This window comes from Centropristis striata, chromosome 5 (genome assembly GCF_030273125.1).
Source record: "Centropristis striata isolate RG_2023a ecotype Rhode Island chromosome 5, C.striata_1.0, whole genome shotgun sequence".
NCBI lineage: Eukaryota > Metazoa > Chordata > Actinopteri > Perciformes > Serranidae > Centropristis > Centropristis striata.
Window position 1 is genome coordinate 5,280,192 of NC_081521.1, and position 121,416 is coordinate 5,401,607.

At 37.2% G+C, this 121,416-nt stretch overlaps 8 protein-coding genes across 12 annotated transcripts; 3 read left to right on the forward strand and 5 right to left on the reverse strand.

Annotated features, from left to right (window-relative positions):
* The first annotated feature begins 21,372 nt into the window (after window positions 1–21,372).
* On the forward strand, window positions 21,373–55,772 carry LOC131971810 (solute carrier family 12 member 5-like). The gene is made up of 24 exons (XM_059333429.1): window positions 21,373–21,436; window positions 21,532–21,672; window positions 24,981–25,127; window positions 29,551–29,605; window positions 29,690–29,820; window positions 31,479–31,726; window positions 32,588–32,799; window positions 34,302–34,469; window positions 35,227–35,325; window positions 35,423–35,480; window positions 35,603–35,777; window positions 36,930–37,048; window positions 37,191–37,289; window positions 38,323–38,442; window positions 38,632–38,736; window positions 39,952–40,120; window positions 40,853–41,048; window positions 41,685–41,854; window positions 41,959–42,090; window positions 43,501–43,608; window positions 43,871–43,987; window positions 46,285–46,487; window positions 46,852–46,969; window positions 54,160–55,772. Exons 1-24 carry the CDS (start codon window positions 21,422–21,424, stop codon window positions 55,462–55,464), a joined length of 4,410 nt encoding a protein of 1,469 aa, XP_059189412.1. The 5' UTR covers window positions 21,373–21,421; the 3' UTR covers window positions 55,465–55,772.
* A 4,528-nt stretch (window positions 55,773–60,300) lies between these two features.
* Window positions 60,301–68,695, forward strand: rbm39b (RNA binding motif protein 39b). The gene is made up of 15 exons (XM_059334175.1): window positions 60,301–60,501; window positions 61,620–61,677; window positions 63,225–63,274; window positions 63,396–63,587; window positions 64,019–64,075; window positions 64,275–64,392; window positions 64,480–64,632; window positions 65,029–65,166; window positions 65,247–65,312; window positions 65,393–65,597; window positions 66,204–66,290; window positions 66,380–66,476; window positions 66,903–67,008; window positions 67,983–68,061; window positions 68,146–68,695. The coding sequence occupies exons 2-15, from the start codon at window positions 61,627–61,629 to the stop codon at window positions 68,244–68,246; spliced, it is 1,500 nt and encodes a 499-aa protein (XP_059190158.1). The 5' UTR covers window positions 60,301–60,501; window positions 61,620–61,626; the 3' UTR covers window positions 68,247–68,695.
* LOC131972349 (embryonic polyadenylate-binding protein-like) lies at window positions 66,052–87,430 on the reverse strand. 4 transcript variants are annotated; one of them, XM_059334169.1, is made up of 17 exons: window positions 87,272–87,430; window positions 84,961–85,165; window positions 83,851–84,044; window positions 83,164–83,279; window positions 82,938–83,009; window positions 81,803–81,942; window positions 81,587–81,681; window positions 80,706–80,843; window positions 80,223–80,318; window positions 79,360–79,620; window positions 77,683–77,770; window positions 76,453–76,572; window positions 75,311–75,447; window positions 73,682–73,790; window positions 72,430–72,560; window positions 70,211–70,286; window positions 66,052–66,298 (listed from the first exon to the last, which is right to left on the reverse strand). In XM_059334169.1, exons 2-16 carry the CDS (start codon window positions 85,151–85,153, stop codon window positions 70,224–70,226), a joined length of 1,953 nt encoding a protein of 650 aa, XP_059190152.1. In that variant the 5' UTR covers window positions 85,154–85,165; window positions 87,272–87,430; the 3' UTR covers window positions 66,052–66,298; window positions 70,211–70,223. The 4 variants fall into 4 exon arrangements, with proteins under 4 accessions (XP_059190152.1, XP_059190157.1, XP_059190156.1 ...); XM_059334173.1 differs by lacking the exon at window positions 66,052–66,298 and adding an exon at window positions 69,404–69,919; XM_059334170.1 differs by lacking the exon at window positions 66,052–66,298 and adding an exon at window positions 69,409–69,792.
* Window positions 87,431–88,188: 758 nt separating this feature from the next.
* On the reverse strand, window positions 88,189–95,000 carry LOC131972351 (14-3-3 protein beta/alpha-1-like). The gene is made up of 6 exons (XM_059334176.1): window positions 94,878–95,000; window positions 92,094–92,395; window positions 91,866–91,989; window positions 90,660–90,823; window positions 90,115–90,210; window positions 88,189–90,001 (listed from the first exon to the last, which is right to left on the reverse strand). The coding sequence occupies exons 2-6, from the start codon at window positions 92,385–92,387 to the stop codon at window positions 89,945–89,947; spliced, it is 735 nt and encodes a 244-aa protein (XP_059190159.1). The 5' UTR covers window positions 92,388–92,395; window positions 94,878–95,000; the 3' UTR covers window positions 88,189–89,944.
* A 2,155-nt stretch (window positions 95,001–97,155) lies between these two features.
* ognb (osteoglycin, paralog b) lies at window positions 97,156–100,292 on the forward strand. Its single transcript, XM_059334211.1, has 6 exons — window positions 97,156–98,745; window positions 98,863–98,932; window positions 99,196–99,360; window positions 99,441–99,643; window positions 99,765–99,857; window positions 99,978–100,292. Exons 1-6 carry the CDS (start codon window positions 98,647–98,649, stop codon window positions 100,146–100,148), a joined length of 801 nt encoding a protein of 266 aa, XP_059190194.1. The 5' UTR covers window positions 97,156–98,646; the 3' UTR covers window positions 100,149–100,292.
* LOC131972378 (ubiquinol-cytochrome-c reductase complex assembly factor 5) lies at window positions 99,408–104,453 on the reverse strand. Its single transcript, XM_059334212.1, has 2 exons — window positions 104,167–104,453; window positions 99,408–100,843 (listed from the first exon to the last, which is right to left on the reverse strand). The coding sequence occupies exons 1-2, from the start codon at window positions 104,318–104,320 to the stop codon at window positions 100,752–100,754; spliced, it is 246 nt and encodes an 81-aa protein (XP_059190195.1). The 5' UTR covers window positions 104,321–104,453; the 3' UTR covers window positions 99,408–100,751.
* Window positions 104,454–105,914: 1,461 nt separating this feature from the next.
* kctd6b (potassium channel tetramerization domain containing 6b) lies at window positions 105,915–109,871 on the reverse strand. Of its 2 annotated transcripts, XM_059334038.1 has the most exons (3): window positions 109,720–109,871; window positions 107,971–108,072; window positions 105,915–107,441 (listed from the first exon to the last, which is right to left on the reverse strand). In XM_059334038.1, the coding sequence occupies exons 2-3, from the start codon at window positions 107,995–107,997 to the stop codon at window positions 106,755–106,757; spliced, it is 714 nt and encodes a 237-aa protein (XP_059190021.1). In that variant the 5' UTR covers window positions 107,998–108,072; window positions 109,720–109,871; the 3' UTR covers window positions 105,915–106,754. The 2 variants fall into 2 exon arrangements, with proteins under 2 accessions (XP_059190021.1, XP_059190022.1); XM_059334039.1 differs by lacking the exon at window positions 109,720–109,871 and having other exon boundaries at window positions 107,971–108,254.
* A 741-nt stretch (window positions 109,872–110,612) lies between these two features.
* Window positions 110,613–115,947, reverse strand: abhd6b (abhydrolase domain containing 6, acylglycerol lipase b). The gene is made up of 9 exons (XM_059333773.1): window positions 115,861–115,947; window positions 115,429–115,560; window positions 113,860–114,016; window positions 112,902–113,015; window positions 112,683–112,815; window positions 111,479–111,636; window positions 111,317–111,371; window positions 111,125–111,225; window positions 110,613–110,934 (listed from the first exon to the last, which is right to left on the reverse strand). The coding sequence occupies exons 2-9, from the start codon at window positions 115,551–115,553 to the stop codon at window positions 110,755–110,757; spliced, it is 1,023 nt and encodes a 340-aa protein (XP_059189756.1). The 5' UTR covers window positions 115,554–115,560; window positions 115,861–115,947; the 3' UTR covers window positions 110,613–110,754.
* Window positions 115,948–121,416: the final 5,469 nt, after the last annotated feature.

Below are 121,416 nucleotides of genomic sequence, written 5' to 3' on the forward strand. Positions count from 1 at the left end.
CTCTTTTATCAGTCAGTGCATGTTATTAAAATAAATCTCCTCACACAGAATCGTTTTAACATAACAGAGTGGCTCCTGCTCTCCCTTTCTCAGGTGAATGATTAATAGCTGTTAGGGAATAAATCAATAAATTCTACTCAAAGGAATTTGGGGGACTACTTTGATTCACTGTGTGTCACAGACAACCTGGTCTCACAGAAATCTGTGGAAATTTGAGCGATTCCGTGGCTATTCCACAGATTTTGAGTTAAGCGAAATCAGTGGCTATTTCACGGATTTCTGTGAGACCAGGTTCATAAAATCAGATGTGGCCCCAGCCTGCCAAACCCCATCGAAGAAATAAATTGTGCTTTGAAAGTAGGCAGATTTAGTTTCTTTTGGACAGAGCCAGGCCTGTAGTTTTCCCTTGTTTTGGTCCTTGTCCTAAGATAACTCTCCTGGTTGTTGCTTCCTATTTATCATAAAAGTGGCATCAATCTTTTAATCAACGCTCGCATATTTCCCAAGAGTATTCCTCTGTTGCTCTCATATGTGCACCTCCTGCCCTCCACAACACAACCACAGCCCGCTGAGACTGATTTAATCTGCTTGCCAGATGTTGTTATCTCATCCACTGGTGTTTGAATCTGAATCAATTTGTCTGATTGCACATACGTTAATGCAGAATGTGCACCGTTGTAATTTCACTGAGAGAGAAGGGTCACCTGACACATTTAGCATAGGTGGGCAAGTAATGCACGCACAGATAATGATTCATTGTTATTGCCAAGGGTCATAGCTGAGGGTTAAAGAAGGACAAAAAGTTTATTATGTCATTATTAGTATTGTACCATTTTATAACTGTGCTGTTAATGAAAGGACTTTTATCAGGTAAACAACAGCAGTTATTAAACAGTTCCATACTTTAACATTATACATTTTGTTTGTGTTGCTTTGTGTCCATGTGGACACCAGCAGTCATGTAACTGTTATCTCACTGCAGAGGAGCGCTGCATTATTTAAAGCTGCTCTCTTAATGCCACATAAAGGATTTTAATATTGCTGCTTCTCGGTAATTTCACTGATGTGTCCTCAGCTGATTTACAGCTTTAATGAACTGGTTCAGGACAGAAAACAACAGCCTTTCCCAAGCTCAACATATCAAACACACTTAATACCCGACATGACTTCACTTGGACGACATGCAACATAACAACATAAGCTGCAAGCATCCTCAGAAAACAGTTGTTTGCATTCATTAATGCTGCTTTTATTTACATTTTTACATTTACTTATATATTATTGCAGTGCATGCTTGCTATTGCTCTATATATTTGTTTTGTATATTGTTGTGTGCACCTTATGTATATTCTTTTGCATTGCACCAGGACCAGCTAAACCAACATGGTCTCACAGGAATCCGTGAAATAGCCACGGATTTGCTTAACTCAAAATCCGTGGAATAGCCACGGAATCACTCAAATTTCCGTGAAACTGACACGGATTTCGCTACAATGCAAGTTAATGACAGTCATATCCCGTGGCTATTCCAACATACAAAGTGATTATGCACATTCACTGAGTGAATATTTAGAAAATAAAACATATATTTCTCGCTAGAAATGTGATCAAAATCCATTTTATGCAGAAACTAAGTCAAAATATTGATTTTTTCAACAAAAAATGAGAGAACTGTCCGCCATATTTTTTGTTCTGGGACCTTGAAAGTCACGTGACTTGGAACAAACCAATAGGAACAAATATCCATGGAATAGCCACAGGATATGACTGTCATTAACTTGCATTGTAGCGAAATCCGTGTCAGTTTCACGGAAATTTGAGTGATTCCGTGGCTATTCCACAGATTTTGAGTTAAGCACATCCGTGGCTATTTCACGGATTCCTGTGAGACCAGGTTCAGCTAAACACCATATCATGCCTCTATGCACTGCACTCTCTTTCTCTGAACATGAGACATTTTGTTTTGAGTCTATGTGGACCTGAGCAATCGTAGCTTTGTGCATGGGGAATTATGTCATCACAGAGGAGAGCTGCATTATTTTCAGCTGCTCTCTTAATGCCATATAAAGGATTTTAATATTGATGCTTCTCTGTAATTTCACTGATGTGCCCTCAGCTGATTTATATCTTTTCTAAACTGGCTCAGGACAGAAAACACAGTGGACATTTGTCAGCAGTTTCCAATGAATTACAGGTCTGTCAGATCTGCCCTTTACCTCCACGATGTGACGGATGTGTGTTATTGAGACGGGGGTTTAAAGTCATGTCAGTGATTGACAGTAATCCTCTGACGAGTTGTTCCGGCTCTTCAGTGACTAAACACTGAATGAAGAATGTGTCACACACTGACTTTAATCCACACAGAGTGAGAAGGTCAGGATGTCAAAGTGGATTTAGAATCTTGTGCACATTTATATAGATTAATCCAATTCAATGTGCTTAATGTATGTGCACGGTCCATTTTGTTTCAAAATAAAGCCACCACATGTCTTCCTATTGGACGAGCTTTGGTACGTCAGATAAACACTTTCATTAACTTACCGCCTGTGATGTAACATCACTGCACATGCTGTAACGTTAATATGTGTCCCCGTACAGAGGGGCCTTTGTTTACCTTTATTTTGGCATTTTTTTGTGATTTTTGTTGCCACTTTTACAAATTCAGTCCATCACTTAAATGTTTAGGAACATTTTCTGCAAAAACGACGCCATGAGAGTGGTGTGACTGAACCAAAGCAGTAAAACCTAAACAGTGAGTTAAAAGAAGAAAGAAAGCCCCGTAGAGCAGAGGAGAGCTGCAGTGTAGGGGGATGATTATTTGTGTTTGTCTACACCATGGCTCTCAAACTCGCGGCCCGCGGGCCAATTGGGGCCCCCGTGACGATATTTTGTGGCCCCCACCTTGATATAAAAGTTTAATGAGAGTTTTATATGAATGGCACTTTACCGTGTTGTGTGTGGAAGGTCCCTTTAATTACTTTTTTTGGTAATTTTGTGTCTTTTTTTGGTAATTCTGTGTCCTTTTTGGGGGTAATTTAGTGTCTTTTTAAAATTATTTTGTGTCTTTTGTAATAATTTTGTGTCTTTTTGGTAATTTTGTGTCTTTTTAAAATAATTTTGTGTCTTTTTTTTAATTATTTTGTCTTTTTTTGGTAATTCTGTGTCTTTTTTTGGTCATTTTGTTTCTTCTCTAAGTAATTTAGTTCTTTTTTGTCATTTTGTGTCTTTTTTGGTCATTTTGTGTCTTTTTTGGTTCATTTTGTGTCTTTTTTAAAATAATTTTGTGTCTTTTTTGGTAATTCTGTGTATTTTTTGGTCATTTTTTGTCTTTTTTTGGTCATTTTGATACTGCCTCCAGCGGCCCCCAGATAATTTGAGTTTGAGACCCCTGGTCTACTCCTTTAACATTACACATAATCATTAGATCTAACAGTATAAAGTTCCATATTAAGATCTGGAACTAGCATCTTTCTTCTGCTCTGGGACATCTTCTAAGGCAGTAATGTGTCTCACTGAGGCTTTGATGGCTTCACTAAGACCCTGATCACATCACAGAGGCCGCCACTTGAACTGGAACAAGTGAACTGGAGAAAAGGAATTGGGGAAAAGTGATAGAGCTCTCCTCTAATCCTCCCACTGAGCCACAACATCTCTTCCACCCAGTCGTCTTAGATTGGAGATTATTATAAACAGTGTGGTTTAATCCTTTCTTCTTTCAGTCACTTATTCCTCTGTGTCATAAAGCTCCATTGTTGTTTAAAAACAGAGAGCCACACTGACCAACATGTTCCTTCATTACAATAAACAGTAGTTTCTACAGTCAAACCAGCAGCTGGAAACACTTTACTTACTACTAGAACACCAAATATGTGGATAAATATAGTCCCAGAAATACACACATAACTTCAGTAACATTACGTAACATTTGCTGGAAAATATAGCACACACTGTTTTAGGAAATTATGGAGCCTTTTTCTAAAAAATGAAATTTTGTGACCACTTTTCAGTGGTTGAGTTTGAGTCACCTACTTCCTTCCACCCTTAATCTGGTGCCCTTGCTCAGACCACATTCATTTTTTAACTCTGCCTTCAGTTAGCCTGGCTAACACCAGACCAAATCTTATTGGAGATTAGGTCTGGACACCTTCAATGCTTTTCCCCGTAGAGGAGGTGTGGTTTACGATCCTCCGGAGCCGTTTATTGGGCGCTAAGAATGTTTATCAAAGCGTCTGTAGGTAGCTCTTAGCCAGTCAGATCAGTTATACCAGATGACGTAGAGCAACACAAATGGATGTTTGTTGTGTGTGTGTCTGTGAGAGAGTGTTGTTTGCTGCTTTGCTTCTCCAGTTCTCGCTTTCTGCAAGATTATTTATTTTCACGCTTTATTCCCCCTCATGTCATTCTGCCACACACATCCACTGATTTTATGGGCAACAAACAAGCTGCTGCGGGTCTCTCGGCGGCTCCGCTGTCCCCCGATTCGGAGCGAGATCACCGGCGGTGACCGACGGCCCGCCGGCTCGGCGCAACGAGCCGCCGAGACCGCCCGTGCGGCGCTAATAGCCCCGCTACCGGTGATCTCGCTACCAGCCGGGGGACAGCGGAGCCGCCGAGAGACCTTTCGCCTTTCAACTTTCGCTCTAAACTATTTAAAAACACCATCTACAGCTAAAGAGAGTTTCGCGTCTGCAGCAGCCATGTTGGATCCGGAAAACTACAAGCTTCCAAGTGCCAAGTAGTACGCCTCATCGTCTTGCCGTCCCTCCCCGCTCTGTGATTGGATCCCTAAAACAGGGCTAAGATCTCCCTCTAGTTTCCAGACCGTCTGGAGGTTCGAAATTAAATTCGAGGCAGTCTGGGTATACCCAGGCTAGTCTTCAGTTTGATCTCCATTACAATTTCATGACTGTTTCGTGACTGTATCTTGACTCTATCACATTGACGGAAATCTTCCCACAGTCAGAGAGACAAACATAAAAACATCTGTTGTCAAAGCCACATGTGTGGTAGTTCCTGCTACAATTTCAGGTCAAGAATTTGCCAAGACGTGACACACACACACACAGACTCACAACTCAAAAACAATACCAGCAACCACAGGCTGCCACAGCTGGTAAATATTGCCAGCCTTGTCCTCTACTTGCCTCAAATATGGTTTGGGAATAATGGATAATCCTTTGAGAAATGTGTCATTAGTACTACAGGAATATAATTTATGTTAGCTAAATCATTCTTAACAAATGAATGAACAAAAAGTATTGTTTTTGTCAACAAAGTCTGGTGGTGTTGATGTAAACACAGATGACAGCTTGACTTCCCACAGCATTCATTTTAACAGGCCGTTAAAATATTCTAAATGCAGCGTACACCAAGGTTATTATAATTAACGAGAACTAGCAAAACAACGAAAACTAGATTTGAAAAAACATTATTGTTAACTGAAATAAAACGATAACTGAAACTGTATTTTGTGGTTACAAAACTAACTAAAATGAAGTAGAGTTATAATGAAAATGTTCTTCGTTTTCGTCTTTGTCACCTTTTTTCATACGTAAACCTTTTTGGTTGATATGAAACCTATTTCATCTATCTGGTTTTATGACTTAAACTTATTGGGGCTGAGATGGATCAGACAAAGGAAATAAAGGCAACATTTATTGTGACTTTTTTTTAATCTGGCATCCAACAAATACCCCATTACAAAAAAACTAAAACTAACACCAAAACTAATAAAAAACTAAACTAAAACCAAACATTTTCCAAAAAAATAAAAACTAATTAAAACTAGCAAACACATTCAATTCACAATGGAATTAAAACTAAAACTAATGAAAAATCCAAAACTATTATAACATCAAATGCACATCGTTTCATTCATTTAGTCAACTGATGTGGCTTCATTAACTTAAAACTTTCTTAACAATTCAGTTGTTATCCCGCAATGCTAAAGCACAATTGCCAAACTTAGACCCCCCTATTTTATCAAAACAGAATCACCCCATATCATCTATCATGAATGTTTACTGACATCTACTGGTCTCTTGGCTAAATAAGCCTAACAGCAGCAATTAATTAACATTGTATTAAGTTCGGATAAGCTGTGTTTTATATGACTTTCATCCCCTGGAAAGACAATAAAAGAGATTGTTGTTCCTAATCGCTTAAGTGCTGTTCTGCAGCTACAGCTCCTGGCTCATGTATCATTAAAGACTGTTGAAATAGAAATGTGCAGGAAATTAATGGGGACATTTGTAGAGCATGTGCCTGCCTACATAAAAATTGCAACCTTTTCTCTGCTGGGTCTGCGGTGAAATTGAAATTGCAATGAAATTAAGTGAATGTTGGTATCTGTAATTTCCAAAATTTTGCCTTTAATTAAAATACTGCTGGTTATGTGATGTTGTAATGAATACATTTCTGCAGCACGCCATAGATGCCACAGAGCATCAATCTTGCTTTTTACCTTTACCTGCTCCTTTATTGTATCCCTGCACCCCCAAGCCACGTGAGAGAAAGTGATCAAGTAAACAGAGGATCCCTTTACTTAAGGTAAAATCACCCTCATTAACCTTTATACACCCTTGAGTGCAGCTGTGGAAGAATCATGGGATGCTTTCTTGCTTTGGGAACATTTGGAGAGTACTCATTAGATTTCTATCCAACAGTCTGGAACTTGTTTTTTCCAAAAGGCACAAATGAGTCACAAGACTTGTTTGCTTTTTTTCTCTTTTTTCCCCATGAAAAAAAGCAACTTTTGTCATGGGAAAATTGCTTGAGAGAACTTGCTGGCATTCAACTATAGTATCCTTTGATCACCTTGATTGTACACTCTTGTATCCTTTAATAGGAATCAACAACAACAACAAAAAACAGTATAGGATTACATCTGTGTGGTCAATCATGTGATCCCATGGTGCCCAAACATATTTTTTCCCATAGACATTGAGAAAGACACATCTGTAAATCAGCAGATAGATTTTTTTTTTAATGTCACAGTTTGATTCACTCAGCCAGACAACAATCAAGTCAAGTAAAGCAGCACAATTAAACCATTGTATTAGAATTGCTACAATTGTATAATTTTATTATCATTGAACTAAACTGGAAGCAGTCAGCTCAGCAGTTGGAAGTCTTTAGTGTGTTTGTTCTTGTTCAGCATAGTTGTTTTCATGACGAGGTCGCTTTAGTCATTTATGAAGCATCACATGGAGGTTTTACTCAGTACAATAGTGTTCAGCTCTCATGTGACCATAACCCTTTATCAGGCGAAGAACTATATTTGGTAACTTCAATGGATATCAAAATAGGTTCCCCGTGTCTCTCTGTGAGGTCGTAGAACCACATGGATTTCTTCCAGCTAATCAGCAAAGATCAGGCTAATATTTCGAGAAAAAAGTTGCAAATTTACTAGATTAACCCATAAGAACCCAGATCCAGTAATCCTTAAATTAAATTTATGGGGGATATACAACAGACCAAGTGGACCACATAGAACACATTTATGATGTTTTTAAAAAAAAATACTACCCCTAAATGTCAAAGATCTGTGATGTGACATAAATGTTACATTGGGCGTTTATGGAATCTATGTTTACGACATTTCTTATTTTTGAATGAAAAAACGAGACACCTTTTCTGCTTACAAAAACACAAATTTGCCTTTTTCTTTGCATCTCCACAACAAATATGAAACTTGTGACATTAATAGTGATTAGATTTGTTTTAAGTAACAAAATATATATAATACTGCCTCATTTGATGGCTTCTCAACAGGCTCTGTAGCTGTAGAACACTTAAAGACACACTTATGTACTTGAGAAAACATACTTGAACATTACTAGAACTAGAACATTTAAAATGTTTGTGACACCCGTGTCACCGTGGGTTCTTATGGGTTAAAGTGGCAAATCTACAAGAAAAAAAGTTGCAGATTTAAGAGATTTAAAGTGGCAAATCTGTTCGAAAAAAGTCGCAGATTCACGAGAAAAAAGTGTGTGTGGGGGGGGGGGGGGGGGAGCAACTTTTTTCCCCACTTTAAATCTCATAAATCTGCGCATTTTTTTCTTGTAGATTTGTCACTTTAATCTTGTAAACTTTTTTCTCAAAATATGACCCCCCTCCCCGGGTCCATATGTTTTTTTACACATTCTGGCTGTATGTAATATCCTCCAATATTCCAATACTCCAATATATAGGGTTGAAATTTGGACTTTGCAAGTATTTCTATGAGTGCCCTATTAAGGGTTAAGCCGACTCTTCTCTGACAGCTTGAAAACTGAAAACACAGACTGATTATTAAATCTTTTTCCACACTCTGTGAGCAGTATAAATGCAGAGGAGCAACACTGAGCAATTTCCATAGGTATAAACGTTGTTTCCGTTTCTCTTTATACATCCATGATCTCTGTACCATCTGTCATAGCAGCCAGGTGATGACTGTAACAGAGAAGAGCAAACACTTTCTGCCATGAAAAATAACCCCATAAAAGCTTCCAACCAACCTAACATGTTCCAGCAGGAATCTGATGCAAAGCTGGGTAGACATTTATACACTGAGACTCAACCAATAAACATTCCAGCACATAACGCCATGGTATCTTCTCCAAATCTCTCTTTTCCTCTAACTCTATGGAGTCTGGGGCTATTTTGTCCATTTTTGAATTACTTTCATCATGCCTGTATTCACCACTTAAAAGATGTTTAAATGCCATGTTAGTATATTCTTTTTCAGCACAACCTCACCTATATCAACATTTTAAACCAAAAAGAAACAAAAAAACAAAAATCAACAACATAAATGTCATCTTGTGATTGTGTGTGACCCTGTCAACCAACTCCAACTGTTTTTTCTTGTAGTGTGAATGTATTTTATTTGTGTCTTGTGTGTTAAGCGTAACAATTTTGGTCATTTTGTGTATATTTTATTAATTTTGTATCTCTGTAAGTCATTTAGTGTCTTTTTTGGTCATTTTGTGCATTTTTTGAGTCATTTTGTGTCTTTTTTTAGTCATTTGTGTATCTTTGTGTCTTGTTTTGGTCATTTTGTGTCTGTTTTAGTCATTTTGTGTCTTTTTTTTAGTCCTTTAGTCCAACATAGAATGTGATTATGAATCTTTTTTTTACTTTTAAAACACTATCATGCTCAATAAAAAAAAAGAAATGTTTCAAATGTGAACAAAGGTTGCAAATATAACATATAAGAGGGTTCCATCTAGTTCTATCATTTTATACTAAATATATTTGAGCTTGTCTCCAGTTTTACTTGGTATATCATCATCAAACTGAAACTGGCCTCATGGAGTTTACAGCCAGAACTTTAGAGGTAAATTTACAGTAGGGCTCCACGCTGCTTTGTTTTCTAGTCTGGATGTGATGAAGAAGTCTGGATTTGGCGCTTTTGGAGACTCCAGAGGGTTAAGAGGTGCGAAGGTGCACTGGGAAGCACAGGACACACACTGAACTGTCTCCTCATTCATTTAGGAAACTGATTTCCAATAAAGATTTCTTTCTCCACTCCTCACATGGGTGAGGCAGCAGTGGATTGAGCAGATGAAATAGTGGGATTATACTTTGTAAAATGTGTTATATTAAGGGTTTTCTTGGTGGATTTATACACCACCTGTTGGTGTTGTGTTGCACTGCATCATCTCACCACATACAAGTCTATGCTGACTCACAAAAAGTGTGAAGAAACACAGGAACTGGGTGGTCTCATTAGCAGCCGGGTTATAGGCGAGGGAATGCCAATTCTCACCAGTAACTGGCAAATATGCTCATAAGTGTTGGAGAAGTGTAAACTAATTTCAGAGGCATCAACTTTGTTTTGCTTCACATCTGGGAATGTGGAGGCTGGTTTGAATTGTGGGTGTTTTTTTGTTTTGCTTTGCTTTGAAGCACAATGATTAGTTCTTTTGACGAGTTGATGATGGATGTGCTAAAGTTTACATTCCTATGTTCTAAATCTGCGAGACTGTTGAAGTGTTGCTGGTGGCAAAATCATATACAGATAAACCATTACACAAACATCAGGATTTAATGTAAATGTGACATTTGAGGCAGCTGACGTGAAAGTTTTCTTTGTCCCTAATCAAAATCAAATCAAGACTTAGGGAAATATGTTCTAAACCCTTCACAATTACTCTTAGGTGTGCTTGATGTTTTGTCAGCTAATTTACATGAAGGGCAGCTGAATAAGATTTGATGCTGGTCTGTTTTAACTTGTGTTGCATGTCTGGAAAACAATGGAGCACAAAAGAAGACACTTTAGGAATTGCAAGCGATTAAACATCAGCAGAAGGCTGAATGTGAGGAAATGTTTCTTAGAGAGTTGTCTGCATGACAACAACTCAGTGATAATCAGAAATAATCTGTTTACGCTAAAGCAAGATGTACGTTACTAACCTCAACTCAAATCATTCATAATGCATTTCCTCAATGCCTATTTTTACCTGTCTGACTGCCATTCGCACTTGTGATGCACATATAATTTGTACCTAAGTAAGTAAGTAAACTTTATTTATATAGCACCTTTCACAGACAGAAGTCACAAAGTGCTTCACATAGAAATCATACACATAACATAAAAATGTACATACAAGTTTTAAAAGACCAAAACAACAGCAATTTAAACAACCATAACAGTCCCAAAACAATTAGTCAAAAGCCTTAACAAATAGAAATGTCTTCAGTTGGCTTCAAAAAGTGACAACAGAACCTATCATGCAGGTTACAATTTTTAGTATTTCAGAAGTGAGTATTTCATAATTTTTTTGTAGTAGTAGTATTGTTTAATTTTCCTCAATTTAGTATTTTAGTATATAAAACATTAGCCTATTATCATGTGTAATTACTTTACTTAAATTCTGTGTTTACTGTGTTTTCTTGTCCTTGTTTACAGTTGTTTTCATCATCTACTTTTCAGCTCTTTGTGCCTTTATTTGAATTTGAATAACCAGAAAAATTCAACAGCGGATGTCTTTTAATACAAGCGAATGCCAACAAGACATATTTTAAAGGAACAAAATGTTCAAATAAACTTTCTTGAACTGAAAACACACTCTCATAGAGTCAATGGTCTGAGACGAAAACATGCTTCACAGCTGTTTCAATGGACACAGTGTTGTGGATTCACATTGTTTTGATTTGATCTTGACAGCTCGCCATGTAAGTGTTGGGGTTAGGCATTGTTGGTGACCTATACCTGCTTTGTCATCTAGTTTCTTCTAAATGGGAACATTATTTACACAATTAGGATCATATTGTCTTGAAGAAGACTTGAACTAGTGACTAGTAGGCACCATAATGTTGCCACGAGAAATTTTTCTGAGGTAATAAATCAAGAAGTCGTCTCATTTTGTATTGAGATAGGACATGATTTCTTTTGCAACTGCTGTTGGCGACCCCTGCTGGACTTTTGAAAGATTGCAGGTTTACCCTGTCTTTAAAAAATGTCATGCCTATACAAATAAACTGAACACATGGTTAACTTTGTGAGATGGTAGTAGTTTGGTTAGGTTTAGGCACAGAAACTACTTGATTACCTTTAGTAAAATATTACAGTTTGGGTTAAAAAATAAATATGTGTGTGTAGAACTTTCCAGCAGGTGTCTCACTTTTTGGTTTTGTTTTCATTTACTTGCTAGTCAGGACTGGTACGCCTTGCCGGTGAGTAGCTGCAGACTAGCATGGTTGGCGTTTAAATATCATATGAATGAGTGTATAATTTCATTCATTAATTCTGTTTTTTTTTTTGTGTTTATGTTTTCATTACAGGTTTACAACCTAATCAGCGTCACTGTATAATTTTCTAATTAATGCCGCTAATAAGCTAACTAGCGGTAGGCTATCTTAGTGTAGCAGCTACCCAGTTAGTGGATGCTTGTTATGTGTGTGGACTTATTAAAAATCAAAAAAGTGACTGGAGTTGTACAAGCCATACCTGTCCCAATAACCCTTCCAGAGGGGAGTTTATTAAACTATAGGAGGTAGATTAGTAAAAGTCTGGACAGTGTGTGACATAATTTGGTGCATTTTCGGGAACAAACCCACATGGTTAGGTTGAGTAAAAGATCACATGGATTAATTGTGTGTTTGTTTTTTAAATAAGAAACATTGACGTTTGGTGTTATAGTATCAGACTCGTGAAGATCTGTGTTTGTTTGATCTGTCAACCCCAACCTCCAGATGTGGATGTAATAGGAAGTGTTTGTTTTTTTGTGGTACATCAAGATCATTTCTAATCAGAAAGAAAATATTTTCCCTGGAAATGTTCTTCAGGCTTTAATAAATGTCTTTGGCTTCTTCCTTCACATCCCACCACATGGAACTGAAAGTTTAAAAAGTACTGGCCGTACTTGCTGTAATTGTTTGGAGCTAAATTCTAAAATCAGCATGCTAAAATATTCAAGATTCAAATGTATTTGGTTATAAACCGAAATATTTAAGTCATTGAATAAAGTTCAGGGTATCAACAAAGTTTCTATAATTAATATAATAAAGAGAGAAACGTGAACGTGCAGACTAAATTTCTGTGTCTAAAAATGAATTTATGAGGTTATGAAAATGTGCGAGCTACTTTAAAGTCTGGCTGCTTTCAAGTAGGCAAATTCACATGTCTTCATGCTTAAATCAAAAACCGTTTAATATGGTCATGCTTGTGAGGGAGAAAGTACATAGTACATCTGTTTGCCAGATAGAACAATACTCCAAATGAAAAGCAGTGAATCAGGAATATTAATGATCCCGCATATCTTAGCTGAGTCAGCTGGCAAATTAGAAGTAATTCATGCAAGTCAAAGCTGTAATCAATCTCTCAATTATGTCTTATGTGAAAGCAACAGTAAATTCATTTAAATGGGAATGACATTTATTACTACAAATATTGGACTAATTAAAACTCTGACCTGATGATGGCGCTAGAAGAGAAGTCAGGGAGTCGCCAAAGTCAGTTGGATTTATCTTTTGGGGAGCATGAATGTCTGCACAAAGATTCATGGAAATCCATCTAAAAGGTTTTGAGATATTTCAGGCTGGACCAAAAAATGGCCAAAAACACTTTTGAAACTATCAGGTGGGAGGGCTGTGTCATGTCGAAGTATCCTTGGGTAACACTTTACAATAATCGATTGTGAGTGATCTTTATAGAAGGTTTATAGACCAATTATTAACCATTTACAAAGTGCTATATATATTTAATCTTTAAGTATTGGTTTAAAACATTTAAAGGAATAAATATAAATCATTTCAAAATCATTAACATACTTAATATGGTGTTAAAAATGTTAAAATGAGTGCAACTAAAACTATTAATAAACTATTAATTATAATTGAATTGTTTATTAATGGTAAAGTAACTATAAACTTGCATTAATATACCATCTATTTATCATTTATAAATGATGTAGTTAGTTAAACATTAATAAATTATGTATTTACCATTCTTAATGGCCTATATACAGTTTATAAATGATGATTAAACATTAATAATCTGTTTACCATTTATAAATTAGGGTTATTTTTTTACTCCTAATGCTGCGTTCATTGGTGTGTGAATGAATTCCCAATGGTGGCAGGTGGCACCGTTTAGGGTAGCCTCTGCCACCAGTATGAATGTGTGTGTGAATGGGTGAATGACCGTAGTGTGTAGTGTAAAGCGCTTTGGATAAAAGTGCCATATAAGTGCAATTTACCATTTACCAGGTTCAACTGTTTTGTATTAAATCATTACATGTAATTCAGGGTTTGTCATAATGGAAACTAGAACGGAAATAAAAATAAGCCAAAAAAATAAGTAAATTGAAATTAAATTGAAACAATGTTGTCTTGAAAAAAACAACAATAAAATAATGGTAAATGGACCTGCACTTATATAGCGCTTTTCTAGTTGCTTTGCGACAACTCAAAGCACTTTACACTACAGACTGCGCTCATTCACACACACATTCATACTGGTGGCAGAGGCTATCATAAACGGTGCCACCTGCCACCATTGGGAATTCACTCTCACACTGATGAATGCAGCATCGTGAGCAATTTAGGGTTCAGTATCTTGCTCAAGGGTACTTCGACATGTAGGCTACCATGGTCAGGGATCGAACCACCAACCCTCCGATCGGTGGGTAACCCGCTCTACCAACTGAGCCACAGCTGCCCGTAAAGTAAAATACATTTTATTAAAATTGAAACTACAGCTTAACTAGCACACCCAAAAAGTACAAACTAAAGTAAAAATAAAAGCTAGATTGAAAACGTAAAACTATTATTAGTCTTTATGGCTTTATGGCTTTATGTATTTTGGCTATACAGAGTGACAACATTCATCATATAATAGCCCACTGACTTTACTTGATATGCTCTACTCTTCCCTGATTTAAAGTGGAATTTACATTTATTAGATCCATTTCTGTCAGAAAGCATCACATTTCACCATCACCCTTGCTGACTACGATGCCTGAGGGACAGAAATGCACGCATTAAATTAAACAAATGACTTTAGGAATTAGCTTTAATTCCTCAGTTACAGCAGGCGAGGTGAAAATGAATGAGGTATGTGTGTGGTTGGTGTATTTGTGACGTTTGAGCTGCAGCTGATTGGTGCAGTTCTCTCACATGCAGAAGTTAATTTCTGCCTCCCTCTGTGGCCTCCAGCAGCTGCTGGATAATCCCCTTGAGCCTGTGTCCTATTAAGCTTTTAAAAGCCGGTGTAAACTGTCCATTTTGTAATAGCCATGTCACATCAAGGGTACAAATCTACGCCGCCCACTGCCTTTCATCTGCATGCTGCTGTCAAGTCTCTGTGAATCAGCATCAACATTATAAATAGCATCTTGTAATTCGGCACTGATGTCATCTCACTGAGCCGATCACTTCTTATCAATAAGTCACAGCTGTCTGTCCCGAGGATAAAACAGGGATGCAGACAGAACAGATCGAAAACAAATCAATTAAATCTACTAAGCCTTTGAATTACAAACCGCAAATACATTTATTTTTACGATACGTTTAGGACACATTATTTAGTTTTTTGGGTTTTTATTTTTCATATTTTTGCTTTTGTAATGTGTTCTGGACAGATTACTTAATTGATACAAACATCTCCCTCATGCATTTGCGGACTCAGGGCCAGGGGCAAAAATAATTCAAAGGGCACCATTTCCATAGGGTGGGGCACCAACATGCAAAATGTTTTCTAGCATGTATGGCAGCCTATATGGTGCTGCACCAGGTTATCTTCATTTTAAAGTGTGGTCGGTGTGTGAGGGCCCCTTTGTGTGCAGTTCTTCCGCCATCATTGTTATGAATGTATTTGCCGATGCTGCAAATTGTACACATGCTGCTGGAGCACATACATATAGACTGAAAAGTCCCGTTATTCTTAGGGTATTTGTGTCATTTTGACATCATGGTATTTCTCCATTAATTTTACATGAGAATGTTATATTTTTACAGCAAAACTGCGTGTTTCCTACAGTTTATGACAGTAAAAGTTAAAGTTTTGTGCTATTCTTTGATTTACGTTAATTGAAAATGTCTGCTACAGTGATATACAATTTTAAATTTTACGCCCTACTTCTGATGGAATTTGACAGTGTTTTACTGAAATTTCTACAAACACTTTTTACAGTGTGGTGCCATAACGACTTCTGGCAGCATTTCGCCATGATTCTGGTTCTGATTCTGATATTGTACTGTGCTTCTGTCTTCCATGGGGCTCTCATCTCCTTCCATTGCAATGTGAATAGATGCCAATATTACACCTTTGCTGAGTCAGTATGAATGTCCTATGGCGAACTGGTTACTGGTATTCAATGCACAATAGGCAAAATCTGCTTGTAAATTTTGCATTAATAATTAGTATAAAAGCAGCATCATCCTCTTAAATTAGCAGAAAAGGACAGTATAATCAACTTTAAAATTATTATTATTATTTTTTTATTACTACAGTTTTAGGATGTAAAATGTACAAGTTGTTCTGTAAAGCTGTTGACATGGGCAGCTGTGGCTCAGTTGGTAGAGCGGGTTGCCCCCCGACCAAAGGGTTGGTGGTTCGATCCCTGACTGTCGCAGCCTACATGTTGAAGTATCCTTGAGCAAGATACTGAACCCCAAATTGCTCCCCATGCTGTGATACTCATCGGTGTGAGCCACCTGCCACCCAATGGTGGGTAGCCTCTGCCACCAGTATGAATGTGTGTGTGAACGGGTGAATGAGCGCAGTCTGTAGTGTAAAGTGCTTTGAGTGGTCGCAAAAGCGACTAGAAAAGCGCTATATACACTACTGGTCAAAAATTTTAGAACACACCAACTTTTCCAGAATTTAATTGAAAATTATGCTGTTTAATGTCTCAGTCTACTCTGAAATTAATGCACATTTGCAACATTTAAAATTCTTTATTGAGCATGATAGTGTTTTGAAAGTAAAAAAAAGATTCAAAATCACATTTTATGTTGGACTAAAGGACTAAAAAAAGACACCAAAAGACACAAAATGACTAAAAAAAGACACAAAATGACCAAAAAAAGACACAAAATGACTTACAAAGACATGAAAATAATAAAAAAAACGGACAAAATAGCCCAAGACTCCGTAGAGTTAAGTTGTTAACCCATTTCTTGTTCCCTGAAAAAGGCCTACTTGTATAATTCTGAAATGTACATTATCTTTCAGTTTTGGTTAACCTTACCTTTTTTTATTTACCTCTGGCAGTTCACCACTTACCTTTGAACCCTTTCTAGCTGTTCATTTGACTTGAACTGCTTGAATTTCAATAAAAAAATGGAAAATTTGGGGTGTTCTAAAACTTTTGACCGGTAGTGTAAGTGCAGGTCCATTTACCATTACTTTATTGTTGATTTTTTTCAAGGCAACAATGTTTCAATTTAATTTCAATTTACTTACTTTTTTTTGGCTTATTTTTTATTTCCATTCTTGTTTCCAATATGATATTACCAATATTCTGGTATCACAGCTGCCAGTTTTTTTCTGTAAAAACAACGGGACATTTTTTACAGTGTACAAATAGTGAATAAGCACAGCCTGACTTTAAGTATGAATATTTACCTGCAGAGTTAGACTGTAAATTCACTTATTTACTCACAATCTAAACTGCATTGTTCATTAAGACTTCATAAGCCAATAAACCCATCTATCCCTGCATACACTAAGATGTGGGTTGAAAATGAATGCAATCTGGTGTCTAAGAGGAGCTTCAGCATCTAGAGTTAGTGAAAGCATTCAGACAAAGGCAAAGAAAAGAGTTCATCCTGGGGCAGTAATTTGCAGTGGACACAATATATGTGGGTCAGGGGGGACAGTTCGTCCTGATTTGACCTGCACATTAAAACCAAAGTCCTCTTAGTACTTTTGTGTTGTTGCTTCACGTGTTGTGACCAACAGTAACTCGTCACCTCAAATACACTCGCTGCATCTGTGGGTTTCAGCACGTGCTCTGCTTCCTCATTATATATGTGAGTTTTGAAGCAATGCTTTGGAGTTGAAGCTTTGCATTGCCACTTTTCATGTTTTCTGGATATTCTCAGGTATCGGAAGCTTTTACTACCAAAAACAGATAAGTCTTCAGTGATGTTCTCACCCATATAAACCTCTTAGTTCTCTTCAGTTGCAGGAATTTATCTATGTAGGTCACTTTCGACACTCTTTAATCTTCTGGCCAATGATTCGTCTGTGTTGCATAATTCAAGGGAAACTGTTGTCAGTGCTTTGATTTCATCAGATGTGCATTGCATTTCATCACCTAGACTACAGGTTATTCAAAGTTATCTTTTAGCCACTCATCAGGTCAAACACAGACAGAAAACAGACCTTGGGCAGAGCACTTCTGGTTGCATCACAGTGAATGATGAAGACTAAAAGTGTCTACTTCTATGTGCATTACAGCCTGCAGGTCGCTCTACCAGACTAACTGACTCACTTCTGTCTATTAAAACATTTTAAAAACATTGTTTTTTCCAGATGACCTCGACACTGTCTGAAATTTCATTTTGTGCAGTGTTTGTTTTCATGTTGCATCAAAGTGCTACAAAGAATAGGAGTGGAATAAAATAAAAATCTAAGAGCAACTTTTTAATGCTGTAAGCGTAAGCATGTCTATACCACAGTGCCATTAAGAGCTTTGTGGGGAAAAACAGGAATATTGATGCTAAAAGTCCCAGGATATTGAGAGGTGAAGCACTGTGGTCAGTTTTTTAGTCCTGGTTAAAACTCAAGAACATGATCTTCTTTCAAAAGGCAGAAAACTATTCAGGTCAGAGGAAGTTATTCAGAATGACAAAATATTTTTAAAACTATAACTCAAATGATAGAATGACTCAGTGCTTGTAATAAGGCCAGTTGTGCCTGTTGTTTGTTTTTATTTGTATACATGCATATTTTATTTTGTGCGGGCAGTACATTTTACATTTTATTTTATTTTTTTATCCTATTTTTAATTTATTTTATCTTATTGCATTTTATTGTTCTACTGTTTTCTACATCTCTTTGTGTTGCTTTATCTATTTATTGTTTGTGCAGCACTTTGGAAACCTTGTGTTTGCTAAAATTGTGCTATATAAATAAAGTGGATCGGATTGGATTGGATTGGATTGACTGAATATTAATCAATGATAATTTAAAGTTGTGTGTCATCCGTAATGCTGTTATATCATTATTTATAGTTGCTTTAAAACTGGTGACTCTAGAAAGAAATTCAGACAATTATCATGATTTGAAATGCTTCAGAAAGATGTTTGTAGTGCAGTTTAGTTATCCAATTAATGCTGCAATTAATCCATGTGTTTGTGCTTTGATTAACATAAAGTAGATCCGCAAGAGAAACTAAAAACCAAAAGCATTTGTGAACAGAGAGCTAGAGAGCAGGTTTGATTGGATGAAGTGTCTCACCTGTGCAGGATTACCACTGTGCAGACAGACAGCGAAAACAAAGATTTCCTTAATCTTATTTTTATTGTCTGGGCATCTGGTTCTTTGTGTACTGTATGTAAATCAAAAGGCTTAAGAGGTATTATACTTTGACGTTTTAAGCAGCTTTTTGTTGTTCCTTTTTACAGACAAACTCGTCTGATTTGCAGGATGCAGACTGTTGGGATAAACTTTCCTATGACACAAATCACACATGTTTCTGCTCTGTTATTATAAACTGATACATTTCTCAGTGCAGCACACATTAAATGAAACGTGCAGGAATGGCGGAAACTACTATGGCAGGCGAAGATAAGACAGATGTAACCTCGTCTGTCACAGTAATGGATCAGGAGATAAATTCCTGTGAGACCTCTGGTTGGCTGGTTGCGATCCAAGGTCACTGACTGACTGCAGTGATGGATGAGGAGGGGACGTGGTTTCCCTTCTGAGAACAGAAACACACAGCTGAGGTGTGTTTCCGTAGAGCTTGTAAATGAATGATTGATGTTGATTTTTGTGGGGTATGAAATGCACAGATTTATTAGCTCAGTACAGCTTTTACTAGTGTACGAATGTGCAGCAGTGTAATGAAGGATGTTTATTACACAACGCTCCGATCCCATGGGTAACATCTCAGGGCCGCCAGCAAGAATCCATCACTGCTTGTTCGCTGACTTTGACACGCAGCTTCATTGCGTGAGAGACATGAAATGTTTTCCGCGGCTCATTGAGGGTCCGGAGACAGAAAACAGAGGTTAGATCCAAACTGTGAAATGTTTTGTTCAACAAATCTGCCTCTCCCCTGTTGAAGTCCAAAAGTGTTTCATATTAAAAAACGAACCAAATGTGTGAAATATATATATATGTGTATATATACATATATATATATATATATATATATATATATATATATATATATAGGAACAACACATTTTAGAAATGATTAAAACTCCACCACACTATTTTTAAGAGGTAACGCCATTTTTCATAGTGACACTTGTGTAAAATTACCTTTTTTTTATGACAGCTGTCAACAGTTATCACTCTCTCACCTTTCAGCCAATCACATTATTTGATTATTTTTAATTTACATGCAAATAGACTGTTTTGTAGTTTTATTATTTATTTATTTTTTCCGCTGGTTTTGTGTGTATAAATGGTAAGAACATTTTTTTTAAAAGGTACATTTCCATAGACACCTGTGTCTTTTGTTTGTATTTTCGGTTCCTGGCAGCTTTATACTTTGTTAATTAAAATAAAATGAAAAATCTGACTGATAGCCAAGTTTCTGTGGAGAAAAAGGAGCCATGCATGTGATGTAAGGACAGACTGAAAGATGCTAAACAGAGACAGAAATGAATGCATAAGAAGTTGACAAATTTGAACCAAAATCTCCTGGACTTCAGAGGTTTAACAATAATATATATATAAGCAATTTATTCAAAATCTCTCTCTCTCTCTCTCTCTCTCTCTCTCTCTCTCACACACACACACACACACACACACACACACACACACACACAAAAGCATTTAGTAAAACATGGTTTTAAAAGCTGATTTCACTGTAAGCCAAGAGCTGAAATGAGCTTTAAATGCAGATTTAAAATCATGGCGGATTACAGAATACTCAGGTGGCTGGCTTCAACATAATATAAACTGCAACTAAGAGTAGAAACAGAAGATCTGCTGAGTCTAAATGTCCCAAAATGCAGTTTGACTGGTCAGGTCATTGGTACTGTCTGCTGCAAAGGCTGACATGATTTCCTCCTTGGCCTACAACTTTTTTTTAAATGAAGAACACACAATGATCTTGAAATACTTTTTGAAATTGCAGGTGAATAAGTTTGGTGGAAAGTGGGGTATAGTGTTCAGATGTTTTGGAATGTGTTGTGTTCAGGTATTGATAGAAAGCTATTAAAAGCTCTAATCCTTCCTGCGAGCTCAGAAAACAGCAAAAATGGAAATGCTGTCTAGTCCAATTTGACAGGCAGCGCATCTTTAGGAGAGCAGACCGTCGTTCAAAGGATTATGTGCTGCGTGAGAGCAGTTTGGCTGGCATGTGACTCTCCTCTTTGCTTTAAAGATTAGTGTATAATACTGCTGCAGCTTGGGGAATTGAAAGAGACGACTTGATGCGTCGCTGTCACCAACCAGGAGGAGCTGCAGGCCTATGAATGAGAAAAACATATTGTATTTCAAGATACCAAACTGTTTTACAGGAGTTATAGGTTCTGTGTCCCAGTGGTCAACGATTTCAGAGCAATTTTCAGCATGAAATCCCACATAATTGATATTTTCATTACATTTATTTATGAACGATCAACAATTTTGTGGTCAATGTAACTACATGATGTCTGTGTGCAGCTGTGAGGAAAGAGGACTCTGCTCTAAGTCAGCTGGTTCTGTGTTTCAGGGGATGGGATCCCCAGAGAGAGCAGTCCTTTCATCAACAGCAGTGCAGCCAGCGATGCAGATAAGAGCCAGCAGTATGACGGCAAGAATATGGCTCTGTTTGAGGTGAGGATAGTTTTCACAAGCCAGCATGAAACATGGAGTGTCATATCAGCCGTGGATCACAAGGTCTGTTATGATTGTGTGTTTCTGTGTTGCAGGAAGAGATGGATACCAGTCCAATGGTCTCCTCTCTGCTCAGCAGTCTGGCCAACTACTCCAACCTGCCGACAGGCAGCAAAGAGCACGAAGAGGCCGAGAATAATGAGGAGGGGGCGCGTCCGTCTAAAAAGCCTGTCAAGGTAAAGTGTGATGTGTTCATCCAAACCCTGCAGCAATCTCAACCACAACAGCAGATTTATCTAAATAAATATATACATTTTACACCGGTATGTTTACTTTTGAATCCTCGGTCTGGTTTGTTATGTATTGGCCCTGCATTGCATTGCATGCATTTGTTCACTGCGGTGTGAAACAAAAACCTGAATCCTCCTGAAAGTTTTACTCCAGTTTCACAACTATTGCTAACTTAAGTTCTGGATATACTGATAGAGGATTTAAAATAGACCAACTCAAGCCAAAATACATTCTGCTTCTTATCATTTTTTTTACACAGTTTCTATAAAATTGAATTTTCCAAGGTATATACAAAAAAGTGTCTTACCATACATCTCTTTGTGTTTAGAAAGAATAAAACCCTTTCTTTCTAATGAAAGTTGGACCTAATTCCAGGAATTTTAAAGGCGGAATAGATTTAAGGAGACAGAGTGTGATGTGTTCATCCAAACCCTGCAGCAATCTCAACAGCAGATTTATCTAAATAAATATATATATTTTACACCGGTATGTTTACTTTTGAATCCTCAGTCTGGTTTGTTATGTATTGGCCCTCATCCTGGTTTTTGTCCGGACACCTACCCTGCATTTGTTCACTGCGGTGTAAAACAAAAACCTGAATCCTCCTGAAAGTTTTACTCCAGTTTCACAACTATTGCTAACTTAAGTTGTCCTGTTCTGCTTGGCTCTTTTAAGCTAAAATTAAACCAATAGAGGATTTAAAATAGACCAACTCAAGCCAAAATACATTCTGCTTCTTATCATTTTTTTACACAGTTTCTATCAAATTGAATTTTCCGAGGTATATACAAAAAAGTGTCTTAGCATGCAGGAAAAAGGAACTTATAGTATGCAGGTTTTCTCCCTCTGAAATCCATCTCCTTATCCTAACCCATTTCTCTCTCAATTTATTCCTTACAAACAATACTTTTACAATGTAAAACAGGCAAATAATTAGACAACCATTTAAGTTTTCAGTAGTAAATATAGTGAGGAATGAATGCATAGTAAAGCAGTACGTCGTAAAGTACAGCACAAAAGGCCACACGTATCAGCAGAAGGACAGTCTGTAGAGGTTTATTTAGCCATAGAATACCAAAGAAAGAGTGGAATTGTGTTCCTTTAACTCATTGATGCACAACATGGGTCTAAAGTGACCCGACTGAGTTTTTAATTTTCTATATCTTTGCAATAATTTAATTTCATCATTCAATATTCCAGGTTTTCCTCAATCAATTTGTTTTTCATCATCATACATCCTAATTTTTTGTTTTTCATTTCTTACTTTTTGGATAAAAACCCTTTTTGTATCACTACGCTTCTAATGCACAACATGGGTCAAAAATTTCATTATGGGGGTATTGTGTGTATAATTTTAAGGAAAAATGAATTTAATCAATTTTGGAATCAGGCTGAAACAAAAAAAATGTGGAAAAAGTGAAGCTCTGTTAATACCTTCAAGATACACTGTATGTGTGACAAAATGATACATACACATGTTAAATATATTGAATATATGAATGTGGAAAGTAACTATTTGAAACAAATTACTATTATCATAGTATTAAGTAATTTAATTTTCATACAAATTTGGATAAATGAGTCATTTTTGACCCATGTTATACTTTAGAAGTGTTGTCCATATGTTGTGCATCAAAGGGTTAAGGACATTTTAAGTTGTGTTGCATTTAGTTCTCCTTTAATTTCATAAAGTGTAAATGCATACGGGAACTGTTGTTTTCCCACATGCAGAGCGCTGGAGGCAGCAACCGCAACCTGAGGTCAGACTCCTGCAGGCAGTGAGCTCATTAGCTGAAACTCAGTTGACACTGATGCCCTCAATGTAACTGCTCCATCATAACTTATACCTTGTAGCTTTAAATGTATTATATACCTCATTAGATAAATGAGACAGAGGAGGAGCTAAGGGTCAGTGCAAAATGAAAAGACGTCACTCAGACTGAGTCACCCAAAGGATCCTGCAGCGTGGGTAGTCATGAGCATCACCCACTTCTCCCCGTGGACAAAACACAAGCAGTGACTTTGATCTGTCCGTTCATCTCTCAGCTCCTTCTCATCACACTGAACTCTGCACAGTGTAATACTTCAGACTTAAGAAGGACACGCAAAGACTTAATCTGATTAATTATTTTGTTTTCTGGTGTTTTTTTGTCACTTTTTTGATAGTGGTAAAGTGTTAAACATTCTGCCCTCTGCCTCATAGTGGGAACTTTAATGGATGTTAATGCTAGTAAAACAATTTCAACCACTTTTATTATAACATGCAGCCCTAATGAATCAATTTATATTTTCTCTTGCAGATTTGCAGATATTTTTGCAGAATTTGAGAGCTGCAACCAGGGTGCAGATTTCATTTTGACAATGAGGAGGTTTTAGCATCAACATTTAATTTCCTGCTTTCTGCTCAATTTTTTATACGCACCTTGATGGTGGAAATTGCTTTGTTTATGCAAAGGAAAATGCAAAATTCAGGTAGCAGATGACATTTGAAATTATAAAAATATTTCATGCATTCTGTATTGCTTTAAAACATATGTAGTCTCCCATAGATCATCTGGTCTCATTCAATTCATACAGTTACCAACAGTTTGAAAATGCATCATTAACCAATGTTAAAGATCAAATTTAATTTAAATATGAATTTCACACCTACATAGATATTCTTTCCCTGAGCCTCTCTGAAAAGAGGAACTTCAGCATCACTTCTTCATCTTTTCATTTTATGGCAGATTCCAACCTTTGTTTTTGAGGTTGCATACTGCCCCCTACACTACCAGACTCATTGATGCATCTGACTCATATTCTAGTAGTTCTTCAAAGCCATAGTCCTCTGTTACTTTCATGTTTTTACTTAGGGTGGACACATGCATGTGTTCTGGATATGTCTGTCCGGCTGCAGGGACACAGTGATCTATTGATGGATGTGTGTAGATATTTATTGTGTCTGCTCAATGTTTGAAACAACAGAGAAAAGAGGAGAATAAACATTAATCTTCCCACTTCTTTGTGGAGAGGGCACCAGATTGCCATCTCTTTGTGTTTGAAAAGAATAAAACCCTTTCTTTCTAATGAAAGTTGGACCTAATTCCGGGAAGTTTAAAGGCGGAATAGATTAAAGGAGACAGAGACTGAACAACAAAGTGCACTTCTGACAGATTATAGCCATCATTCTTCATCATCAACCTCATTTTATGTAAGATGAGACTGAAAACTCAAAATCTTTGACTAATTGCTTCCCCTGTTTGTTTCTCAGGCTCCACAGTTGGGCACTCTGATGGGAGTGTACTTGCCGTGCATCCAGAACATTTTTGGGGTTATCCTCTTCCTGCGGATGACCTGGATGGTTGGGATTGGAGGCGTCTTTGGCTCTTTCATAATTGTCTTCATGTGTTGCTCCACAGTGAGTAAAACTTTGGTTGTTTTTATTTGTTGTGGGAACATGCCTGCTTTCTGTAACTGTGACCAATCAGAAAACAGATGTCAGATTAAAAAAATACCCGTTAAATCTAATGCAGGACAATAGAATTGCAAACATCCTCCTGCAAGATTAGATTTATATAAAGTGGTTCCACTGCACACAAATATCCACATTGGGTAGTATATGATTAAACTAACAAGCTGTTGTAATATATTACAGCTTGTATAATTGTAATTTGCGTTGCACAGATGCTGAAGGTGACATTGTAAATCCTGGCGTGAGGCAATCTGCCAATAAACCCACAAACAGCCCTCCACCATCCCCTGTTGGAATCTGTCATTTTCCTCTTTGTCAACAACCAATTACTTAATCAGGTGCTGACCCCAAACCCGCCTTTAAGGCAGAATGAGTAGGTTTTTTGTCGGTTCTGGTTTGTCAACGCAACATTCAATGCAGAGCCCCTTCTCTCTGCTTTAATGACACCAGAAGTCCTCGCCAGCAGTTGAAATCCAACCCAAGTTTTACTCTTGTTTTCTCTCTCCGCTTGGCGTTTTCATAGCTTTTTGTTGGATGCATGCTTACGATTTGGCACCTGGTTGCTATGTTTCTATAAAGTCTAGCCGTCATGCCATGCATGCTGTGCCTGAAGGCTACACACCCAGTGGAGACGCTGCCATAGACCACAGTCTCTGTGGCGTCACCCACAGGTTTCAGAAGAGCCAAAATGAAGCTCAGAGTGCTGGCCTCGGCCACTGCCATCTTTGCCTGATTCCACCTAATCTAAAAATTGGCAGAAAGGTGGAGCATGGGTCGAACTGAGGTGGGCCAACTGAAGCCTGGTTGCTGAAATACTTCATTATTATTAGTTAAACAGGTGAGTTATATAAAAAAAAAAACCTACCTCCCATTCAGTTGTCATGAACAGGTCAGTCAGCCATATAGTCTGTAAACGTGTTTATTTCTGATGTAAAGTTGAACATTTTACCATGGGGGTCAAGTGGCCACTTGAGGAACTGAAATTTTTGGCACTTGCATGTTCAATTGTCAGAACCGAGTTTGCTGTTTGGTTTATACGTAGTTTATTTATTTATTATTTATTATATGCAAACCCATCTAAGATTAAATCTCACCCCAAAGTCAAAAATACATATTTTTAGTTCTCATAAAAAAGTGGGGGACTTTCCACAAAGTGAGGTATGTTTGGGGTATGTTTGCCATAGGTCAATTTGACCTATGGCTAAGCCACACCCCCAAACGCGATGAGCCAATCACAGTGCGCATAGCTAACTCAATACACTCGGACGTTCTCTGCTTCCACATCCATTGAAATGCATTGGAGTTAGTCCATTTTCAATCATTTTTATGTGTTTTTTGTTGAGATTTTAAGTTTAAAATGGTCAAACTGTGTGCATGGGGTACATGCAACTCTGACACAAGGTATAGCCCAATAATATGGGAGCAGTAACCCGGTTCCCTATGGCAGTGATTCCCAACCGCTGTTCCGCGGCACACAAGTGTGCCGTAAGAAATCAATATCTATCAATATCAAATCCAGCGACTCCGTCTTAACGAGCGCTAACGAGGTCGGCCGGCTCGTTAACAAGAGCCTCTTGTTAACGAGCCGGCCGACCTCGTTAGCGGCAGTTAGCTACAGTTAGCTCTGTAGCAGTACAGTGTGTATGTGCTGCTGCTGCAGGAGGTGTTCACTTAGCGATCTCTGTTTGTTTACAACAAGCACCGGAATGAGCGGTGTCAGTGGGATGAAAAGACGAATGAAAACCTCTAACCTGTTAATGAAGGCCCTTTTGGTGACTTAGAGATGATATTTAATTTTTCTGTCTCAAAAGTGATTAATTGCCTCCTGTGAAATTTCTCTGACTGTCACAGCTGCCATAGCGCCCGTCACCGAATGTTGAAAGTTTGTCCGAGTGAGTGGAGGGGGCGGGGCTTAGCCATAGGTGAGACAATTGTATGGTGTTGCCATGACCCCGCAAATAAAGACATTTTTAAAAAAAACCCATAATAAACATAAACATTTTTTTTCTCTTACCTGTGGTGCTGTTTATTAGTCTAGATTGTTGTAGCTATAATGTAACTCAATGTAACTTGTGTTGAGAAATGCATTGAGGAAACCTTTAAGATTAAATTATCTGACTCCAACAGTAAATCCTCTCACCAATTTCACTGCGCAGATCGTTTGATGGGGAATGATGAGCAGGAGACGTCTAAGTTCTCAGTTTAACATAATTTTATTACAATACTTAAAGAAATTTGCAGTTACAGAGTCTCTGGGTTCAAACTACACTTCCCTGATTTAGGCAGATAATATAAATGTATCTGGAGTAATCATAGTTTTAAAACAATATTAGTACATGATCATTGTATTAAAAGCATCTTACATGAATAATCTATAAATGCATAGAGAGAGGACACACACACAGCTAGTGAATTACACATGCATAGATAGTGACCTAGTCAATCAGATAGTGATCCCCATGCACAGAGACAGAAAACAGAGACAGAATAACAGATTATTTTGAACACTTGGTTTGTGGTGCACCGAAAAAATACACTTGAAAACCTTGACAGCAATGCCTCTTTCCAGAAATCTTGATACGGTAACTCAAGATAATTCACAGATGCGTGTAGTGAGCAGTTTCATGTAGGAACTGTGCTTGAAAGAAAATTGTTCTGACATAAAAATGCTCACAAATGTACTTTTTTGGCTCTTCAAACCATAGACTGTATATGCTTCAAACACTGCAATCACGGATACATCTGGTCCCATTAGATTTGAGAGAAGGCAGACATGTCTAGGGCTAATATCTCAAACACTTAAATAGATAAATACCAGCACAGGTAAGAGAAAAACATATATTTTGGATTTTGGGGTGAATATCCCTTCAACCCTTTATCGGGTGAAAAAACATATGTGGTAACTTCAGTGGATATCCAAAATGGTAGTATTTCGAGAAAAAAGTAACTAGTCCATTTTTAATTGACAGGCACTTCCTGTTAAGTTGTTATTAACTCAACTTGTAATGTAGTTAGATTTAATTAATAATATTGCGTGCAATCTGTTGCCTCAATTTTATTGAGTAGCTATTGTTGTGTTTTTTTACAGTGTAGGGTTGAAATTTGGAATTTGCAAGTATTTCAATGAGTGCCTTATTAAGGGTTAACTGCAGTATTTTAATCCAGACTTTCTTTATTGTTTTTTTCTTTCTTTACAAACCGTCAGGATCTCAGTTCTTACAAAAGACAATGGTTCCAAAACAAGCTTAAGATCCAGTTATTATGGACATATCAGCCCAGATGTAAACCCTGAACTACACACATTCAATCCATTCATACTCACGACATACATGTGCAAGGTACAGGTTACAAACAAGGGAACAGAAAGTGAAGAGACATATTACTAAGGAAAGATACAGATACATAGCCATTAAAAATAAATAAATAAAAACATACATACACATATGAATATTGAAAATCAAGTAATAAGGAATAAATAAGTAAAATAAATAAATAAGTAAATTAAATTAAAAATAAATTAAATAAATATCAAAAAATAAATAAATAAAGGGGGGGGGGGGGGGGTACTCAGGTTTCTGCTACAATATTTAGAGACATCTTATAGAAACTGCCTGAGGACCCTTTTAAGGAAAGCCTAATTTTCTCTAGTGTAATGCACCGTAGAACGTCCTGAATCCATTTATTATGAGTCGGGGGGGAAGAGTGAGACCATTTTAAAAGAATAAGTCTTCGAGCAAGTAATGTGGTGAATGCGATGATTTTTCGTGTACATTTAGGCACATTGCGTGGAGAGTACAATCCAAAGAGGGCAGTGAGGGGTTCGAACAGTATGAGTTGACCTGTTGTTTTACTAAGTGTTTCAAATATTGCTGCCCAAAACTCAGATAATTTAGGGCAAGACAAAAACATGTGAACAAGATCAGCCGGAGCCTGTCCACATCTGTTGCATGTGTCTGCTCTGTCGGGATAGATTTTGGCTACTTTGGCATTAGTAAGATAGGCTCTATGCAAAATTTTATACTGAAGGAGGCTGTGCCTTGCACAAATGGAGGATGAGTGAACATTATTTAATATCTTCTCCCACTGTTCACTGCAGTATTTTAGATGTAATCAGTTCCTCTCTGCCTCTGGCTGCAGCTGAGAGTATCACTGAAGTGACAGTATGTGCCTAACCAGCCGTGCAGTCATCTGTGCAACAAACAATTCAAAATGAACACATGAGTCAGACTCTTGTGCTGTTGGATGTTTTTCTCTGCTCGCCCCCTCAGTTCATTAGGGCCTGGCTGTCGGCCATATTAAATGTGAGGTGCCCACCTGCTGCCTCTCAGAGTCCACTAACCCGCCTCTGTCATGTGCTGCTATTTTTCAGACGATGCTCACAGCCATCTCCATGAGTGCCATTGCAACGAATGGAGTCGTACCAGGTGAGTGGATCTCTGAGGGGATGTATTAGTACATTAGTGTGACAGAACAGTGCGCTGACTCCTCTGTGTTTTTGTGACTCACAGCTGGAGGTTCATATTACATGATCTCTCGCTCTCTGGGGCCCGAGTTTGGTGGAGCTGTTGGCATTTGCTTCTACTTAGGCACCACTTTTGCAGGTGCCATGTACATTCTGGGCTGTATTGAAATTCTTCTGGTAAGTAGCCCTAATGATCAAATGACTCACATGTTTATTGTTCTGCATATTATCTTTATAGTCTTATATATTGTGTGTCTCCTGGAGGTCTTTTTCACTTCAAACATTCATAGAAAGTCATAAAAGGAAAAGCACACATGTAACTAATCTCTTATAAGTTTATGCTGCTGGCTTACTGGCACAACCACAGGGAAACTTAAATAAAACATATTCAACATTAATTCTATTGTGGTATATAATGTATCACAATTAGTTTTAATAAAAAACAATTGGCACACCAAGCTGCACTGGCCTGGTTTTGTCATATACCAACACTGAATAGTGAATACCATATTAACAGGAAAGCTTCTCATTGTAATAAAAAAATGCCTTGTTAATAAAAACAAAATATTTTAAATGTTGTTTATTTCTGTGTCTTGGCCATCATAAGATACTGTTCCCCTTATAAGTGTCACAATAAAAAAAATATTTCCATCATATAGTAATTTGTTAATTAGTCGATTAATTGTTATCTCTATAGATTTTTATATTTTCTTCCATTATTAAAATATCCATTCTTATTTCCCAAAATAAAATAATTAACCAGCTCAAATGCATCTTTTTATCCATCAAAAGTAACTAAAGTATTTAATTTATTATCATCAATAACAACGGCATAAAACGGGCACATTTAGGAAGTTAGAAGAAAGAAAAAAAATCACATTTTTGCTTTAAAAAATTAGCGAGTTGATTAAGTAATTTCGTAAAAGTCAAAGGTAGTTGCCAGTTCTGTTGGCCAACTAATCGATTAATCAACTATTTCAGCTACAACTTCCATGTTATATTGAGAAAACATTCTCATTTGACAACATAGAGAACAAGCCTTGTGCTGTTAAATTGTTAAATAAAACCTCCTCTGAAATGAAGTACAAAAATGTTCATGATAAAATATGCCTTAAAATTATATATGAAGATTATTTTCCACTTTCAGTTAGCCCTTTGGAGTTTGGTTCTATTTTGTTGGTTTTTGACTCCTTTTCATTCTGCTTGTATATGCAACTTAAATAATGATCACCGTGCCATGCTGGTATCATCTTTTTCAGCTCAACCTCACCTCATTATAGTCATTTTGACTTACTGGATCAACATTTCAAAACACAAAAAAAACCACACACAAAAAAATCTAAAAACACACATAAAAAAACACAAAACACACACAAAAAAATACAAAAAAAAACACATAAAAACACACAGAACAGAAACATAAAAAACACACAAAAAAACAGAAAAAATACAAAAAATCACACAAAATTACAAAAAAACACACAGAAAAACACACAGAACACACACATAAAAAAGATTGCATTAAAAATGTTGAAACAAACACTGCAAAATTAGAAAAAACCTCAGCAAAAAAAAGTAAAATCATGTTACACTTGGTCATGGTGATTTTTACCATTGCTGAAAAAGAGTTGACGCACTAAATTGGACATGGAAACTTCTGGAAAAGCCAAAACTTTAGAGAAAAGCTGACAGCAGGGCTCCTTGCTGCTTCGTTTTTACGTCATGACGTCATGAAGAAATGATGCTCTGGTGCTTTCGTGGACTCCAGAGGGTTAAATATTTTAGCCAACCAAATATTAACTAATTTGCATTTCTCCATCTTTCCATTCTCTCAGATTTACATCGTTCCTCAGATGGCCATCTTTAAGATCGAGGGCCTGGAGGGGGCGGAGGCGGAGGCGGCTCTCCTCAACAACATGCGGGTGTACGGCACCATTGTGCTGAGCTTCATGTCGCTGGTGGTGTTTGTGGGGGTCAAATATGTGAACAAGCTGGCGCTGGTCTTCCTGGCCTGTGTCATCCTCTCTATCCTGGCTGTTTATGCCGGAGTCATCAAGACCGCCATCGACCCTCCTGTCTTCCCGTAAGTTCATGGGTCAGTGACAAATAAGGGTTGGCAAGATGTCAAATGGTGTAACCACAAAAGAATGATAGATATTAAATACTTCATCCACCTACAGTGTATCTAAGTGGACTTGTAAATGTGTTGGGTTTTTTTTAGCATTTCTACATTTACACATTTCATCAATATTGAACAGAACATATTCTAAAACATGGGTCTCAAACTTGCAGCCCGTGGGCCAATTGTGGTCCTCGTGACGATATTTTGTGGCCCCCACCTTGATATGAAAGTTTAATGTGAGTTTTATATGAATGGCACTTTACCGTGTTGTGTGTGGAAGGTCTCTTTAATTACTTTTTTTGGGTAATTTTGTGTCTTTTTTGGTAATTCCGTGTCTTTTTTTGGTATTTTTGTGTCTTATTTTTTTTAGTAATTTTGTGTCTTTTTTGGTAATTTTGTGTCTTTTTAAAATAATTTTGTGTCTTTTTTGGCAATTCTGTGTATTTTTTAAGTAATTTTGTTTTTTTTCAGTCATTTTGTGTCTTTTTTTGTGTCATTTTGATACTGCCTCCAGCGGCCCCCGGGTAATTTGAGTTTGAGACCCCTGTTCTAAAACAAACATTTTTTTTTCAAAAGTTTTGACAAATTATGTAAAATTTGCTATATATCATAATGTTGCAAAGTAAACGTGAATTGTATTTTTTTTTTCTCATTTTAGTTCACATTTATTTTCCTGTATATAATCAGATTATTATGGGGAAAAAAGTACCTGGTTACACCAACTGACACTGGGTTAGATCACGTCATTGACCCTCATTCACTGGTCAAAGTCTCCGGTGATGATCTGAGTAAATGACAATGACGTGATGACTTTCTTCACAGCGTTTGTCTTCTGGGAAACCGAACCCTCATTTCTAAAGGATATGACGTCTGTGCAAAGGTCATCGAAATAGACAACGAAACCGTCACCACCAAACTGTGGATGTCCTTCTGTGATTCTGACAGCCTCAATGCCACTTGTGACGATTATTTCAACAACAACAACGTCACAGAGATTCAGGGCATCCCAGGGGTCACGAGTGGCATCCTGGCAGGTAAGAGATGCCTCACCGATAAAACCCTTTAACCCATAAGAACCCAGTGATCCTTAACCCTTTGATTCACAACATGGGTCAAAAATGACCCGCATTTATTTCCCATGTTATTTATGCTCCCTATTTTATTTATGCTGTGTGTTTCTGTGCTCTATCTTTTGATATCAACTTATTTCATGATTGGATATTCTAAGTATTCTTTAAATATCTTGTTTTTGATAAACACAGATCATTATTTTCATTTTGCTTCACATAATTGATGAAGAAAAAAAGTTTTTGTATTATTACATAGCTAACTACTTGGCGAAGTAGCTTGCTAAGCTAACTACTTAGCCAAGAAGTTAGCTAAGTAGTTAGCTTAGCAAGCTACTTAGCTAACTACTTAGCCAAGAAATTAGCTCAGTAGTTAACTTAGCAAGCTACTTAGCTATATACTCAGCCAAGAAGTTAGCTAAGAAGTTAGCTTAACAAGCTACTTAGCTAAAAAATGGCTATGGCTCATTTTTGACCCATGTTGTGTATTAGAAGAGTAGTGACAGATAAAGGGATTCTATTCAAAATTAATAAAGGAAAACATAAAAATTAGGATGTATGATGATCAAAAACAAACTAATTGAGGAAAACCTGGAATACTGAATGATGAATTATTGCAACGATATCGAACATAAAAACTCTGTCGGGTCACTTTAGACCCATGTTGTGCATCAAAGGGTTAAAGGGAAGTTATGGGGGATATACCACAGACCAAGTGGACCATATAGAACACATTTATCATGTTTTTTTCAAAAACACTATCCCTAAATGTCAAAGATTTGTGATGTGACATTAATGTTACATTGGGCGTTTATGGTATTTATGTTTATAATATTTATGTTTATAATATTTCTTATTTTAAAATTAAAAAAACTAGATACATTTTCTGGTTACAGAGATACAAATTTACTTTTTTCTTTGCATCTCCACAACATTTAACAAAATTCTGACATTAATAGTGCTGTTTAACAACAAATTATTTTTCAGAATTGGTTTTAAGTAACAAAATATCAATAAATCAATAATAAATAAAATAACAATTTGCCTTTCTTTGCATCTCTGTAACATATATCATAATTGTGACTTTAATTTGTTCAATAAATATGGTCAGAACAAGTTAAATGCAATACAGGACACCCTAGTAACGAACTAGAATTGTTAAATGGGTTTAAACTTAGCCTCAGAACAAAAAATAAGCTTTTTGAAATTAGCTACTTTTTCACATTTCTGTTTCCAGTCACACACATATTTTGAAGAAGTCACTTATTGTCGAAGTCACATGACCACCACACCAGGGTGATGAGTATACGTCTCTTAGGGATTCAATAAGTTAATGTGAAGCATAAAGCTGAATAAAGGAGATTCTAGAAGATTTAAAGTGTTTGTTACTCAGGTGTCACCATGGGTTTCTTATGGGTTAATCAGTTTTCCAGCTTTCATGCTCATTTAAATGCTCCTCTGTCTTTTAGAGAACCTGTTTGGTACCTACCTGGAGAAAGGGGTGATCCTGGAGAAGCGTGGTCTTGCATCAGAGGTAGATCCAGACAGTCCCGTGACCAACTCCAACCGCTACGTTCTGGCTGACATCACCAGCTTCTTCACCCTGCTGGTCGGGATTTACTTCCCATCTGTCACAGGTTAGCAGCACACAGGCCCACAGAAGGGAGAAAAGGAGGCTGTCCTTATCAAAACTACCTTTAAAGCTGCTCTAATCTATATCTGTATACTAATATAATGTCACAGAGTCAGTGATAAACCAAAGAATGTATATAAAGATGGACATGCTTTCACTTCCTCTACTTATCAAAAATGAAGCCAAAATCTGGATATTATTGGGAGTCAACCACAGCTGTCAATCATGACATTACACCCCCTTTTTTCTTCTTTTTTTGCATTAAATAACTAATTAAAACCTAAAACCTCAATATGCATTTTCTGCACAGTAGCAAACAGCCAACAGACAAAGATAAAGACTATTTGATGAACACAGTGGAGCATTTAGCAGCTAAAGAAAAATATATTTTTCTCAAAAGATTAAAAGAAGAAGAAGAATGATTGTGCCCAGAACGATGACTTCAAATGAATCAGATCGGACAGATCTTGGAGGCAGCGGAAATCAATCATTGCAAAATGCAAGTCCTGCTGTGCTGAGTTCACTGTCCTTTTGGAGAAGCATCAAACATAATACATCAAAGCAGTATATTTTCTACATATAATTCAAGCCAAAAGTAACTTGGCTGACTGAGAAATAGTTGATTTCGTAACTGCACAATAATCTTTCCAAAAGTCGACATGCCCGCACTGATTATTCTGACACTGGTGATATGAATCAAGCGGACAGAGTAGAGAGAAAGAAAAGAAAAAGCACAAAAGCTAATTTTTCTCCATTCACAGGTATCATGGCGGGCTCCAACCGCTCCGGAGACCTGCGTGATGCTCAGAAGTCGATCCCCATTGGCACCATTGCAGCCATCACCACCACGTCTACTGTGTGTATCCTTCACTGAGGACAGGTTGAATTAAAAAAAGAAAAAAGAATGACTATTTTCAAACATTTCCAATAATACAATTCTTAACAGCTTTCCCCCAGACATGTCCTGTGTGGTGCTGTTTGGTGCCTGTATAGAAGGAGTAGTCCTACGGGACAAGTGAGTCATTTTGTAGATTTGTGTAAATGCAAAAAAAGGTTGTATTATCTGCATGAATCAGTAAACAAGTCAATGTGTGTTGTTAGAGCTTGTGAGTATGTTGTCTTGCCCTCTCTCCACAGGTTCGGTGAAGGGGTTAATGGAAACCTGGTGATTGGGACTCTGGCATGGCCGTCTCCGTGGGTCATTGTGATTGGCTCTTTCTTTTCCACTTGCGGAGCGGGACTCCAGAGTCTGACTGGAGCGCCACGCCTCCTACAGGCCATCTCTCGAGACGGCATCATCCCATTTCTTAGAGTGTGTATACAATTCAAATGCATCTCTACCATAAAAGCAGAAAAAAATACAGTTTCAGACTTTTAAGAGAGCCAAAACCTTTGTATGTGTATTGTCTAGCTTCATTCTGCAGATATAAGCATTATTCTTGCTTTAACCCTCTGGACTCATGAAACCTACACATTACTTCTTCATGACGTGAAGACATAAAAATTAAGCAATGTCGATGTTGTCATCAGCTTCCCTCTAAAGTTCTGGCTTGAAACTCCATACCAGATTTTACTTTTTGATGATATTCGGCCAAGTAAAACCGGAGATAATGTCAAATATATTTAGTATAAAAGTATAGAACTAGATATTATCCTCATTTTACCTGTTATATGTTATATTTGCAACCTGTGCTCATATTTGCAACATGTACATTTTTGTGTGTGAACATAATTTTCAAGATCAGGTTTTTTTTGGGTTCACATTTTTGTCAAAGTTAAAAATTAATTATCAGGACGAACCTGGTCTCACAGAAATCCGTGAAATAGCCACGGATTTCGCTTAACTCAAAATCCGTGGAATAGCCACGGAATCGCTCAAATTTCCGTGAAACTCACACGAATTTCGCTACAATGCAAGTTAATGACAGTCATATCCCGTGGCTATTCCATGGATATTTTTTCCTATTGGTTTGTTCCAAGTCACGTGACTTTCAAGGTCCCGGCGGTCAGAACAAAAAACATGGCGGACAGTTCTCTCATTTTTAGTGAAAAATCAATATTTTGACTTAGTTTCTGCATAAAAATGGATTTTGATCACATTTCTAGCGAAAAATATATGTTTTATTTTCTAAAAATGCACTCAGTAAATCTACATAATCACTTTGTATGTTGGAATAGCCACGGGATATGACTGTCATTAACTTGCATTGTAGCGAAATCCGTGTCAGTTTCACGGAAATTTGAGTGATTCCGTGGCTATTCCACAGATTTTGAGTTAAGCGAAATCCGTGGCTATTTCACAGATTTCTGTGAGACCATGTTGATCAGGACATACTGATAAAAACTGATGCCAACATGGCATGGTGAAGATTTTTTAACAGATTTTTTAACGGACATAATAGCCGAAGATTTCAGAGGGTTAACACATTAATTATATCATAAACTTTATGTTCTATTTATGCAGGTGTTTGGGCATGGTAAGGCCAACGGGGAGCCCACCTGGGCTCTTCTGCTCACAGCCAGCATCTGTGAGATCGGCATCATCATCGCCTCCCTGGATGCAGTTGCACCAATCCTCTCCATGTATGTGCACTGTAAATTCACACACACACTGTGTGTTCATACTGGGCAGAACTACTGGAGTCATTCTTTCTATCTCACTTGTCTATCTTTTTTAATTTGCGTGTATTTGCCCTCTTCGTCTCTTTTGCCCTTCTCGCTTTAGGTTTTTCTTGATGTGCTACATGTTTGTCAATCTGGCCTGTGCCCTGCAGACTTTGCTGCGGACGCCAAACTGGAGACCGCGCTTTAAGTTCTATCACTGGTGAGTTTGTGTGTAACTGTTACCAAAAGCCTTATTAATCCTCTTGGGTCTATGATAACGTTGCTTTTTTTAAAGCGCCGTGACAAAAAAAAACAGGTCACGTGGATCGCTGCTGTCGACCTCAATCCAAGTTACAGACTTGAAACTTTCTCCAGTTTTTTGTTTGACGTTCCGAGGTCATGTCAAACCAAAGATATGATCGTTATAATTTGATAGTGCAAAAATACTTATTCAAGTGTAAAAGTAGGATGGGACGAGGCAGGCGTGGCATTTTGTAAAAATGGAAAAAAGGAGTCTAATCATCTAACACTGTTCCTATAAATAAACATGTTTTTATGGTAATTTTTTGTGTATAGTTTTATTATATTTTAATTTCACCTTTATGTGTTCATATTTGTAACCTATGTTAAATTTTTTCAGCTCTTAGACAGTTCATTGTGTTTTTTATTGTCATAAATAGTACAATTTTATTTAAGATTTCATGATTTTTTGTGTATTTTTGGGCTCAATGTATTGATAAAGTGTGTTAAAGTAAAAAAAATAATTGTCAGATTGTGTTGAAGTTGTGCTGAGAAAGTACCAAATACCAAACATGAGTATAGTAAATATTATGTGGTATATAAAGGGCAAATAGGCTCAGACCCCAGAGGGTTAAAGCAATTTATTGTGTGCAAGCCTTTTCTGATAAAAGGTTACTTTTTTCATGACATCAAACCATGTTCAGAGCAGAGCGCTACAGTGGCATCATTAAGTTTGTCACACCAGCATGTAACACAAATCCTGGAGAGGAGAAAAACATCTCAGTAACAGTACCTACCTGTGATATGATGACATTAACAAGTGCTGTTTGCACCTGAAGCCCCATGGGAAGCTGAAGCCCTTGAATCTGTACTCCAGCATGACTTCAGCAGCAGCAGACTAAATATAAACCTTTTTATGTACAAGCTGTGGTCATTGCTGTGGCCCAGCCAGCGGTGTGAAGCTGCTTGAAATTCCCAATTTGACCAAACATGTTATGTCCTGTCTCCTGCAGGGCTCTGTCTTTCTTGGGTATGAGCCTGTGCCTGTCACTGATGTTCATCTGTTCCTGGTATTACGCCATTGTTGCCATGGGCATCGCCACCTGCATCTACAAATACATTGAGTTCTGCGGGTAAGTCATGACGGCATAGGACAGAAATAAGATCATACTGCAGCATCCAACAAGACTTCTTACCCTGTTTTGTTATTAGTTTTCATTGCAGTATATTAAATTATTGTGACAGGGATGTTTATGCCACATTAATGCTACTGTTTACATCATGATACCTGCATCATGTGCCAACATTGTGCTGTGTCACAGAGCGGAGAAGGAGTGGGGCGATGGGATACGTGGCATCTCTCTCAGCGCTGCACGCTTCGCTCTCATGAGGCTGGAGGAAGGACCGCCGCACACCAAGAACTGGAGGTCAGCACACAGATCCTCAACTTATACCATAGACTGTATAAATAATGGACGTAGTCACTGTGACGTCACCTATTGGTTTGTGGACTGCCTGTCCACAAGGCATCGAGTTTAGCTTTATACTCGTTGCCATCTTGTGTCGCCATCTTGTTTCCGATACGGGGAGCAGACCATTTTTGGTCGAGAGGGATCTGACGACTCTACACCGGCAACCTGACTGAGCAAAGTTGCTGCTAATTCATGTTAGCATTAACTGGGATGTTAGTTTTGGCTAGCAAAAAGCAAAAACAAAACGTAAGCTACTTAACTAAGAAAAGTGAACAGCGACTCCTTGGGGTGTCTGTTAGTCCAAACAAATGCTGAACAAGACATTTTAATAAACAAAATGTTGTTTTTTTTAAAACAGTCATTAAGTAAAAATACAGTGAAAGGGTTAGTCATGAGACGTAAACATCCCTTCTTTTGTTTTTAACTTCATTGGCACGTTGCCGTGGTTACACATTGCTTTGCTGCTCTCCTGATGACAGCTCGCCTTGTTAGCCACCTGTCAATCAAAGGTAGCCACACCCCAAATCATATGATTCTTTATCTTCTATTTTCTTCTAAATGGGGCGATTATTTACATTAATAACATCAAATTGTCTTGAAGAAGATTTTTTACTAGCGATTGAGACCCTAAAAAAAATTCTGAAATAATAAATCAAGTGAGAAGTTTTCTCATTTTGTATTGAAATGAATGGACAGAAATGCTTCTGCAGCCAAACTTAGCGCCCCCTGCTGGAATTTTTGGTAGAATGCAGCTTAAGGCACTTCCTGGTTTGCCTCCCTGCTCAGACCCGGAGGTTGCCGCCTGACTTATACCTGTAGCATCTTTAACACAATGGGCCCTGCTACTTGTGCAACATGGGAGTCCAACACCATGGTATATAAGAAAATCTATTTGCACCCAATAACACCTATGGGGTTAAAATGCGTGGTCAGGCACATTGCTACCTTGAAGCAGCAGAAAATTATTGCGACATCGGCCAACAAAAAACAGGCAATTTAAGTCAAGTCAAGTCAGTTTCAGTCAAGTCAATTTAAAGTGGAAAAAAATATGTTTAAATACAACCTCTTTGCCCCTTGCACCTTCCTTTGCACCCAGATTATTCACCTTTTAACTAACAGAAGTACCTTACAGAGCTGTTTAAATGGTGCTTTGTTTTTGTTTTTTGTCAGGCCTCAGCTTCTGGTCCTGGTGAGCATGGATGCTGATCAGAACGTAGAGCAGCCTCGTCTGCTCTCTCTGACCAATCAGCTGAAAGCAGGGAAGGGTCTGACCATCGTTGGCACCTCAGTTCAAGGGACCTTCCTCGACAACTACACCGAGGCCCAGAGGGCGGATCAGGTCCATCCTCCAATCTCTAACACATACACTTGTGATATGACAATATATATATTGTCACACTGTTAAAATAATAGCCTAACTCATTTTTTCAAGTTTTGCAGGAAACACAAAAAACTTCACCAAAAGTGTAACATATGACATTTATTGATCATTTCACTCAAAAAGGATGTCACAAAGGATGGCTATTGGCATAGTAATAACACTGTGTGTAAATTATGTAACTTAAGAGAAATAAATGACTTTTTGAACATACCTTTGTGACTTAAGCAAGATATGGTAACACTTTATTTTGAAGGTGTCTACATAAGAGTCACACAAGCCTGTCAGAAACATGACATGACAAGTATCATGAGCATTAATGTTACTTCAAAGTGTCATTAATGTTCATGACACATCCCATGTCATGTTTATGACACGCTCATGTCACTCTTATGTAGACACCTTCAAAATAAAGTGTTACCATATATATTAGGCATAATAGATCTGCTTAAGTCACACACTTGACATAGGCCATTATCTTAAAGGGGTAAAATCACATGATCTGATCAACTGAGGATGTAGGAGATTTTACCATAGGTGGCCGGCGTCATGAGGAGATGATTTAGGCAAAAAAAACAACAATTTTGACAAAAAATGACTTAGGCGATTATTTTAACAGTGTGACGATATATCACTCAAAACAGTTTTTCAGATACTAACAGCTGCCCCCTCCCTCTTTGTTTATATGTGTAGTCTTTGCGTAAGTTGATGGAGGCGGAGAAGGTGAAGGGCTTCTCTCAGGTGGTCATTTCCTCCAATCTGAGAGACGGGACATCCCACCTGATCCAGGTCGGAGGACTGGGAGGTCTAAAGCACAACACTGTGATGGTGAGCTGGCCCCGAAACTGGAAACAGCCGGAGTGCCACCAACAATTCAGGAACTTTATTGGTAAGTCGTTAACACTGGTAAAATAATGATTGTCTATTAGTTAGGTTGCTTTTGATTTTGTTGTTGTTGTGTTTGCTTCTGTTTTGTTTCTCTCTTCTCTATCTACTTTAGCTTTCCTATTCCCCAAATGTGCTTTATATCCTATAAACCTATGGGAGGATGGGTGGGTGGGAGGGGATGGGAATAGGGAACTCGCTGTATCAATGTATTTGCTAAACAATACACTTGTACATTTTTGGAGATGAATGTGCAAATTGTAGTAATATGCATATGTTCTGTATTTTTCATCTCTGTGGGATAAAAATTGTAAAAACCAATAAAACATATTTACAAAAAAAACGAAATTATTATTGTCTTAGATATCAGCAGAAGTACTGTCCATCTTGCAATACAATAAATAGTAACTAATAATAAGTCTTAATAAGTTAATTTAATAATAAGTCCTTTTTTTTCTTTGTATAAATGTCGTCTTCTGTTTGTAATTTCTTTTTTGACATTGTTGGTGCCATATTATTGACGCCATCATCGAAGAGACCAAACATCCCGCTCCCTTTTTAATGGGATTAATTAAACAAAGTGAGCTAACCCTTTTTTATTATTATTATTCAATAATAAATCTATCCTGTCCCCCTGCAGAGGTGGTGAGAGAGACAACTATAGCCAGTATGGCCATGTTGGTTCCTAAGAATATCTCCAGCTACCCTTCCAATGGTGAGCGCTTCACTGAAGGCTACATAGACGTGTGGTGGATCGTCCATGATGGAGGCATGTTGATGCTTCTTCCCTTCCTGCTGCGTCAGCACAAGGTGGAAAGCAAGATACTATGAAATGTTCAAAAACAAAATAATGAACATAAGTTAGACAGGATGCAGTGTTCCTCATCTGTGAATGTTCCTGTTTTGTCCTGAAGGTGTGGAGGAAGTGCAAGATGCGCATTTTCACAGTAGCCCAGATGGATGACAACAGTATCCAGATGAAGAAAGATCTCATCACCTTCCTCTATCACCTGCGCATCGATGCTGCGGTGGAAGTGGTGGAGATGGTGAGAGACTTGTCTGGCACGTAACAAACGAGGACGTGGGAGGAGAGTTGTTTGTGTTTGTTGAAAAAATAGCTTTGTGTTCTGAGATGTGTTGAGAAATATATTGAGAGAAACTTTCGAATTTAAATTATCTGACTCCAACAGTAAAACCTCTCACCTATTTCTCTGTGCAGACCTTTTGATGGGGAAGGATGAGCAGGAGACGTCCAGTTCTCAGTTTCACATGATTTTATTACAATACGTCAAGAAATGTGCAGTTACAGAGTCTCTGGGTTCAAACTACAAGTCCCTGATACACAGAAGACTGGTTCAGTTCGTGAAGTCTGGGCCCGTCTAAGTTCCCTTGAACCCTTTTTTATATTCTGACAGATTTCGATAAAAATGTAGGTAGATTTCTTCCAGGAAGTGCCACCCTCTTGATCCGTTGATTCGTCAGTTTAATCAATATAGGGACACGTCATGTCACCAGGCAGTAATCTTCTCTGCTCAGCACAACATGTCCGTGTCCTGACCTGTTAACAAAACTTGTTAAAACAAACCTCCTGAAAAAATGTTTGTAGAAATTACAGTAAAACACTGTCAAATTGCATCAGGAATGGGGCATAAAATGTAAAATTGTGTATCACCATAGTAGACACTTTTAATTACCGTAAATCAAGGAATAGCACAATTTTTACTTTTACTGTCATGAACTGTAGGAAACGCACAGTTTTGCTATAAAAATATAACATTTCCATGTAAAGTTAATGGAGATTTGCCATGATGTGTGAATGAATGACACAATTACCTTAAAAATAACGAGAATATTCAGTCTAAATTAGTTTTTGCTGATATTTAAATTTACAGTAGAAAACCCCCTCACTATATTTTTTACGGTGAAGTTCTGGCAACCACAGCTGCCGGTAATTTACCGTAAATGTAACAGATTATTTTTTTACAGTGTGGTATGACTTACAGAGATATAATTGGAGACACAGATTTTGCAATGTCCACATGACATCTAAAATATGAAACATAAAATATATATTTTTTTGTGATTATAGAATCTTAATCATTTTAAGCAGATGGAATATATGTATTTAGAGTAATCACAGTTTCTAAACCAATATTAACACACGATCATAATCATTGTATCAAAAGCATATTTCATGATTAATCCATAATTGCATAGAGAGAGGACACACACAGTTAGTGAATTACGCATGCATTTGATAGTGACCTTCGTCACACAGATAGTGACCCCCATACACAGAGACAGAAAAAGAGACAGAAAAAGAGACAGAATAACATTGTTTTAACAGATAAATCTATTTTTTATCCATAGAACCAAACTTTCTTTCATAACATGACTTTTTTCATCATCTAACAACTGTATGCTAAATGAAAAATGTATTTTTTTTTGCTTTAAAGCATGACAGTGACATCTCAGCCTACACCTACGAGAAGACACTGATAATGGAGCAGCGATCACAGATCCTCAAACAGATGCATCTGACCAAGAATGAGATGGAAAGAGAGGTAAACTATAAAAAGTCTATACAGAATTTGTTTGGTCTGAGGGACTCACCATATTGAAAACCTGACAGCATCACTGACATTTTCATTATCACCCTGTGCTCTCCAAATATCAGCTCTGACAGAGGGGATTGTTTTATAATCAGGACTTATGTCTGGACTTGTTTTCACTGATCTGAGGGAAGGAAGACTAAATTCCCGAGGGAAATTACAAATTAAACCAAATCCATTTACACGCTTGTTTTTTTTATTTTTATAACTATAGATCCAGAGCATCACAGATTCATCCCGTGGGTCCATTCGGCGTAAAAATCCGTCCGCCGGGCGCTCTCGGCACAGCGTTGACGAAGGAGCCAGTGTGGCAGAGCAACCAGAAGACGAGGTAATGCTGCTGGGCCCTCTGTCCTTGTTCCCTTTACACTGGTTGAGTCTGTCTCACAGCTCTTTGTTCTGTTTTATGTTTCATCACATCTTAATAAACTGCTCTCACAGCAATGTTCTGTAACTTCCAGTGGCTGCCATAGACTGTATAAATGAAATGGACATAGCCTCCGAGTCCGGGGCGGAGAGTTCCCTAAACCTGCATTTTTTCTCAACACTGGTTGCTTAATTTGTTGCCTCAGGAAACATTTTCCTCATGAGTTAATGGCCTCAGTTTCACCCTGCATGTAGTTTTTATTTGTAGCTAGAGAAACATGTTAGCTGACACCTGAGTCATCACTGCATCTTCCTCTCTGAGGTGAAAAAAAGGAGAGGAGACAAACTGACAGTAAATCAAGAGTTACTAGGGTTTTATGAATTCCTCCTAACCACCAAATATGGTATTAAATACCTGGATGACAATGAACTCTATGACCCAGAGTAATGGATGTAACTTCTACTTCTTTCTGACTGAAGGTTGTATTATTTTTGTACCAGCTCTGGTGGTCAAAAAGATATATTTATTTCATTTTTCCTTTTACTGTGGATATTGATTATCAAGGATTTTACTAAAAATGGTATCAAATACCACATTTCTGGTATTTTGACATCCCTAGGCGTAGAAATGTGTATACATTGTACTGTGTGCATTTACAAATTCAGATTTTTTAGATTAACTGAAATTATGTAGCCAGGAGCCAGGAGCAGTCATAGGTAGGGACGCATGATATTGGATTTTTTTACAACTCATTTAGCTGATTACCGATACCGATATTTTTTTCCCGCACAACTAATACCCACAATCCCAACTAATACCCAATTGACATAATAAGTAAACATAACCTGTGTTCACTGGGAACATGTGAAAAGTGCAACTGTACAGCAATTAACCCCAAATTGAATAAAACAATAATACATGTACCTTACAGACTGCTTCTTAAATTCAAATTTAACTTAAAACAGGAGCCCAATATGTGACGACTCAATCTGCACTTTGCAAACAAAATCACAAAAAGTACAAAAAATATAAGCAGCTTCAGTCCCTAATCAGAACATAAATAAATAGGTGGGCTCAGACTACACTGCACAATTCTATGAGCTACAAACAAGGTGCATCAGAGAGGTGATGTGCACCCCATTATTTAATCACTTTATTATATCAGCGGATATCTGTGTGTTGGGCGATGTCCGATAGTTCATTTTCAAGCGAATATCGTCCGATAACGTGACGATAATATCGTGCATCCCTAGTCATAGGTGCAAGTGATATAGGTGGACATGCAAAGTGTCCTTGGATTCTTAGTCACACTGTAAAAAATATTCTGTTTAATTTACGGTAAAATACCGGCAGCTGTGGTTGCCAGAACTTTACCGTAAAAAATACAGTGAGTGGGTTTTCTACTGTAAATTTAAATGTAAATATCAGCTAAATCTGTCATTTAGACTGAAAAATCACTTGCCATTTTATCCCTATTGTGTCTCTTTTTGGTAATTTTGTGTCTCATTTGATAATTTTACGTATTTTTTTGGTCATTTTGTGTCTTTTTTGATAATTTCATGTCTCTTTTGGTCGTTTTCTGTCTTTTTTTGTCATTTTGTGTCTTTTTAGATAGTTTTGTGTCTCTTTTGGTCATCATGTGTCTTTTTTGATGGTTTTGTGTCTCTTTTGGTCGTTTTCTGTCTTTTTTTTTGGTCGTTTTGTGACTCTTTTGGTCATTTTAGGTCCTTTGTTAGGTCCTTTGGTCTGCTATTATTTTTAGGGTAGTTATGTCCTTGTGACGTTATGGTATTTCTCCATACATTTTAAATGAAAAATCTAATATTTTTTACAGCAAAACTGTGTTTTCTAAAGTTTATGACAGAAAAAAGTAAAAGTTTTGTGCTATTCTTTGATTTACGGTAATTAAAAGTGTACTACGGTGATATTACATTTTTAATTTCACGCCCTATTTCTGATATAATTTGACAGTGTTTTACTGTAATTTCTACAAACATTTTTCACAGTGCAGTTTCAAACTCTCAACCAATTACAGTCACTTCTGGCTCCAAAAAAATTCAAGATGGCCATGACCAAAATGCTAGACACAAGACTAATCCACAAACCAATGACCAATGAGTGAGGTCACTGGCTTGGTCCACTTCTGATATACACTCTATGTCTGCTGCCCAGTGATTTCCCAATGACCACTGACTTTCACCGACACTGACAGGTGTCTCCTTTCTCTCTTTCACTGTCACGTCACGGTGTCCGTCTCTCAGTCTGTGGCTGTCTCCGACCCAAAACAGGTTCAGCTGATCCACAGTAAGAACGCCTCCACACCCACTAGCCCCACAAGTCCCACGTCTCCCACTGCGCCTGCAGGGGGCGCTTCGACCTGGACGGACAACAAGCGTTCAGACAAGGGGAAGACCTTTTTATCAGCGAACCCGGAGGCGGGCAAAGACCTCTTCAACATGAAGCCGTGAGTGACCTGTCAGTTTCACTCAGCGCACAGAGCAGGAAGCAGACATATAACTCATGACATGCACACGGGGGCGTGGGTCAGTGGTAAATATTTGTGTACATCGACCCGTGTTCCAGCACTGAAAAGAGAAACATTGTGTTCCTGCCCATGTGACAAACAAAACTTTGAACTTAACTCACTAACAGCTTTCTTTGTGAGCACACTTCCTGTTTCTAATGTAATTATTTCCCTCCTAACATGCTGCTGCAGGGAATGGGAGCATTTGTAAGTAGTAACATTTTGTAGAGAGATACGCAGTGTGAGCTGAGCAGCTGACACAATGATTTGTAAACTTAATGTGACCTTTTGTTTCTTGCACCAGGAGCCAGGTTGACTTGAGGCGCATGCACACAGCGTTGCGGCTCAATGAGGTTATCATGAAGAAGTCAAAGGAGGCAAAACTCGTCCTGCTCAACATGCCCGGACCACCCAAGAACCGTGTGGGCAATGAAAACTGTATCCTGTTTATGACATTTGTGTACTTTGCTCAGTGCAGTTCACTTCAGATCCCACAAGATGAAATTCTTTTTGCAGCAAGGAAGTTAAAAAACAGTAAACCTGAACACAATAAAAACACTATCAGACCTCTGGTGACATATAAAGTGCTGGTAGTATATTATATGTGCAATACAGAATACAATAATAGGCTAAGGTGGCAAAAGCAAAGGAAAACTGCAACAGTAAGAATAGAAATTATGTTTATTGTATACACGGTCACCCATAAAGTTGGAATAATTTTGTTTTCAGACACAATTGTGGTTTAATTTTCATTGTGTTATGTTTGGAAGAGATTGATTAATAAAGTTTTGAGAAGATGCACAATTTATATGTGAACAATAAATCATATTGTCACAATCATTTCATGGAAAGAGGTAAAAAAAAAAATTATTCCAACTTTATGGGCAACCGTGTCTAAGAATTGAGGTTCGTGTGCAGGGTTGAGTGGCACCTAGCAGTGATGTTGTAGTAGAACCTAAGGTGACTTAAAACATGTGAAAGGCCCTCTCCAGAGCCACTTTAATGATGTTTGAAGCGTTAATGCAGCCAGCAGTTATGCTATAGGGAACTATAACACAGTCGCATAACCTAAACGTCTCCAATAAGCTAACCAGCGGTTTTAACAACTATCAAAACCATAGCCTAACAAACTGTTTATTAACTTAATCTACAATCTACAAGAGTTTGCAAGAGCACTGAAAAGGGCTTGATGATGTTTTATATCCCCGACAACCACTGTAGTCTCATTTAGCCACTTGTTAGCTATCGCCCTTTTAAAAACATGTAAAAAAACTTCAAAATTCACAAGTGAAGGTGTTTGCTAACAAATTTTATGTTGTACAACGAAACGCGAACATGTCTTAAGACGGTGTTAACCACAGACCTTTTTTCAGTCTTCTAACCACAAACTAGGGATGCAACTGTACTGCAATTAAACCCAAATTGAATAAAACTACATGTAGCTTACAGACTGCTGCTTAAATCAATGTAATGTATGTAATGTATAAATGTTCAAATTTAACTTTAAACAGGAGCCCAATATGTGACGACTCAATCTGCACTGTGCAAACAAAATCACAAAAAGTACAAAAAATATAAGCAGCTTCAGTCCCTAATCAGAACATAAATAAATAGGTGGGCTCAGACTACACTGCACAATTCTATGAGCTACAAACAAGGTGCAACAGAGAGGTGATGTGCACCCCATTATTTAATCAGGTTATTATATCGGCGGATATCGGCGTGTTGGCTGATGTCATTTTCAAGCCAATATCGGCCGATACCGATAACGTGCATCCCTTCCACAAACCCATTCAAAATCCTCATTGAGATGAAGAGGAGAGACCCCAAGACGCTTAAATCCTATCTTATTCTTCAAATAGAAATATTTTTTACGAGTCCAAAAGCCAAACAGGCAGGGACCTAAAGGTTTGATTTTTTAAAATGTAAAATCTTAATTATAGCTGTAAAAAAAAGCCATAAGGTAAATAAATAAATGGAAAAATATTTGAAATGAACGCTTTTATGTCATATAAAAAAAAAACCTACATTCCTTCACTGTGATTGTCTCTCAGACATGGAGTTTCTCGAGGTGCTCACTGAAGGTCTGAATCGGGTCCTGCTGGTTCGTGGCGGTGGACGTGAGGTCATCACCATCTACTCCTGAAGGGCTTTAAGGTCTTTAACGGCACCTACATGGACTTTGCTCTCTCTCCTTTTCTATACTGTTCCAGGAAAATCCTCCCATGCCCTCCTATAACATCTATTCATTCAACCTTTTAACTTTTAGATCGCATAAAGGATTGTGTAACGGTCTGTCTGCTCTCGACTTGTCATCTGATATCAACAGATTATTAACCACTGATGAGATTATGGTTTGTTCTGACGGCTTATAGCAACACAAAAGACTCTAAAAGCTTCACTTATTCCCAGAAAATGGAAGGCATTCTTTCCCTTTTCTGGTATGTTAAGTTCTGTCCTTCTTTTTTCCTGGTTATTTCTAAAAGAGGAATGTTTTTTTTTCTTTTTCTGTTATTTATTTATCGATGTTATTTATGTATTTATTCATCTAATCATGTCTGTCTTTGTCCTGATCTGTTTTTGTCATTCATTGTATGGTTGGAAGTATTACTAATAGAGATATAAGTTAATAATAATTTATAGTGGAAAAGGGTTGGATCCATATTTTTTCTTGTGATATATTCTCATAAATTGGAGGATTAAAAAATGCAGAGAAGCGGTACATGCAGTTCATGCCTGGGCCATGAACATCATGAGAACGTTAGTAATAGTGTTATCACTGGACTGTCCTTGTTGTTGCAGGGATTTTATCTCATTGCAGAGAGCTTGACAGAAATGTAAATCAAAAGTAAATTTGATGCAGATTATCATGATCCCAAACCCGATTGTTTGACTTCATTATCCTCACAGTTGGATAGGGATCATATAGATTGAATGAACTCAGTGACATGCTGTAAAAAATAAAATAAAAAGCCTTTGAGCTTTAAATACTGCACATTAACAAAGGAATGATTTCAAGTGGCATCTAAAATTGGCATTTAATTGCTGAAAAAAAATGTTTGCATCAAGTTTCTCTACTGGGTTAAAAAAATCCTCTTTATAACAGTAGAGTTTATAATTATTGTATTATACAAATTAACAGTTGAAAAATAATCTATTTAAATTTAAATGTTATATTTTGACACATTTTAGATCGTGTATCTTACAAAAGTTTGTAGAACTTTAATCAAATATTATAGTGTTATGTTTTTTTTAATGATTCTAGAATTTTATTTTTACCTGTTTAAAAACATGAATTACCCTATTCGTAATTATTTATTAAGTTTGTAAACAGAAATTTTACAACCTAAATCAGTGAAAAATGTTTATAGATACACACTGGTAATATGTCAGAAATTTTATCTCAGAGGATTTATTTTTTTAATGGTTTGGTTCAGAAAAAAATGTTTAGAAATCTAATTTATTTAGCAAAATAAATAATTTATTGTATGCCTACTGAGTGCACCATATTAAAAGAGTATTTAATTTCTTGTCGATAATGATAGAAAGAGACACTTAAAGACTGGAAACAGCGAGCATGGCTTCGGTCAAAGATAACAGAATCCAACTACCAGCACTTCTAAAGCTCATAAATAAATACATTAATATATAATGGATACAGGTTATCCTGTAGCGTAACTCTCAGATGTTTGATTTTTGTGTGTAAGTGTGTATACAGTGGATGTTTAGTTTGTATCTGGGTACGGTTTAGTCATTTTTGAACATGCAGTAATTCATGCACATGTGCATTTCAAACAATACGAAGAGTCAAGCCAGTGTACGTTACTTTGCACCAGATCGTTCATAGTTTCTGATATTAGTATGGCAACAAGGTAGGGCTGCACAGTTAATCAAATTTTAATCATGATCATGATTTTGGCCGTCACGATTAAATTAACCTGATTGTCGGCGATATTTCCATTTTAAAATGTGTCTCTCCTGCATATCTAATCAAGCACTTTCTACACCAGTAGTCCACCAACCACCAGGGGGCGAACGCATAGTTCAGGTTTCATGTAGCTACTTAAATAAATAATGAGGGATCACTAAGCAGGATGTGACGTAGTACTCGACACCACAACAACACGCGCCATTTGTAAAAGCCGGCGAAGCAGTGTTGCCAACTTAGCGACTTTGTTGCTATATTTAGCAACTTTTCAGACCCCCTTAGCGACTATTTTTTCAAAAAGCGACTGTCGACAAATCCAGCGACTTTTTCTGGTGTTATTGGAGATTTTGGAGACTTGTTTTTACTCTTCTTAAGGAGCCTCGTTAAGAAGAGTAAGAATGAGTGGAAGCGGCCCAGTCCTCCTGCAGCAGTCTCTCCCAGCTGCAGAGCCAGAGGGGATGTTAACCCCTTAGCGTCCAGTCTATGTATGTGCAACAAGCACCGGACACTCTGTGCACACACTAAAAACTGTTCCTATTGTTTGTTTAAAGTAGTGCAATAAAATGTAAATAAAAGATGTTTTCCCTAACATGATGAATAATCGTGATTAATAATCGTGATTAATAATCGTGATTAAAATATTGATCAAAATAATTATGATTATCATTTTGGCCATAATCGTGCAGCCCTACAACAAAGTGTTTAGTATTCATAGTTTATGATGAATTTTTTTTGTCCAAACATGTATGTACGAAGTAGTTGATTTTATTTACCTCTTTCCTTGGCCTATTAGTGCCCTAAAGTACTTTAAATTCTGCATCAGTTTCTAGCAAAACTTAAATAATTAGCATTCAGTATTGTTTCCAGGAAATCATAAGACTTGTAAGTATACTAATAGCCTGCAGATTTATATATACATGTATTGTTTTCATGGCTATAGCAGATACAGAACCTTACCTCATCATACACATATTTATATGTCCTCTTTGACTGTGTTTCCCTTATAACTCTGAACAGTGTGGGTGCAGAACATTAGCAACAACAAAACTGTATTTACTTTTGATTCATTAGAAGAAAATGTAGCTCTACAGGTTGATGTATCAGTCACTGGGCTGTGGAAGTCACAAGTTCTAAACTCCCTCACCCAGAGAGTGTGCGAGCGTGTGTGTGTGTGTGTGTGTGTGTGTGTGTGTGCGCTGTGACTACATGTCTGTTTGCTGTGTGAGGACAGTGTGTGTAGCAGAGCAGCAGGATAGAGTGAAGATGGGACATTTGTAAATAGACGTGTGATTTTAGGCTTTAGAGAGAACATGTGTAATGTGTGTTAACACAGTTTTATAGATAAAAAATATAGGCAGTTTGTATTGTCTTTTAAAACAATGAACAAATTTTATTTCATGTTCTACCATGTCTTATGCAATTAATTATGAATAATGGTTTAAAGAAACCATTTTATATGTCTGCACAAAATGCAATAAATTAAAATAATTTTAATACAACAGAGACTGTTCATGTCATTTTATTCTTCCAGTGTCTGATTGTAGTTTAGTTGTATTGCATTGTTTTTATATAGTTTGTAATTTTGCAAATGTCAGCTGTGCATGCCTCCTCTTCACCAGGAATAGATTAAAATGGCTCCACACTAGACACAAACCAGTTTTCTATAATATGCACATTCATCTGTTGAGAATTTGTACTATGTTGTAATTGTATGAGACTGCAGCCATTTGTATTTGAGCACTAAACACAAAGATCAGCAGTGGCTGATGGGAAACCAAAGTATCTAACAAGTTTTCTGCTGCACATTGAACCCTTTTCAATCGGTTGCTCAGTTGCAGAGTTCAGCATAGATAAGCTGTTAATTCTGCTACATTTTAAAAGTAGACAAAAAATGTTCACAATCAGAACATGTGTTGTTCATTGTAAAGGTGTTTGTCTGTTCCAGTGAAGACACATGATTGAACAAGATCACATAAGTTTCTTTTAATATTTTGGGGAAGAAATTTCATATTATATCTTGCAAAGCAGTTGTTGTGCCTGATGAAGAAAGGATATACATTTGCTCTTATCTTGTCAGTTACCACTGATTTTTTAACTTCACCAATGTTTTCTTATTGTTGCTTTTCTTAGGTAAGACAAAAAATATATCAATGTGGTTGAATACCAGATGAGAAAAAAACATCTTGTTTACACAATGAATCTCATATAATCAAATGTAAATTCTTAGATGTATATATTATGTTATTATTATATGTTTTGGATGGGTTTTTGATTTTCCTTACTGGGTCTTGAAAATCACTTTTACTTTGTTTAACATTATTTAACATTACATCTATTTTACTAAAGCTGAAGTTCTTCTTACAGACTTTTTTTTGGTGACATCATTCAATTCTTTCCCTTATATGGTGTGGGATTCATCTTTCAGCACACGTGGGTAAGAGCAGACTGGTGTGGTTTAAAATGTTTCGTGCATCTGGAGTTGACCTCTCTTATTTTTCTCTTAACAGAAAAGTAAGTATTGAATATAAGGGGAAATTTAAGAGAATGTTGCTGCATGAGGCCCGAAATGTCCCAACTGATTGAAAGAAAGACGCACAGGTCAGCAAACCTTCTTTCACAATGTTTCCAAATGGATAACAGCCAGCCACAATCACTAGAGGACAAAAAATATTACAGTTTTGATTAGATAGCACTTTTTTAGTTAGCAAGGTGAACCTAATAATTACGTCAAACCGATCTTATCTACCTCTGCAAAGGTCTGAAAGTGCGTCTGCACGTACGCGTACTTCTGCATGACTGAGCTTCTGCAAATTGTTGCTATCTATTTTAAGTTCAATATTTTATTAACTACCTCAGACATTGTGATTTCCTTTATTTGTTAAAGTTAAAATACTGCTACTTATTGTTTTTCAATAAAATAAGATTCAAACATTGAAGGTGTATGCTGTGAGTTATAAAAAAAAATCGATATCGGCAAAAATCAGAATCGGCAGGTCAGGCTTTTTAAAAATCGTTGATCTGTGAAAAGAAAATTGCAATCGGTGCACTCCTACTCGAAAACCAATCTTGTCATTCTCCTCTGACCTTTGGCATTAACAAGGCATTTTCATTCTAATGCTCAGTTTGTGCTTCAGCAGGTCATCTTGACCATGTTTACATGCCTAAATGCATTGACTTGTTGCCAGGCAGTAGAACAGGTGTCCATCGTAAAGTGGCTGGTAAGTGTAGATTCTCATAATGCAAATTTTTATTTTTTATTGTCAATTTGAAATTTTTTTATTGATGTCAGGTTCATGTACACTTCATGAGATTAGCTATTGTGAATGTATAGTTGCAAATTTGTGAAGTTTTGTACTGTCAAATGACCATAAAACCACCTCAGAACTGTTACATGTTTTATTGCAGTGGCCAAAGTCCACTCAGCAGTGTTTTCTCTGTCAGGGAATACTGCACAAGAGAGAAAGCAGGAATGACAGATGCCCTCGACCTGTCTTATCTAAACAGAGATAATGCAGGCTGCAAAGAAATGACTTTCATTTGCCTCAAAAAACTGTCAGGATGAAGACGCGGCCGACGAGCCTTCAAGTGAAGCTACCTGTGTTTATGTTTGTTACCCAGGTGGCTATTGTTGTCTTGTATGCAGCTTTTATCACCTACGATGAGCATGCAGATGCCAGATTTCAGACTAACAGGACGAACCCCATGGACAATGCAGTGTACAGGGACTACCCTGTTTTTACAGACATTCAGGTCATGATATTCCTTGGCTTTGGGTGCCTGCTGGCATTTTTTCGACTCTATGGATTTGGGGGCATGGTTTTTAACTTCCTCACGGCTACTTTTGCCATCCAGTGGGCCATTCTGGTGCAGGGGTACTTCCAGTTCAGCCATGAGGGTAAGATCCACCTCGGGGTGATTAACCTCATAAATGCAGAGTTTGCCTGTGCTGTGGTGCTGATATCTTTCGGGGCTGTGCTGGGGAAGACCAGCCCCTTGCAGCTGCTGGTCATGGCTCTGCTGGAAGTGCCGGTGTTTGCAGTCACAGAATGGGCCGTGCTCAAGTATCTGAGGATCAACGACGCGGGAGGCTCCATCCTCATTCACCTGTTTGCCTGTTACTTTGGCTTGGGCGTCACTTTTGTTCTGTACAGGCCCAGTCTCAATAAAGGCCATGCAAAGGAGAACACAAGCTACCAGTCTGACATCCTGGCCCTCATGGGAACCTTGTTCCTCTGGGTGTTTTGGCCCTCCTTTAACTCAGCATTGACCCTGAAAGGAGACGACCAGCACAGAGCCATCCTCCACACCTTCATCGGCCTCAGTGCCTCCACACTCACCGCCTTCGCTCTCTCTGCCATGCTGAACAGAAACGGTAAGCTCACCATGGCAGATATTCAGAATGTGACGCTGGCTGGAGGCGTGACAGTCGGGGCATCTGTGGATATGATGATCTCTCCTGCAGCTGCTTATGCTCTCGGTATGATGGGCTGCACTGCATGCATGCTGGGCTACAAGTACTTGAGCCCCTTCCTGGCACGGCGCTTCAGGATCCAGGATCAGTGTGGAATACATAACCTGCACGGTCTAACAGGACTAATATCCTGTGCTGCAGGGATATGTGCTATACTGATGGCTAATGAGGACACTTATGGCCCCAGTTTGTATGAGATCTTTTCCCACAGAGCACCAGTAGAAGGAGACCCGAAGCTGCAGGAGCTCCAGATGGTGATCCCCGGTTTACAGCCAGGCTTGGGGAGGACTGCCCGGGAACAGGCTCTCTTCCAGGTCGCAGCTGTGTTCTCAACCATGGGAGCGGCAGCACTTGGCGGCATCCTCACAGGCTTCGTCTTGAAGCTGCCGTTCCTCGCACCGCCATCTGATGATTTATGTTTTGATGATGAGCTGTTTTTCGATGTTCCACCAGACTATGACTCACCACGCCACCACCATCTTAATAACATAGTTGCAACAGAGGATTCTGCTGCCTGACTTGCAACTGTTATTAAGAAAATGTAAATAAGCATATATTTGTCTTTATAAGTAATGGAATTTGCCATGATTAACAGTACATTACAGTAACTATTAATTAAATGTTTACATCCATTACATTGTAAATATGAACATAAATGATGATGAAAAACAATATCAGTGCAGTGACACTGTCCAACATTGTCTAATTCAAGCAGTAATAGCGCTATTTATTGTCCTACATGCAACATAAAAGGAATTTGACGGTTATAACCCTCATGGCTGATTCCTCTCAAGTTTTTGATGTGAAATAAACACTTTTTAAATTGTCTGCGTTTTTTTTCTAGGTATTATGTCGATAATTCAAGCTCTGAAGGTGAAGAACAGTCAACTAATGCCCTGACATTTCAAAATGAATATGTAGCGTCTGATTTTCAAGGGACATGAACAAACAGTTTTGTTTAAAAAAAATAAATAAATAAAAGAATAAAAAAGTACATCTGTCAAACACCATAAAAATGCTCAGGAGAAAACAGGTCTCAAATCATCTAATTAACAATCACCAGGCAAAGTGCAATTATGTGAATAGTACTGAAAGTACTACAAAACGATGAAGGTACATGGAGCTAAAAAGGCAAACAACACAGAAAATCCTCAAGTCAAGAAAATAAGTAATACTTGGGTTGGGCAAATTATTCCATTCTGATTGTGTTTTCAATTTAACATTTATTAAGAAAAGAGGTATTACACTATTTCAGTATGTACTTATGATGTATAACAAGCTTATTTTTCCAGATTATATTATTAATAAAATAAACATATTGGCTAGCTGCATGAAAAGTATTAAAGTGTAATGCATTCACTTTAAAAAAAAGTGTTCTTTTTGTCTGAATTAGGAAAAAGATTTCACTAATATATTGTTGAATTTAAACAAAAATATAAATTTGATTAAAGGTTGGAGGAAACAAACATTTCAAGTCATGATTTTAAATCCTCAAGTTTAGTTCACATATAGAGATTTAATGCACAGAATCTGAACGCTGCTTCTCAATGATTTTTTTTTTTACACTATTACTTACAATAAACAAAGTTAGGTATTCAATGTATTTATTTATTATCACAAAAAATATTGAAGTAATTGTTCTTATTATTATGTGGTATATTTTCTGTTACTTTTAATCATAAGTCCTCTGCTTTACTTAAAGGCCCCAGTATGACCTCCTGATTGTGTAACAGCCGGTTTAAACCAGAAATAACGTACTATAGGATGTGGGATTTGTCAGATATTAGAGGCATTTGGAAGCAGAATATAATCAGTATAAGTTGCATCCTATCGGAAAACGTGTCCCATACGTTGAAAATATGGGTGGTTATAATTCTGGTTTACAGAAAGGTTTAAATGCCCAGACACAGACAGAAAAAGGAGAGAGAACTCAGGGCTTTATTGAAGACAGGACATCTTTTTTCAGCAGCCCTTAGGGTTGACAAAGTGTTCTCCTCTGCTCTACCTAGGCAGTGTAATTTAATGTCTGATAATAGAGAAAACTAAAAGGAACTTCGACATGCTCTTTGATTCATTTTCTCACTCAAGAGAAGTAGTAATTCCACTACAATTATTATAAAGGAGTTCAAATGAGCACAACCATAAACATATTTTGCATCAAAGTACCACATACACAAAAATGCAGCCGTAATAATGATATAATGAAACATTTGCAGTTTGAAAAAATAAAATTCACCCTGAGAGGTAAGATAAATAAATATCTTTTACACAATATGGCAGCCATTTATGGACTATTATATTTTAAACTATAATTTTATATTATACTAAATATAATCCCATGAAAAATTAACAACTGTAAGTTTTAGAACACTTGACATCCTCCAAGTTGTATTATTACTATTTAAATCTCTTTCTTTTATTTTTAACCTGATTATTATTGTTTTGATATTTGATTTGACTCCACCTAGGTTTTTATTTATTTATTTATTTTTTATTGCTTTTATGTTTCTACCATCATTCTGTTCTTTCGTGTTGATTTCAAGCATAAATGAACATGTATGTTTTTATTTTTGTATGTGAACAAAAGAAGAAAAAAAAAACAATAAAGAGAAGTTGGAAAAAAATGTATCAGTAATATCGTTCCAAATACATGGGTAATACTAATAATCAGAGGAAGACAGAGTACTCCAGTTTCAGGAACAGAGTGGTGCAGTGCTGCCTTCCTCCAGTAGGTGACAGTAAGACAACCCTAAACTGTGCCGCTGCCGCTAAAGCTCAAAGTAGAAGAAGAAGACGAAGAAGAAGGACGTCCATAGAATAAACCAGCACCATAGACCAGCACCCTACAGGGCTCTGCAGCCACTGCAGTGAACCAAAAGCAGTCAAACATGTGCTGGAAGAATGTAAGATGTACGATGCTGAAAGAAAGAGACTTCTAGATCAGTAGTTCTCAACCTTTTTGAGTCGCGACCCCCAATTTAACATGCATGTTGTCCGCGACCCCCACTCACTGAACAGAATCTCACACGCACAGTTCAGATCACCCAAAAAATAAACAAAATTACCTAAAAAAGGAAACACAATGACCAAAAAAGACACAAATTGAACACAAAATGATCAAAAAATGACCAGAAAAGACACAAGATGACCAAAAAAGACACAAAATGACCCAAAAAATAAACAAAATTACCAAAAAAAGACACAAAATGACTAAAAAAGACACAAAATGACCAAAAAAAAGAAACGAAATGACCAAAAAATAAACAAATTGACCACAAAATGATAAAAAAAAAAACCACACAAAATTACCACAAAAAAAAAAAAAAAAAATACATTAAGTTATCAAAAAGACTAAAACACATTAACACATGAACACTTTAACACAGTGGAGACAGAGCTGACTTCCAAAATGATTTGGCGACCCCCAGAAATCATCTCGCGACCCCAATTGGGGTCCCGACCCCAAGGTTGAGAATAGCTGGTCTAGAGGATGGGAAACACAGTAACACCCTGGAAAGTCTACTTGGGAAAAAATAATTCAAAGAAAACAAGCCCCTTTTTAATTACCTGAGGGAAACAGGACTTATAGAAGGACTTTAGTTATTTTAATTATTTATATTTCGTCACACTATTAAAATAATCGCCTAAGTCATTTTTTTGCAATTTTTTTTTTTTTGCCTAAATCATCTCCTCATGACGCCGGCCACCTATGGTAAACTAACCTACATCCTCAGTTGATCAGATCATGTGATTTTACCCCTTTAAGGTCATCACTTCTTTGACAATTTGCCACATTCATGAACCCAGCAAAGAAGAGCTAGAGGGAGATTGTTTAGTTTATCAGTGTTTTACGGTTTAAACTAATATTGGTAACACTTTACTCTAAGGTGTCTACATAAGAGTGACATGAGCGTGTCATAAACATGTCATGGGATGTGTCATGAATATTAATGACACTTTGATGTAACATTGATGCTCATGATACTTGTCATGTCATGTTTCTGACAGGCTTGTGTCACTCTTATGTAGACACCTTCAAAATAAAGTGTTACCATATCTTGCTGAAGTCACAAAGGCATGTTCAAAAAATTGCCTAAGTCATTTATTTCTCTTAAGTTACATAATTTACACACAGTGTTATTACTATGCCAAAAAACATCCTTTGTTACATCCTTGTTGAGTGAAGTTTATATTTTTTACATTTATTTATCTTAATTTCATTATTATTATTATTATTATTACTTTATTTATTTCATTATCAGTATTATTATTTTCTCTCCTGTCCGCTGGACTCCATAGAGGAGGTGGGTGAGAGGAGGATGTTAGCCAAGCTGGCATCCATCATGAACAACCCCTCTCACCCCCTGCATGACACTGTGGGGTCTCTGAGCAGCTCCTTCAGTAGCAGACTGTTACACCCACGGTGTAAGAAGGAACGCTTCCGCAGGTCATTCATTCCAGCTGCCATAAGACTGTTCAACACCTGCACAATCTGAACATTTTTGCATATAATCTGCACTCTGCACATTCTCCACTTAATTTGCACTAAGTTGTATATAGTATATTATTATTATTATTATTTTGTAGATTTTGTATCTTGCTAAATGTCTTTTCTTCAATTGTTTTTTATCTTATCTTAATATTGTGTGTTTTTCTGCGGCTGTAACAAAGAAATTTCCCCGCTGTGGGATAAATAAAGTCAAATCTAAATCTAAATCTAAATCTAATCTTATTTTCCTGTCAATCTATTATATATCAATTATATATCAATCTATTATATATAATATATACTGTACTATTATTATTATTATATACCGTCTAGTCACTATAGCTTCGTTGCCATCATATCACCAGTATAATTACCTTCATCTTGTCAACCATCCTACCAACCGATGTTCTTTTTTAACTTCTTAAGTGTCCTTGTTCTATTCTGTTTTTTTTCTATTGTTGTTTTTATTTATGCTACCTCAGTATTTTATTCTATTGTATTTTATTGTACTTGAATACCGAACTGCTGTGACAACCGAATTTCCCTTCGGGGATGAATAAAGTAATCTATCTATCTATCTATCTATCTATCTATCTATCTATCTATCTATCTATCTATCTATCTATCTATCTATCTATCTATCTATCTATCTATCTATCTATCTATCTATCTATCTATCTATCTATCTATCTATCTATCTATCTATCTATCTATCTATCTATCTATCTATCTATCTATCTATCTATCTATCTATCTATCTATCTATCTATCTATCTATCTACTGTTCCACACTCCAGTCGGTAGGTGGCGGTAATGAGCCTGTACGTTGGTCCGCCAACCGCCAATAAAACTCAAAAAGAGGAAGACGAAGAAGAAGGAAGGCGAGCATCAGACACCAGGCCACGGAGAGTCGCTAACATATAAAAGGTTACATAACTTCGATAACTGTGCTTTGATCTTAGCTTCGTGTGATCTCCGGAGGAGCGAGGCATCGACACAAGACTCATCTGCAGCACATTGTCCGTGATATTTTGACTTGGGCACATCATTTCATCAATTTCAAACGGTAACGTCAAATGTTTGCTAATTAGGCGGAAACGCTGTTAGCCACATTAGCCGCTAACTTAGCGCTTTTCCCCCTCACGTAAACACTGTAAACATCTACTAGCAGTGCGGTGTAAAATTGATTGATATTTACACCTTTTTTTTTATATACACATACACAGCGAAGTGAAACGCAGCAATAAATGAATAATAAGGGTATGAATATAAGCTAACTCAAGCTAGCGTTGAAACGACGGAGAGGTGGCTAGTTAGCGTTAGCTTCGTGTTGAGGGCAACGCGTGTTTATCCTGAATGTTTCCTCTAGCGCTAAACACGTTTGACTTCTATTGAATCTGGGACGTTAAAAGGCGTGTAGTTAGTCAGGTTATTTGCGTTTACATCCACCTGATACAAGATAAAGCTTGAACTGGTGGGGCATTTTACACAACTTGGGGTAAACCGTCTCATATTGCCGTCTGACTAATTTATTTTTAGCAAACGATAATCTATCTTCCATCTAATGGGTTTTTAGTCCCAAAGCATTCATTGTTGTCGGCTATAACTGAATCTGACTAACCTTAAACGAAAAATGTGGCTTAACTTATAAAGCGTTTTTGCTAAGAAAAAAAAAAAAAAATTCTCAACCAGTCCTCAAAGTTGTTTGCAATCGCATAACAATGACCAAAGAAAGTAGATGTGGTAATTTAACTTAACCCTTTTCTATTTATTTTTTCTTAGGTTATCAAGTTTACTGATATACTGTGTGTTTTATGTGGTAATTATGTTTGATGTATGTTTGTGTCTTGTTTTACTTTTGATGTGTTAAGGTTCTTGTTTATTATTGTGGTTTTATTTATTTATTTGGGTTGGTTTTGTGATTTTGTTGTTGTGGTGTTTTTTGTTTTGTTCTTGTTTTTCTCTGTTTGTTCATTGGTGATTTGTGTTGTGTTTTGTCTAAATTAATAAAATAAAAATAAAAATAAATAAATAAAAAAAATAAAAAAGTAGATGTGGTAGCTGTTAGGGAAGGGAAAATAAACAATTGCCCAGCTGCTTCACACCGATTGTTTCAGTTCGTTGCTTTCTCTCACGGTTAGTTTGTTGTTTTTAACGGTAATCATTGTTGTCTCTCTTTCACAGGATCATCATGGCTGATGATTTTGACGTAGAGGCCATGCTGGAGGCTCCCTTCAGAAAGGTGGGTTGCAGATTTCAGAGATAATGAGGCCTGTTTCACTGTTATGATTTACTCTTGAGTCCTTTTTTTATATTTGCTACTGTGACAAAGTTTACTTGAATGTTGTGTGGTGTGATTGAGTATTTAAAACGCAATACAGAATTATAAATAAATCCACATCTATCTCTCTTTATAGACTTCCCTAATGATATCTCACCTCTACTCCCATGAATTCATCTTTGATTCCACTGTGAACTGTGAAAAAAAGGAAGGTAGTTATTGTGCATATACTGATGTACTGTGGTTCACCTTAGGACTAAAAGAGATTCAACCTAGAACATCCAATCCCTATTCGGTTTCAACAAGGTGAATGCCAATGGTTGATAAGCCCATCTTTACCTGTCCAGCAAAGGAGGCAGTATTCAGATTTACAATTTGCATGTTATCACAGGTTCTGAACATGCAATTCTAGTTAAACAAAATCAGATTAAACCCCAGATCTTCAATGGGAAAAATGTTATACTGTGTGGTTTGACAAAAATGTAAGTACTTAAACTTTCTTTAAATTGCTTTTTATTTAGAATCATGTCTGATGTGTTGAAAAAAATAATTCTTGTAATTAAGGTATTTTGAATTGTTTATACATTTGTGTTTGGAATCCTATCTTTATAGTATGACAACAGTATGCTTGAAAAAACAGCTTGATATTGCAGTCGTGGAGCTTCGTTGTGTGATCTCATGAACCCATGGTTTTATGGCACAATACAGGTGAATAATTAAATTGCTGGTAAATGTGAATACTGCCTCTTTGCCATAGTCAACTGTAATGTGAAACAGCATCTTGATTTTGCATGCTACACGATACCACAGATATTGATATATTAATAGAATGACTGTAAAAATAGAAACTTCTATCTAGCATTGTATTATAAAATGAGTTACTTTTCAGTAGTTAATCATTCCTTAAGCCAAAAGGTTGGAAATATTACTTATGATATAATGGCAGTGTAACACGTGGCTGAATTTATGGTTTTATTTCATTTTTTTTTATTTACTCATTTCTTTTCTTGGGCGTCAATATTACTAAGAAGTGTGAATCCCTGTTTGCTTCAGGGCAAGATGTGTGACAGAGGTGGCATCGAGCTCTTACAGTCCAAGAACGAAAATGGGTGAAGATCACTGGACTGACACCAACCACACAGGATCTCTTTTAGTGGTCGTGGGCCATGCGTGGTCACATGATTAGGCACAAATAGTGGCATTGGTACGACTTACAAGAAGGGGAATGGTGGAGATGATCTGAGCTCAGCTAATATGTTGGACAGTTTCCCTTTACTTTGCTTTGTTACGTTAAGTACTGAGCAGCCTTGTAAAAAAACTGGATGGGATGGGAAGCTATTGGGGTGGTGGAAGGACACTGTCCAGACAAGACAGTAGGAAGTTTTGAAGTATAATTATTAATTGAATATATTCTGCATTTTCTCTTGTCCCACCCCATCCCCTTTACCTTGACAACCTGAAATGTTTCATCTACGTCCTCATGATGTTCTTCTATCAACCTTGCTTAGGATGAGATCAAGTCCTCTCATGCAAATGGACATGACGACCAGAACAAGAAGTAAGTGCTGAATATATTATGCTATATCATCTCTTGTGGATTTGGGCGATATAAAGATGATTCATTTAGAGTAAAATGTGGTCACTCTGCATGGCGCTAGCAGTGTTGTAACATGTTTCAGGAAAAGGAGGAGTCGAAGTAGGAGCCGAAGCCCAGGCTCCAGGAAGAGAAGGAGCAAGAGCAGAGACAAAAAAAAGGGTAAGAAGAGGAGCAAGAGCCGAGAAAGAAAGCGAAGCCGCAGCAGAGAACGCCATCGCAGCAAATCCAGAAGCAAGGAACGTTCTGGGCGGTACAGAGCACGCAAGAGCCCAGTGTATGTGACCTTTTTGTTACCACTTAATCACATTTCCACCCTGTGTCCATGTGAATAGTACACACAGTCTAATGCGGCCTTTTTTTAACAAGATAGTTCTGCACAGTTTAAGAGGTTAGGCAACACTATTTTTTTTTTATTGAACACCTGACAGTGTAAAAAGAACAAAGGAACATAAAGTGGATCATAAAAGTTTAAAAAAAGATTTACTTGGTCACTAGAACAGTTTTATTGGATTGCACAACATTGTACCTGTATAGCTAATATAGTGGATACTAGATTTAAGTTACCAATAGTTGTCTGTGTGGTTCACATGTTGTATATTCAAACAATGTTATCCTCAACATTATGCTTTAAACAGATGCAAACATTTTTAGGAAATGTTGAAAGTGTATTTGAAGTTTGAAAAGTAATTTTCTTTTCTTTTTTAGCCGGAAACGTTCCAAAAGTCGGAGTCCTCCCTTCAAAAAAGAGAAGAGTCCCATCAGGTGAGATAAATCTTCACTTTTCTACTTTTTAGGCCTGTGGGAACTTTTTCTGATTTTTCACACTGAAATCTAACCTTTATCTTTAGAAAAGAGTTAATATAAGATATTTTCAGGGTGCCATCAGGCCACATGTCTTTGAATTGCCGTAATAATTAACTTCACACATTGTTTATTAACTGTTATCGTTTCGTATTTCAAGGCAACCAATCGACAATCTTACACCAGAGGAGAGGGATGCCCGCACAGTTTTCTGCATGCAGCTTGCTGCGAGAATCAGAGCACGTGACCTGGAAGATTTCTTCTCAGCTGTTGGAAAGGTCGGTTGATTTTCAAGTCGTTGTCTTATATAATTCTTGTCACAAATAATAACTTATCACTTACATTGTCACCATTTCTTTCTGCAGGTAAGAGATGTGAGAATGATCTCTGACAGGAACTCCAGGAGATCGAAGGGCATTGCATACATAGAGTTCGTGGAGGCTTCTTCTGTCCCGCTGGCTATCGGATTGACCGGTCAGAGGCTTTTAGGAGTGCCCATCATCGTCCAGGCCTCTCAGGTGGGTGTCTAAATGTAGACTGCAGCTGGATTATTCTAGCTAATGTACCTGAACATGATAGAGGGATTGTCCTTTTTTTGTGTGAGGTAATTATCCATAGTCTGTGTATTATGGACATAAGCTAGTGGTCCGCATGCCCCCACATTGAAGAGGCAGGTGAGAGTACCAACCTGCAAGCAAAGCAATGCGTTGCTGTGGATGTGGGGCAGCAGCAAAACATATTCTAGACCTCCTGTAGGTAATACACAGACTACGGATAAGTACATCATACAGCCCCAAAGAATCAAACTCTTTTAATAACCAAAACCTCCGTATTAAACAGCTTCTCTGGGTTTTGACAGTTCTTCTGCATTGATATGTTTAACTAATTGCATTATTTTCCACATGTAATCACAGGCAGAGAAAAATAGAGCCGCAGCTGCCGCCAACAATCTACAGAAGGGCAGTTCAGGTCCCATGAGGCTGTACGTGGGCTCGCTGCACTTCAACATTACTGAAGAAATGCTTCGAGGGATCTTCGAGCCGTTCGGAAAGGTCAGGAGCTGGTTTTACATACAAATATTGATTTGTGTTGTGGATGCATTTGATTCTCATATATTGTCTTGTTTCCAAAGATTGAGGGAATCCAGCTTATGATGGACAGTGAGACTGGGCGATCCAAAGGATACGGCTTCATATCGGTAAGTAAAGCATCGGGACTTCACTGGCAGAGGTTTAGTGTTGGCAGGTAGTTTGACTCTAACCTCTTTGCTACTTAAAGTTTGCAGATGCAGAGTGTGCAAAGAAGGCCTTGGAGCAGCTGAACGGCTTCGAGCTGGCCGGACGTCCGATGAAGGTGGGGCATGTTACAGAGCGCTCCGACTCATCGACGGCCAGCTCGTTCCTGGACAACGACGAACTAGAGAGGACCGGCATCGACCTCGGCACCACGGGGCGCCTACAGCTTATGGCTCGACTAGCAGAAGGTTGGTAGTGACTTCTAACATTATCAGTCTTAATTCAGTGCAGAGCTCTCCGACAGCAGCTGTTCTCAACCTTGGGGTCGGGACCCCAATTGGGGTCGCAAGATGATTTCTGGGGGTCGCCAAATCATTTTGGAAGTCAGATCTGTCTCCACTGTGTTAAAGTGTTCATGTATTTTAGTCTTTTTGATCACTTAATGTATTTTTTTGGTCATTTTGTGTCTTTTTTGGTCATTTTGTTTCTTTTTTGGGTGATCTTAACTGTGCGTGTGAGATTGTGTTCAGTGAGCGGGGGTCACGGACAACATGCATGTTAAATTGGGGGTCGCGACTCAAAGGTTGAGAACTACTGTCCTACAGGGCTCTGGTGTGTTTTGTGGAGTTCACATGGCCACAAAGATGAGAACCCTAAAGCGTACCTGACTGTTTGAACAGCTGAAATAACTCTTAGGCCTGATAAAACAAAACATTTGTACAGTTTATTCTGGGTTTGACTGCTGGCACACAAAGCAATATCGATCTTATCAAACTTGTCTCATTTTTTCCAGCATCATGAAGCAACCATTGGAATCAGTTACTTAAAATATTGTCCTTTCTATCCCTCTACAGGAACTGGATTGAAGATCCCTCCTGCTGCTCAGCAGGCTCTCCAGATGACTGGGTCCATACCCTTTGGAAACATCGCTGCTCCACCAGGTGAGGGCCTAGAAGATGAAAAACATGGTTAGCTGTTATTTAATAATTACAAAATTCAGTGACAAATTTTATTTTTCTCTTTATTTCAGCTGTTCCAGCTCCAGCTCCAAGTCAAGCCTTGAACCTCCCATCACAGCCGCTGGCCACACACTGCCTTCAGCTGTCCAACATGTTCAACCCACAAGCGTAAGGATACTCATATTTCAACACGCACATTGAAATAATTTTGTCGTCTCTGTAATTGTTCTTCCTGTCTATGACTGGCTGCGGAGAAATGTTTTCCTAAGTTTCAGTTTAAGTGAGGTTGACTAAAATTTTGCTAGATTGGCATTTCGTTCTACTCCAAACAAAGCAAAACTGATGCCTTAGCATCAGCTGGCCATTTTCACAGAACAAAAGCTGTGGATTTCATCCTCATCTCAAACTGAAATCACTTTAAAGTGGGATCTTTTTGGCCGGTATGAACAGCAGGAACAATTACAGCCACCAATGACTTTACATGTAGATTTGGGCCGTTCACTATTTTAGAAAAAAGGCAGACTTAACCTTTTTGAGAAATAATGATTAAAGATTCTGAAGCCATATTTTTAACATCACCACTTGTCTTTTCAGGGAAAACGATCCGACCTGGGCCATTGAGATCCAAGATGATGTTATTGAAGAGTGCAACAAACACGGAGGAATTGTTCACATTTATGTCGATAAGAATTCTGCTCAAGTAAGTTTGACCCTTACTGATGTGTTAAAGAATCTGCTCACCCAAATAACAAAACCAATTCCACATATCCCAAGTGGATCAAAGCTTCTATTGTTTTCCAACTCACTTTAGAGATGACCATGCCAACTTTAAGAGTGAGCTGTGATTTGCTAGTACTTGTTTCCTCAACATATGTTTCAAATATGTTTATCGGGAAACCAGTCACTTAACAGAAATTAATGGTCAACAGTTATGTAGATTACTTTATTCATCCCCGAAGGGAAATTCGGTTGTCACAGAAGTCCGGTATTCAAGTACAATAAAATACTGAGGTAGCATAAATAAAAACAATAGAAAAAAACACAGAATAGAACAAGGACACTTAAGAAGTTAAAAAAAAGAGAAAAAAAAAGAACATCAGTTAGTAGGATGGTTGGCAAGATGATGGTAATAATTAAACTGGTGATATATGATGGCAACAATGCTATATTGACTAGACGGTATATAATATATGTAATAATAGATAATAAACTATATAAAAATAAATAAAATGAAAAATATGATATATAATATATAATAATAAATAAGGCCGGTATAATAATAATAGTAGTATATTACAGTATATATTATAATATTAATAACATAGCAAAGTGTCGTGCATAGATTGCGTGTTTCCTTTGTTGTTGTTTTTACAGAAGGTGGGAAACTAATCCCTGACAAAAAAGACTAGCAAGTAAACAAACAGAGCCCTGCATCAACAAAGCAGAAGAAACAAATATGACAGGACAAGGTGTCTCAACGTATTGAGTCCCTGCCTAGCTAGCTCCTTTACCAGTAGAAGTACTAGTCAATCACAGCACAGTTTAGGCTTGGTTTTAGCTGAACTGGGTTGGAAATGGTGTCCATGTTCCACAGATGTCACTAAGGACAAAATGCTAGGAAGTAACTTGATAGAAACTGGACCCAGTGTGACATTTTGTAATCTCTTTCCACAGGGTAATGTGTATGTGAAGTGTCCCTCAATACCAGCAGCTATGGCAACTGTAAATGCACTTCACGGACGCTGGTTCGCAGGTATGTAACAAAGCCATTTGGTCATTAATGACTAAACGTGTTTAACAAGATTTTAACACTTTCCTATTGTTTGCTCTCTTCCAGGCAAAATGATAACAGCCGCCTATGTCCCATTACCGACCTACCACAACCTCTTCCCCGATTCAGTAACGGCGAAGCAGCTTCTAATGCCGGCACGCCGATAGTCTGAGACGTGCTTATGGAAGTCACTGTAAATACATTTGTTTGCAGTCATGGAAGTGTCGTTGAAACAGACGCATTGAATTAGTTGGCTGTGTGTAATAAAAGTTGCCTCAAGTTCATGTGTTCACCATTGAAAATTAGGCAGTTTTTCTTTTTCAGTTGCTTTTCAAATTTTTTGTGGGTTTGTGTTGTAAACTACCACTGAGAAGTAATCTGCGGGTATCTATTGGTCTGTATGTTTTTAAATATTCCTGTCTTATCTGCTTGTTTAAATCAGTTTTAGATTTAAAATAAATTGCAAAGAGTTACAAAACTGTGTTGGGTTAATAGGCCTTAAATGCCAAAAGTATATCAATGTCAACAATAATCCTTTGTAACTTTTTACAGCCATAATTTCATTTTTTGTATGAAGGCTCCCAATAAACTTTGGCAAATTTGAGAATTCATTTTACATTTATGTCCCCCTCTTTTCATGCCCATATCAATTTAAAAATGCTGTTATTCAGTAGTACACAAATGTGCTGTGTGCTATGTAAAGCTAGTTAATCCACGCAGAGAAATCAGTATCTGGATAACCAGTCCGGCTGTGTGCACATACAAGTCCCTCCCTTTGGCATTGATATGCAATCAGATCAGATTTGACTTTATTAATCCCACAGTGGGGAAATTTCTTTGTTACAGCCGCAAAGTTTCACACAATTTAAGAAAACACATTTAATATACAACTTAGTGCAATTTTAAGTGGAGAAATGTGCAGAGTGCAGATTTATTTAATGACCTGGGAATGAGTTGAAACGGTTTGCACCTCTCAATTTTCATGTCCTGCTGGCTAACTGCCAGCAAGTTGCTGCTGCCCTGTCTCTACATTTGTCTTGACAATTAAATTAAGCTTGTGTAGACTCAAACTGTAATTGTGTGCAGCATGAGGCCGGGATAGAGGCACTCTGACCCAGGGAAACTCTGTTGGAGGCCCGGTGGTGATAAGTGGAATTGGGGGAAACGGCTCCAGGATTTCCAGGGGGTCATTGGGAGCACTCTGACCCGGGGAAACTGTTGGAGGGCCCTACAAGATTGATGTAAAGATACATATTTATTGCATATTCGGATCGCCTGGCAGTAACTAATGCAAATACTCACTATTTGCATGTCCACACAATTTGAAAAATGGATTCCCAAGACACAAGACTTTGAAGATATAGAGTAACTGGTTTGTTTGGCAAATGTACGTCTGATTAACCAATAACCAGCCCCTCTGAAGGAGCAGTGCATAGCTGCTTTTCTAACAAACAGTCCAGAGATCTCTAATCCACTACCTGGCAATAAGGACACATAAGTTTGTCAATGATACATTTCCCTTGTGTTAAACAAATGACACAAGACAGGTTTAATGCATATTCTGTGAACTTTATCTTTTTTTTAACAAAAGGTATTGCAACAACAAAATGGCTTTAACCTTACAAATCTCTCTAATTTACTTTTTTTTTTTTCTTTTTTTCAAAATTTTACTTTTTTTTATTAATTTTTTCCCCTCCAGAAAGCCGTTGACATCTGGAAAAAAATTCACAAGGTTAAAGTCAACTTTGGTTGTCTGCACATCACCACACAGCTGTGTATGTTTTTCAGCCATTATATGGTGATCACCACAAGGGCTTCATTTTCAAACTTCCCAGTGTTACTGTCAAATTAAACAAATTTAAGATTGGTTAGAATAGTATACTTTCATTTAACTAAATAAACAATTAACCTGATGCAGATATTTGCAAGACCACATAGCACATGGAGGGCTAAGGTGAGTTTTCCCACAGCAGAACAATTAACTAAAATTTACTGCCTTTATGGTCTGAGTAATAAGCCAAAATAATAAAACTGATACTTCAAGCTTAAATTTGTAGCAACTGTTGTCAACAATCAGGTGTCGTAACGATCCTTTTCCTGCCGAAATGTCGAAGAGGAAGTTGTTGCTGACCTGAACGGACTCTTCACTTCTTAGGAGAGCATTCCTTTGCCTGGTGAGCCTGCAGGACAGCAATGGCCTCATCCACCTAACCGCAGGAGAGTAAAAGAGATAACTCAGCAACGCCATTCTCATTAAAACCGCTCGCAGGTCTGTAAATAAGAAGCTACAGCCAGGAGCTGGTTAGCCTAGCTTAGCATAGAGACTGGAAATGTGGGAAACGGAGCTGGTCTCTCTCAAGATGTTAACAAAATCTGACGACAAATTTAACACCCCTTTCATGCAAAGAATATCGGGAGAAGATTGAGTAAGCAAAATGTCCTAAAATTATAAACTATTCCTTTAATAAATACCAAGGGCTTATTTTTGCCATATTTGCTAGGTTTCAACAGTAAAAAAAATTTCTTGGCAGATTTCCTTTTCTATGGGCTGAAATATGTGCCACCAGAAACTGAATTTGAATTATTTATATTTGAATGTGAATTGCTTAACTTGAATAATTGCATTAAAACTGAATTTGAATCACATAATTTGAATCTGTATTGTTTAATTTGAATCATTGCATTGAAAAGCTGAAATTTAATTTATTAGTTTGGAACTGAACATTCAGTTCTCATAATTCAAATTCAGTTTGCAAAATTAAATTTCAATCTGCGACAAAGATACACAGAGTGCCTCTTCGGCCAATCAGCACCTCTGTTTTTTTTTGTAACGTTTGTTGCCACCCGGTTGCCATAGCACCTCTTCGGCCAATCAGCACTTCCATTCCGTTCCAGCTTCATCCATGGTCAAGCCAGCCTAACTTCTTCCTCCATTTCGTGGCAAGTGGCAACCGGTGGCAACAAATGTTACGAAAGAAAACAGAGGTGCTGATTGGCCGAAGAGGCGCTATGGCAACCGGGTGGCAACAAATGTTACCAAAAAAAACCAAACAACGGAGGTGCTGATTGGTCGAAGAGGCACTTTGTTACCTTCAGCAAATTGAAATTGAATTGTGAGAACTGAATGTTCAGTTCCAAACTAATAAATTCAATTTCAAATTACAATTCAGATTGAGTTTTTCAATGCAATGAATCCAATTGAACAATACAAATTCAAATTGTGATTAAAATTCAGTTTTTTAATGCAATTATTCAAGTTAAGCAATTCAAAATACAAATATAAATAATTCTAATTCAGTTTCTGGTGGCACATATTTCAGCCCATACGTTTCCCCCTAATTAAGTCATAATTGCAAATAATTATAATCATGAACCTCTGGGAAATGCCATGCTTGCAAAACAATTTTTTTTTTTTTTACGATTCAGTGACGTTACTAGCCTGGCTAACACCAGACCAAATCTCATTTGAGGTTTGGTCTTGACACCTGCCGTTCATTTCTCCGTAGAGGAGGTGTGGTTTACGATCCTCCGGAGCCGTTTATTGGACGCTTAGAATGTCTATCAAAGCGTCTGTAGGTAGCTCTTAGCCAATCAGATCAGTTATACCAGATGACGTAGTAGAGCAACAGAGATGGATGTTTGTTGTGTGTGTGTCTGTGAGAGTGTTGCTTGCTGCTTTGCTTCTCCAGTTCTCGCTTTCTGCAAGATTATTTATTTTCACGCTTTATTCCCCCTCATGTCATTCAGCCACACACATCCACTGATTTCATGGGCAACAAACAAGCTGCTGCGGGTCTCTCGGCGGCTCCGCTGTCCCCCGGCTCGGAGCGAGAACACCGGCGGTCTCGTCGTTACGTAGCGCCGCTAGCCGGCGCTACCGGTGATCTGGCTACGAGCCAGGGGACAGCGGAGCCGCTGAGAGGCCTTTCAACTTTCGCTCTAGTTTTGCGTCTGCAGCAGGCATGTTGGATCCGGAAAACTACAAGCTGAGTAGTACGCGTCATCGTCTTGCCGTCCCTCCCCATTCTGTGAGTGGATCCCTAAAACAGGGCTAAGAAACCTCCCTGGTTGCCAGACTGTCTGGAGGTTCGAAATTAAATTCGAGCGTGCAAGGCAGTCTGGGTATACCCAGGCTAAGACGTTACTAGCTTAATAAGGAATTGTTTCCACATTGCCCCAACTACCACTACATCCAGTTTTTGGTTGCAAGAAAATCCAAAAACGTGTTTGGGATTAAAATAAAATAAAAAATTGGTCAAGACACACTAGTCCTGATTACATACTTTTTTTGCCATGATCTGCCTGTTACGACAGTGGTGAGGACTATGAGGAAAGTGAACATCATTCTACCTTGGAGTGCAGGGACTCGGGGGTCTCCAGCATGTGGAGCAGCTCAGAGTTGTCGATCTCCAGCAGCATGCCGGTGATTTTTCCAGCCAAGCTTGGGTGAAGGGAATGGACCACTGGGTACAACCGCTCCCCTGTTTATCACACCACGGATAGTGGATTAATAACCAAGTGAACAAATTGCTTCTACATTAGATTTTATAATTCTCTATTCTCACATCAGGACCCTTGAAAAGCGTTAAAAAAAATGTACGTCGTAACTTATCACTTAACTGGCAACTTTGTCTTTAATTACTCCTCCATATCAGTGTTTTCCCTCAGTTTTGTGGAAGAATTAGAAAGTTGTTTACATTTTTCTATTAAAAATATGAAATCTCACATAATTTGGGACCATATTTATTACAATATTTGTATACAATTTGGAAAAGCTATAGCAGATAATGAACTAGCCAATGCCCAAAACACTTTAAGACAAAACTTGCTAAAGAAGTCCAATAAAAGACCAACTACAATCATCTGGGATCAGTGTTATTTAGGTAGATGCACTCCATAGCAACGAAAACTAGAATTGAAAAAAAATTTTTGTTAACTGAAATAAAATACAAATAAAAAAAATAAAAAAACTAACTGAAACTGTATTGTGTGGTTACAAAACTAACTAACATTATAGTAAAAATGTCCTTCGTTTTGGTCTACTTTTTTCATACATAATCCAGTGTTTCTATTAGAAAGACGATTCTGTTAGTGAACATGCAGGAACACATTGGTAAATATGTATACTGCCTTTGGGATGTCTACACTCAAACTAAAATTCAAAAGACCTGGAACTGTAAGAGTTAATAACCTTATTGGGGCTAAGATGAATAAACCAAAGGAAATAAACGCGAAATTTATTATGACTTCTTTGAATCTCACACCCAACACGTAGCCAATTACAAAAAAACTAAAACTAACACTAAAAATAATAAAAACTAAACTAAAACTAAGCATTTTCAAGAAATAAAAAACTAAAACTAGCAAACTCACTCTAAAAACAAACTAACACTAACTGAATTTGAAAACAAAAATTCACAACAAAATTAAAACTAAAACTAATAAAAAATCCAAAACTATTATAACCTTGCTCCACAGTAACCGGTTCTTATTTCCATCTTTGAGCTGCTGCAACACCTGTATGTCCCCTTTGGGTATATTTAAATGCTTATCTTATCTGAAAAGGGGGAAAAGGTCAGTGAATAACGTGAATGGTCCCCACCAAGGAGCTGTTTCTGATCCATGAGTGGAGCTGCAGCCAACATGGAGGCGGTGAGCGGCTCGGGGCCTTGAATGGGCACCGGCGGCTCCATCACAGGTGCAGGAACAACCTGAAGACAGAGTGTAACGGCATTAACTTCAATAACATCTTGGTGATAAAAAAAACAACAACTGGACGTTAGAAATAATCTGTCTCTGTTTTCCTTTTCTATGGGCTGAAATATGTGCCACCAGAAACTGAATTTGAATTATTTATATTTGAATGTGAATTGCTTAACTTGAATAATTGCATTAAAACTGAATTTGAATCACAAAATTTGAATTTGTATTGTTTAATTGAATCATTGCATTGAAAAGCTGAAATTTAATTTATTAGTTTGGAACTGAACATTCAGTTCTCACAATTCAAATTCAGTTCGCAAAATTAAATTTCAATCTGCAACAAAGATACACAGAGCGCCTCTTCGGCCAATCAGCACCTCTGTTTTTTTGGTAACGTTTGTTGCCACCCGGTTGCCATAGCACCTCTTCGGCCAATCAGCACTTCCATTCCGTTCCAGCTTCATCCATGGTCAAGACAGCCTAACTTCTTCCTCCATTTCGTGGCAAGTGGCAACAAATGTTACGAAAGAAAACAGAGGTGCTGATTGGCCGAAGAGGCGCTATGGCAACCGGGTGGCAACAAATGTTACCAAAAAAACAAACAACGGAGGTGCTGATTGGTCGAAGAGGCACTTTCTATCTCTGTGCATTGGGATCACTATCTGATTGACTAGGTCGCTATCCATGCATGCGTAATTCACTAACTGTGTGTGTGCCCTCGCTCTATGCATTTATAGATTAATCATGTCAGATGCTTTTGATACAATGATCATGTGCTAATATTGATTTAAAACTATGATTACTCTAGATACATCAAAACTAAATAAATGTATTCCATCTGCTTAAACTTAGTAAGATTCTATCATCACAAAAATATATTTATTTTATCTTTTGTATGTTATGTGAACATTGCAAAATCTGTGTTCCCACCAATATCTCTGCAAGTCATAACGAGGCAGGAGGTTGTGTTGAATGTTTTGGGAACAGGTCAGGTCACGGTGTGCTGAGGAGAAGAGATAACGGTCTTCTCTGCTTGGTGACATGACGTGCCCACAATATTGATTAAAACTGACAAATCAACGGTTCGAGGGGGACACACCTTCTGGAGAGTTCTACCAATATTCTCAGTCTCATTGTTAAAACTGGGTTTCAGGGACAGAAAGGGGGTCCAACCTCCATGAGCTGACCAGCCTAATGTGATGTCAGGGACGTGTAGTTTGAACCCAGAGACTTAACTGCACATTTCTTGACATATTGTAATAAAATCATGTTAAACTGAGAACTGGACGTCTCCTGCTCATCATTCCCCATCAAACGATCTGCGCAGAGAAATTGGTGAGGGGATTTACTGTTGGAGTCAGATAATTTAATTTTAAAAGGTTTCCTCAATGCATTTCTCAACAATGCAAACATAACTCTCTTTACAAGAACAGGGAACAGAGCACCAGAAACAACCGTGAACCCACACTGACCACTATTCCACAGTAGCTTCTGGTCCTGGGTGTGCATCAGGATTAGAGAACAGTACCTGAATTCTTGCCATGGGAGCCGGTATAGTCAAGACCTGCTGGACGTTTCTCACTGCAGACGAGTACTTGTACTGTCCGCTTCTGGTCATACCGGGCACGTCAGTACGCCCTCCAACAGTCTGGGTGGCCATGTTGTCTAAATAAAGGCATTACACGTTAACAGCCAGAAACATTCCAAGGGACACATACTGTCTGGACTGAGGCCCCGTTCACACGAGGACGCTCGCGGGTAAAAACGACAAAATATTTTATCAGAAGTGCCTTTCGTTTAGACGGTGACGGTGTTTTTGGGGGCTTAAAGACGCAAAAATCTGAAACCACCTTCCAAAGTGGAAAAGTTAAATACGCTCCTCCATAGCGTGTCCGTCTACACTGCCAAGACGCAAAACTCTGATCTGATCTGCTCACGTCACGTATGTGTTTCGGTCACATACATGCTCCAGTACAGGGAAATAAACAAACGTGGGATTATTTCCATGCGTCGGACCTTCAAGCTGCTCTGGCAGCTCTAATAAACTTACAGGAGTCTTTCCACCAAATGTACAGGATATGTACAGATAGTATTAGTGAACAGAGAAGGATCTGGAATTACCTCTATCACATTTTGGATGCAGCAATTCGTGGGAGGCGAGCCAGACGGCTGTGAACGAGACCTGGGAGATCTAGTGATGGTGGAGAACTTTGTGGAAGGAGTAGCTGATGAAAATGTGTGGCGTGAAAACTTCTGCATGCCCAAAGATGCTCTTATCGCTTTAAGTGATGCCGCCTGGCTGCATACAATCGAATTTCAAACACTTTTGCGTCACCGTATGCAGCAGATTTCCTCCCGAAAATGCTCGTCTAAACGAGGAATAAAAAGTGAAGACGCAACGCCACTTTTGCGTCTTCTGTTCAAACTGTCCTGGTGTGAATGGGGCCTGAGTAGAGCAAAACTGTATATGTTGATCGTCCTCAAGTGATCCAGTTGCCTAGTTGCCAGTTGCTATGTTATTTTTCATTTGAATGTACTGTGATGTTGTCATGTTTGACTATTCCCGACATAAAAACTAATAAAAATATAAGTATAAAAAAAAAAAAAAGGCATTACACGTGTCAGATTTTACTATTCACATAAATGTCAAGTCATAGTTCTGGTACCTACTTGTCTTTTGTGAGGAGCTGATGATGCGTGGAGCCTGGGTGGAGGCCTGTCGGACTGTAGCGATGGGGGTGGATCCACGACGAGGAACAGCGGTGCCAACAAACTGGTTTGAGTAAGGGCCTAAAGACATGGGAGAGGACATTAACCCTTGATCAGGCAAAGAACCATATTTGGTAACTTGAGCGGACATCTATAAACAGGTCTCCTCTCTCTCCGTGAGCTCATAGAACCACATGGATTTCTACATCACAGATAGTAACACTGTGGCATCTGACCAACCAGTAAATCACACAAGATTCAAGCTTTCCTTTAATGTCATTGTATTAAAAAAGTATACAACTAAATTTACGTGTGCTTCTCATATATAAGGTGCTTTAAAAAAGACTTTCAGACATTACGCACATGTAATAAGTAGTCTAAATAGATAATGAATAGTTTAACCCATAAGAACCCATGGTGACACGCATGTATCAAAACACTTTAAATCTCCTAGAATCTCCCATATTAAGCTTTATGCTTCACCTTAACTCACATACTGTGTCACTGGAAACAGAAATGTGTAAAAGTAGCTTATTTTAAAAAGCTTATTTTTTGTTACTAGGCTAATTTCAAACCAATTTAACAATTCTAATCTGTTAATAGGGTGTCCTGTGTTGCATTTAACTTGTTCTGACCAGATTTCCTGAACAAATTAAAGTCACAATTTTGATATATGTTATGGAGATGCAAAATAAAAAGGAAAATGTGTGTCTCTGTAAGCAGAAAATGTGTCTAGTTTTTCTCTATTTTAAAACAAAAAATATCATAAACATAAATGCCATAAACGCCCATTGTAACGTTTATGTCACATCACAGATTTTTGAGATTTAGGGGTAGTATTTTTTTTTTTTTTTAAAACATCAGAAATGTGTTCTATGTGGTCCACTTATAGAACACATTATTTAAGGATAACTGGGTCTGGGTTCTTATGGGTTAAAGGTAAAAGATAAAGTGGTGATGGATGCAAATTATGTGTTATTGTCCATTTAGGCTTGCTGTGGGAAAGAGATAATGACTCAATTGACCTCGATTTGCAATATAAAAATGAAACATTTTGCAAAAAGTCTTGTAATATCCTCCAATAATACTCCAGGGTTGACAGTTTCAATTTCCAGGAGTGCCCTATAAAGGGTTAACACACATAGAATACATCTCTGCATGTAAGTGACTGTAAAACCAATGAGCCCTCACCCTGTAGTCTCTGTGGCTGTCCTGTCCAGCGAGGCACTGGTCTCATGTTGCTGACAGCGTTGTGGTCGTAGAAGGAGCGCGTGGGAGGCTGAAAGATAAATATTCATGGAAATGCTGTTCAAAGTTTTGTAATTATTGACCCTCTGATGACAAGGGAATTGAATAAACAACGAGACTTGTTACACAGCAAAACAGATCACACGAATAGGCTCTTAAATTAATATTTACCTTGGACAAAAAGTCCAGTGAAATAGGTTTGTAGCCCCATTCGGACTGGATTTATTTCTCTGAGGGTGATGGGAAGTTTCTCATCCTGTCTGAAGTGCATATGCAAGTAATTTTTTTTTACCAGTAATAACTACAGCCACATTAACTTTTGTTTTATTGCTAACTCACTGGTCCTTTGTAATTTCAATTGTGTCCAGAGCAATGTATAATAAAAAAAACATTTTCTGCAAGAAAAGCTGCTTTTCCTTTTACTGGATTGCGTCAATCCAGCATGATTTTTTTTGCTCATCTGAGGGATGGAATCATGCAAACAATACTGAATATGCATATTTGGGAACCAATATGTAAATATTAATGCCATCAGGAGAGCGAGACCTCATAAAAGCCTAAAGTCAGTTTCAGGTAGTTGCTGATAATCTCTACTGGCTGAATGTCCATGTCTCATAGAAACCACATCCTGCCATTTCCTGAGTTAAATGACAAAGGAGCACATTTAATATTCTACCCCCAACTCCTCCTGTAATGTTAACCCTTTGATGCACAACATATTGACACCCCTTCTAATTTAAAACATGGGTAAAATATGACCCACAATTATTTCCCATGTTATTTAATGCTTGATGTGCTCTATATTTTGATATTTTTGATTGAATTTTCCAAGTATTCTTTAAATATCTTGTTTTTGATAACAACAGATCATTATTTCCATTTTGCCTCTCATACTTTATGAAGAAAAATAGTTTTTGTATTATTACATAGCTAACTACTTGGCTAAGTAGCTTGCTAAGCTAACTACTTAGCCAAGAAGTTAGCTCAGTAGTTAGCTTGGCAAGCTACTTAGCTAAATACTTAGCCATGAAGTTAGCTAAGTAGTTAGCTTAGCACGTTACTTAGCTAAATACTTAGTGAAGAAGTTAGCTAAGTAGTTAGCTTAGCAAGCTACTTAGCTAAAAAAAAAATGGATATGGGTCATTTTTCACCCATGTTGTGCATTAGAAGGGCAGTGACACAAAAAGGGATTTTATTAAAAAAATGAATCAAGGAAAGATAAAATTAGGATGTATGATGATCAAAAACAAACTAAGACAAAAACTCATACATATCGGGTCACTTTAGACCCATGTTGTGCATCAAAGGGTTAATCCCTTTCCAATTGTGTTTATGATTTTTTAAAAATAAATCATAAACAACAATCAGTGAAGTCATCCATCACTTTGACTTCCTGGGCTTTAAGAGTTATGTTTTGCTGCCTCGTTTGGGTTAATTTGATTACATTCTCTTTTTTTAAAAACTTGGTGGCTACCGAGTAGAACATCACAGACATTTATTCTGTTTCAAAGATGCAAATGACATTTTATTTATGGGGTCAATTTCTGAGACGCAAAATCAAGATCTCTGCTCTTTCCAGCGTGATGAATATTACCTCCTGTCACTGTTCGAGCGTCGTACCTGTGGTACGGTCATGTAGTATCCACCCTGCTGGTACGAGTCGATGATGGGACTCGTCATGGTCCTCAAGGTGGCGAGTCGCTGCATGTATTTATTGGTCAGGATTGCTTTGCGCTCCTCCCTCCGCTGGGCCAGAGCCACGTACAGTGGCTTGGTGGCAATAATTCTTCCGTTCATTTCAGTCACTGCTTTTGTAGCTTCCTCAGGTGAAGAGAAACAGACAAAGCCGAAGCCCTTGCTCTGGGAGCCGTCTGTCATGACCTGCAGGAAAAGAAGAAATGTTGGAGAGACTTTGGTTTAACCCATTTAAGCTGGGAAAGCATTGCCGCATTTCTACCATTAAAACCGGGGGTGCTGTTGCGTTATTCTACCATTAAAACCGGGAAAGCGGATACGTCGTTTTGTAGTTTTTTTCCACCTATTTTCGGTCTTTTGGCCAATGAAATGCATCAGAATACATGTGGGAGTGTCGCAATGCAACAGGTTGATTTTTTAAAAAACTCAAACTCAACTTCTCATGAAAGTCACATGTATAAGCTCTCAAATACTTTTTGAATTTAATTTCCATCTACTATAGAGGCTGAAAAATCTATTATTTAGCAGGCGTTGACACTTCTGTTGAATTTCAAGAAAAACTTCAGGTTTTAGGGAGTTATTTTAAAATCGCCCATAGGTATTACAGGCATTTTTCTAGGCGTTTTAGGCCTAAATGGGTTAAAAAAAAAAAAAGAACTAAATTTAATTGGCAGGCTCTGATGGTGCACCAGTTTTCAATTTAATTCCTACATCTGGTAAATCACTAAAGTCACAGTGACTGTTGCATGTTCTTGCAAATTTTAGTGAAGAAGACCAAAGTTCCTTACCTTAGCGCTGGTGATGGTGCCGTAAGGGGCAAACTCCTTCCGGAGTCTCTCATCATCTATGCTATCGTCCAAGTTCTTCACATACAGATTCACCCCCTGGAATCAGAAGGAGTAAGAAATGATAAGATCCATACTTCCAGCCATGCTGTCAGTTTTTTCTTTCTGCGCCAAACAAATTTATAAACATTTAATGTCCAAGTTGTTCTGCATGTTCAAAGTCCTGGAATCGCTAGTCCATCAGCTTAAACCAGTATTGTACAAATCAGTCTGATTGGGGGAACAAAGGAAAAACCTTACTTTCAAATGACATTGTGACATTTTAGAAAAATACTTCCTGTCTTACCAAGACTGGATTGGAGAGTGAATATTAGTCAAGGAGGGAACACTACTAAATCTACCTTCTTATTATATCTTAATACAAGTAATTATTCTAACTCAGTAAAAGGAAGACCATTAACAATGTCTCCATATGTGCAGCAGCACCTGGTAGCGCTGGATGCGGTCCTGTTTGATCTGGTCAAACTTGCGCTTGAGCTCTCCCTGGCGCTCCAGACGCTTCTGAGCCCGACCGGCGTAGATGATCTTCCCGTTGAGGTCCTTCCCATTCATTTCATTAACTGCCTGGGAAAAAGAGACGAGCATCAGCAGGTTTAACAGGTTCTGAGTGTGTCTCCGGTCAATGCCCGGCTCCCTGTAAGAGTATTTCACCCGTTGATTTTCACCAGTGATCAGGACAGTCAATATCTCACGTGTTAGCAACAGCTAACACCTGGCACGTTGTTCTTTGCCAGTGCAGTGAAATAAAGACAACGTGGCTGTAAAATAAGTCAATACTGCCTTAATGGCTTGTATTTTGTTTTTGTATTTGTATTTATTTATTTGCACGATAAGAAAAGCCAATTACAAAAAACAGAAATGAAACAACAATAGTAAGTGCGGGAGAGGTTAAAAAACCCTATATGGGCTTATAAAAAGCACCTCCCCAAGAAATATATAAAAATTCTAAAATAAAACAACAATGAGAGAAAGCAACACAAAATAACAAAAAAGAAAGCAAAACAAGTACCATAGTATAGCACACACACAAAAAAGTCAGAAATAAACTATTAGGAGTCTTGATTTAACAGGTAAGCTTTCAGACTTAACTTAAAATGATTGAGGGATGAAGATAAATTAACTACATGAATATGAGAATTCCAAAGTATGGAGCCTCTGTAAGCAAAAAAAACTGAGTTTGTGTAGTGCGGCAAAAAGGAAGATGAAGTTCATCAGTGTGTCTTGTGTTGTAAGAATGTCAATATAATGAACTGCTACTGTTGGCAGGTATCCAAACAGGGTGGACATAAAAACGTGGCATACACTACCTTCTGAGCATCCTCGTGGTTGGCGTAGTTTACAAAGCCGAATCCTCGCGAACGGCCTCTCTCATCCTTCATCACCCGCACACTGAGAGTCCTGCCTGGGAGTTAGAGCGCAAAACACAGTCTGTAACTTTCTGACTGACATTCATTACAAACAAAAAAACACAACTGAGAAGAAGCGCAGCACAAAAAATATTTTTTAAATCTGTCTTATCTTACCAAATGCAGAGAAGACTTCCTTGAGCTTCTCGTCGGTGTAGTCTTCTCCAAAGTTCTTGACGTAGACGTTGGTGAACTTCATAGCTTTGGTGCCAAACTCCATCTCTCTCTCCTTGCGGGACTTAAAGTGGCCAACGAAACTGTGGACAGAATCGAACCCACCGCCAGGGGGAAAAAAACGACGGCATATAAAAACGGAAAGAAAAAGAAAGCAGACAGACTTTGGAATAAGAAAACAGCATAAGAAAAACACCACGGTACAGTTGATGAGGACAAGATCAATATTTGACACATACACACACACGTCCTTCCAGCAGGAATGAAAAACCTGTTAGTCATGCGGCTTAGGACCAGATTTAAGAATAAAGGGGACACAACGGACAAAAGCGCCAAATTTTTTCCACCTGCTCTCTATCACCATAGGTTTAAATTTTTGGTAGGAGCCACTTCATCAAGATTGTGGATCGGAGATGGCACCCATATAAAGTCTATGAGAACCAATGTATCTTCCAATCCACTTAAAAGGTCAATCTTGGTGTCAAAATATGCATTTTCTGGGTAAAGGAATCATTTTAAGCTATCGAGAATATCACTAGAGATCTGACATGAGATTAAAGCGTTCCCTTGATTTTTTCTTGAGCAGTGTACATTGCAGCTAATCTGCACTCTCCCGTGAACATAGATTCATTTTCAGCTCAGGATTCCCTGCTGCAGCACTTGAAGACCTACCAGTCTGGGTGAAAATGAACATATCTATTTGATCAAATAATCATCTAGTGATATTCTCAATAGCTTTAAATGATTCCTTGACACAGAAAATGTATATTTTGGCACCAAGATTGACCTTCTAATTGGCTTGGAAGATATAGAGTTTCTCATAGACTTTATATGGCTGCCATCTCCGATCCACACTTGATGAAGTGGCTCCTACCAAAAACCTATGGTGATAGAGAGTATGTGGAAAAAATTTGGTGCTTTTGTCCGACGTGTCCCCTTTATTTGGCTAAGCCGCCTGACTATATACTCTATAGACATGGTAGCCTTCTGATGATCTTGTTTTGCCTGTTTAGTCCTAAAAACACAAAAAACACACAAAGACAACAAACCTAGACACAGATCCTACTTATTCACTGACCTACGCAGGGTCAACTGACATGTTTCCCCCAGCACACGGGCCTGTGATTCCAACTTTTTACCTGTCTCTCCACTGAGCAGGAAAAAAATGGAAATCAGTCATCCAGCATTAGTTTACAGTTTATAAAGTTAACATGCATATGTATTCTGCACTACTCTCTGCCTCACTTTACTTTTTTCAGATAGTACTTTTCACACCTTTTTAGATCGTTTTTAAGTTTACTCACACTTTCCTGTCATTCAGCAGCATCCCATTCATGGTGTCAATGGCCCGTTTCGCAGCTTCGTTAGTCTCAAAGTGAACAAATCCATAGCCTTTGGACCCTTTCTCATCACAAACAACCTACAAAGACAAAAGATTTAAATCAGAGAGATGACAGAGCTTTTGAGTGTTAAATGGGCAGCGTGATCATACAATAGTAAATAAAAGAGATTCTACCAGACTAACTGAATTTCCACTGGGGATGAATAAAGTAATTTTGATTTTGATTGACTAAGCACTGATCTATTGTGTTGGAATGATATGATATAATCATATTATTGCTTTACTAATTAAATATTATAAGCAGATTGTTATTAAAAACGGATTAAGTTACCTATGCTTTTGCATCTTAAAAAGGTTAATTGCACTGATTTGTTTTGCTTATTTATTTATTTTCATGATTTTGCATACATTTGCAACATCAGGGTGTATTGTTAAATACTATTTTAGTCCCAACTGATTAAAAACATAGTGGATCACTCTACTTGTATCCATATTCATCATCCCAACATTGCATGCAAAAAATTACTGTATTATCACACCGCTGCTTGATACTCAGAACAACATTAGCTTAATACACACTGTACAAACAAGACCATATAGCTATGTCAACCATGCAGTCAGTGATCAATGGATGACTCAGGCCACTTACCTTGCAGGACAAAATATTGCCGAAAGCGGAGAAGGTGTCATACAGCGCCTTGTTGTCAATAGATTCGTCCATGTTCTTGATGAAGATGTTTCCCACACCAGACTTTCTGAGTCCGGGGTCACGCTGAGACCACATTATTCTGATAGGCCGACCCTTGATGACATCGTAGTTCATTGTATCGAGGGCGCACTCCGCTAAAAATAAAAATAAAGTAGGCAAATCAAAAGACCCCGTCACCAAGAAGTCATTCAATCATTCAAAAATACAGATCCCCTTTACACTGTGCATTAAACAGGGTTTACACTTTTTCAATGGTCAAATTCAAGCACTTTTCAAGGTCCATTTTCAAGTTTTTCCAGCACCTTTCAACGGTTGTAAATGGTATGTTTTAGAGGAGTACTTCGATACTAAAAGGGGTAATTTCACTTCACCATACCACCAGCAATGGTATTACACTTTTAACAACTAAAAGTAGTTTGCTAACCTCATAAAACATACTGGTATGGGAATCTAGGGGCTTCAGTAAGAAGACACAGGAGCAACAAGAAACATTTCAGAAACAAGAAGACACAGGCGGAGCGGTCGTCATTTCAGATAGGCTATAGGCTATTCAGTTTATAGATTTTCCATTGAAAATGCGGTTATCTATAGTCAGATAGCAAGAGAAATACAGTAAGAATTCCAAGCACTTAATCCAAAATCCAAGCACTTTTCAAACCTTGAAATTCAACATTAAAATTCAAGCATTCAAGGATTTCAAGCACCCGTACCAACCCTGATTAAAGTTAGTAAAGGCACCCAAATGCATTGAGGATGGATTATGATCTGATCGGCCAAACCACCTCCAAAGATAGTCAGGAACCCATCATGACATGTGATCTCATTCTCACAAAAACATCCAACCCCTTCAACATTATTCTATTATTCCTTATTCAATTTAAAACCGAGGTAGTCTCTTCTTTTAGATTACACTTTAAAATTTGCTTAGGTCTGCAATTCTAGATCTTTGCTGTAAATCCGTAGTGGGTGACACTTGACATTGGGTGACATTCATTTTCCAGCGTTAAAAGCTACATTTTATTTTTATTTTGGATAGATTTGGTACCTTACCATCAGCTGGTTGCTGGAAGTTTATGTAGGCATATCCCAGAGATCTGCGGGTGATGATGTCACGGCACACGCGGATCGACATGATGGGTCCAGCAGGAGAAAACTTCTGGTAGAGCATGGCCTCCGTAACATCAACATGGAGGTCGCCTACATACAGAGAGGCCAGGGGATACGATGGTCCACTGCTGTTCATCTTGGATGACAGCTAGTTCAACAAAGAGGAAAGATTTGACTTATGAGTATTACATTTTAACAATAAAATAAATCAACATTTGAATCAGTTTATTAAGAAGACCAAGTTAAATCCCATGCAAACCAGTATAAATTCAGTCTGTAAAGTGTATAAACTGTTTTGCAACCATTTTTATCTTTATGAAGGGGATCATATTATATTTGTGTTGTTCAGGTCTAATATTGCATCCTCCCCGTTTATATTTTGCATTTCATTTTATCTTTTTATTGCCCTTTATCTAACCAATGAAGTTGAGATACTTGATCTCTTTCAAAAGAGTTATCACATAGTTAACAATACATAACAGGAACAACAAACCTCTCTACATATAAAAACACAACTAACACAAGCTGCAGGTTCCAAAATGACCATGACATTGAAGCAACACATCTTTAACACAATTTCAACAAAAACAAACATGACATCCATCAAAAGGTAGAGGATCTATAGCAACTTTTTAAAAATTAAACCTGCAGAGGATTGGCACAGCTATTGAATCAAACTACAAAACAATTTTACTTCCTACTTGGAATACGTTTTGTGAGAAAATACAATTAAAATGATTATGAGTTTGGCTGATAATTTGTTTAAAACAAAATACAGGGAGACACAACAACGATTTGTACGGTCAATTGTTTATTATGTCCATACATGCCATTTAGATAAATCAGGGTAAGCTACACGCTTAAAAGACTTGTAACATAACCCTCTGGAGTCCATCTATTTATTGAAAATACATTTTATTTATAGTAATAACTTTATTTAGATATGATATGTAGACAAGCTGAGAAAGCCAGTTAAAGTGCAATCATAGGAGCTTTCACAGTATGCCATTTATGTTTCTAGACCATTTTTAAAATGTTATTTTTTTTCTACAATGACAGCTATTACCATTTTTAATTTACATGCAAATAGACTTTTTTATTATTAATTTTATTATTTTTCTGCTGTTTTTGTGTGTGTATAAATGGTTAAAATAAATGGTACATTTCCATAGAATGTCTTTTTTTTTTTGGTACCTGGCAGATTTATACTTTGTTAATTAAAATAAAATGAAAAATCTGACTGATAGCCAAGTTTGTGTGAAGAAAAATGAGCCATGCATGTGATGTAAGGACAGACTGAAAAATGCTAAACAGAGACAGAAATGAATGCATAGGAAGTTGACAAATTTGATTTAGCTTTTACCACACTGTAAAAAATGTTTGTAGAAATACAATCAGAAATAGGGCGTAAAATGAAAAATTGTGTATCACCGTATTAGACACTTTTAATTACCGTAAATCAAAGAATAGCACAAATAAACTGGAAGAAACACAGTTTTGCTGTAAAAATATAACATTTTCATGCAAAATGTATGGAGGAATACTATGATGTGTGAATGAATGACACAATTACCCTAAAAATAACAGAATGATTCTGTCTAAATTACATTTTTTGCTGATATTTACATTTAAATTTACAGTATAAAAACCCACTCACTTTATTTTTTACAGTGAAATTCTGGAAACCACAGCTGCCGGTATTTTTCCGTAAACTAAACAGATTATTTTTTACAGTGCAGCATTGGAGAACAATTAAATGATTTCAATTTAGCCTTGCCACGCCCCCCCTTTGGTGACCCTGGGTCCCCCCTAGGGGTCACGCCCCCCAGTTTGGGAACCGCTGGCTCAACTGATGAATTAGACTAACGTTACATTAACTCGTTTTTTTTATTAATTATGTGTACCTAATAAAGTGACACCTATGATAAATGTATGCCAGGAGAGAAAGGGTGTGGCTAAAATGCTTGTGTGAAAAGGTGCAGCAATTTAAAAATCGCTTCACACAAATTAACGTTTTTAAAAGTTTACCAACTTATTATGGCAAAAATATATAAAGCTAGCACTACAGGAAAGTGAGTTTAAATTCAAAATTTCGTAAAATATTAAGTGACTTGTCACCAAAAACACTGAGTTGAGCTAACAGTTAGCTAGTCAGCTAGGTAACACTTTGACTTTGGATCAAAAGTAGCCGATATCTGCAGCAGATGATCAAATACAAATACGATGGGAATCAATTAATATTAACGTTACTTACGACTTTTAAATGGCAAATACGTCAGATTACTGATGTGATTTTCAGTGTAGCAGGTTGTGAGCGCCGTTCAACTTTTTCCACATGGGCGGAAGGTTGTTTTCGTTTAATTGTGACCGTAGAACACCTGCTGCTCTCCTCCGCGCACCGATCCAATTAAGCTGTTCGATGGCAGAACGTGATGACTGACGTGACACTCCGCGATGAAAAGTAGTTCTCACATGTCAAAGGTTAAAATCATATAGTCACCCTGTTAAAATAATCGCCTAACTCATTTTTTCAAGTTTTGCAGGAAACACAAAAAACTTCACCAAAAGTGTAACATATGACATTTATTGATCATTTCACTCAAAAAGGATGTAACAAAGGATGGCTATTGGCATAGTAATAACACTGTGTAAATTATGTAACTTAAGAGAAATAAATGACTTAGGCAATTTTTTTGAACATGCCTTTGTGACTTAAGTAAGATATGGTAACACTTTATTTTGAAGGAATCTACATAAGAGTCACACAAGCCTGTCAGAAACGTGACATGACAAGTATCATGAGCATTAATGTTACTTCAAAGTGTCATTAATGTTCATGACAGATCCCATGTCATGTTTATGACACGCTCAAGTCACTCTTATGTAGACACCTTCAAAATAAAGTGTTACCATATCTTGCCTAAGTAACAAGGCAAAGGCATGTTCAAAAAATTGCCTAAGTCACAATTTATTTTGACTTTTTTGGACAAAAAATGACTTAGGTGATTATTTTAAGTGTAACGTTATTTATTTCGCCCTCTAGTGGACGGTTTTCCAAGCCCAGACAGACCCACAATTTCTCAACAAACTCATTGATTTTAAGCTGTCTTAATGAGTAACTAAACCATATTAATATTCCTTTTGAACAAAAATGAACACGTAATCTGCCTGTTATCTTAAACGAAACTTTATTTCACTGAATGGTCTTTGACACTTTCCTATTTCTTACATGTATAGTGAAACTAGAATGGTTTTAAGATACATAAACACAAAGCTAGAATTACACCAACCATTGTTTATCTCCATTTCGTCATTGCTTTTTAGAGCTATTCTAAATTTTCACAACCACGTGTGTGCACTGGGTAATAGACTGTTACAGAAGCAAATTTATTTTTTTAGCCATAAGACTTGTCAGTAAAAACAAAGCAAGTAGATACCTGATATACAGACAGGCTTCGTTCCACATTCACTAACTGCATTTTCATCAAGCATAATAATAAAACTGACATGATTTTTTTTCCCAACATAAGATCATTTCAATTCATTGGAGCATTGTCAGAGTAAACAGACTGTCAGCTATAATGTGGAATGGTGTCTTCAACTACAATATGTGGAATGTAGTGGTGATAAATGGTATTGTGACACTGAGCTTCTTTCCAAAGTGATGGATTGGCCTTCTCCAAATTGCACCTTTAAAATAGACCTGATTTTTGAGGCGATCATTCATGCTTGCTCATCTTTAACAGCAGAGATGCACCTGGGTAGAAAGTGAGGTCAAGATTTAAGCAATTTAATTTTGTCTGGTCTTACTCACTCCCTTTGAGATTTTAAAAACAACAAGCAGATGCAGCCACAGAGGCTGCAAGAGAAAGCCAGGCACAGATTTTTTGGGGGAGAAAACAACCGCTTTAAAGAGGAATATTTTGCAAGCAGGGTTGATACAGTGTGGCAAGACATTTTCAATTAACATCAATAAAAGGTTACTTTAGGTTTTACATACAGATGATAGTCAATCTTGCAAAATACATGGAACCACATTTACGCACATACAATTTCCATTGTACTGATATCAAGCAGCACCTGAACAGTGAGTAAAACTACAATGACAATCCATACTTAGTTCAAAAAAACAAAAAAAGGAGCACTGTCTTTCCGAAAGCCGAATAAATGTGGAATGTCTGAACAAATCTAACATGACAATTTGAGGGGTCCCTTGAAACTTTGAAACTGTGAATTTGTGAACATAATCAAGGAGCGTTACACCAAGATGTCAGTGTCACAATACAGCCTGCCTCCTTTCTGTATGAGCACACAGCAGAATTGCAGTTAGTTGTTAATACAGGATTGTACACATGTCTGGAAATTTAAACACAAAAACTGTTTTTGGGGGGTTGTGAAGCAAATGGAACGCCTACCATCACAGTGTTTGGTGGAAATCAACTGCCAGTTTAATTACCATACAATAAAACCTGTAAATATCATGAGGAATCACAAATAAGAAAGTAACAAAAAAGGGATGAAAAATGCACAACAAACTAGCTGGGACAAAGGGATTTGGAAGGACGATTAGAATTCACAACACCCCCCTCCCCCCCCCAGACCACATACACACTCACATACAATCTTTCACATCCTTTCACACATGCTCTCTCGCTACATACAGACATACACACACACAAAGCAGACAAAAACAACAGCAACATGGACTCACTAATCAATACAACATGTTTCCACAAAGTGACTGAATCTGCTAACTGAAAATTACCCTGTCGCCTCACAGTGAACTGAGAGGGGTAAACTAGTTGGTCAGGAGCAATTCAGGCTGCTTGTCATACAGAAGTGGGAGGAGCTGATGGAGTGGAGGGGGATGTATATAAGCTGTCTGTGTTTAAGATAAGAGTGTAGGTGGATTAACAGTGCAATTCCATTAGTTTTCCCCGTCTCCAGCTTCTCCCTCATCTGCCTGGTTTTCTGATGTCCACAGCTGGGAACGGAAAAGAAAAAACATTAGAATTTGTTGTGAGTAATAAATGTTTTTGTTTTTTTTTACATCAGGATGAATTAGAGTCAAAACAGCACGGTGCTTTAAAAACTCACAGTCAGGTTGTCCCTTAGTAGTTGCATGATCAGGGTGCTGTCTTTGTAAGAATCTTCGTTCAAAGTGTCAAGTTCAGCGATGGCATCATCAAACGCCTGAAATACAGTGATACATTTGTTATTTAAACTAAAATCCAACAGCATGGAAATTGCAAATCTGAAAATGTATCTGAGTTCATCAGCACTAAAAAATAATTAGCTCAGAATCCCCTTACAATGTGTGCAAGTAATTAAGACTTGCACTTATATGGATATATCTATATCGTGATGTTAGACGAGATATTGTATTAAACTTTGGAATTGGAATATCGCAAGTGTGTAAATACTATGTGAAGGGAGCATTAATAAACCCTACAATATTGTCGCAATACTGATAACGTTTTTTGTGAAATTATTGTAAATATCTGAATATCACACGGCCCTACAAGTATTCAAATGTCCTGAAGGTTTCAAGCAATATGTCATGTTAGGCATCTTTAAATCCTAAAATTTACCTTTAACCTGTAAAAGGTTTCAATACTATGACAATGAGTGTCAGTTCATACCGCCTTAGCCAGGCTGCAGGCCTTGTCCGGGTTGTTGAGGATTTCATAGTAGAAGACTGAGAAGTTGAGGGCCAGGCCAAGCCGGATAGGGTGTGTTGGCTGCATCTGCCCCTTGCTGATTTCGAAGGCTTGCTGGTACGCCTGCTGGGAGTTGTCCACTGTATCTTTAGGGAGAAAAAAAATACACAAAAAAAAAAAATTACCTTTACTATATACAACACATTATTAAAACTGCATTAATTGATCATTTGTCCACCTGGGGGCAGCAAAACAAGCAAAAAATAATGATGATACGGTACATACAGTCATGAAGGAGCAGAGGGAATAGAAAATAAAAAGACAATAAGACAAGTAAAAATAAAGTTTCAAGGCAGTCTATGAAAATGAATAATTACTTCATTTAATAAAAAGGCAGCGTTGAACACATTCAGGCTCAATTTAAAAGACGAGTGGCAGCAGACCTGCAGTTTTTCAGGGATTTTGTTACAAAAATATGATGCATAAAAACTGAATTGTCTAGACTCTGGGGACAGAAGCAGACCTGTCCCAGACGACCTGAGGTGTGGAGGGTCCATAATGTACAAAATTAAGGGACATGGTTGTATCGAGGACTTGAGCAGCAGTGTTCTAAATCAGCTACAGCTGTCAATATATTTTTAGGAACCTGAAAAGACACCTTTACAGTGGTTGAGTCTGAAGATAAATTCATGGAAAGGTTTGTTTTTTTTAAGTCCTGCTGAGGCACAAGTCTACACGAGATATATTCTAAAGCTCACAGTAGGCTGATTTTGTAACTCTAATTGGATCTGCTGGGTCCATGACTACTCCAAGTCTTCAGGCTTGGTTGGTAGTTTTTAACCCTCAAATGTTTAAGTTTGTTCACTTGCTATAGGCCAACTTTGTCTCCTACTGAGTGGCTTATTTAGTTGCTTAAAACAAAACAAAAAAACTGCTGCCTTTTATTACTGAAGGAAAAAAGATGAGTGCTGTGAGAGGAAACCAAAATAATACATTTGCAGGCTATAAAAAAAAAAAAATTACTGAAAGATAGAAAGAGCTGAGAGGTGATAATGTTATGTGGGCTTGAAACTATGTGTGACCCCTTTCACATATTTAATTGACTCATTGTTATTAAATATTAATGAATGCCGCTTTAAGCAAAATGTTGCAGCACAAATTTAGGATGATAATCATGTTCTCACTTACCCTTCTTCATATCCCCAGATGCAACCTCAGACAGGTATCTATAATAGTCGCCTTTCATTTTCAGATAGAACACCTTGCTCTCAGCAGCACTTGCATTTTTAATGAGAAAGTTGTCCAGTAGCCCCTGAAAACAATATTTAAGTTTTATTATAAATCAGGCATATTACCACACAAACACTTTAGTGATTAGGGCTGTTTTGAAAAACCAAATAAATAAGAAATCCTTACAAGCACATCATTGCAGATGTCCTGCAGCTCAATTTCAATTTTCTCCCGGTATTCACGTGCCATCTGCGCTTTTTTGTCATTGCCCTCAGCCTTCTGCTCGATGCTGGAGATGACACGCCAGGATGAGCGGCGTGCTCCTACCACATTCTTGTAGGCAACTGAGAGAAGGTTGCGCTCCTCATTTGACAGCTCCGCACCTTGCTCCGTCACAGACTTCATGGCTGCAGCCATGTCATCATAGCGCTCAGCCTGCTCAGCAAGCTTGGCCTTCTGTACCAGGTCGTTCTTATCCATTTTCTAGACTGGAGAAACAATAAAATACAGTATTGGAAGTTAGTTAAAGAGAAGAAAAGGAATAATATTTCACAAAAGGCCTCTCATTGTCCATTGACCAGACCTTTCTGTGCTTAGAACTGCGCATTATGAACTGATTTGATTTTGCTTTGTCAGACTTTGACTTTCAACCAAGGAAACAATTGGATTCAATGTAAAAGTGAGGATAGGTATTGTAAACTGGGGCCCTTAGCAAGTGGGTCAACCAAACATATCACTAGCTAATGTTAGTTGCTAGCTAGCATTAGTAGATAGCGTTTGCCTGTCTATTCTTGTCCTAATCATTCTACTCCTAATTTTAACCCTTATGCCCTCCTCAAATTTATTACACTCAGGTCACCCTTGTGGCCAAAAAAGGCCATGCACACTAAAACTGCTATAAAATCCCCATACATCACATCACACACACACCACATCACCTGGTAGTCACAAACCTCCATTATATAACTGTCAAAATTACAAGAATTTCATGCATCAGCCTACAATGGGAAAATGGTGGAATACAATGAAAATGTCAAATATCACTAATTATCTTCAAAATGAAATGCTGACATTACAGAATTCATGGTTTTATACCATAATGGCGGTGAGATTAAAATATGTGGTTTGAATGGAAGTCGGGGGCATTTTTGGCCACGAAGGTCACAAGAGAACTGGCATTTAACAGGTTAAAATTCTGAAAATGATTTGTTTGGTAGTTTTGAATAAGTCTGAAGTTGTTTAAGATATTTATGAAAAATAATCTGAAAAAAATATTGATGTATGGTGATTTAATAGTAGTTGTATGCATGGCCTTTTTTTTTTTTTAGCTACGAGGGTCACAAGAGGGTAGTAAATGCACCAATGGAGTATAAAAGACTTGTATTGACTAATGGATTTCAGGAGTTGGTCTCCAACATCAACCATCATATTAGCTACCAAATGTTATACACACAGCGATTTCACTGGCTCGTTTAATTGTGCTTTAATCGACACTTGCTCCACCAAACGAAGACTTCCCGGGTCAGGTTTTTAACCTTCTGGAGTCACCAAAAGCGCCAAAGCACGACTTCATCATCACAACCAGAAGTAAAAAAAAAAAAGTCCCTACTGTAAATTTACCTCTAAAGTTCTGGCTGTAAACTACATGAGGCCAGTTTCAGTTTGATGATGACATACCAAGTAAAACTGGAGACAAGGTCAAATATATTTTGTATAAAAATATAGAACTGGATGGAACCCTCTTATATGTTAGATTTGACACCTTTGTTCACATTTGAAAGATTTCAAATTCTTCATTGAGCATGATAGTGTTTTGAAAGTAAAAAAAAGATTCAAAAATCACATTTTATGTTGGACTAAAGGACTAAAAGACAAAAATGACCAAAAAAAGACACAAAATGAGAAGTCAAAATGACCAAAAAAAACACAGAAGACAAAATTATTAAAAAAAAAAAAAAAAAAAAAAAAAGGTACAAAATGACCAAAATTGTTACACTAAACACACAAGACACAAATAAAATAGAGTCCCACTAGAATAAAAACCAGAGTTGGATGACAGGATCACACACAATCACAAGATCACATTTATGTTGGTTTTTCTTTGTTTCTTTTGGGTTCAAAATGTTGATCCGGTAAGTCAGAGTAAAAAATAAATTATTAGGTCATAGAGGTCAGGTTGTGCTGAAAAAAATAAACCAACATGGCATTAAACATTTTTTAAGTGGTGAATACAGGCAGGATGAAAAGGATTCAGAAATGGACCCAATAGCCCCAGACTCCATAGAGTTAATGCCCTCCCCTTATGTTGCTAGCAGCGCTAGCGGGGATGGTACCTTTTGCTAACCGATTTCAACGCTAGCTTGTTAAACGTGGCCGATCTGATTCCTCATGTATGCTCCGTTTTACGTTGTCGACCTAGCTCTATTTATTAGATAACGTTGGTGTTGCTAATCTGTCGTATTGGTGATTACGCAAAGCGAGTGGCTAACAGTTAGCTCGCCACCGTCGTCTATATACGGATAACGTTCGCTAGCTAGGCCAGCAGAAGCAACGACTGACTTTCGTTAAATAAAAATAAAAAAAAACAAGGTTGGGGTGTTGGCAATTCATATTTGGTGTTATTGTAATGAACAGAAAGCAAAACCTTGTGTTGTTGCGTATTACTTTCGCGTTTAATTCATTTTCAGCAGCTGTATGACGGCCCGCCCAGACTGACGAGCCTGTCGGAACAAAGTGTCATGGAACCCGACCGTCGCTTAGCATTAGCTGCTAGCTCGCTGGTTAGCATTAGCTGGTTAGCATTAGCTGCTAGCCTGCTAGCGAGCTAACCCACTAGCCTCTCTTCGTTATCATGAAGCTTCTCATCGGGATCCAGGCGGACACGATGAGACACACGTGCAAACGTTAACCTGCGAATGAAAATCTAGTATTACAATGCGGTGTGTACGAGTGCGATGTTAATACACTTACAATATTGGCGATTTTTAGTTTTTTTTCTCTCTCTCTGGACAATTCAGCCTCCGTCCTCCGTCTCGCTCAGCGGATCGTTCAGGGCAGAACCACTTCCGCTACACTGCCACTTCTGTTTCCTCTTTTCTCACCACACATCTGCCTTACGTAATGCGACCACTGCTCATACTCTGAATAACATCAGTAGTCATCTCTAATAAGACTGCTTTTTTTGTGAAGGGCACCCTGAAAGTATTTTTCATTTATTTTGGTCTTGCCCTTTTTCGTCTAAGTTCTGGAAAGATATTTGTAACTACCTTTTTTTTTTTAATTGAACCTAATTTGTCCCTTTGTTTTGAAAATATACTGTTTGGTTTCACTGACTTCCCATACACACAAAAAAATCAATATTACATTATAAATCTAATTATACTATTGGCAAAATATCACATACATAAATCTCGATACACAAAAAAAAATCCCCTCTTTTCTATATTTATAAGTGAAACCAAGCAGTATATTAATTCTATTAAAGACTCTACTAATTTGAAAGCTGCTAAAACTCTGAATATTTGTAATTTTTATAATATTTTTGTATGACAACCTCTTTATGATTTATTGAAACCCCCTGGCGACGTTCTGATGTATTTTTTTGTATTACACCCCACCCAACTGCCTTAATAAAGTTTATTTAAAAAAAAAAAAAAAAAAAAAAAAAATCTCTAATAAGACTAAAAAAATAAGTGATACTCACATCGACGATAAGCCTTATTGTGATTGTTTTGTTTTGCACCTGTATTATACAGTATCTTGTTGTAGTGTGATTATTCTGAAAATTAATAAACACACTTGTTAAAAAAAAAAAAAAATACACTTTAACATTTTACACAAAATTTACCCTTGCCTGCCACATTTCACTTTAGTTTATGCGGGTATTACGAGAAGGAGAACATATCAATGAAACACATGATAGAACCGAGTTAATATCTTTGTAACAAGTTATGATTAGGTGCTTAATCTCGTTAGCAGGGCCGGTTCTAGCCCATTGGCTCCCCTAGGCGATATTGACATTTTGGGCCCCCCCCGAACCACATCCATTCCATGTATTCATTCTGATATAGGTACACTATGTTATATGTATTATGCTGTACACTAATATTTGATACATGAACTACAAGCAAGGTAATGGCCTCAGAACATTTTTATTTTTAGAAACTTTGGAACTTTACCAACAACAACTGAATTGAAAATACGAATAAATAAATAAGAAAACACAGATCTTCATCAAATTAAGAATGGCAAAGACTGAAAATAAATAAAATGTAGTCGTATCATATTTTATATAATATATGGGTTGGGGCATGTTCATTTAATTCAATGAGGGTTTTATTGCCCATGCTTTTTAAAAAATGTTTCGTTAATCAATGTTGTTAAAACAAAGATGTATGCTTGTGGCGCCCCCTGCCAATTTGGCGCCCTAGGCAGCCGCCTTGGTGGCCTGTAGGAATAACCGGCCCTGCTCGTTAGTATGGGTTGTTAAGACATCTTTCACTTCAGCTTAGTTGTCAATATAGGCTTATTACAGCGCAAAATAGCTTGTTTACCCTTCAACTAACAGTCATTAGCTAGCTCAGTATTGTTTTTTTTTATCTTTATTGACAATTAAGGAACATTACAATCATGACATCAGACAAAAAGGGATTTCAAGAAACAAACAAATGTCACGAAACAAAGAACTAATCATGAGAAATAATAGTAAAAAATAATTTAAAAAAAAACACAAAATCATTGCAATTGCAATGCTATCTAAGTTCATGGATATGGATAGTAAATATGTCTTCTGTGATGTGGAGGAATCTATTGCTCATGCATTTTGTGAATGTAATATTATGCAGGGTTTTTGGATGGACTTGAGAAATCATTTATCTAACTTTCTTAGTATCTTCTTAAGTCTCTCAGAATTGTAAAAGACAAAAAAATAATTATTTCTTCAATATTATGACAGCCCGATGAATGTATAATCTTAATTTCTAATAACAATTGTTTTATCATTATCAGTGAATGCACAGAATTTATGTACTTCATATTCTCTGCATGACCAATATATGTACCTCTTTTTCTTTTTTTTATTATTTTTATTTTATTTTTTACTACTATTTCTCCTGATCAGTTCTTTGACATTTGTTTCTTGTAATCCCTTTTTGTCTGACCTCATGATTGTAATGTTCCTTAATTGTCAATAAAGACAAAAAAAAACAAGACCAAAAAAAGGCAGAAAAAAAATAAGATCATTATTATGTCCAACTTAACATACACAAAAAAAAAAAAAACATATTTTGAGTGCTTGCATCACATTTTCTTGATCTTACGGGCATCATTTTCCCCCCAAAATTGTGATGGTTACATAGACTTTTCATTTTATTTAAACTGAACAAAAGTAAAGAATGTATAGACTATTTAACACACATGCAAATTATTGTCTGGGAACGACTTCCTGGTTTCGACCCTCCGACGAAAAACTGGACAAACCAGTAGTGAACAACCCTTACTAGTATTTCTGCTTTACCATGAGAGCAGGCTGCAGCATTTAAACACATTCCATAGCTATATAAACAACTTAGGGGACACTGTTATTTTTTATAATTGAATATAGAAAGATTTTTTTACTCTCTATTCTGCACCGCAAGGTCAAAGGTGAAGATCAGCTACAGAGAGCGACCGATTGAGCATTTTAAACAGTGTTGGCTTAAGCACGCTCGTCAGAACCACTCTGCCCGAAGCACAAGCAACTGAAAAAAATCGTTAAAAACCTTGACATTTATGGTAATTAATTTTCTTTTTTTTGGGACTAATCATAGTTCATAATATGTCCTGAAGTAGTAAAACATTCCCAGAGCCTTAGGGTACATATTAAAGTTGTTTTTTGATTTGCTTGTGTTTATTTGCTTTGGTTTGAACAACTGTCCTAAATCGTTTAATTTTGTATTAAATAAAACAGCAACCCCTGAGATGGGACCAGAGATGTTTGGTGTTTTTGATCCCTGAATAGAAAAAAAGACAGTATCTGTATTCAATCAAGATTTAAGAAACAAAGCTACATCCTTTTAATGGAAACTGTTGAAGATATGTTTCGTAACTGTCCAGCTGCTAGAATGCTAAAATGCTCATCATAATTTAAAAAAGAGATGCAGCTGCACACCAGAACTCATCTATGGCATTCTGATTAATAGATAAACAAAATGATTTTTTTACCCTCAAAATGGGCTGTTCCTTCTCAAGTATAATCACTTCTTAAGGGGGAGCAGCCCTCTCCTAAGTTTTTAAAAAACTGACATATTCAAAATAGTTTTCTCTCTCCAGTTCAGTGCTTGCTTTGGCAATTCATTTCATGAATCCATTTTTTTCCCATCAATTACTGGAACTCAGAGCCACTCTGTTTTTCCAGTCACAACATTCTTTTGTCAGTTAAGGTAAAAAATGTAAAAGCAGCATTTATGAGGTGTACTTAGAGATATTTCAACACATATTTTAATACATGTCTGCTTAATTTCAAGACATTTCCCGTCCGCTTGCTATATAATAATACCGTTTATAGCCTTTAGAATCTTCCTGACCAATGAGAGCGACACAAACTCAGCACGTATTGAGTTAACATTTGTCTCCTTTTCTTACTCAGCAGTATTCTGGCAGCTTAATAAAAAACTGGATGGAAAATTTTTCAGCTCACATGTACCTCAGATCCCAGCCTAGCAGACAGACACTCTCTTCTCTCACCAGCAACTAAGACACAATGATGCAATTAAGGACTTTGATTTTTACATCTGTAATGCTCCCATGGATACTGTCGTCTGCAGCAAAAGATGAATACATGGAAGTCATAAAAGCTAAGGTAAAAAAAAAATCTTTTGGGGTTACCACAGTGTTAATGAGTGGGTGGAAGAAATGCATAATGCTATTGAGTTGGGAGGCAAAGTAAAGCTTTTATGAAGATTTATCCTTTTTACAGACAGACACTGTAGACTTTCCAGACTATGATGCCCCTCAAGACACTAACCAACCAGCTCCGAGAGCCGATGGTAGGTTTGTCTAAACAGATAAATAGTTTTCAACAACAGTTTCAAAGCTGATTATGCAACACGCTGAGGCATTCTTCCACATTTTTTGTGAATGTAGCTAAAGCCCATATTATGTAATAATGGGGCCGATCAAGTGTCCTCATCTAAACTGTGTATTGGGGTTTAGACTCCACAGTCACACTGCTGAGACCAAGTGAATGTATTTAGAAGAAGGGGAAAAAATCTGTACACAGGTGACGAAAAAAACACTGTGATCTTTTCAGAGCTGCCGACATGTCTGCTGTGTGTTTGCCTGAGTGGATCTGTGTACTGTGAGGATGTGTCCCCTGAAATGTCAGCCGTCCCAACACTGCCAAAGGAAACAGGATATCTCTATGCACGTTTTAACAAAATCACAAAAATAAAAAACAGCGATTTTGCAGACATGGGTAAATATAAGTCATTATGGTAGTTAACTCCTCAGTGAATGTCATCTTTTAAACTCTCCACCTTTGTTTTTTCTCTCCAGCCACATTAAGAGTAATTGACCTAAGTGAGAATCTCATCTCTGAGATAGACGACGGAGCTTTTTCAAAACTTCCCCATCTCGAGGAGCTCTCTCTTGCACAAAACAGACTGATTAAACTTCCCATGCTGCCTGCCAAGCTGGTGTCATTCAATGCCAATTCCAACCATCTTAAAACCCAGGGTGTAAAGGCCACTGCTTTTAAAGTAAGACAGTCCACTGACATGTTTAAATGTTGCACTTTATGCACTTTGCATGCATTTTTATTTTTGATACAGCAGGAAACCTCATCCAAAATATTGGTCTTTTTGGGGTTTTTTTTTGCAGAAACTCACAGAACTGGCATTTCTTTATCTCGGAAACAATGAACTGACAGCAGTGCCCTATCTTCCAGAGTCTCTTCATGTGGTGCACCTGCATGTAAGTTCATCTGTAATTCACAGCAATTAATCAAAACGCCAAAGTAGAAAACAATATGATGTTATGAAGAAGCAGCTAATTGTGTGTCCTTGCATTGTTTCTCCCGTTTCTGTTCTGCAGAACAACAAGATCTCAAAAATAACAGATGAGACGTTCTGCAAAGGCAACGACAGTCATTACATCCGGACCAACCTGAATGAGGTGCGACTAGACGGAAACCCTGTTTTGTTGTGGAAGCACCCTAACAGCTTCATCTGTCTGGAGACTCTTCCTATTGGATGGTACAACTGAAATAACCAAAGCATGCTTTTGATGGAGGTAAATCTTGAGAGGGTGTAAAATAAAGGATGCAGGATGAAAAATGCAGTTCTTAAGTTACATTTTATATAAACAAATACAATTCATGACCCAAAAGGTTTTTTTTTTTTTTTTAAATGAATGTACAGAAATGTATAATTGCAGAGCAGCAGAATTTAAACAAGTAGAAGAAAGAGCTTCCGTTTCTTTTGCCAGTATATAACACATCTTTTGCAAAATCATCCAAGATGTCTCTAAATACAAAGTACTGTATTTTTTACTTTTGTTACTATTTGGTTGAGACTGTTTTTTAGCCAAATCAATAACACACCGTTATTGGGGTTATTTCATTGTTTCATTTAAGATTGCAGTAGTAGTATTATTTGTTTCTTCATTTGAAGATCATATTAACAATAAACTTGCATGTTTTTCCATCAGCCTTTCACTCTTGACTCATTCAAAACTGCTCTACTGCTGCTGAAACAAGCTGTGAAGTCCATCCGAGCCTATTAGACACAAGAATAAGTGGAGAGGGAGCGAGAGTCCAAGAATGTGTCCTTAGACGACACGTGAAGTCCACATTAAATGCGACAATGTTCACTTGGCTGCAGACTCTTTGAGAACTGTCGAACCATCTGCTATCTTTTGCTCGTAGCTCCGTTCTGATTGTTTTCTTCGGTAGACATCGTCTAGAAAGAAAACAGAAGTAAAGAAAACATGAGATAACAGACCGAAATAATACTAGAATATAGGCAGTTTGGATACAGTTAAAGCTGCAGTGAGTAATCAATAACTTTAATAATGTCTGCACTGCATTTAGGTGAGGAACTGACAGTTAATGTGTGTTTAAGTTTCTGTATCCTGCAGAATAAAGCGTTTTTGCAATTACCACAGATATGTAATAAGGAAATTACTTACAAGCTGAAGGATAAAAATAGGGATCAGAGTCTGTTCTCTGTAGAGAAAAACCACATTTCTGTATCCCTAAATGGCCTCAGTCAGAATACTACAGGATCAAATATGCACGGCAGCTTTTCCTTTTTAACACCAGAGGATTTTGACTCTACTGAAATGACCCGTTTGAGCACATCTGGAAAAATTGATGTGGTTTCAGAGAGAGTAGAAACACATTTAGAATTCCTTTCATTTTTACATCTTTTGGACTGATCCAGTGGCACATGCACTCTCCACAGGTGTAGCTACGGACAGACCAATGCAATATTAACAATGTTATATGAGGTGGTGGAAAATAAATACATTTATTTAAGTATTGCCCTGAAGTATGAAGTTTGAGGTACTTATACTTGACTAGAGTTTTATATTTCTATGCTACTTAGTACTTCTACTCAAATAAATTTCAGCAGAAAATATCTTACTTAAGACTTAAGACTTAAGACATCAAAACTATGAAGGAACACTATATGGAATTAGAGCTGCAACAATTATTCGATTAATCGAACAATAATCAATTATTAAATTAATCGTCAATTATTTTGATAATCTAATAATTGGTTTGAGCAGTTTTTTAAAGACAATAAGTCAAAATTCTCTGATTTCAGCTTCTTCAGTGTGAATATTTCTGGTTTCTTTGTTCCTTTATGACAATAAACTGAATATCTCTTTGGTTTGTGGACCAAACAAGAGATTGATATTTTTATACATTTTATTGACCAAACAACTATTCGATTAATTGTTTAAATAATCAACAGATTAATCACTAATTAAAATAATCGTTAGTTGCAGCCCTCTATGGAATTATATAGTAAACAAAAGTGTTAAAAAAAACTTAAAAGATTCATGAGCTGCTCATCTGGATGGTTTTTAGTTAAAAGTTAGTTAAAAACTTATCAAAAGTTCATTTGTGGAACTTCTTGCCTTCTTAATGTGTTTGAGACCATCAAAGCAAAAGGTGACTACTTTTGAAGAATCTCCAATATAAAACATATTCTGGTTTCTTTAACACTTTTATGTAACTGCATAATTCCTATGATGTGTTCAATCATAGTTCTGATTTTTTAAATATTAATCTACAATGTAGAAAATATAATAAACAAATAAAATTGAATGAGTAGGTGTGCTTAAACTTTTGACTGGTATTGTACATTTCACACCCAAACCATATGATGAGTTAATAAATGAATGTAATGCATTAAAAGATGATTAGCTCCACTCCTACTAGGCACAGCATTTAATATTGCTCACACATGCATGCATTAAGACCCTAAATCCAATGATATAATATATTGGTTAGTTAATAAATTAGTTAATGAACTGATTAGTGAGTCAAAAGAAAATAAGCCAGCAGCAATTTTGATGATAGATGTTCATGATAGCTGTTTGACAAGCAGAAACATAAAGAAATACATATTTCGTTCCACGTCAAATGTGAGGATTTGCTACTGTTCTCCTTGATGACATTGTAAATTGAATTTTGATTTTGTTTTTCAATAATTTTCTTTGTGACATGATATCTATTGCATTTTAAATGGATAAATCTATTTTACATAATGGATATTTTTTAAAGTAACTAAGCAACTACTGCTACTGTAGTAGTATTTGTAAGCATTGTAAGTATGTTGTCTTCTTTAGTTTTAAAGTCTGCCACAGGGTCTAGTGATACAAGTTCCCAGTCATTATTTGTTTGTTAATATCACCTGCCTATTGTTTATGCATTATTAAAACAGAGATGGTTAGTCACACCAATAATAGAATTTAAAAATCAACAATGAGGTATTCATTCAAAATAGAGTGTGATTTTTATTTCTCTGTGTTAGCAGCTGTGCAGCAGTCTGACACATCTAACTGCCTGTACTGTGTTTACTTAGAAAATGCTTGTTTTTTTTCCACCTTTCTCTCACTTTTTCCATATTACCTAATGAGAGTGGGGAGGAGAGGAAAGTCTGAGGACACATTTGAAATTGTGTTTGGTCCCAAATATGCAGACAAGCACAGTCCTAACAGTGTAAACACGCTGTGACTCACTGACAAAAAAAAATGCCTAAGTCATTTTTTCAAGTTTTGCAGGAAACACAAAAAACTTCACTAAAAGTGTAACATATGACATTTATTGATCATTTCACTCAAAAAGGATGTAACAAAGGATGGATATTGGCATAGTAATAACACTGTGTGTAAAGTATGTAACTTAAGAGAAATAAATGACTTTTTGAACATGCCTTTGTGACTTAAGCAAGATATGGTAACACTTTATTTTGAAGGTGTCTACATAAGAGTCACACAAGCCTGTCAGAAACATGACATGACAAGTATCATGAGCATTAATGTTACTTCAAAGTGTCATTAATGTTCATGACACATCCCATGTCATGTTTATGACACGCTCATGTCACTCTTATGTAGACACCTTCAAAATAAAGCGTTACCATATCTTGCTTAAGTCACAAAGGCATGCTCAAAAAATTGCCTAAGTCACATTTTATTTTGACTTAGGCATAATGAATCCGCTTAAGTCACACACTTGACATAGGCCATTATCTTAAAGGGGTAAAATCACATGACCTGATCAACTGAGGGTGTAGGTGATTTTACCATAGGTGGCCGGCGTCACGAGGAGATGATTTAGGCAAAAAAAACAATTTTGATAAAAAATGACTTAGGTAATTATTTGAACAGTGTGACGATTTGAAATTCACCAAGGGTGTTTGGTCCCAAATCTGCAGACAAGCACAGTCCTAACAGTGTAAACACACTGAGTTACTGACACGTGTAAAATGGCATTTTTTTTCACATCGCTAAAACGATTAAAATCAAATGAAGTAGCATGCCAGACCTAACACGATGCACTCTGTAACATCACAATATATCTAATGCAACTGACATGTATGCTGTTACATAGAAAATTAAACAGATCACAACAAAAATTTTAAATTACATACCAAGGCAGACACAAGGCTAACGGGCTAACAGAAGTGGCCATCATGCTAACGTCAACTAGCTTCAATAGCAAGTCTAAAAACAAAGTTTCACGGTTACTTTGTGCATTTTTACTTACAGAAAGTCTCTCTTCCTATCCTCACGTTGATCATGATCCACTCCATGACGCCTCCCAGACAGAAGAAGACCGGAAGAAACCTGTACACCCCGAGACGTTTTTTACCCGGAACAAGGTCCAGGATATATTTTATGTTTTCACTCCTATTAAACATCGTGTCTCGATAAAATACTACAGGCGGTGGAGGAAACTCTGCTGCTTCAAGGACAGAGCAGGCGTGGAGCTTTTACATGTCCTTTACACTTGTTACAAGAACAACGGACGTGAGGACAGGGTGCCCTCGATATGTGGCCATGCGTAAAGCAAAAGAGCGGGGCGGCTTAGAATCAATGTAGGAATTTACGGCAGCTCGATGATGGAGAACAAAACGAACGCACCAAGGAAGAGTCGCAACATCCGGTTGGGTTATGTGTCATTAAAACACTGAAAACGGTAAGATTAAGATTAATGAAAATATAGAAAAATGTACAAAAAAGGTATGTATATATATATATATGTATATATATATATATATATATATATATATATGTATATATATATATATATATATATATATATATATATATACACATATATATATGTATATATATATATAAAGATTATATATACATATATATATACATATATATGTATATATATATATAAAGATTATATATACATATATATATATATATATATATATATATACATACCTTTTTTGTACATTTTTGTATATTTGCATTAATCTTAATCTTACCGTTTAGCTTACCGCTTACCGTAAGATTATATATATATCTTTTTTTTTCAACACTTTTTTGTTGACTATATAATTTCATGTTGTGTTCCTTCATATTTTTTATGTCTTCAGTATTAATCTACAATGTTGAAAATATTAAAAATAAATAAATAAACATTGAATGAGAAGGTGTGTCAAACTTTTGACTGGTAGTGTATGTATGGTGTACATGTATCAAATAAATTAAGTAAAATATTTTCTGCTGAAATATATTTGTAGTAGCATAGAAATACAAAACTCTCGTATACTCAAGTATAAGTACCTCAAACGTCATACTTCAGGACAATACTTGAGTAAATGTATTTAGTTTCCACCACTGCATATCATATTGTTAATATTGCATTGGTATGTCCGTAGCTACACCTGTGGAGAGTGCATGTGCCACTGGATCAGTGCAAAAGTTACTTGTTAATTGCTGCCAATAAGTTACTGTAAAAATCACAGTAAATTGTGTGTGTGTGTCAGCACTGTTTGTACCATTTTTTGGCATATTAAGTTCCGCCTATCAATAAGTAGTGCAAGGTTAGATAAATATACTGAATGTATACCTAATTTCTTTTTTTTGTATCACCTGTTTCTAACTTTCTAACAAAAGCATGTACACTTGTTAAACTACGATGAGACCAAAAAATAAATAAATTGGAAACTCGGATGAGCTTATAAACATTTCCATTTGTTTTCTGAAGCTTTTTCTTTTGGTATTCAATAAATAGGTCACTGGATAGAAATCCAATGACACCACAGGGTCGTAAAAAAGCTAAAATAGGTCTATGTAACAACAGTCTATGGTAATAATGCAGTTTAACACTGATTGTAATTTCTTACAATTACTTAGATCTGCTACATTATAAGTAGCCCAAACAGCTGTTACATGTTCAGTTAACTTGATTATATATGCTTGCAATAATCTTAAAGTGGTTGAATGTTTATATTAAGTTGAGGTGAAACTTAATTACAATCATAAAACAAAGAATGATGACACACAAATGGATTTATTTTGGCTGGAATGACCAAACACATCACTGTTGATATGAGCTCTAAACTGTAACAGTATGACATAATACTGCAAAGCGCACATATACATATACAAACACAAGACACTTTGACACATGCAACAACGACTAAGGTGTTCAGAAACAGTACCATACAAGGACAGAAGAGAGCTAAAAGACTAATATTAAGATCTACTGTAAATTGGGCTATTCATAAATTATTTTTTATTATTCTTAAAAAAAGGTTCACTACTGACAACTCAGAATTGAGAAAAGGTCTTTGTTCAGAAACTGAAGTCCAAAACATGCACATCTATGCAGGCATCAAAGTCTCAAATTGTGATTACCTGTTCACATTTTTTTTCCTGATTTCAGAATAAACAGATGCAGGTATTGGAACCACGTTAAATCACAATTATTCCTATAAAAATCATTTTACCTATATTTTTTAGCATTGTTGGGATGTTTAATTCATCCCTAAATAAATAAAATCATAGTCAAATCATTGATATAGGGTACTTCTGCTTCATAAGAAAAGCTGTAAAAGACTTTAACGTCACTGAAATATATATAAAAAATGTCAAAAATGTAGCACAGGTTAAAAAAAAAAATCAAGAATTCACATTTTCAATGTTTTTATGCCATCTGTCTGGACTTTGATTCTTGTGCTACTGTGCCACATTTATCTTTATTGGGGAAGAAATGATTATTAGTGACACACTACTGAAAAAGAGGTCAAAATGTGTTCCTTTTTGATCATGACTTGTGTTATATGAAGACAAATCAGACAGTAATTTCACCCACAAAGACCCTGCTGTAACTCAGTCTTCAACTTTGTGAGCTGGTCTACAGAAAGTCCAGTGATGCTCCACCGTGTTCTCGTTCGCGCGCTCGCTCATGTGATGCACGCGCGTGTTGCGGATGGTGAAGCCTTGTTTCATGATGTAGTCCATGAGGTGAACCCTGAGGGACACCTCTTGGTGATAGTCACATGGTCCAAAGGTGAACGACACCTGGCAGTCTCTGGTGTCCATCATGTGTTTGTTCCACTTGGTGAAGTTGTTGGAAATACCTTCCAACAGGCCGTGAACCTTCGTTGTTATGGTGAGCTGTGTGATGATAACGGCGACTGGGTTTGAATATTTTGACAGTTTCCGAGTGCTGGAGAGCTCCACGACCTGCTCGAAGATGTCCGGAGGATACAGTGGCTTGGGATCGTTAAGGCACTGGATCAAAGGTTCGATCTGGTAGAAGTCCGCCTCTTTCCTGAGGAGGTCTGTCTCTGTGAAGTCCAAGGGGAGGGTGAGCTCAGATGTCCGCAGGAAATTCAAGATGTACCGGAACAGAGTCCCATCGCGATCGATGAAATAATTCCCTTTGGAATCGCGAGTTGTGGGGAAATCTCCCCGGAACATGGCACCCAGCATGGAGTCTGGATAGCGCTGCAGCGTGGATAAACTGGTGGTATACAGGTGGCCCCCCACATTTAAGGTAACAGGAGTACTCATCTAGGACAAAAAGGAACAGAGAAAGGTGTAAGAATCATGTGTTTTTGTGAAATGAAAGTAATTGCATCCTGCAGCTGGAGGCGATAACATGAACAGTGTGAATTTCAGCTGAAAATCTACTCTAGTCTAATACAAAAGCCCTGCAATAAATCATGTAGTTTGTGGTGCTGTTGAATTATATTGCATTATGGTGAGAAGTACTAACATTTTGTCTACCCTAATTATACAAACAAGACTTAATATTAGAATCATCTCTCTGTATAATGCAATACAATCCAACAGAACCACAAACTACAGCCTCCAGAATGATCAAAAGTTGAATTAACACCTTTCTAAAACAGTTTCAATGAAATCCCAACATTGCAACCTTCATAAAGGCATGACTCACTGCAGGGAAGTTATTAGACTGTCCTTATTTTAGATACTGGATGTGAACTAAGCTGGCAACAAAGTAAATGTAACATATCTTTATCAGAAACAATCATCTGAAATTGCTCTTATTCTAGTCTGACTTCTAGCCATCTCTTACCCTATGGTCCCAGTCTCCATTATCCATTTGTAGAGCAATACCCACTTGGTCAGAACCAAAATAGAGATGGAACAGATACGCTTTGGCTTAATTCAATTTCACCTGTGAAAAAACAGTCACATTAACATGAGCTGTTACAAAGTTATGCAGAATATGACTGACACAATCATGTAGACTCAGTCATGTGTTCGTCAGGACAGAGGAGAGCTGTTAGTACCTGTACCTGCGTGTGTGTATACGTGTTGGTTTATCCTGAGTAATGTTCTACCTGTTTTCTTAGAAGGAGGTGCCCACTTTGTAGATTAAATAAACATTCGAGCACTTGTGAGTTTCACTTCCAGTCATGTGATGTGGGTTTTGCGAAATTAGTTGCAACACTACATTGAATACATGTTTCTTCAAGAAATGTTCAGTGTGCCTACAAGTTACAGCAGCAGTCTATATTGGACAAAACAATCTGAACCACAAGGTCAATTCAGCAGCTGTTTTAGAGCTTTTGATCACAATAACTTTATCATGAGATGCAATTCAAATACAAATTTTATGATCATAGCCAACATGGTCATAAAGTTCCCCAAAATGCTATGGAAAACAGGAAATATGAACATCGAGTAGATACATTTTCATGACAAAGGTAAACTCCAGCTGTTACAGTAGACTGTTCTATCAGATGCTGTTTCAAATGTCAAGAATGCCCTTGAAACCTCATGTGTCCCTTAACACGTAGGCTAACAAATTACATTTCCACTGAATTGAAAGTGAAACCTGACGCTACGAAGTGGACATAACCCCTTTAATGTCCATTTTATAAGACACATGGTCATTGACCCTCTGGAGTCCATCTATTTATTGAAAACACACGTTTTATTTACATTAATAACTTAATTTATACATATGTAGACAAGCTGAGAAAGCCAGTTGAAAGTGCAATCATAGCTTTCACAGTGTGCAATTTATGTTTCTAGACCATTTTTAAATTGGGAATTTTCTTTCTACAATGAAAACTATTACTGTTTTTAATTTACATATAAAAAGAATGTTTTGTAGTTTAATTATTTTTTCTGCTGTTTTTGTGTGTATAAATGGTTAAAAAAAATAGTATATTTCCATAGAAACCTGTGTCTTTTGGGCTCCTGGCAGCTTTATACTTTGTTAATTAAAATAAAATGAAAAATCTGACTGATAGCCACGTTTGTGTGGAGAAAAAGGAGCCATGCATGTGATGTAAGGACAGACTGAAAGATGCTAAACAGAGACAGAAATGAATGCATAGGAAATTGACAAATTTGAGCCAAAATCCCCTGGACTTCAGAGGTTTAATGTCCATTTTATAAGACACGTGATCATGAGGAAACAGTGCCATTGAACTATCTTCAGTGGTGAATGCTAGTGAAGCAGCTATCGTCTATTTGATAGCTAGTGTAAAAAAAAGCACTCTTTCTGCTATGAAAATGAAGAAAGCTAAAGTGGGAGCTGATACCGCATGCACATAAAATGACTTAACAGATTAACGATGTTAATAAGTTGTGAATAAAGCTTGGATGAGCGGAGATATGTTAAGTAGCGTTAAACACAATGCGAGTACCAAGGTGGAGCCTGCTAGCTAATTGCTAGATAGCGAGCTAACGTAGCTAACGTAGCTAGCAGAACGAGCCGTTGACGTTAACTGCCGTTACTACTACTGCCGTTGACGCGGGGATCCTAATTACACTACCGGAAAGTAACGCAGACGTTGAAACGAAGCCTTACCGGCTCGCTTGCTTGGTTATTTGTAGTTTTTTCTGTCCAGAAACAGCGGCTGGTATTCGGTTGGTATTTAACGGTGCAGCCGGGCAGTCGGTGATGTTTACCGGGCAGCTGTGCTCGACTCCAGGCTGCAGCAAAACTGCGCATACAAGCAGCAGGCTGCAGGAGGGGAGGAGGTCCTGCTGCAGCCACACACTCTGCATCAATACATTCACACATCTCATATTAACCCTTTGGAGTTTGGGGCTATTTTGTTGGTTTGGTTTTGACTTTTTTTCATTCTGCCTGTATATGCAACTTAAATAATGATCACCATGCCATGCTGGCATCATCTTTTTCAGCTCAACCTCACCTCATTATAGTCATTTTGACTTACTGGATCAACATTTTGAAACACAAAAAACGCACACAAAATTCCAAAAAACACACAAATAAAAAACATTCAAAAAACAAGCAAAAAAAACACCCCACAGAAACACACACACAAAAAATCACACAGAACACACACAAAAAATTACAAAAAACACAAAATAATGAAAAAATTACGAGAAACACACAAAAAAATTACAAAATTCACAAAAAATAGCCCAAAATCACACAAAGAAACACCAGCAAACACAAAAGATTGCATTAAAAATGTTGAAACGCACACTGCAAAATCTAAAAAATCTCTGCAAAAAAAGTTAAATCATGTTATTACACATGGTCGTGGTGATTTTAACCATTGAAGAAAAAGAGTTGACGCACTTGGACATGGAAACTTGTGTTAAAGCCAAAACTTTTAACGTCGTGACATCATGAAGAAGTCGTGCTCTGGCGCTTTCCAGGACTCCAGAGGGTTAACACAGTCAAATTCACTTATATGCACGGGAGTTTTATTATTATGATGCAGTTTACGTTACAAATTAAATTGCAAAATACTATTAAACCTTGCTTTCTGTCTGGGTGTACATGTTTTAAGCTTAAGACATCTGTTTATATATGCATGCCACGTAGAAGGAGCAATGCAGTGGAATGAAATTGTTACAAGTCCTTAGTTCAGGAAGATTTCTTTGTGCCACCCCTGGCTTCTTGCTGCAAGATGATGAACTCCAGGATGAGTTTGGCTGTCCGACAAGGCCTCTCCATCACCACAGAGTGTCCACAGTTCTCCAGCACGTCCACTCTGCATGCAGGCAGGACCTCTGCAATGACTGTAGCTCCTGAGACGTCCACCACCTGGACACATGCAGGACAACCAACCATTTCAATATAGACATGGGACTGAAGTTTCTCATTTCAGACCCAAGTAGCAAGTTTGCACACAGCCACATGAATCTAGGATCGGTTTAGCAGAGCTACCAGGTAATCACTTATGTATTTTATAGGTTTTGCTGAGTCATTGTATTTGTGGACCGTTCCACATTACCTGGTCTTGTTTGCCCCATATCACTTGTAAAGGTGCAGCGATCAGATGTAAGTGCTCCTGTAAGGCATATCTTGATTTCTCACCAACAATCTCCATAAATACTATTTTAAAAAAAGACAGAAACAAAAACAAATTTACTGGCGTGGACTACGCTTGAGTGAAAAATGCAATTTTTTTTAAACGTGAACTAACCTTCTTCATAAAATGTGTTGTGAGGCTGCCGAACATCTACCAATCCTTGAAGAATCTAACAATGACAGCACATGCATAAACAAAACAAATAAATAACAAAACCATTGAGCACTGTGAGAGCATACAAAATCCAAAAAGCTTTTATTTAAGTGTGAACCCAACCTGCTGAGGGATTTTAAAGCGGACATGAGAGCAAAGTCTGAACATGTCCTCCATCTCCTCGGGTGTAGTAGGGATCAGAGGGATGTTTAATGTGTAATTGCTGTGCTCCAGGTCCTGCAGATGATTGTCAAATTTGGTCTCACAAGGGTGTCTTATACCTGCAGGATAAAATAAAGGTTTTCTGATTACAAAGTGATGATGGACACTGATATATTTAGTCAACAATAAATAGAAGAGTCACATCAGGCATGTCTAACAATTCTTTATGTGAAAATACTTATGTCTTATTTTCACAAACTTTTAAATGGTCATAGAGGAGTTGAGAGATCTTTAAAGTGACAAATATTTACTGTTGTCTGTGTCTCACCCATAGGTCTCACCTTTCTTTTAGCAAAACACTCAAATGATCATTGATGATGATGTTGTGTGTGCGCACACACACACACACACACACACATTCTTGTACTTCTATCTTTGTGAGGACCCTTATTGAAATAGTGGATTCCCTAGCAAGGTTATAATAGTTTAGGATTTTTCATTAGTTTTAGTTTTAATTGGGTTGTGAATTTTTATTTTCAAATTCAGTTAGTTTTATTGAGTTTTTAGAGTGAGTTTACTAGTTTTAGTTTAGCTTTTATTAGTTTTAGTTTTTTTGTAAAGGGGTACTTGTTGGGTGGGAGATTAAAAGAGGTCACAGTAAATTTTGCCTTTATTTCCTTTGCCTTATCCATCTTCATTATGTATGAAAAAAATTGACAAAAACAAAGGACATTTTCACTATAATTTTAGTTAGTTTTAGTTTGTTTTGTAACCACACAATACAGTTTCAGTTAATTACCTTTTTTAAAAAAAACTCAAATTTTTACTTCTATTTCAGTTAACGAAAACGTTTTTTCAGTTCTAGTTTCCGTTATTTTGTTTCGTTTTCGTTAATGGTAATAACATTGTTCGCTAGCCCCTTACCCTAACCTTCACCATCACAACTAAATGCCCAACATTAACACCAAAATAAACCTAATTGTAACCTTAACCCTAAAACAAAATGAAATGAAATCTCAAAAAAGCCTTTAAAGAAGTGAGGATCGGCCGAAATGTCCTCACTTTGCAAAAATGTCCTCACTCTGTTGGTTAAAAACTTGTTCTGGTCCTCACTATGTAGGAAGTACAAGAACACACACACACACACACACACACAATGACTGACCGTCTGGACAAATGAGAGTCATGCTGCAGATCTCTGTGGGGTAGCAGGCTGCGTAAACCCCGGCTACATTTCCCCCCATGGAGGTTCCAACCACGTGGAAAGGTTTCCTGTTTAACCGAACGGTTTCCACAAACTGAAGAGGGGGGACAAAACTGATTTTCAGTGGAATTATTTGACAAATACATTCAGATTTTATTTGTTTCCTTCTCTTGCGTGTACCTGATGGATCCTTCTGACCTGCCCCTGAATTGAGTAATCTTCTGTGTTGGTGCGTGTTGTTCCCTCGTGACCAGGCATGTCCACACACACGATGTGCAGATGTTTTGGCAGATACTAGAGCAGCAGATAAGGGAAAGTACAGCTTAAAACCAAAAATGTAAGATTGGAAGCTAAGAAAGGCTGTGAAAAGTTCAATCTTATAAGTAAATCTTATCTTATAGTAAAATGGGAAAACATCTCTGAACTTATGTGAACTTGTTCTCTCTATGAAATTACCAGGTCATTTCAAGGAGTACAGTTTCACAAATCCATGTTCACAAATTCAGATCTGAACCATTGACATATAAGATCTGAACTTTCTTGGATCATGTGACTGACAGACTGTAACTTGATTGGACAGAGGCCTGATTGCAGTCATAAAAAGTTTTAATTTGACTGGGTTAATTTGAGCAAATTTTGTCCACTTTAATTTGAACTTTTTTTAGCTATCTATAGTTTAGAAACCCTAAAAACTAAAATAACTTAAAAAAAAAAACATTTACAGCCCAATTAAGCATTGCAATTGCTTGTAAGTTTGCTGAATAAAACAGCTTTGTTTTACATTATTATAAAGATTGAACACCTTGTGATCTTGTTATGTTTCTTGTCACAGCTTATTTAAAAAAAAAAAAAGGCAATTTTAACGCAAACATCTTTCTTAAGATGTAATCTGGGGCCTGTTACATATCACAGTTTACCAAATAAGTCAGGCTTATTTCAATTAGTCTGGCACATATTCAGTTGATGCGGATCCATAAAGCACATTCAACTAGTTTCTTAGCAGCTGACATTGAGCTTGAACTATGTTGAATTTTCTTTATGGAACCAAATCAACTGACTCACCGAATAGACCTGCTTTGAACTGTCTCATGAGTTTATAATAACACACTGTTATGTTCAGTGTTGCAGACATTCTGACCTTGACGACAGTGAGCCATGTGTCTTTGTGAGCAGAGAAGCCATGCAGCATTAAAATAGACGGTCTCATCCCAGGCTTTCCTCTGTAGGAGTAACAGAAGCGATAACCACCACAGTCTGCGTAGCGCACCTGCAGCCCCAGAGTCCTCCTCCAGTACCTGAAGAGATACAGACATGACGCCACTGGAATTCAAATTTGGGCCAAGTGATAATGGGCTTGGATGCAAATTTTTATGAGCATCTGCTGCCAACTTTCTTTCTGTTGCTACTTGGGTACATCAAAGGTTTCATGTTGAGGCAAATGTAGGATTTTGGGCTTTATTAAAGGAAATTGACTTGACCTGAACTTTCACACAGTTTCATAAAGGTCACATTAATCTCCTCAAAGGATAGTCCAACACTTTTTTAAGTCTATTTTAATGCATCACTCATATGACCAGGAAAAATTAATGAAATTAGTACATATGGGCATGTTAGTGTTTTAAAACAGCCGGTGCAGCAAAATATTGCTTAAATCCAAACCTAAGTTGAGTTTTTGACTTGAATATTTAACCCATAAGAACCAGTTATCCTTAAAGGAAAATTATGGGGGATGTACCACAGAACAAGTGGACCACATAGAACACATTTATGATGTTTTTTCAAAAATACTACCCCTAAATTTCAAAGATCTGTGATGTGACATAAACGTCACGATGGGCGTTTATGGTATTTATGTTTATAATATTTATGTTTATAATATTTCTTATTTTAAAATAAAAAATAGACACATTTTCTGCTTACAGAGACACAAATTTGCCTTTTTCTTTGCATCTCCAAAACATTTATCAAAATTATTTTTCAGATTTGTCTTCTTCATTCAAAATGATAATTTAAAAAATCAATAATAAATAAAAACAAATAACCATTTGCCTTTTTGTTTGCATCTCCATAACAGATATCAAAATTGTGACTTTAATTTGTTCAGGAAATATGGTCAGAACAAGTTAAATGCAATACAGGACACCCTAATAACAGATTAGAATTGTTAAATGAGTTTAAATTTAGCCTTGTAACAAAAAATAAGCTTTTTGAAATTAGCTACTTTTTTACATTTCTGTTTTTCAGTCACAGCCACGTTTAGGAGAAGTCACTTCTTGTCACAGTCACAAGACCACCACACCAGGGTGTTGTGTCTCTTATGAGTTAAGGTGAAGCATAAAACTGAATATGGGAGATTCTAGAAGATTTAAAGTGTTTGTTACGCGGGTGTCACCATGGGTTCTTATGGGTTCTTATGGGTCAAAGGGGACATACTATGCTAATTTTGAGGTTCATACTTCATAATGTGTCCCATTGAACTTAATGTAAACATAATATGGCTTCAGTGAAGTACTGGAAAAAGTTCACACATAAATGTTTGAAAAAAAACAATGAAAAGAAGCAGGATATTACTGGTTAAAATAACATGTGATTTATGGGAAAACATGTACGTCAACAGTATTTGTAATCTTGTGCAAAATCCTTTCATTCATAAGAGGGTATTAAACATTTAGAGTGAAAAGCAGAACAACACAGTTATCGATCTTACCAGTAATACACTTTAATGAGTGCAGAGGGCCAGAGGAGGAAGGATGCAACAAAGGCCAGGATGGGGATTGCCAGTGTTCCCCCTGCAATGATAAACAAGTTCACCACATCCAGATCAGCTGCCATGGTTCACCTAAAAAACACACAAACACACAAATGTATGCAGTCTCTCATGAGCATAAATGTAAAAAGGTCAATATTTCCCAGTTAGTGACACAGTGAGTTGCATGAGTAGAAAGTCCTCAAGTAAAATACCTCAAATGTGTACTTACAGTAATAGAGGGTTTAAATACATGTATTCAGGCACGGGGGAGGGGTACACTCAGTATCCATACAATGATTTGTGGAGATAATAAATAATAACTCAAAATAACACATGAAACATCCCAACAGCCACAAAAAAAAAAGTAAAACAAAAAAAGTAAGCACTTACTTTTTAGAGGATATTTTTCCTCCTTGTTTCTTGTGTCACAGGCAGACACACTTTGATTCTCTTGATCAGTATTACAGCATGAAGATACTTTAGATTATTTAAAGGTGCAGTCAGTGTGTTGAAAGCACAAAAAGGCAAGTTTTCTTTCTGATATTTGAAATTAAAATAAAAACCATCCCTGTGGAGTGCAGTTAGTCCCGGGAGATTATGTTTGCTCTGGATAAACTCATTGATTATTACTCATCATTGGGAGAAACCGGGCCACTACATTATTCGGTCAATCTTTTAAAGTGAACGTACAACAGGCCGGACGTTGCTGCTGACTGATGCAAGGCTGTCAACAAACATACACATTTATTCAGCAACCACTGTGAATGATAGAAAATATCAACAGCAGCCTTTAACACCATCAGCAGCTACAGTCAAAGTGGGCAAATTAAACCAACAGGAAAGGACTTTACTGAAGTGTAACAAATTATTATGGAAGGTGAATTATTGCTATATTACAGCGGTTCCTTCAAAGAAGCTAAAAAAAAAAATCCATGCTTTTATAGATATGTTTTAAAATAGATTTTACTCCTTTTTTTAGTAATTTTTGAAGCACAGAAAATTTGATGCTGACGTGTGCATGCATGTTTTTTTCTGTTTATGAGATAAAATGTTTTAAAAGCTTTAATAATGTGAATTTCTTTCCAGAACCCTCCCATTGTTATTGACCGACTGCAACATCACTAAAGGGCAGGACTTCTATAGACAAAAAAAGTAAAGATAATCCCATGAAAAGGTATATAAACTTAATTTCTATGTTGTTTGGACAAAGGTAGGACTACAACTAATGATTATTTTCATCAATTAATATGCCAATTTCATTCTCAAATAATCGGTAAGTCATTTGATCTATAAGATGTCTGAAAATAGTGAAAACTGTCGCAGTTTCTCCAGTCCAAGATGTTGTCTTTAACCCATAAGAACCCAGACCCAGTAATGGAACATTATGGGGGATATACCACAGACCAAGTGAACCACATAGAACACATTTATGATGTTTGAAAAAATACTACCCCTAAATGTCAAAGATCTGTGATGTGACATATACGTTACATTGGGCTGTTATGGTATTTATGTTTATATTTCTTATTTTTAAATGAATAAACTAGACACATTTTCTGCTTACAGAGACACAATTTTTCCTTTTTTTAAGTAACAAAATAATAATAAATCAATTATACATAAAACAAATAACCATTTGCCTTTTTGTTTTAATCTCCATAACATATATCATTATTGTGACCAGAATAGTGCTGTTAGACAACAAATTCCATTTCAGATTTGTTTTTAAGTAACAAAATGATAATAAATCAATAATAAATAAATATAAATAAAACTGCCTCATTGGAGGGCTTCTCAACAACCTACTGTAGCTGCAAAACACTGCAAAACACACTTATGTACTTAAGAAAACATACATGAACATTACTAGAACATTTAAAATGTTTGTGACACCTGTGTCACCGTGGGTTCTTATGGGTGAAGTCCAAGATGTTCTTTGAGAGTATGTATTTGAGAGTCTAAAGACGGCCTTTTCTGCCATTTTTGCATGAAAAATTGATCATTAAAAAAGCTAAGTATCTGACAGTGCATTGAGTCACTTTTGGTGAAAATGGATTATTTTTCACAGTGACTCTGAGCACTCTCCACTGTTAATTAGACTTATGCAGACAACTACATCCACATCCTATTTTAAGCTCAAGCCTCCAGTCCAGAACGTACCACTGGGTGTCATGATAGAGGCAGCTGTGAAGTGTCTCCTGTTGGCAGTCAGTAGTGAAGATCTGAGGGTTTTTTCTGTTGAGACCGCTGGGTGTCATGACATGCACAGCACATGAGGCATCATCAGCTTTGCTTCAGCTGACAGAGAAGCTTTAGAGGGATTCAGACTTTCTTCACAGGCACTCAGAGGAGCTGTCCTTGACTGAAGGGAAGACATGGGACTGATGAATCTTGAACATACTGCCCTCCAGAGGCGATAAGGCCCTGTGATGTTCTGCATGTTAAAGTGGCTTAAAATGGTGTCATTTAAAGGTCCAAACCAGTGTTTTTGCATGTGTTTGCCTATTTATTTCACAAAAAAGATACTTATACATAAAAAAAATGTCATGTTTCACACCTATATGTAGATAACACTTAAAGTTTCCCAAATAAGGGGGAGAAATGTTTGTATGGAAATATTCAGCTAAATGTACAGTTATAGTCCTCCAGATCTAAACACTGTAAAAAGGGTCGTCAGCATTAATCAGTTGAAATCTAAATTAAAGCTATATGAAGCCCAAGATCACATTGTAAAAAAGACCATCTAATGCAATGTTCAGCTGCCATTCTGCTGCATCTCTGGTCCACTACAGATGACCTACATACAAACTAGAGCAGAACAAATGGACACGGCAACTCTGCAGAGAGGCTTGCCTTGCGTGGGAATGGTTCTCATATTTTGGGTTTATATAGGACGAAGAGGCTGTCCTCGATCTGCTCTCATGTCACACACACTCACACAGTGTATTCCCCAGGTTGGTCTTAGCCTCACATCACATTAGCTGCATCATTCAGGTCGTCACATCATGTCCATGCAGGGATCCTTGACACAGCAAAGCATGCACATGAAATGACAGGGCCAATATAGCAAATCAGACATGAGGATCAGATGCGTCATAGTAGATGATGAATCTACATGCAGTCAGTGATTTTCTCTGAAGCAACGACCTTATGGACATTGTGTAATTGGAAAATTTAGCAACAAGCTTCTCATCCTGTTGAGAAATAGTGTGCATCCTCTTCCTCAGACCTACCATCAGCGTGGCGTGCCTGCTCAGAGGGCGTTACTGTGAGTGTGTCACCATGTAATCCCCCAGAAAAGCGAAAGGCCACCAGTCAGTAGTCACATTAACTCAGATTAGGAAACTTGTGATATTATGTCAGAAAGAACCTGGTCTCACAGAAATCCGTGAAATAGCCACGGATTTCGTTTAACTCAAAATCCGTGGAATAGCCACGGAATCACTCAAATTTCCGTGAAACTGACACAGATTTCGCTACAATGCAAGTTAATGACAGTCATATCCCGTGGCTATTCCATGGATATTTGTTCCTATTGGTTTGTTCCAAGTCACGTGACTTTCAAGGTTCCGGCGGTCAGAACAAAAAACATGGCGGACATTTCTCTCATTTTTAGTGAAAAAATTCATATTTTGACTTTGTTTCTGCATAAAAATGGATTTTGATCACATTTCTAGCGAGAAATATATGTTTTATTTTCTAAATATTCACTCAGTGAATGTACATAATCACTTTGTATGTTGGAATAGCCACGGGATATGACTGTCATTAACTTGCATTGTAGCGAAATCTGTGTCAGTTTCACGGAAATTTGAGCGAAATCCGTGGCTATTTCACGGATTTCTGTGAGACCATGTTGGTCAGAAATCCATAAAGTTGAGATCTCACAAGAGACAGATTAAAAAAAGAACAAAATCAAAGCAGCAGAGGCCAAAATATTATATTTTAACCCTTAACCCATAAGGAATTGCAACTGCATTAACAGCCCCATGTCCCCTAAACGTTGTGTTTAGCTTTTTCTTTTTTACTCACATGTTGCTCCATCAAGTCCAGCCTCATCTGCCAGAGATGACATTAACTCATGATCACCATACTGTGGTTCAGCACCTACAGACAGCTATTGACGGTCATCCTACAGGTTAAACCACAGTTCAGTAATAGGTCTGTATACAAATATTGCATGTGAGCTGCTGTTGGTGCGCTCAGTCTTTTTCCACAGTGCATGGCTGGCCAGCTGACGCACACGCTGCGCTCACCTGAGAAAACCTCGCTCTCCAAGGAAAACTCTCCCTGCTGTCAGTATTAACCTGGCTCTTTTAAATGCCATCTGCAATACAGGGAGCTATTATAAGGGTCCAAATAGGAAATATAAGATGTTATCTAACCTTATAATTTTGCTGGGGAGGAATATGTATTTAAATATAGCTCACTTCCCCTTATATGAATGGCCAATACCCACAATGACAGCCTATCGGAGATATATTGTATGCAGCCATTGTTCTTTTACAAGGTCGCAATGAGCTCAGTGGAATGGAAATCAGACGAAATAAATCCTACAGTAGCAGGAGGCCTGACATCATCCCCATTAAACTTCAGTTCAGCTTCAGTGACTGCTCAATTATGTAATGACTAAGGTGCCATTATGAAGTTTGATATCTTTAATTGAGGTCACTCTTACAATTTAGAGCAATTATTCATAAACTTTAAACCCAAGAAACTATATCTTTCTATCTCTTAACAAAATACATACACTACCGGTCAAAAGTTTTAGAACACACCAACTTTTCCAGAATTTAATTGAAAATGATGCAGTTTAATGTCTCAGTGTACTCTGAAATGAATGCACATTTGCAACATTTAAAATTCTTCATTGAGCATGATAGTGTTTTGAAAGTAAAAAAAGATTCAAAATCACATTTTATGTTGGACTAAAGGACTAAAAAAAGACACAAAATGACAAAAAAAAGACACAAAATGACCAATGTATAATTCTGAAATGTACATTATTTTTCAGTTTTGGTTAAGCTTACCTTTTTTTATTTACCTCTGGCAGAACTGCTTGAATTTCAATAAAAAACTGGAAAAATTGGGGTGTTCTAAAACTTTTGACCGGTAGTGTATATTTTGTTCTTTTTCTTTTTTTTTTGAAAATAACTGAGCAAACTATCCTAAATGGAGCTAATGAATAGATATATTCAGACTTCCACAAAATCATATATCATATATTGCATGCATATACATAACCATGAGAAAACTCCGAATGACAAAAAAATTCAGATTTGTGTGATATCAGTATCAAAAACATGACATTTTAAGTACTGCATCAGTTTTTTGTTGTTGTGGTGACTACTGGTTAGATATGATACAATATACTTAACATCATGCATTTAAATTATAATGTGTCATGTTTTACTGATTTACCTTAGGTGAACAAATGATGTACAGTATACACTGTAAAAAAGGTGTGTCTAAAAACAAGATAAAAACACTAAACCTGAGGGAAATTATCTTGCTGCATGGACAAATAATTTCACTTCAGAAGATTTCTTTAATTAAGATTATTAAATCTAGAAATAAGCATGTTGAACACTTAAAATAAGAAATTAACTCTTAAAACAAGATAAATAAAAGCTGCAAGCAGCGGTGAAATGGCCCGAGCAGAGTGCACTGCAAATTATTTGTTTCTTACCAAGATTTAAAAAAAATGTAGATTTAGAAGTGTTAGATAATTTATCTTGTTTAAAGAGTTAATTTCTTATTTTAAGCGTTCAACATGTTTATTTCTAGATTTAACACACTTCATTTAAGAAATCTTGTCAAGTGAAATTATCTGTCCATGCAGCAAGATCATTCCCCTCAGATTTAGTGTTTTTATCTTGTTGGTTTTTTTTTTGCAGTATATGACTGATAGCCATTATCAATAAAAATGTCTGTTTAAAGGACCCA

Excerpts from the sequence above, each read along its gene's own strand:
- kctd6b (XM_059334038.1), bottom strand. The coding sequence starts at position 107,997 with ATGGATAATGGAGACTGGGACCATAGG. Across the intron at positions 107,442-107,970 it reads ATGGAGACTGGGACCATAGG|ATGAGTACTCCTGTTACCTT; the intron begins GTAAGAGATGGC and ends TTTTTGTCCTAG.
- LOC131971810 (XM_059333429.1), top strand. Across the intron at positions 29,821-31,478 it reads GCTGTATTGAAATTCTTCTG|ATTTACATCGTTCCTCAGAT; the intron begins GTAAGTAGCCCT and ends CCATTCTCTCAG. Across the intron at positions 35,778-36,929 it reads GCATCATCCCATTTCTTAGA|GTGTTTGGGCATGGTAAGGC; the intron begins GTGTGTATACAA and ends CTATTTATGCAG.
- LOC131972349 (XM_059334169.1), bottom strand. The coding sequence starts at position 85,153 with ATGAACAGCAGTGGACCATCGTATCCCCTGGCCTCTCTGTATGTAGGC. Across the intron at positions 80,319-80,705 it reads ACCGCATCCAGCGCTACCAG|GGGGTGAATCTGTATGTGAA; the intron begins GTGCTGCTGCAC and ends TTCTGATTCCAG. Across the intron at positions 73,791-75,310 it reads CTCCCATGGCAAGAATTCAG|GTTGTTCCTGCACCTGTGAT; the intron begins GTACTGTTCTCT and ends CTCTGTCTTCAG.
- abhd6b (XM_059333773.1), bottom strand. The coding sequence starts at position 115,553 with ATGGCAGCTGATCTGGATGTGGTGAACTTGTTTATCATTGCAGGGGGA. Across the intron at positions 113,016-113,859 it reads CATGGCTCACTGTCGTCAAG|TATCTGCCAAAACATCTGCA; the intron begins GTCAGAATGTCT and ends CTGCTGCTCTAG. Across the intron at positions 110,935-111,124 it reads TATGGGGCAAACAAGACCAG|GTGGTGGACGTCTCAGGAGC; the intron begins GTAATGTGGAAC and ends GCATGTGTCCAG.
- LOC131972378 (XM_059334212.1), bottom strand. The coding sequence starts at position 104,320 with ATGTTTAATAGGAGTGAAAACATAAAATATATCCTGGACCTTGTTCCG. Across the intron at positions 100,844-104,166 it reads GATAGGAAGAGAGACTTTCT|ACGATGTCTACCGAAGAAAA; the intron begins GTAAGTAAAAAT and ends TTTTCTTTCTAG.
- rbm39b (XM_059334175.1), top strand. The coding sequence starts at position 61,627 with ATGGCTGATGATTTTGACGTAGAGGCCATGCTGGAGGCTCCCTTCAGA. Across the intron at positions 64,393-64,479 it reads TCTTCTCAGCTGTTGGAAAG|GTAAGAGATGTGAGAATGAT; the intron begins GTCGGTTGATTT and ends TTCTTTCTGCAG. Across the intron at positions 66,291-66,379 it reads AAACATCGCTGCTCCACCAG|CTGTTCCAGCTCCAGCTCCA; the intron begins GTGAGGGCCTAG and ends TCTTTATTTCAG.
- ognb (XM_059334211.1), top strand. The coding sequence starts at position 98,647 with ATGATGCAATTAAGGACTTTGATTTTTACATCTGTAATGCTCCCATGG. Across the intron at positions 98,746-98,862 it reads TGGAAGTCATAAAAGCTAAG|ACAGACACTGTAGACTTTCC; the intron begins GTAAAAAAAAAA and ends TCCTTTTTACAG. Across the intron at positions 99,858-99,977 it reads TTCATGTGGTGCACCTGCAT|AACAACAAGATCTCAAAAAT; the intron begins GTAAGTTCATCT and ends TCTGTTCTGCAG.
- LOC131972351 (XM_059334176.1), bottom strand. The coding sequence starts at position 92,387 with ATGGATAAGAACGACCTGGTACAGAAGGCCAAGCTTGCTGAGCAGGCT. Across the intron at positions 90,824-91,865 it reads ATCTGGGGATATGAAGAAGG|ATACAGTGGACAACTCCCAG; the intron begins GTAAGTGAGAAC and ends TTCTCCCTAAAG. Across the intron at positions 90,002-90,114 it reads TACTAAGGGACAACCTGACT|CTGTGGACATCAGAAAACCA; the intron begins GTGAGTTTTTAA and ends TTCCGTTCCCAG.